Below are 144,179 nucleotides of genomic sequence, written 5' to 3' on the forward strand. Positions count from 1 at the left end.
ATATAGGAAAATAAATATTTTTTATTTCATTAAATTTAATTGATGATTTGTCTCTGTCTGGGTTTTGTACAGTGCTTTCAGGATTAGCTGAGTAGCTTTTATATTGTTTGTAAGCTTCACTTCTTTTCATTTTCGGGAGAGATTGCGTAGTTTAAGTAATTCTACTGTCTTTGTTTTTTTTGCCAATGGAATTTCTTTCTTAGTCTAATTTGCATCTTTTGGGTTTGTGTGCAAGCAAGCATTTCCCCAAGATGGTTGGAGATCCCTGGTACTCAATGTTTTCCATCTCTTTGCCATGTTGAAACCTCTCTGGCCTGAATGATCGCAACTGTGTTCATAGTTGTTCTGTTTGGGCGTTCATATGGATTTTTTTCTCCCACATCCTTTGATACGTAATGCTAACAGTCACTGACATGATGCTTTCAGTCCTTTAGTGAGTTTATCACGCAGTTCTTGATGGAAATTATTTTAGTTTTGGAGCATTTAACTACTGAGAAATATTTTACATGTATTTAGTTGATAATATGTATGTGCTCAGTTACCTTGTGTATTGCCCATATTAAAAAAAATCCTATATTTTATATTCCCCATATATACATAAAACTATGTATACTATTGCCCATATATACATAAAACCCTATGTATACTATTGTCCATATATACATAAAACTATGTATATTATTGCAAATATATATTCATAAAACCCAATGTATACTATTTCATATATATATATATATATATATATATATATATATATATATATATATATATATATATATATATATATATATATAAAACCCTATGTATACTATTTTGCTTATATACATGAAACCCTTTGTATACTATGATGAATTATGATGACGGACTTTGATGAAATTTTGGTCTCAAACTCTGTTAAATCTCGGACTAAAAATGGTCTCTGAAATTATTTCGGACTTAAATGGACTGTCAAATTTTGGTCTTCTGCTGAACTCTGATGAAAATCGGTCTGAAAATGGTCTCTGAATGATTTGGATCTTTTACTAGTGAAACAGCTGTAAATGGATATAAAATCTAAAACTTACTGCCAAGATGTCTGTTTTCTTTAACAAACTTTTATGAATATACTTTCTGAAAACTATCTTTTTTCATTAATTTCGGTCTTAAAACTCATTAAGTAACTTCTATGATTATATGAACTCCGAAATATTTTTATAAAACTGAACTCTAATTTTTCCCATAAGAACTAAGTCCAAATCAGAAACTGGCCCCAAATATTTTCCCCATTAGAAACCTTTAAGAACTCGGCGGGAATATTTGCCTCGAATTTTTATCATAAGAAACCTTTAAGAACTTAGCGGGAAATGGTCCCAAAAAATTTCCCCATAAGAAACCTTAAAGAACTTAGAGGGAAATGGGAAATTTTACGTGGAATCTCATGCAGCTTAGGGAGAAATGCAACATTTTACCTGGAACCCCTGACAGCGTAGCGGGAAATGGACCCCAAAATTTCTCAGTCCTAGCAGGGGTGTCTATTTTCCAGGGCCAAAAAAAAGGGCCAGCTAACCCTCTCTTCCTAGTACTTTCGTACCACATCAGGCCGTAAGGTCTTTGAATACTTTGAGAGGATAGCAACGCTGAAAGGATGGCCGGAAGAGGATTGGGCTGCGCTGGTCCAGGGCAGGCTGACGGGTGAGGCCCGGGAATCCTACAACATACTGTACCTTGAGGAGTGTGCTAGGTATGACTCGATAAAGAGTGCTGTACTCCATTCTTTCAGACTGACTCCGGAGGTGTACCGGAAGCGTTTCAGGGAGTTTACTAGAGCACCTGGAAGATTGTAAGCCGAGACAGCCCGCGAGATGGAACGAAAATTTTTGAAGTAGATTTCAGCTGATGGAGTGGAATCAGCTGAAGAGATCAAGCACCTGATGGTGATGGAGAAATTTATGTCTGCACTCCACCCAGAGCTGAGGGTTAAAGTAAGGGAAGCACACATTAAGGATCTGAGGACAGCACCTGATCCAGCAGACATATTGGAGGAGGAATTAGGCTCTCTGAGGGAGAGTGGACCCAGGCGACCAACCCAATAGGAGGGCGACTGTTACGGCCCTACTGGGACGCAACCGGGTTCTTCTCTGATGGTAGTAGAGTTTTGGGAATCCGGCCCCAAGTTAGTAGAGGCCTTCAAGGGGTGAGCTCCGTAACACAAGTAAAATTAACGGGGGGATGTATACAAATATTCCAATTTTCTGATATATATTTCCACCACCATATATAAATAAATAACAGTCACACGCGAGGATTATTACTACACAAAAATATATTCAATTGGGTCTTCCTCCGAAGACACTGGATGCTCAGCGATGCTCACTCTGGGTAGCTCTGGTTCCTTCTTCCGTGGCCCACGATGAATTCACGCTGACTACCTCGAATCTATCCTGGCCACAGGCCAGCCAAATCACAGTCCCACTGGGTGCTTCGTCGTGGAGGCCTTCAACCACAATCCAGCCTGTAGCTGGCAGGTACCGATCAGCTCCGCTGTATAGGCCACTCCACGACTGATACTTAGGGTTGCGAGCCCTAGCCAGGAACCTCGTGTGACTCGCTGGTCACTCTCCTCATACAGCACCCCAGTGGATGGTCTCTTCCACCAGCCAACCCCGGATAAGGCGATTCCCAACACTGCCACGCCTCAGGCAGGCTATTACTCTCAACAGAGTTCGTCCGGGGGTGACTCACAGCTTCTTCAAAGCAGACTGGTGAAGAGACCTTGGCTGCCTTGGGTAGACTGATCCATCGTCTAACACAGCAGTCCCAGGTCGACTCTGCAAGCAGACACGTCATTAGTATACTGGGGACACTACCTGGGGTCACCAGGAAACATCACTTACTAGCTTAGACACAAACGTCCACCTCTTCACTCCATAGATGGCGTTGCTGTCTAAGCGCCACCTGACCAGAGGTCAGCAGCGGCTACGTCACGAGCTGACTAGGACAGGAATCCAACACTTATTGCTAGCCTATCCTGTCACCACTAGATGGCGTCGTCTAATTGGAGTGGGTTTTGGGAGTGGACTCACAGATGGCGTTGTCGTCACTGCTCCGTGCTCCGACGCTGGACTCGGGTCCGTAACAGCGACCACTCGTGGAGGGCCCATGGATAGGTAAAGAGTGGGTATGGACCTGGTGTGTCGTACCCCTCAAGTAACAAGACTGAATCAGAATGCGAGAGCCTGTGAGGAAATCTCTGAGTGACAGTACAAGTAAGAGCTACGGTGCAAGCAACTCAAACAGAGAGTACGTGTTTGGGAGTTCTGTGAGGACCCAGAGCGCGGCAACCCATGGAGGTGTGGTCCAGGTGACTGGGAAAGGTCTACCCAGAGTGGGACCATGTTGCAACTGTGGTGTAAAAGGACTCTATGCCCGAGTCTGTGACCAGCATCAGAAGACTGTGGGACTAATTTTGGAAGAAGAGAGTGATTACTCATACTCCGCACTATAGTGGTCCCAGTGTCAATGGTTGGGAAATAAAGTTGGGTGAGCATCCCCTTGTTTTTGAGGGTACTTTGAAGTTTGGGGAGTCAGACCTTGTGGAAGTAGCAGTACTTCACGATACGGGTGCTGATGTGAGCATGGTAGCCAGGGATATTCTTCCCAAAGATTTTGATGAATCACCTGTGGGAATAGTGAGGCTACGCTGTGTAGGGAAGGAGTGCAGGTTACCACTTCACGAAGTGCAGCTGATTGCTGACTATAGAATCGAGTAGGTTATTGTAGCTGTAACCCTTAAGTTACTTCTGAAGCATGTCCAGATGTTGCTGGGTAACGACTTAGGTGGAGGGAGGATACAACCCTATTGGGCCAGGAGCGCCCATGTATCAGGCAGTGGCGTAACCATGCCAGGTGAGGTGCTGGTCGACTAAGGTAGTAGCGATTGAGCCGACCGCATCAACGATAACGTCGCCAGGGAGGACGACAGCGAAGGTAGGAGTGCAGAGAGGTCGTCAGAGATCGTGTAGAGCCCAGACGAGGACCTGCAGGGATTAAGGCTAACGATGCATGTATAGGAGTGGCGAGGAGCAGTAGTACTGGCGTCTGGGGCGATGGAAGTGCTACAGGCCGCACTCCTTCCACCTAAAAGTGTGAGTGAGGTAAGCATAGTGGGTGAGCGAACAGCTGTGAGGAGTCAGAGTGGAGGAGCCATGACGTAGAATACCCTACTGTGTCATGGCAACCAGGAAAATAGTTGTAAGGGTAAGAAGAACCACCGTGGCGAGGTGAGCCACAGTGAGGTGATTGGGCAGTGCGAGTCCTTCCTAGGCTCCACGAGCCTAGGAAGATGTCCACAGGGAAGAAACTGTCATGGAGGAATGAAGATGTTCGTCAGGAGCAGCAGAATGGACGGTATTGGAATGGTAATAGGAAGAGATATATTCAAGAACAGGCGCTAGCCGAGCAGGTGGGGCGCTGGATTGACTCTGAAGCCTATTGTGGAAGAGAGACAATTGATGGATGAGGCACAGGTAACAGGTGTAGCTCTGTGGAAGCGACACCCCTTCAGGAGAAGAGGAGCCGGGAAGAGAGAAGATTGGCGAAGAGAAGAGCGTGAGAGGAAGCAAGGAGCACCTGTAGGATACAATGGAGGTGCAGGAGTGCACGATGTAGTGATGGCCCTACATGTACTGGGTTTTATAGAGGTAACGAGTCGCTGGAGCGTACTCAGAGACGCGGGAGGAGGACCCCCGTATAGGTGTTCTGGGAACACCCATCTTACCCGGTCCCATGCAAGGTGGAGAAATGATGTGAGTGACTGGCGAAGTGGTACGAGCCACGCCATTAACTAGAGGAGAGACACGTCAGGAATGGAAGGAGCAAGAACACCGGTTGCCCTCTCCAGTGCTGTTCATACGATATGACTCATATTTTAAGGGGGAGGGGTATGTTACCGCGCCTTCTCCAATATCTTCCGTTATCCAACAAGAAGTCATATCTTTACATCCTGCAGATTTCCTAAAGTGCTGGGAATCGTTTGAGATAGGTAACTCCCTACATGAGTACCTATTTTGGGAGAAAAGACGGAGAAGGAAATTACCCTTACAAGGGGGGGCTTATGCCCTTAATTCTTACAAAATGGCGACGGACCGGCCAAAAGTGTGACAAAAGTTGACAGCGCCAGCCGTCTGGTAATTGGCTGGCAGAGGTCACATGATATGTTTGACGGATAAGGGAGGTAAGAGGTTTGCAGAGTGCCGGGCGCTCTCAGAGATGCACGACACATCATCGAGGGCAGATGTGCGTCAGTGAGCTCCCGAGGTCGGAGGTATAGGAACCTTACCCAGTGGATTTACATAGCCTACACATCCAATCGTGATTGGAGAGGATTACGGTGCACGTGAGAACAGAGAAGTCTAGTTCCAACGGTGAAAGGGCGCCGAGGACTCTGAGCTGAGAGTCCTGAGGAGAGTTGGGTGTGGAGATGCAGAAGGAGCAGTGAGTGGCTCCCCTCCAGTGGAACCCCGACGTATTCTGAACTGTTATGACTGGGTCATGTCTACTGAGAACTCGGAAGGGATACATCGCGTCCAGAACTATGAGTATTTGGTCTCAGTGAAAGAGTGAGTGAGGGAGATGACGAGTGCAGTGACCACTGGCCGGGCCAGCTTGGAGAAACTGCAAATTCGGGAATGAGAACGGCAATGACGCATATCTTCACGACGCCTGAGGACCTGTGACACGTGACCGGAACGCTGAGGAGCATGCCAGGAACTATGGACCACTACGGCCATCGGAGTCTAGGCATCTTTGGGCAGGATATGCAAGGGTAGATCAATTTTCCCTTGATACTTAGGCGAGATAGTCCTAGTAATATATATAAATATTAGTTAGTGCATTTATTGATATTGTAGGAATAGATTAGGCTGTAGGACAGCACGAGTATATTATCTACTACCTGATGAAGTCAGTGAGTGGTGTGTGTGGCAGAGCCGTTAGGACTGAGTGTCTACGACAACGGAAGGCGCACAAAGAAAAGGAGCTGTGACCCCTTTAAACCTGTTCAGCTGATTCGAGTTGCTGGCGACGTCCAGAGGAGACCTGCTGACACCAGTATACATATTCTATATCCATTATATATATGTTTTTTATTTATAATTTTCTTGAGTAAATGTTGATAATTTTACTTGTGATTTTCTGTGAGCCCTCCATCTCATATGACCAATATTATGGACAGGAGAAATTATATAGCACCACACTAACATTAACAGTAATAGAGGTGAATCCTGAGTGGGAACACTCTAATAATTTGAACTAAAGCGTTGCTGGGGCCATAGACGAGTTACCTAGCTGGTGACCAGCAAAAAGAGAGAAAATATTTCAGGTAAGGCCGGAGGGTCCGGCGTCCATTTTGTCGTGTCTAGGTGGGCAGGCGCGGTGGGGGTGCTATACGTGGCAGATGGTGCTACATCATAATAACATGGTGCTACATCGTCTTATTTGCTGTTGCCAAGATGAAAACTTTATTAATATCTACTTGAAGTTTTTCAGTGTCTTCAGCAGAGGTAATATTCATGCATATTTTTGAGTCATTTGCAAAGGATGATACAAAGCTATGACATTTATTTTTATCTATATCTGATATGAGAATAAGGAAAAGCAGTGGTGCAAGAACTGTACCCTGAGGTACAGAGCTTTTAACTGAGCTTGAACTCGAATTGATATGGTTGACTGTTACGCTTTGTGTTCTGTTTGAGAGAAAACTGAGTATCCAGCGGCCTACTTTACCGGTTATTCACATTGACCTCATTTTGTGTGCTGTCACTCCATGATCACATTTATTGAATGCCTTTGCGAAGTCCGTGTATACCACATCTGCATTCTGTTTTTCTTCTAATGCCTCAGTGACTTTGTCGTAGTGGTCAAATAGCTGTAAGATGCACGATCTTCCCGCTCTAAGTCTATGTAAATCTCTACAAATGAAGGTGGCTGGGCAATCTACTGAAGTATTAGATAGGATACATCCTAGCATGGCAAACCCTGTAGGTGAAGGCGGTGAAGGTGGCAATGGACTCTACTGCAGATATGTTCTGTAGGATTTACCCTAGCTGGGCGCACCCTAATTTGAGAGATTTATGACGTAGAGCATGCTCTCACCTAACCCACTGGTGCAACATGTGCATCGGCTGGCCAGGTGGAGCCCATGCCCTACGTCTGAGGGGGTGTTGTCAATGTTGAGAGCCCAAGCTTCTCCCCTATGGAGGTGCGAGAGCTAATGAAAGAGTGTTGATGATTAGTGGGAGGAGTAATGTGGGAGGAGTGATGTGGAAGTCCTTCCCTCCGCCCCTCAGGTGATGGAAGGAGATGGAGGAGTTTAGCAAGAATAAGAGAGGTGCGAGAAGGTCCGCTAAGAGAGAGTGTGTGTACTAACCTAGTTACCTAGTTGTACTAATGTAGTGGTGTTTGCGGGGGTTGAGCTCTGGCTTTTTGGTCCCGCCACTCAACCGTCAATAAACAGGAGTACAGTTTCCTGAACCTACTGGGATCTGTCATATCTACATTTGAAACTGTATATGGAGTCAGCCTCCACCACATCACTTCCTAGTACATTCCCTTTATTAACTACTCTGACACTGAAAAAGTTCTTTCTAATGTCTCTGTGGCTCATTTGGGTACTCGGCTTCCACCTGTGTCCCCTTGTGCGTATACAACCTGTGTTAAATAACCAATCCTTGTCTACCCTGTCAATTCCTTTGAGTATTTTGTATGTGGTGACCATGTCTCCCCGAGCTCTATTGCCTTCCAGCAACTTGAGGTGCAGTTCCCTCAGCCTTTTCTCGTAACTCATGCCTCTTAGTTCTGGCACTAGCCTAGTGGCATACCTCTGAACTTTTTCCAGTTTCGTTTTGCGCTGGACATGGTACGGGCTCCATGCTGGGGCTGCATACTCGCATACGCCGCCGGTGTTATTCTTTTGATGTGGGCTTCAGGAGACAGGTTTGGTGTGATATCAACCCCTAGGTCTTTCTTTCTGTTCGTCACGTGAAGGAACGTCATCTCCCATTCTGTATCGTGTCTGGTCTCCTATTTCCTGCCCCTAGTTTCATTACCTTACATTTATTTGGGTTAAACTTCAGTAGCCATTTGTTGGACCATTCATTCAGTTTGTATAGGTCATCTTGTAGCCTCATACTATCTTCCTCCGTTTTAATCTTCCTCATAATTTTTGCATCGTCCGCAAACACTGAGAGGAACAAGTCTATTCCTTCTGGGAGATCATTTAAATATGTCAGGAACAGTATAGGTCCAAGAACCGATCCCTGAGGGGACTCCACTGATGACGTCTTGCCACTCCAAGACCTCACCCCTTACCGTGACCCGCTGTCTTCTGTTCCTTAGTTACTCCCTTATCCAGTGGAGTACCTTCCCTTTTACTCCTGCCAGCATCTCCAGTTTATGTACCAGTCTCTTATGTGGTACTGTGTCAAAGGCTTTTTGGTAATCCAAAAATATACAGTCTGCCCACTTGCCCGATTTTTGTTGCCTGGTCATAGAATTCAATCAATTCTGTGAGGCATGATCTGCCATCCCTGAACCCTTGCTCATGTTTTGATACCAAGTTCGTCCGCTCCAGATGTTCCATTAGTTTTTTTCGCACAATTTTCTCCATCACTTTGTATGGTACGCAAGTTAGTGATATTAGCCTGTAGTTCAGTGCCTCCTGTCTATCACCCTTCTTGAATATTGGGATTACATTAGCCGTCTTTGAATTTTTGGCAGTTCACTTGTCACCAGTGATTTGTTATACACCATGGCGAGTTGCTGGCACAGAGCTTCAGTTTCTTCCTTCAGTATCCAAGGTGAGATTCCATCCAGGCCTAAAGCCTTTGAAACTTCCAACTCTAACAGCTACTTCTTTATCTCCCCACTGGTAATTAAAACTTATTTAGTGGTGTTTGGTTAGATCTTCCCTCTCCTATCTCTGGGACGTCCCCTTGCTCCGTCCCCCAAACGAATTCGTTTGCTCCTATCTTCAGTTTCATTACCTGTTCCTTCACTGAAGTTTTTCTCCTGATGTGGTTATGCAGTAATTTAGGTTGAGTCTTTGCCTTGCTTGCTATGTCATTTTCATATTGTCTTTCTGCCTCTCTTCTCACCCTGATGTATTCATTTCTGACGCTCTGGTATCTTTCTCTGCTCACTAGTGTCCTATTATTTCTCTAGTTTCTCCACGCCCTTGTACTTATTTGCTTTGCTTGCTTACATATCTGATTAAACCATGGGTCTCTCGTCTGAATTTAATTTCTTTCTTTTTGCACTAGGACGAACTTGTCTCCTGCCTCCTTACACTTCTGTGTGATGTAGTCCATCATTCCAAGGGCCGTCTTTCCTCTGAGCTCTGTTTCCCAAGTTATATCTGTTAGGAATATAACAGATATATTATTTTCCCTTTCAGAATGCCAGCCTTTTGTTTTCTGGGACCTTCCTTCAATATATTAACCCTTCTTCGACGAGATACTCAAACATCAGTATGCTGTAATTGCTCAATCCCACATGGATTTTAAAAATCGATTTTTCTTATGTCAGAGTCGTTCATAGTGAAAACTAGATCGAGTCTCGCTGGTTCATCGTTGCCTTCCATTCTTGTGGGTTCCCTGACATGCTGACTTAAAATGTTCCTTGTTGCCACTTCCAACAGTTTCGCTCTCCATGTTTCCTCATCTTCGTGTGTTTCCTTGTTTTCCCAGTCGATCCTTCCATGATTTAAGTCCCCATGATGAGCAGGTGGGGTTGGGAGGGCAGGGGTTGGGGATGCAATGGGAGCCTGGCAAATGGGGAGGGCATGGGCTGATGAAACAGGGAAGAGCATGGGGTGTGGGAACGGGGGAAGGGCCTTGGGTGGGGAAGAAGGAGGGCATGGAGGGAAAAACAGGGGTACTGAGGTTGGGGAGAAGGGGGGGAGGGCATGGTCTGGGGAGGGTCTCTACTGGTTGGGGGGAGGAGGATCGTGGGGGTGGGATAGTGGGAGGTTTCTGTTATATGCCTCCCTGGGGATGCTGGACCGTTGGTGTGTATTCACCTAGTTATACTCACCTAGTTGTGCTTGCGGGGGTTGAGCTCTGGCTCTTTGGTCCCGCATCTCAACTGTTAATCAACTGGTGTACATATTTCTGAGCCTACTGGGCTCTATCATATCTACATTTGGAACTGTTTTTGGAATCAGCATTCACCACATCACTTTCTAGCGCATTTCGTCTGTTAACTACTCAGACACTAAAAAAGTTTTTCCTTACGACCCTGTGGCTCATTTGGGTACTCAGCTTCCACCTGTGTTACCTTGTTCGTGTATTCCCCGGTGTTAAACAGTTTATCCTTTTCAACCCTGTCAATTCCTTTGAGAATTTTATAGGTAGTGATCATGTCTCCCCCCTTACTCTTCTGTCTTTCAGTGTCGTGAGGTACATTTCACGCAGCCTTTCCTCGTTTTTCATTCCTATTAGTTCTGGGACTAGCCTAGTGGCATACCTCTGAAATTTGTCCAGTTTCGTCTTGTGCTTGACAAGGTACGGGCTCAATGCGGGGACCACATACTCCAGGATTGGTCTTACATATGTGGTTTACAAGGTTCTGAATGATTCCTTACACCGGTTCCTGAAGGCAGTTCTGATGTTAGTCAGCCTCGCAGACGCAGCAGATATTATTCTTTTTATGTGGGCTTCAGGAGACAGGTTTGGTGTAATATCAACTCTTAGATTTTTCTCTCTGTCCGTTTCGTGAAGTACTTCATCTATCATTCTATATCCTGAGTCTGTCCTTCTGTTTCCATAGCTTAGCTTCATTACCTTACATTTACTCTTGTTGAACTTTAGTAGTTTTTTGTTGGACCATTCATTCAGTTTGTCTAGGTCCTCTTGTAACCTCCTTCTATCTTCCTCTGTCTTAATCCTCCTCAAAATTTTTGCATTATCAGGAAACAATGAGAGGAACGATTCTATACCCTCTAGGAGATCATTTTCATATATTAGAAACAGTATAGATCCAAGGATTGAAACCTACAGGACTCCACTGGTGACGCCACGCCACTCTAAGACCTCCCCCCGCACAGTGACTCACTGTCATCTGTTGTTTAGATACTCCCTCTTCCAATGGAGTATCCAAAAATATGTAGTCTGTCCACCCCTCTCTTTCTTGCCTGATTTTTGTTGCCTGGTCGTAGAATTCAATTCATCCTGTGAGGCAGGACTTACCATCCCTGAACCCATGTTGATGTTGTGTTACAAAAATCCTTTGCTCCAGATGTTCCACTAGCTTTTTTTGCATAATGTTCTCCATCAACCTGTGTGCTATGCAAATTCGGAACACTACCCTGTAGTTCACTGCCTCCTGTCTTGCCCCCTTCTTGTTTATCAGGAATACATTAACCGTCTTCCAAATTTTTGGCAGTTCCCCTGTTACCAGTGATTTGTTATACACTATGGAGAACGGCAAGCGCAGTGCTTCTACTCCTTCCTTTAGAATCCGAGGGGAGATTCCGTCTGAGTCTATAGCCTTTGTCACATCCAACTCTAACAAGAGCTTCCATACATCCCCATTGATATTCCTAAACTTTTCTAGTGGTACCTGGTTAACTATTCTTTCTCTTATCTCGGGAGCTTCCCCTTGCTCTAATGTGAAGACACACTGGAATTTCTTATTTAGTTCCTTGCACAATTCCTTTTCGTTTGTAGTGAATCTGTCTGCCCCTCTCCTCAGTTTCATTACCTGTTCTTTAACTATTGTTTTTCTCCTTATGTAGCTGTGCATAACTTAGGTTGCGTCTTTGCCTTGCTTGCTATGTCATTTTTGTATTGCCTTTCTGCCTCTCTTCTCATCCCTGACGTTTTCATTCCTGGTTCTCTGGTATCTTTCTCTGCTCGCAAGTGTCCTGTAATTTCTATAGTTTCTCCACGAACTTTTACATAGCTTCTTTGCTAGCTTACATCTCTGATTAAACCATGGGTTTCTCATCTGAATTTCATTTTTTACCTTTTGGATGGGGACAAACTTGTCTGCTGCCTCCTCACACTTCTGTGTGATGTAGTCCATCATGTCTTGGACCATCTTTCCCAGGAGCTCTGTATTCCATGTTATATGTGTTAGGAATTTTCTTATCTCCCACTATTTCATTCCCATTCGGAATGCCAGCCTTTTGATTTCAGTTCCATTCCTTGAGTTCATTAACCCTTTTTCGACGAGATACTCATATGTCAGTACACTGTGATCACTCGTTCCCAATGGGGCCTCAAAACCGAATTCCCTTATGTCGAAGTCGTTCAGAGTGAAGACTAGATCGAGTCTCGTTGGTTCATCTTTGCCTCTCATTCTTGTGGGTTTCCTGACATGCTGGTTTAAAGTTTTATGTCACCACCTTCAATAGTTTTGCTCTCTATGTATCCTTACCGCTATGCGGTTAATTGTTCTCCCAGTCTATCTTTCCATGATTGAAGTCCCGCATGATAAGCAGGTGGGATCTGTTTCTACAGGTAGCAGCGGCTGTCTTCTTAATATAGTGTTAACTGCCATGTTGTTGTTATCATACTCTTGCCTGGGTCTTCTGTAGTTTGGTGGAGGGTTATATATCACTGCTACTACTTCTCTTAGTCCTGTCATCATCATGGTGCCTGTTATGTAGTCTCCGAAACCCTCGGAGCCCAAGATAATCATCTTCTTGAAACTCCATTCCTTTCTCCTTAGTAGGGCCACTTGCCTTCACCCCTTCCTTCCCTCTCTTTCATTATTACTGTGTAGTCCCTGGGAGACACCGCATTCATTATGATTCCGGAGAGTTTTGTTTCTGTAAGTCCAATTACATCTGGGTTCCCCTCATGTGCTCTTTCCCTTATTTCACTTGCCTTGCTTGTAATCCCATCTATATTCAAGTGTATCGCCTTGAAACTGTCTTCTGTCCTTCCTCAGTTTCTGTTAATTCTCTTGAAATAGAGAAACAGGGAGAGTTCGGGCTGGGATGGCCTGGGAAGGGGGGACCTGGGAGGATATGGGGTGTGTGGGGTCTGGGTAGATCCAGTATGGGGAGGGTAGTGGAGGAGGGAGGGCTTGTGGGTGTGGGGGAGAAATGAGGGCTTGGGTGTGTGAAAGAGAAATGAGGGCTTTTCAGAGAAACTTTTACTCATTAAACATGAAGGAGCGTTTCTTATTTGGATCAGTGAGAGTTCTCCTGGTGATTTTTCACTATCAGTCAAAAGTCGCAATGATGTACAACACTTTAAAGTTCTGCAGGATGCACAAGGCAAGTTTTTCCTATAGGTTGTCAAATTCAACTCCTTAAATGAACTGGTAGAATATCACTGATCAGCTTCAGTTTCTCGCTCACATGATATCAAGCTCAAGGACATGACTCCAGAAGAGTTTCTAGTGTAAGCCTTGTATGACTTCACTCCACAAGAACATGGGGAGCTGGAATTTAAGCGAGGTGATGTTATCACTGTAACATACCAATCAAACCAACATTGGTGGACTAGTGAAATGGGTAACCAAAGGGAACTCTTCTCTGGTACATACGTTGCGCCATACCACACCTAGGTGGTTGCTGAAATACCTCCAATCCCCGGTATCCTTCCTTCTCAAAGGGTGTCCACTCTTGTGTATCCCTTTTTCTTAAAGGGTGCCCCACCTAGTTTTGGTCAGATTTTCCCAGACTGTATCTAGATAGAGACTGTGAATGAAACATTGCTCCAAACTATTAAAACCAGCTGGCATGGCTAGGTTGGCCTAGGCACATATGGCAAAGACTGAGGGAGGTGATGATGGTTGGCCAGCCACTAATAATACAGTAATTGTACTTATTTCTGTGGCTTGTATCCCAGTCATTAGTTATGCCAATATTATTCTTTGAAGTGATCCTCCCGCTAAAATGAATAGCCAGCCATGTATTATGTTAATTATTGGTGCCAGTTCGTATTTATCCTCCACAACAATTTTGTAGAGAATCATTCCTAAGGAAATTGCTTATGTATTATTCTTGCCACAAGCTCATATTTCATTGTTGAGTTTTTTAACAGATTTTTGTTGCACTAAACAAATATACATGATCCTTTAAGTATTGAAATATGTCGTAGCTTGAGGAGTAAATCAGCTTTGCATGGCATTGAATATTACCGTTGTTATTCTCAACTGTAACAATTCTAGCACAAAAATTTCGGATTTTTTCCATGTTTTTCTGTACCACCTACACACTTTACCATCATTATCTGATTCTAAGATTGTATGTAGCAAAGGTCAACGAATTATATAAAAAAAACGTTTCATCTATAGTATACAGTTATCTTTACTAATATATCATATTGCATCCAGGGGGGGGGGGCCGTAAATTCGGTTAAAGTTGGTCCAAATTCTATGGACTAACTTGCATTACTGCCACAAGTAATGCTGACATCTGTCTCCAGTCTGGCACCCATGTTATAGATTTTGCCCATTACTCATTACCGGTACAAGTGGTGGACGATGTCTGTATGGAACATACTGTGTGTACACTCACTCCAGGAGAACATTGATCTCAGCCAGAGGTGCAAGTGCACCATCTCAGTCCTACTGATTTCCCTGACTCCATGGTGAATAGAGCCATTTGTTGCTCAACCAGGAGTAAAGCTAGGTCTCACTCCTCTTATAATGCATAAAATTCCCCTTGAGCAAGGAACTAAGCCAATTTATGTACCAGCTTACTGTCTACTCCCATTCTCAGAGAGAAGAAGATGATAGACTCATAGAGGAAATGTTACAGATTGATATAATTTAGTCAAGTAATTCGCCATGGAACGCTACATTGACTCTTGTCTCAAAGCGAGATGGTACTTGGAGACCTGTAATCGATATATCAGAAGCTTAACAGAGTAACTATGTTACTTCCAGTCTTAAATGATTTGTTTGTTAAATGATAGGTCGAAACAAAGTATTCCCAATGTTCGAATTGTTGCAGGGATTCTGGCAGATCCCCCTTGATGAGGAAAGTGAACAGTTGACAGTCTTTAGAACTCCCAATGGTCATTTTCATTTCCAAAGAAACCCATTTGGTTAGCGGAGATGTCCAATAACCTTTTCATGGCTCATGATGAATCTATTTCATAGATTGATAGTAAGTACTCTTCTACTTTACCTTGATGATCTCATAATCATGTCGCAAGATGTTCAGACTTGTTTCCAGAATCTTGAGAAAGTACTTGCAAAGCTCGCAGAAGATAATTTAAAAATAAAACATGCAGTGTTCATTTTTTAAAGGAGAAGATCAATTTCAAAGGTCATACAGTCACTCCTATAGGTATTACATTGAAAGAATAACAAATTATTGCTGCCTGTGATTTTCCAACGCCTCATACCGCCATAAGACAGTTCACAGGTCTTGTAGGATTTTATTGTTCATTTATTGCTGGATTCTCTATTATAGCTGCTTCATTTTACAGGTTGCAAAGAAAAGATGAACCCTTTGTATGGGAAGAAGCCCAGGAACAGTCATCCAAAAAAACTCAGTGCGGCATTGATCTCGTCACCTGTCACCTGTCGAGAAAAACATTACTTACATTCGAAGCCGTGTTTTAAAATGGCGGGGATCTTGTTGTACTGACGCTCCACACTGTGTGTTCGTTTGCGTACGATGAACGTGTGACAATTTACTACAACAATTATTCTTATTCTTTATTTTACTATTTTTAGGGTACATGAAATTTCAAAATTATTTATACAAAATAATATAAATGCATTGTCATACCCTTATATGTTATGGAAAATATGATACCGTGAACGAAGTCAAAGTGAAGTCGAAGTCAAAGTCATTCGCCGAACGTATTAGAGTATTTTTTTCTCACAAACGATAGGGGATAACAAAACCACATAGAATATAAGTGTACAGTATCTTGAGTATCTTGAGTTATCTTGAGATGATTTCGGGGCTTTAGTGTCCCCGCAGGCCCGGTCCTCGACCAGGCCTCCACCCCCAGGAAGCAGCCCGTGACAGCTGACTAACTTCCAGGTACCTATTTACTGCTAGGTAACAGGGGCATTCAGGGTGAAAGAAACTTTGCCCATTTGTTTCTGCCTCGTGCGGGAATCGAACCCGCGCCACAGAATTACGAGTCCTGCGGGCTATCCACCAGGCTCCGAGACCCCGAGTAAAGTAAATTTTATTCAGGAAAGTACATCCATAGTTGATTTACAAACATAATGTTGGATTTATAGATAGAGTTAGTGCATACAATACCTAAAGCCACTATAGTAGGCATAGCATTTCAGGCAACCAGGCAGTATATATGGACCCCTTACTCAAATCTCTGAATATGTTAGATATTAAGTCCCTGCACATCCTCTCATGTGTATTTTATATATATAAAACGCTGCACTGTAATGTCAATCCTGACCTTAAAAGCTTCCTAGAAGGTTGTAACAGATCCCATGAGCACCACACCAGAAACAAATACCTATTTGATATTCCAAGAGTACGAGTTAGTCATACTAGAAACGCTTTACAAATCAAGGGACCTCGAATGTGGAATGACCTTCCCAATTATGTTAAAGACTGTACCTCTCCCAACCAGTTTAGGATAAATTCTATTGAGAACACATTGGCACAAAAATGAATGACGTACATAGAATAATAATGTCAGGACAGTGAAATAATTAGAAACTTTCAAAGCTCTGTATCACACATGTGTTGTCCTGTCACCAATACTGGGTAACAGTTCCGCCACTTCCCACACTCTTGCGGGTGGGCCGCGACCATTATTCTACGTTTATATTCATATCACCGTGTTGGGAATTTCATTGCGAGTCTATTGATACCAAAATTAACGCTGTAGGACAAGTGTGGAAGTGATAACAATCCCAAGAGTAAAAACATTTTGTTGCTGTTGGGCGCTCACGGCGAGTCATCTACGTAGTTATTTATTTGGTGCTGGTATCCATATACCTTTCGTGACCGTTTTTACTGATGTTCTTCTAGAGAATTGTATTGCGAACACGTTGGTACCAGAATGAAATACGTAGCTCGAGAACTAAGGTCAGGAGAGTAAAAAGAGTATACACAATTTTGTTTTGACCATAAGGTAATTGTGAGTACTCATCGCCTGCATAGAAACTGTAATTGTGGTTGATCTCGAACCCATTGATAATGTGACGACTTATACTGAAATTTGTAACTATATCATCAAGATTGTAACCAGCTTAGCTAAATGTATTGTGGGGTTCAGTCCCTAAGCCCATATATGTGCCTCTTTAACCATTTAGGTTACAGGGCAAAAACGTAAGAACAAAGGTAACTGCAGAAGGCCTATTGGCCCATACCAGGCAGCTCCTATCTATAACAGATAAAAACTAAGTACTACCTAATTAACTCAATCATAACTCCAAGTTCCCTTTCGAAATACCCGACTTCGCAATCACAACACCATCTATCTCGTATCTTGTAACTCTATCATATCATTACCTAACCTCAAAACTTTACATTTATCAGCATTGAACTGCATCTGTCAACCTTTTGCTCATTTCAAAACTCTATTTAGATCAACTTGAAGAGATAGTGAGTCTTCTTCTGTGTTATTTCCCTATCGATTTTTGTATCTTCGGCAAATTTGCAAATATTGTTGCTCAAACCTGAATCTAAATCATTTATGAATATAGTATTATAAACAACAGAGGTCCCAGGACAGAGCCTTGAGGTACTCAACCTACAACATTTTCCAACTCTGACTTAACCCCCATTTTCCAACTCTGACTTAACCTTAACTCTGTTGAGCGTTGACCATTTATAGATCAACTCTGTTGATGTGAGCACTTAATTGGCGGTCAGTGGTGGAGCTTAATTCTTAAAAAGCAATATATATACTCTCGATTGTGATTTAGTTTAGTATGCGATTTAAAAAAAAAAGAGCATTTCAATGTTATATCACAGAAAACGAATTTATCATAAGCTCATGTATTTGTCTTATTTGAAACCACATTGGTTTCATTTTGGATTCAAATGTCCATGGAGATTCAGAATGGAAATTAATTATAGTTGAACCTGCAGAGAGGAGTTTAAGAATCTGTGGTGAGAGTGATGGACACAGCCTTCACAATTATACTTCAGAGAATGTAAACATCTAAGAGTCATTAGAAATATGTGTAGAATAATAAACCCTACATCGTTTGAGTTAGGGAAAACACCATTTGTCATATAGATACTAGCTGTTCTTAAAGATTCACCCATTTTGCACCAACAAGATAACATATAACATTTTAAGGGTTGACGAATGTTAATCTTCTTGTTTGATAAACTGTGCACTTGAGATATAGTTAATAAGAACACACCAATATAAGACAACAAAACGTTTTCAGATTCTTTCACACCACTTTCCAGCAACTTTTATAATTTATATAAATTATTTTAGGGAATAATACATAAATTATATATTTAAACATGATATTAGTGTTTAGTGGAATGCATAAGGAGTCAAATTGTGTCAAAAAGAGCGATTTTTAGAAAATTTGGAAAACTACTTTTTTCTGATCTTATTATAACTAAATGGATTTTGAACGTTTCATTGAGACAATAAATATCATTCACAATTTATTAATGAATTTTACCAAAAACACCATAAATTTTATATTTAAACATGTAAAAACTATTTGTAATACATTAGGAACAAAATAGTTGTAGACAAACAATTTATTATAAAAACTTTGTGTTTGGATTTTTTTATTAAAAGTTTCTCAAAGGCTCTCCTGCACCATTCTCAATGCAAATCATTCCCACACCTATGGGAAGAGATAGACGAACGTTTTCTAGATAATTTGTGTTTGCTGGGTGGGACGAGGCTGTGAGTTTTGATGGCTGGGAGGATGCTGTAGGTGGTGACGGGTGGGAGGTGGCTGTGGGTGCTGACAGGTGGGACGAAACTGTGGGTAGTGACGGGTGAGAAGAGGCAGTGGGTGGTGACGTGTTGCAGTGGGCTGTGGGTGGTGATGGGTGGGACGAGACTGTGGGTGGTGGGAGGAGGTTGTGGGTGGTGATGGTTTGGGCGAAGCTGTGGGTGGTGACAGGGGGAACGAGGCTGTGGGTGGTGACACGTGGGAAAAGGCTGTGGGTGGTGACGGGATGGGTCGAAGCTGGGGGTGGTGACTGGTGGGACTAGGTTGTAGCAGGGATGGCTGGGAGGAGACTGTGGGTGTTGACGGGTGGGACGAGAATATGGGACGTGAAGGGTGCGACGAGGCTGCAGGCGGTGACGGGAAGGAGGAGGCTGTGTTTAGTGACGGGTGCGAGGAGGCTGTTGGTGGTGACGGAGAGGAGGAGGCTGTGGGTGGTGACGGGAGGGACTAGGCAGTAGGTGGTGACGGGTGGGATGAGGCTGTAGGTTGTGACAGACGGGAGGAGTGGGTAGGTGGTGACGAGTGGGAGGAGGCTGTTTGTAGTGATGGGTGGAAGGTAGCTGTGGGTGGTGACGGGTGGGATAAGTCTGTGGGAGGTGCCGGCTGGAAGAAGGCTGTGGGTACTAATGAGTGGTAGGAAGGTGTAGATGGTGATCTGTGGGAGAAAGTTGTGGGTGATGACAGGTAGGACGAGACTGTGGGTGGGGATGGGTGGGAAGAGGATTAGGGTGATGACGGGTGGGAGGAGCCTGTGGGTGGTGACGGGTGGGACGAGGCTGTGGGCAGTGACGGGTACGATGAGGCTGTGGGTGGTTATGGGTGAGATGAGTCTGTGGGAGATGACGGGAGGGAGAAGGCTGTGTGTGGTGACAGGTGGGACGAGGCTGTGGGTAGTGACGGTTGGGATGAGGCTGTGAGTGGTGAAAGATGGAAGGAGTCTGAGGGTAGTGTGGGGTGGGAGGAGGCTGTGGGTGGTGATTGGTGGGACGAAGCTGTAAGTGGTGACAAGTGATACGAGGCTGTGGGTGGTGACTGGTGAGACGAAGCTGTGGGTGGTGACAGGTGGGACGAAGCTGTGGGTGGTGATGGGTGAGACGAGACTGAGGGTGGTGACTGGTAGAAGGAGGCTATAGGTGGTGACGAGTGGGAGAAGGCTGATGTGGTGACGAGTAGGACGAGGTTGTGGGAGGTGATGGAAGGGAGTAGGCTGTGGATTGTGATGGGTGGGACGAGGCTGTGGGTAGTGACGGGTGAGAGGAGGCTGTGGGTGGTGACGGGTTGGAGTGGGCTGTAGGTTGTGATCGGTTGGACGAGACTGTGGGTGGTTGCAGTTGGGAGGGGGCTTTAGGTGGTGGGGGGGGGAACGAAGCTGTGGGTGGTGATACGTGGGAAAAGGCTGTGGGTGGTGACGGCCAGGGTGATTCTGTGGGTAGTGACAAGGCGAAGGAGGCTGTGGGTGGTGACGGGTTGGACGAAGCTGTAAGTGGTGACGTTTTGGACAAGGCTGTGGGTGGTGACAGATGGGATGAGGCTGTGTGCTGTGACTGGTGGAACGAGGCAGAGGGTGGTGATGGGTGGGAGGAGGCTGTGGTGGTGACGGTTGGGAGAATGCTTGGGGTGGTAATGGGTGGGACTAGGTTTTGTGCTATGACGGGTGGAGGGTGTTATGACGAGGCTGTGGGCGGTGGCAGGTGGAAGGTGGCTGTGGGTGGTGACAGGAGGGACGAAACTGTGGGTAGTGGCAGGTGTGAGGAGGCTGTGGGTGGTGACGGGTTTGAGTGGGATGTGGGTGGTGATGGGTGGGACGAGACTCTGGGTGGTGACGGGTGGGAGGAGGTTGTGGGTGGTGACGGGTGGGAGGAGGTTGTGGGTGGTGACGGGGTGGGTGAAGCTGTGGGTGGTGACGGGTGGGAGGAGACTGTGGGTGATGATGGGTGGGACGAGGCTGTTGGCGGTGATGGGTGGGACGAGGCTGTGGGTGGTGACAGGTGGGAGGTGGTTGTGGGTGGTGATGGTTTGGGCTAGGCTGTGGGTGGTGACACGTGGGAAAAGGCTGTGAGTGCTGAGACAGGGTGGGTCGAGGCTGTGGGAGGTGACAGGTGGGATTAGGTTGTGGGCGGAGACGGGTGGGAGGAGACTGTGGGTGGTGATGGGTGGGACGAGGCTGTTGGCAGTGACGGGTGGGAGGAGGCTGTGGGTGGTGACAGGTGGGAGGAGGCTGTGGGTGGTGACAGGTTGGACCAGGCTGTGGGTGGTGATGGGTGTGATGAGGCTGTGGGTTGTGACGGATGGGAGGAGGGTGTGGGTGGTGACAGGTGGGAGGAGGCTGTGGGTGGTGACAGGTGGGAGGTAGCTGTGGGCGATGACGGGTGGGAGGAGGCAATGGGTGGTGACAGGTGGCAGGAAGCAGCAGGTGGTAACGGTTGGGAGGAGGCTGTGGGTGGTAACGGGTGGGAGTTGGCTGTGGGTGGTAATGGGTGGGAGGAGGATGTGGGTGACGCCGGATGGGACGAGGCTGTGGGTGGTGACGGGTGGGAGGAGGAAGTTAATGGTGATGGGTGGTAAGAGGTTGTGGGTGGTGATGGGCGGGAGAAAGCTCTTAGTGGTGACGGGTGGGAGAAGGCTGTTGGTGGTGATGGGTGAGAGGAGGCTGTGGGTGGTGAAGGGAGGACGAGACTGTGGGTGGGGACGGGTGGGAGAAAGCCGTGGGTGGTAACAGGTAGGAGAAGGCCGTGGGTGGTGATGGGTTGGACGAGTCTGTTGGTGGTGATGCGTGGGAAAAGGCTGTAGATGGTGACGGGGTGGGTCGAGGCTGTGGGTGGTGAGGGGTGGGACGAGGTTGTGGGCAGGGACGGGTGAGAAGAGACTGTGGGTGGTGACGAGTGGGACGAGGATGTGGGCGGGGACGGGTGCGACGAGGCTGTATCGGTGACGGGTGGGAGGAGGCTGTGTTTGGTGACGGGTTAGAGGAAGCTGTGGGTGGTGATGGGTGGGAGGAGGCTGTGGATGGTGATGGGTGGAACATGGCTGTGGGTGCTAACAGGTGGGATGAAGCTGTGGGTTGTGACGGATGGGAGGAGGGTGTGGGTGGTGCAACCCGTTCTCACACAAGACAGCACATATATGACTTAATGCTTAAAGTCAATATGTTGAATATGAATTAGTAAATATGTGATATATTCCCAGTTACTTTTTTTTCCAGGGCCCAAACACTTCCTCACGGAACAATCTACATCTCACAGTACCCGTCCGTCAACCTAGATAGCAGAATAGTCGTGATTGGTTCAATTATAAGGAAAATTGTAGTTTTCAGGTCCCACATGGGTTGTGAAATTTACCTACTATTATCCATGCTCTTAGAATATTACAGATCAGCTACTTCCTATTGAAGGCTCGTAGTTTTGTTTTGAGAAATATTAGTTGTTCTTAGTAAATTATAATAAGCACTAAAAATTATTACATAGAATAACAGTGCTTTACCAATCAATATTATATACCCTAGTTTGTGCTTTACAAATCTTTAAAGGATGTTTTGTAGGAACGCTAACAGAAAACGATGTTACGTTGGAATGTCTATGGGATAAACTACTGCAAACGGGATGGTACTGTGTCTACTATATACCAACTATTGGATGGGTATATTGTCCACTACCACCTGTTAGGTGGGTAAGGGGTCCAATACCACCCACAGGATGGGTATGAGGGTCACATCTACCCACAGGATGAGTATGGGGTCACATCCACCCACAGGAAGGGTATGGGGTCCAATACCACCCACAGGATGAGTATGGCGTCCACTACAACCCACAGGATGAGTATGGGGCTCCAACCACCCATAGAATGGGTATGGGGCTCCAACCACCCATAGAATGGGTATGGGGTCCAATAACACCCACTGGATGTGTATGGCGTCCATTGCCGCGCGTCTAGCTCGAAACCCGCAGCATTCATCTCAGAACCATGCCTATTTTAGGCAGATTCCTTAATAAACGTAAGAGTTTTATATGTCACAAGCAAGATAGAAATATAAGCTTCATTCTAATATCTTACCATCGGCATATTTAAATTTAAAGCGAAGATAAGTGTACTTTTATAATAGCCGAACTCCGACCCTGGATAGATCGATCGACCGAGCAACTCTCTCTCAGAACAATGTTTATTTCACGTGAATTCGTTAATAAATATGTATGTTTTATATGTCTCAAGAAAGGCAGACATATAAGCTTCACTTTAAACACTTTACCATAGACATATTAAAAGTTCTAATTAAGATACATGTATTTTAAAAATTACGGAGCTCCCACCCCGTGCAGACTGAATGACAGAGCAACTCTCTCTCAGATCAATGTTTATATCACGTAAATTCGTTAATAAACACAAATGTTTTATATGTCTTAAGCAAGATAGAAATAAGAGCTTCATTTTAAATACATTACAATAGTCATATATATAGCTCAAGTGAAGATACATTTGTTTTTATAGTAGCGCTCAGTAGCTTGTCGGGCATGGAGTGCAGACGCCTATGCATTTGCCGATATATTGTATAATTAACAAAGATACGCTAATAAAGCCTAAAAATCTTATATGCCTCCAGAAAGAGTGAGATATGAACATTATTATGATTGCACCAAATGAAATATATCATGTTCAAGAACAAAGATATATCAATTTTAAATTAAGTTTCGACTCTTGCTCGGGCGAGAGAGATGGGGCGATTCTCGCCCCATCTATTGGAGATTCTGTCCACTAAAGACCCAAAGCTACTCAAACCCTCTTAGAATTATTTAAGTAATGAAGTAATATGGTATATTTACTCACTATAATGTGGGTGCTGAATGCAGAACATGAGAAAACATATATTTACTCCAAACTAATATAATTTCATTATGAAATAAGTAAATAAGTAGCATCAAAGGAAGTCGACGGTCCAAGCGTCAATGTTGTGGAGCGACTTATCCAAGATATATCGTTGTTTGGAAAGTGTTTGTTTTCATATCCAGTTGTTGCACTTCTGTGCACAAATTATCTCAAATTTAAATTATAATGTTAACAAGTAGAATACGTATTTTTAATAAAATCTAACATAACTAGCCAGAAAACATTTAACATTTATTAAAAAATATATGTTTGGAAGTTAAATCGACTTCATAGGACAATAGTTTTGTTATATATACTCGTTATTCGTTGACATGCGTTCGTTACTTAAACTACCATGTACTATACTTATGTAAAATCCCCCATGTCTCTTCGCTCATCTCACTGAACCCTACAGGCTCTGTGATATATTGTTTAATTAATTGAGATTCACAAATAAAGCTTATAATTGTATATGTTATAAAAAAGGCAGAGCTTAGTTTAGTTCATTTATTATGCACCCCATACCCATCCAATGGGCGATAGTGGAGTGTTACAGAGGCACATAATGGGCTCAGGGACTGAGCCCCACAATTCATATAGCCAAGCAAGTTGTAATCTTGATAAGCTAGTTACAAAAGTCAATGCACATGTTCACATCAACAATGGGCTCGAGACCGACCACAAGTACAGTTTATAATTTAAACAACTGACATATATGGAGGGCTAGTGTCACAATTGATATGTTTATCCTACACATAACCCCCTCTCCCCCATCCAATAAGCAGCGGTGGATAGGTTACAATCAAGTTTTTTTGCGTTTTATTCAGAGATTAGATCTTATTGGGTGAGGAAAGATATTCAAATTTTAAAGAAGGCTTCTTGGCTGATGCTCTCCATTGATGGAAAATATACAACCTTTTGAAAATCAATGTTAGTTTGATCTAGATATTGTAATTAACGAAAGTATTTATGTCATCAGAAAGGTAGAAATATAGGATACATTTAAAATCCTTTGTCATAAATATAACTGAAGTGAAAACGAAGATATATGCGTTTTGATAGTTACATGATGGCTAGCTCTGAGAGTGTGAAGCCCTACACACCAGCCAATAAATTGTATAATTAGTTTCCATATATTTTAATTAATCTTAAAAATCTATATGTCAGAAGAAAGGAAGATGTAGCCGTTAATGTGACAACATTTAAAAATATATATATTTTAAGTTAAATAAATAATACCACCTTATCGCCGGTGTCCGGACACATAAAAACTACCTAGGTATCAGTATCCAGCCAGGCAGGATCACAGGCTGCACATTACTGATAAATTATGTAATGCACTACTTGTGATCGATCTCGAACCCATTTATGATGTGACGACTTATAGTGAATTTTGTAACTCGCTCGTCAAGATTGTAACTTGCTTAGCTAAATGAATTGTGGGGTTCGGTCCATTCATTTTCTTTTTTTATTATGCACCCCATAATACCCATCCTGTGGGCGGTGGTGTAAAGGATTACAGAGGCACATAATCGGTTCAGGAACTGAACCCTCTAGTTCGTTTAGCTAAGCAAATAACAATCTTTTGACGCTAGTTACAAAATTATTAATGTACACATACTTATGCATACATGTACATATACATACGTATACATATACATACATATTTAATCACCCACACAAATACACACATCAGTAATCTTTTGTGTCACAAGTGATCAACAAGAGGCTCACAACAATCACTATACAAGGCACTTTACATCTATGAGGAGTCGCACAGTTACTAGTCTTGCTCCACACCCACCCAACTGGGCGGCAGCTTTACAGTCATGTGCTCCACACCCACCCAACTGGGCGGCAGCTTTACAGTTACCTGGTGTTATTCTTCACCTATATCTTTTTCTGGTTAATCCCTATTTACATTATGCAGTTCAGGTTTCGTCACTATACTATAGTTTTTAGTTTAGTTAATTTATCACATAATGGGTTCAGGGACTGAACACACAATTTATTTATCTAAGCAAATTACAATCTTGAGGAGCTAGCCACAAAATTCATAACACATCGTCACATCAACAAGATGGTTCGAGATCGACTACAAGTACAGTTTCTAAATTAATCAAATGCCATATGTGGAGAGCTAGTGTCACAATTGATATGTTTGTCCTGCACATTTCCACAGTAGTTTGCTTGGGTTCTTTTAATTATCTTAGATATCATTGAAGAGAACCTCCTAGGTACTATACTGTATATATGCTGGTAAGAAGTATAATAATCCTGAGAAATCGTGTAAATTATGTTGTACGAGTGCTTCCAGTTAAGTAACATAGTTCATTTGTGTTCGCGTGCTTGAAGAGGAAATGTTATCCCCCCCCCCCCCATTGTAAATATTTGTGGGTTTCAGACCATACGACCGCGGCTTACCCTCGCCGCGGTCGATGGTAAGAACACCGGATGTATACCCAGTATTACAAGTAAACATTAGCAATAACAATTATGGAAAGTTCCTTCATCTATACATAGACAAGAGACTGAACTTCAGCACCCACATATAACACATAAGGGGATGCTCTGAGAGAGAGAGAGGGAGAGTAAAAATATCCACTGAGGTCTGATTAAGTCCTTTTGGGGACCTTAATCATTAGGACGTCCAATGATTAACGCAAAGTGAAGCGTATTCAGATGGTATATTGACAACATTCAGCATATCTCATAATGACCTAGTAGTACTTGGTGCACAAATACCTTTTCCTAAGGAATCACAAAACATAATTAAACACAACTGTACCGTACAGTGTTATATGTTTATTTCAGTTTGAACAATTTTTAACATTAAAGGATAAATCCTTTAATTGGTTGAAATTGGTTTTAATATTCGAAATCTAATTTGTTGATGTTAAATAATATAAGGTTCAAATTTATTAAGATACACACTTTAAAAACTATTTATATTTGAAATTTAAATAACATAAAAAGAGTACAGAATATAAAAAATACCGACTATATAAAAGACCTGACACTTGCAGCACTTAATTATGCTATTGTAACACATTGAAAGTAATAACATTATTTGATTCAGTAAAGCATTTGGTAAGGTTATAATAATAATAATAATAATAATGTATTAATTAAGTATTTTAAATTATAATTCATAACTTGCTAGTGCACAAGAAACAAATCCACGAATCATCATTACATTCTATAACACCTACACACGATCCATGGTGTCAAATATTGCAACGGTCACAGCATACCATCAGCTTCAAATCATTTGGCTTTCTGCAAATGCAGTACACTTCCATCGAGCATGACCGGATGATTAGTTTTCTTCTCAGTGTCTGAGCTGCAGGGAATGAGATGAGACACTTTCCTTTAAAGTTCTCTTGAAGATGTTGTCTCATATTCTGCACATCATACGAGGTTCACCGGATCTACACCACTTGCAAGTGATGCAGCAAATGCCACAGCATATACCCCACTCATACTTGAGTCCCTGTATCTGCTGACATTCATTATATTGCATATCAGCTTATCATCCTGGCAATTAGCAAGAGCACACAAGATAACTTCAGTAGATTTGTATAGTAATTTACGCCTGGTGTCGTATATGTTAATTTGTCCAGTTACTCCAATGTTGGAAACGGTGACCCAGTGACAACCATCAACTTGGATAATTTGAATAAATTCACCAATTGTAACTAGCCAGGAGAGGTCCCGCTACAACGCTGGGTCATGAAGGCCTTCTACGCTTGGCACAGTTTGTTTGATGAGGTCATATGCAGATTTTATATGAAGGTCAGAGAGCTGTACATTTGTTCCAATGTTCATTATCTCGTCATCTGTTAAATAATTTAACATTGTCGAATGTGAAGCACTGTTATCACTCTCCTTATTGTTGCATTGGTGTGAGGAGTGGCAGTGATTGGTGCAGTTTATTTTTTCTTTAAATAGGGACATATATTTGTACTGCGGATACCAGTACAGTTGACCCGTTTCTTTATATATTTTATACTTGGGTTAGCAAGGCGAGACGTTTCTCTTAACGTGATACTGTTGGTATCAAATAGAAATAGTTTTTAAAGTATGTATCTTAATAAATTTGAACCTTATATTATTTAACATCAACAAATTAGATTTCGAATGTTAAAACCAATTTCAACCAATTAAAGAATTTATCCTTTAATGTTAAAAATTGTTCAAACTGAAATAAATATATAACACTGTACGGTACAGTTGTGTTTGCCTGCCAAAGCCTGCCACAGCCTTAAGAGCACGGAGCCTCTCTCTACATTGGCGACCCAGTCTGGCTAAAACATTGCGGTACAGTAGAACCTCAGGACCAAGGTATTTGTATCTGGTAACATAGTCGAGCAGAGAGCCATCATCCAACTGCATTTTGCGAACGGCCCCACCCCGTCTGGGTGGGTGTCGGTTCAGGATCTTTGTTTTCTCTACTGAGATGACTAAGCATAGTTCCTGACATGTGTACAATACAGAGTTCAGAACATTTTGAGTGTTGATATACCCATTGGTGTGGATCAGTATATCATCCACATAGCTAATGATGTGTTCGCTGGACCTTCTAGTTACTAAGTTTAAAATTGCATTGATTAACACATTGAACAGAGTACGACTGAGGACACCTCCCTGTGGAGTGCCAAGTTCAAAATCTCTCGTTACACGCCTATGCCCTTGGAACAGTACAGATGACTTCCTGTTGGATAGATAGCCTCTTATCCACCGTAGAAGCCATCCTCCAACATTCATTTTAGCAAGTTCTCTCAGAATGACGTGTGGGCTAGCAATGTCAAAGGCTGACTTAAGATCTAGGAAAGTGGTATATGACCTATCAGTATGCAGGGTGAGGAATGTGGTAATACAGTGATGTACACTCTTTCCATGCGTAAAGCCATATATCTGGGGAGACAACATATTATTAATTTTGTAAAGGAGACGGTTGAGAACCATCCTCTCAAGACACTTATAGAGACAACTAGTGAGAGAGATTGGGCGAAAAGCACTCGGCTGGTGAGGTTTAGGAATGGGAATAATAACACTGTTGGTCCATGACTTAGGAAGCTCCCCAGTTACATAGCTCATATTATACAATTGAAGCAAAGGATTCCCTGGAACTAGCAGAAGCATATGCAGTATGCCGTAAGTAACTCCATCCTCCCCGGGTGATGTAGCTTTGCCTTTATGTAGAGCAGAATCTAGTTCGTATTCAGTAAAAAACATGTCACAGTCATCCTCTTGATGACGCATGAAGTCAAGGAGCCTTGCCCTATCAGTATATCTATTATTTAACTCATTCTGTGTGGGTAGAGGAAGACTGTCAAAGCTGGAAGTCGTGGCCCAAGCATCAACAAGCTCATTTGCTCTGTGCAGAAGATTAGGGTTCGAGATCTCTGCAGCATTTTTCCCATTGACTATGTTGATATCCTGCCATGCCCGACTTAGTGGCGTGTGAGAATTGAAACCACGGACAAAAGTTTCCCAGTATGTCTGCCTTAGCTCCACCATACGTTCCCTGGCCTTAGCCAGAGCCGCTTGAAAGAGCCGAAGCATTTCAGCAGTGCGGGTCCTTCTACAAGCTAGTCCAATTATTCTGGCAGTGCGTTTTAGTGTATGCAATTTTGAATCATTATAATAAGCATAAGTGCTATGACCAGTGTAATTTGGGTTACGGGGCCTGGACGATGGATCAAGTGATTCTATAAACTGGTCGATAGTATCTGTGAGCTCATTGTTAAAATCTTCAACTGATGAAGGCTCAGATGAACTGCACCAATCTGACACATGAGCAACAAGATTGTCTCGCTGATCGATGGGCACAGCCAGTCTCTTCCGCTTGAACATTTTGCCAGGGAGGATAGAGCTTCCAATGCTTACAGTGGCTAATATGGCCAGATGATCAGACGCCATATCTGGCACTATTGACGTGGCACAGACGGTTTGGGCGACGTTGAAACCGAGACATAGATCAAGAATACCCCCGTAGATATTCGTCGGTTCAAGGTCACCCACAATCTGTGCATCATCGTGACTACCTAATAGTGACAACAGTTGGTTGCCGTTACGATTATTGAACTGCGAATTACCCATATTCCTATGCCTAGCGTTATAATCAATATAATGATGGTAGGCACAGTCTGAATACAGATAGGAGTCAGCATAATTAAAGTTACAGTTACAACTAGTTGATTATTTAGTACATACTTGTTTTTCTCTTTAATTGGATGATAGAGGGGGAGTCTTTAACGTGATTGGGAATACATACATACATACACACATACATACATACATACATACATACATACATACATACATACATACATACATACATACATACATACATACATACATACATACATACATACATACATACATACATACATACATGCATACATACATACATACATTCATACATACATACACGTCCACTTAGCATATAGCTATTTCGGGACAAAATCCAAAACAGTTTATATTGGTGAGACGCCACTGTGATGAGGAGTTTAAATATCACAGGAACTGTAGGTTAATGTGTGACATAGGTGAGGTTAAATGAGGCATCTACAAGCATCAGCTGGGGGCTGATGGAGTGTTGTGGAGGCTGCTGGTACTATGCCCAGATGTTGGAGGGTGGATTTGACTCTCCCACCCTCCCTCGCCCCCCCCCCCCCACATTGACCGCAGAACGTCTAAGGTTACTTTTCACTCTCGCTTACCAAGGGTATAACCCCCCCCCCCAACACACAAACACATGCATCAGATTCTTAACTTACAATATTTATGATTTACCAATTTATGTTACTACACTCACTCTCAATTTCACAATATTGTGTAAACTTTGATGAATCGCACGTCTATGGGTCATCCAATAATGTTAGCAAACTTCTAGATGTTACCACTGCTAGGTTTAGGCTCGGCTACAAGTACCTCTGGGAATTTGTAACATCTGATGATGTAGATTTGACTAAATGTAAACTCTGTCAGCAGAACTATTCGCATACTTTGCGTCATTATATAATGGAATGTGAAAAAATCGCGGAATTTAAAGATAACAACATCAATAGTGTCCATGAAATGTGTATAAGTACTTCATTCATAATGATGTGCTGCCCGAAATCTTAGCGAAGTATCCAAAATTTGCTTACTGTAGGTAATGCATGCACATGACTGTAAAGCTGCCACCTAGTTGGGTGGGTGTGGAGCACATGACTGTAAAGCTGCCGCCCAGTTGGGTGGGTGTGGAGCAAGACTAGTAACTGTGCGACTCCTCATAGATATAAAGTGCTTTTATAGTGACTGTTGTGAGCCTCTTGTTGAATTACTTGTGACACAAAAGATTACTGATGTGTGTATTTGTGTGGATGATTAAATGTGTATGTATATATGTATACGTATGTATATGTACATGTATGCATAAGTATGTGTACATTAATAATTTTGTAACTAGCGTCAAAAGATTGTTATTTGCTTAGCTAAACGAACTAGAGGGTTCAGTTCCTAAACCGATTATGTGCCTCTGTAATCCTTTACACCTCCGCCCCGGGATGGGTATTATGGGGTGCATAATAAAGAAAGAAAATGAATGGACCGAACCCCACAATTCATTTAGCTAAGCAAGTTACAATCTTGATGAGCTAGTTACAAAATTCACTATAAGTCGTCACATCATAAATGGGTTCGAGATCGATCACAAGTAGTGCATTACATAATTTATCAGTAATGTGCAGCCTGTGATCCCGCCTGGCTGGATACTGATACCTAGGTAGTTTTTATGTGTCCGGACACCGGCGATAAGGTGGTATTATTTATTTAACTTAAGAGATATATATTTTTAAATGTTGTCACATTAACAGCTACATCTTCCTTTCTTCTGACATATAGATTTTTAAGATTAATTATAATATATGGAAACTAATTATACAATTTATTGGCTGGTGTGCAGGGCTTCACACTCTCAGAGCTAGCCATCAAGTAACTATCAAAATGCATATATCTTCGTTTTCACTTCAGTTATATTTATGACAAAGGATTTTAAATGTAGCCTATATTTCTACCTTTCTGATGACATAAAAACTTTCGTTAATTACAATATCTATATCAAATTAACATTGATTTTCAAAAGGTTGTATATTTTCCATCAATGGAGAGCATCAGCCAAGAAGCCTTCTTTAAAATATGAATATCTTTCCTCACCCAATAAGATCTAATCTCTGAATAAAACGCAAAAAAACGACTTGATTGTAACCTATCCACCGCTGCCTATTGGATGGGGGAGAGGGGGTTATGTGTAGGATAAACATATCAATTGTGACACTAGCCCTCAATATATGTCAGTTGCTTAAATTATAAACTGTACTTGTGGTCGGTCTCGAGCCCATTGTTGATGTGACAATGTGCATTGACTTTTGTAACTCGCTTATCAAGATTATAACTTGCTTGGCTATATGAATTGTGGGGCTCAGTCCCTGAGCCCATTATGTGCCTCTGTAACACTCCACTATCGCCCATAGGATGGGTATGGGGTGCATAATAAATGAACTAAACTAAGCTCTGCCTTTTTTATAACATATACAATTATAAGCTTTATTTGTGAATCTCAATTAATTAAACAATATATCACAGAGCCTGTAGGGTTCCGTGAGATGAGCGAAGAGACATGGGGGATTTTACATAAGTACAGTACATGGTAGTTTAAGTAACGAACGCATGTCAACGAATAACGAGTATATATAACAAAACTATTGTCCTATGAAGTCGATTTAACTTCCAAACATATATTTTTTAATAAATGTTAAATGTTTTCTGGCTAGTTATGTTAGATTTTATTAAAAATACGTATTCTACTTGTTAACATTATAATTTAAATTTGAGATAATTTGTGCACAGAAGTGCAACAACTGGATATGAAAACAAACACTTTCCAAACAACGATATATCTTGGATAAGTCGCTCCACAACATTGACGCTTGGACCGTCGACTTCCTTTGATGCTACTTATTTACTTATTTCATAATGAAATTATATTAGTTTGGAGTAAATATGTGTTTTCTCATGTTCTGCATTCAGCACCCACATTATTGTGAGTAAATATACCATATTACTTCATTACTTAAATAATGCTAGGAGGGTTTGAGTAGCTTTGGGTCTTTACTGGACAGAATCTCCAATAGATGGAGCGAGAGTCGCCCCATCTCTCTAGCCCGAGCAAGAGTCGAAACTTAATTTAAAATTGATATATCTTTGTTCTCGAACATGATATATTTCATTTGGTGCAATCATAATAATGTTCATATCTCGGTCTTTCTAGAGGCATATAAGATTTTAGGCTTTATTAGCGTATCTTTGTTAATTATACAATATATCGGCAAGTGCGTAGGCGTCTGCACTCCATCCCCGACAAGCTACTGAGTGCTACTATAAAAACATATGTATCTTCACTTGAGCTATAAATATGACTATTGTAATGTATTTAAAATGAAGCTCTTATTTCTATCTTGCTTAAGACATATAAAACATTTGTGTTTATTAACGAATTTACGTGATATAAACATTGTTCTGAGAGAGAGTTGCTCGGTCGATCAATCTGTCCGGGGTCGGAGCTCGGCTATTATAAAAGTACATGTATCTTCGCGTTAAATTTAAATATGCCCATGGTAAGGTATTTAGAATGAAGCTTATATTTCTATCTTTCTTGTGACATATAAAACTCTTACGTTTATTAAGGAATCTGCGTGAAATAGGCATGGTTCTGAGATGAATGCTGCGGGTTTCGAGCTAGACGCGAGGCAATGGACGCCATACACATCCAGTGGGTGTTATTGGACCCCTTACCCATTCTATGGGTGGTTGGAGCCCCATACCCATTTTAAAAGTGGTTGGAGCCCCATACCCATCCTGTGGGTTGTAGTGGACGCCATACTCATCCTGTGTGTGGTATTGGACCCCATACCCTTCCTGTGGGTGGATGTGATCCCCATACTCATCTTGTGGGTGGATGTGACCCTCATACCCATCCTGTGGGTGGCATTGGACCCCTTACCCACCTAACAAGTGGTAGTGGACAATATACCCATCCTGTAGTTGGTATAGTAGAGACAATACCATCCTGTTTGCAGTAGTTTACCCCATAGACATTCCAACGGATCATCGTTTTCTGTTAGCGTTCCTACAAAACATCCTTTAAAGATTTGTAAAGCACAAACTAGGGTATATAATATTGTTTAGTGAAGGACTGTTATTCTATGTAATAATTTTTAGTGCTTATTATAATTTACTAAGAACAACTAATATTTCTCAAAACAAAACTACGAGCCTTCAATAGGAAGTAGCTGATCTGTAATATTCTAAGAGCATGGACAATAGTAGGTAAATTTCACAACCCATGTGGAACCTGAAAACTACAATTTTCCTTATAATTGAACCAATCACGACTATTCTACTATCTAGGTTGACGGACGGGTACTGTGAGACGTAAATTGGTACGTGAGGAAGAGTTTTTGCCTTGGAAAAAAAAGTAACTGGGAATATATCACATATTTACTAATTCATATTCAACATATTCACTTTAAGCATTAAGTCATATATGTGCTGTCTTGTGTGAGAACGGGTTGGGTGGTGACGGGTGGGAGGAGGCTGTGGGTGCTGACGGGTGGGAGGTGCCTGTGGGCGGTGACGGGTGGGAGTAGGCTATGGGTGGTGACGGGTGGCAGGAGCCTGAAGGTGGTGACGGGTGGGAGGAGGCTCTGGATGGTGATGGGTGGGAGGAGACTGTGAGTGGTGACGGGTGGGTCGAGGCTGTGGGCGGTGACGGGTAGGAAGAGGCTTTGGGTGGTGACGGGTGGGAAGAGGCTGTGAGTTGTGACGGGTAGGAGGATGCTGTAGGTGGTGACGGGTGGGAGGTGGCTGTGGGTGGTGATGGTTTGGGCGAAGCTTTGGGTGGTGACGGGGGGAACGAGGCTGTGGGTGGTGACACGTGGGAAAAGGCTGTGGGTGGTGACAGGGTGGGTCGAAGCTGTGGTTGGTGACTGGTGGGACTCGGTGGTAGCGGGGACGGCTGGGAGGAGAGTGTGGGTGTTGACGGGTGTGACGAGCATATGGGTGGTGAAGGGTGCGACGAGGCTGTATCGGTGACGGGTGGGAGGAGGCTGTGTTTGGTGACGGGTTAGAGGAAGCTGTGGGCGGTGATGGGTGGGAGGAGGCTGTGGAAGGTGACGGGTGGAACATGGCTGTGGATGTTGACGGGTGGAACATGGCTGTGGGTGGTAACAGGTGGGATGAGGCTGTGGGTTTTGACGGATGGCAGGAGGGTGTGGGTGGTGACAGGTGGGAGGTAGCTGTGGGCGGTGACGGGTGGGAGGAGGCTATGGGTGGTGACGGGTGGCAGGAGCCTGAAGGTGGTGACGGGTGGGAGGAGGCTCTGGATGGTGATGGGTGGGACGAGGCTGTCGGTGGTAACGGGTGGGAGTGGGCTGTGGGCAGTGACGGGTGGGAGGAGACTGTGGGTGGCGACAGGTGGGTCGAGGCTGTACGCGGTGACGGGTGGGAAGAGGCTGTGAGTTGTGACGGGTGGGAGGATGCTGTAGGTGGTGACGGGTGGGAGGTGGCTGTGGGTGGTGACGTAGTGGAGTGGGCTGTGGGTGGTGATGGGTGGGACGACACTGTGGGTGGTGACAGGTGGGAGGAGGTTGTGGGTGGTGATGGTTTGGGCGAAGCTGTGGGTGGTGACGGGGGGAACGAGGCTGTTGGTGGTGACATGTAGGAAAAGGCTGTGGGTGGTGACGGGGTGGGTCGAAGCTGTGGTTGGTGACTGGTGGGACTAGGTTGTAGCGGCGACGGCTGGGAGGAGACTGTGGGTGTTGACGGGTGGGACGAGGATATGGGACGTGAAGGGTGCGACGAGGCTGTTGGCGGTGACGGGAAGGAGGATGCTGTGGGTGGTGACGGGTAGGAGGTAGCTGTGGGTGGTGATGGGTGGGACGAGGCTGTGGGCGATGACGGGTGGGGGGAGGCTATGGATGGTGATGGGTGGGACGAGGCTGTGGGGGGTAATGGGTGGGACGAGGCTGTGGGCGGTGACAGATGGGAGGAGGCTGTGAGTGGTGACAGGTGGGAGGAGGCTGTAGTCGGTGACGGGTGGGACGAGGATGTGGGCGGTGACGGGTGGGACTAGGCTGTGGGTGGTGACGGGTGGGATGAGGCTGTGGGTTGTAAAGGATGGGAGGAGGGTGTGGGTTGTGACGGGTGGGAGGAGGCTGTGGGTGGTGACAGGTGGGAAGTGGCTGTGGTTGGTGACGGGTGGAAGGAGGTTGTATTTGGTGACGGGTGGGAGGAGGCTGAGGGTGGTAACGGGTGGGACGAGGCTGTGGGTGGTGACGGGTGGGAAGAGGTAGTGGGCGGGGACGAGTGGGAGGAGACTGTGGGTGGTGACGGGAGGGACGAGGTTGTGGGTGGTGGCGGGTGGGACGAGGATGTGGGCGGTGACGGGTGGGACGAGGTTGTGGGCGGGGACGGGTGGGAGGAGACTGTGGGTGGTGACAGGAGGGACGAGGCTATGGATGGTGACGGGTGGGAGGAAGCTGTGTTTGGTGACGCGTGGGTGAAGGTTGTGCGTGATGACGGGTGGAAGAAGGCTTTGGGTGTTGATGGGTGGGACTAGGCTGTGGGTGGTGACGGGTAGGATGAGGCTGTCGGTTGTGACGAATGGGAGGGGGTGTGGGTGGTGACGGGCAGGAGGAGGCTGTGGGTGGTGACGGGTGGGAGGAGGTTTTGGTTGGTGATGGGTGGGACCAGCCTGTAGTTGGTGATGTGTGGGAGTGGGTTGTGGACGGGGATGGGTGGGAGGAGACTGTGGGTTATGACGGGTGGAACGAGGCTTTGGGGGTGTAACGGGTGGGAGGAGGCTGAGTTTGGTGACGGGTGGAAAAAGGCTGTGGGTTGTGACGGGTGGGACTAGGCTGTGGGTGGTGACGGGTGGAATAAGGCTGTGGGTTGTGACGGATAGGAGGAGGGTAGGTGGTGACGGGTGGGAGGTGGCTGTGGGCGGTGACGGGTAGGAGGAGGCTGTGGGGGGTGACGGGTGGCAGGAAGCTCTGGGTGGTGACGGGTGGAAGGAGAACCGTCACCGCCTACAGCCTCCTCCCACCCGTCTCCGGCCAACAGTGTGACGGGTAGGAGGAGGCTATGGATGGTGACGGATGGGAGGAGGCCGTGGGTGGTGATGGGTGGAAGGAGGCTGTGGGTGGTGACGGGAGTTCGAGACTATGGGTGGTTACGGGTGGGAGAAAGCTGTGAGTGGTGACGGGTGGGGGGAGGCTCTGGATGGTGATGGATAGGATGAGTCTGTGGGTCGTGACGAGTAGGAGAAGGCCGTAGGTGGTGAAGGGTGGGACGGGTCTGTGGGTGGTGACGAGTTGGAGTGGGCTGTGGGTGGTGATGGGTGGGACGAGACTATGGGTGGTGACAGGTGGGAGGAGGTTGTAGGTGGTGACTGGTAGGGCGAAGCTGTGGGTGGTGAAAGGGCGAACGAGGCTGTGAGTGGTGACGGGTTGGACGAGGCTGTGGGTGGTGACGATAGGACGAGACTATGGGTGGGGACGGGTGGGAGAAAGCTGTAGGTGGTGACAGGTGGGAGGAGGCTTTGGGTGGTGACGGGTGGGAGGAGGCTCTGGGTGGTGACGGGTGGGACGAGGCTGAGGGTGGTGATGGGTGGGAGGTGGCGGTGGGCGGTGAAACGTGGAGGAGGCTGCGGGTGGTGACGGGTGGCATTAGGCTGTGGGTGGTGACGGGTGGGACGAGGCTGTGGGCGATGACGGGTGGGGAGGAGGCTATGGATGTTGATGGGTGGAACGAAGCTGTGGGGGGTAATGGGAGGGAGGAGGCTGTGGGCGGTGACGGGTGGGAGGAGGCTGTAAGTGGTGACGGGCAGCGCGAGGCTGTGGGTAGTGACGTGGGGAATGAAGCTGTGGGTGGTGACTTGTGGGAGAAGGCTGTGGGTGGTGACGGGTTGGACGAGGCTGTGGGTGTTGACAGTGGGAGGAGGCTGTGGGTGGTGATGGGTGGGAAGAGGCTGTTGGTGGTGACGGATGGGAGGTGGGTGTGGGTGGTGACGGATGCGAGGCGTCTGTGGGTTGTGACGGGTTCGAGAAGGCCGTGGGTGTTGACGGGTGGGACTAGGCTGTGGGCGGTGACGGGTGGGAGGAGGCTGTGGGTGGTGTAGAGTGGGAGGAGGCTGTGGATGGTGACGGGTGGGAGGAGGCTTTGGGTGGTGACGGGTGGGACAAGGCTGTGGGTGGTAACAGGTGTGAAGAGGCTGTGGGCGGGGACGGGTGGGAGGAGACTGTGGGTGGTGATGGGTGGGACGAGGCCGTGGGTGGTAACTGGTGGGAGGAAGCTGTGAGCGGTGACAGGTGGGAGGAAGCTGTGGGTGGTAATGGGTGGGAAGAGGCTGTGGGCGGTGATGGGTGGGAATAGGCTGTGGGTTGTGGGAGTTGGGAGGAGGCTGTGGGCGGTGACGGGTGGGAGGAGGATGTGGATGGTGATGGGTGGGACGAGGCTGTGGGTGGTGACGGGTGGGAGGAGGCTGTGGGCGATGATGTGTGAGAAGAGGCTGTAGGTGGTGACAGGTGGGAGGTGGCTGTGCGTGGTGACGGGTCAGAGGTGGCTGTGGGTGGTCACAGGAGGGACGAGGCTGTGGGTGGTAACGGGTGACAGTGGGCTGTGGGTTGAGATGGGTGGGACGAGACTGTGGATGGTGACAGGTGGGACGAGATTGTAGGTGGTGACAGGTGGGAGGAGGCTGTTTGTGGTGACGGGTGGGACTAGGCTGTGGGTGGTGACTGGGGGAGGAGGCTGTGTGTGGTGATGGGTGGGAGGAGGTTCTGCATGGTGACGGGTGTGAGGAGGCTGCAGTTGGTGACTGGTGGTAGGAGGCTGTGGGTGGTGACGGGTGAGACGAGGCTGTGGGTGGTGACGGGTGAGACGAGGCTGTGTTGACGACGGGTAATGTGAGGCTGTGGGTCGTGACTGGGGAACGAAGCTTTGGGTGGTGACGGGTTGGACGAGGCTGTGGGTGGTGACAGTGGGAGGAGGCTGTGGGTGGTGATCGGTGGGAAGAGGCTGTTGGTGGTGACGGGTGGGAGGAGGCTGTGGTTGGTGACGGGTGGGAGGAGGCTGTGGGTGGTGACGAGTACGACGAGGCTGTGGGTGGTGACGGGTACGACGAGGCTGTGGGTGGTGACTGGTGGGAGGAGGTTGTGGGTGGTGATGAGGTGGGAGGAGTCTGTGGGTGGTGATGTGTATGATGAGCCTGTGGGTGGTGACTGGTGGGAGGAGATTGTGGGTGGTGTCCAGGTGGGACGAGTCTGTGGGTGGTGACTCATGACAGAAGGCTGTGGGTGGTGACGGGAGGGACAGGTTGTGGGTGGAGACAGGTTGGACGAGGCTGTGAGTGGTGACAGGGGGTCGAGGCTGTGGGTGGTGACAGCGGGAACGAGGCTGTGGGTGGTGATGGGTGGGACGAGGCTGTGGGTAGTGACGGGTGGGATAAGTCTGTGGGAAGTGACGGCTGGAAGAAGGTTGTGGGTGGTGATGGGTGGTAGGAAGGTGTGGATGGTGATCAGTGGGAGGAGGTTGTGGGTGGTGTCAGGTAGGACGAGACTGTGGGTGTTGGAAATTTCCAACAGTTATTCTCATCCCTAATACAACAGGATGTATTTCCTGTATTAGGCTTCATACACATCTAATATTCATTTACTAATCCTTAATATAATAGGATGTATTTCCTGTATTTAGCGTAATAATTAACTAATATACTACTAATATGTAGATTAGTATTGTAGAATTTACTGTATTAGGTTGTGGAACATCATGTAATTTCTCCTAGAATTGTGTAGTGTTGCGTCAGCCACGCAAGGAGATAAAATTTCCACATACCAATAGATTTAACACCAATGTAACCATTTACTTTCCTTTATTAGGAATAATTATTTAGTAATAGGTTTACCTTTAGTATACAACAGTTTACTGGAATTCCTGTAACCAGCTTGATCGCTGTTCCGGTAAATAACATCATAATCTTAAATTATTTCCACCACAAAGTTGTATGTGCAGTCTATATTAACTGACTTGCACTGTGAGAATTAAAACATCACCACATAAAGTATTTATCTAAACCCTCAAGAGTGTTTATAAACGCCCCCTTCCCTATTTAGCTTTAATAAATAAATATAATTTATGCTCGAATCCTCACGGTGAGCTATTGCTCATGCGCGACTTTGGGGAAAAAGGAGAGTGAACTTTCGCCATATTCGATCAACAAGCGTGAAGGTGCTCCATAAGCGGTCCAACAAATCTTATCATCCAGACGGCATCCGAACATCCTTAGATGCCAGATTGAGGATGCAGCTTGCCAGAATCACGGACACCAGTTCGGCAGGCATTTTACCTTTTATTAATATTTATAGAGCTCTTAAATATGATTAATATAGGTAGCCATGTCGTCACGCTGCGGGCGTACCAAAAATTCAATGTAAGTGCAGCTCTTTCACCTCCAAATATTTAGATATTACCTTATATGTGTGTGAATACTAGTTTGGGGTGGAAATTACGGAATTATTATTGCAGCATGGTGCAACACTCTTGAGGAAGCGTGTGACCACCATAACTTCACGTGCTCCATGTATCACTATCTCAAACTGTTACCAGACTGGTGTACAGTGGACTGCATCTACGTCCCTCTGTCACAGCTGAGATTTAATAAGTTTTCATTGTAGATAGTACCTTATTATTCAGAGTCCATACATATATATCTGATACTGCCTTTTATGCATTATTAATCTTCACATTGCAGTAGTATTTCTTGCATTACATAATTTACTCATTATCTATGTGTGTGCATATTATTCTTATTATTGCATAATATATGTTACATATAGATTAATCTCATAGAATACCCCCGAAAATGTGTCATGGGAGGCTGGCTCTAGAATTATATAATTTACAATCATTGCTTAATAGAATTTATTCACATATAATCATAGATCTATAAGCCACTGATTTTCTCATTTTATTACTCATTCTGGTCCTTCGAGCTATCTCAGAATTAATCATTATTTAGCATTCTTAAAATTATACATTTTATTAGTATTATACTAGAGCCAGAATTCCCCACAGTGGGTGGCCAGCAAACACAAAACGTTTTGAAAATTTTCACATATCTCTTCCCATGGGATTAGGAATAACTTGCATTGAGAATGGTGCAGGAGAGCATTTGAGAAACTTTTAATCCAAAAATCCAAAAACATAGGTTTTATAATAAATGATTTTTCTAGAACTACCCCCTCCCCATCTGGCCCGTTGGCGCCGTGAGGGGGCTTAGTGGACGGCTGCTGGAGTGTGATGCTCCGTGGATCAGTCCTCTGTCCTTTTGTGGCCTTGCACTCCTGCTGCTGTCTTCTCTAATTGTGCCGGATCACTTTTCCTTTTGTTTCGTTTTTCTCCCCCCTCTTCTCTTATCTGCTTGTCGTTTCCTGCCGACCTTTTGCTTGTTTTGGTTATTCCTTTGGACTTCTTCTATTTTGACGCCCGGGTGCTTGAGGAGGCATACTCTTGCACCCGTAGAACTGTAGTACCCGACGTCTCGAGCGAGGGGAACCTTTTATTGTCAATCCCCCTTTCGTTGCTGAACCCGATCACGACGGACTGACGGTTCTTAAGGTGGCATTTGTGGGGCGTATACTCACAACGCACCCCTGGGGGGGCCTCGGCAATAGCTTCCTGTTGGGTGTCCTGCCTCTAATTGTGGCTCCATGGTGGGTATGGGGGCACATTCGTAGATGAATTTCTTTCTCTTCCTCTATATGTCGTTGAATGTTTCTGTTGTACCCTCTCAGGCTCGTGAGGTGGGCGACCAAGACCCCGAGTCGGCCTGTATTGGAAGACCGGACTCTGTAGCCCCCGCTGCATTGGGCCCCGACCTTGCTCCTCCTTTGACCGTCCTGACTTCTTCCCCCAGCTCCCCTCCCTCCTCTGTGGTTGGGTCGAGCCTCAAGCCCCCAGTGGTGACCACTTCGTCCCCTGGTGCGGCTAAGTCTCTCGTTGTAACTATTGCGCCTTTTGACCCCTCTCTCTCTGGGGGTTCTCAACGCCGTCAGCGCCACGGCCGCACTCGCTCGTTTCCTTCCTGAACTGATGCGTATCAGGCCTTGTTTGGTCCTGCTTCGCGGGCCAAATACTTTGATCTCCTCCCTCTTGATTCTGCGCCTCCTGACGATTTCTCCCTCCATCAGCATCTCGTTGATTCCGTGGATGCGTCTGTTACCTTCAACCCCACTCGCCTCGGTACACGTGTCGTTGCTGCTCCTTCTCAGGATGCAGCTTCCTGCTTTGCTGCCTTATCCTGCCTTGGCGAGATCCCTGTTCGGGTTTCAAAGATCTCTTGGTTGAATGCCAGTGTTGGCACTATTCTCCTCCTGCCCCATGTTGCAACTGGTGTTCGGAATCTGCAGGATTGCCACGATGACATTTGGCATATCCTTGATGCCCAAGGCCATTCTGTCCTCCAGGTAGACTCGTTTACTCGCCCCCCTCGTGGTCGTCGCCGTCAACTCCTTCGAGTTGTGAAGATCACCTTTGATGGTAGGACCCTTCCATCCTATGTCATTGTGTGGAGGTGTTCATAGTGGTGGAGGTGGGCTCCCTCTATTGTTTCAAGCGCGGGTTAGACATGTATATGAGTGGGATTGGGTGGTTATAGATAGGAGCTGCCTCGAATGGGCCAATAGGCCTTCTACAGTCACCTTTGTTCTTATGTTCTTATGTTTTTGCCCTCCTTTTTGCACCCCATACCCATCTTATGGGTGGTAGTTGAAATGATTACAGAGGCACATATATGGGCTTAGGGACTGAACCCCACAATACATTTAGCTAAGCAAATTACAATCTTGATGATATAGTTACAAAATTCAGTATAAGTCGTCACATTATCAATGGGTTCGAGATCAACCACAATTACAGTTTCTATGCAGGCGATGAGTCACAATAACATGGCTAAAGTATGTTGACCAGACCACACACTAGAAGGTGAAGGGACGACGACGTTTCGGTCCGTCCTGAACCATTCTCAAGTCGACAATCGTCTTGAGCATGGTCCAGGACTTACCAAAACGTCGTCGTCCCTTCGCCTTCTAGTATGTGGTTTGGTCAACATAGTTTCTAAATTAAGCAATAGGCAGAATAAGATTGTAGAATATGTAGTTTAGTAGTAGAGTAGTTTACCACATCACATTGTTTGGATGTGTGATAATTGTATGATAGACAGTATGTTAAATGTGCTTTTTGTACTGTGATTTGTGTATTTGTACCTATAATATATAGTATAAATATATAATATACTATACTATATACTATAGTATACAAATACAAATATTTATTCAGGTAAAGTACATACATACAAGGTAAGATACAAAAGTTGATGGATTTATAGATGGAGCTAGTACATACAATGCCTAAAGCCGCAAAGCGTTTCGGGCAGGAAAAACACTAAGACTAAAACTTAATACTAATTGAGATTAAAGTACAAATTGTATTGAGAAAAAATAAGAAAAAAATGGAAAAAGGGGAGGGGGAATATGGCAGAAAAAAAGCAAAAATACAATTTGGTTAATAAAACAGCATTGTCTAAAATAGAAGACATGGGTTGACATTTTGGGGGTGAGGTTGGTTACATTGAGTAATTAGGTAGTACTTAGTTTTTATCTTAAACTGGTTGGGAGAGGTAGTCTTTAACATAATTGGGAAGGTCATTCCACATTCGAGTTCCCTAGATTTGTAAAGCATTTCTAGTTTGACTAAATCTTACCCCTGGAATATCAAATAGGTATTTGTTTCTGGTGTGGTGCTCATGGGATCTTTTACAACCTTCTCGAAAGCTTTTAAGGTCAGGATTGACATTACAGTTCAGCGTTTTATATATATAAAATACACATGAGAGGATGTGCAGGGACTTAATATCTAACATACTCAGAGATTTGAGTAAGGGTACTGTCATAGTTCACCCCTTTCCACCCTGTGGTTGGGGTCGTCCCACAGGTCTTAGCCCCTCAGTACCGGGCGCCACTGCTCGCCCTTGGGCTCCCCCAGTCAACTAAGGGCTGGCCTTATACACCCCTAGCGAGTGGAGAGGTTCAAGCTTCTTATAACTTTCTCAAACCTGCCTGTCCTGACACTGGAACGCTTTTTCTTCTTTATCTAGTTTACTCAGGTCGCCAGCTGGGTGTTTATGCTCGTGTCCCAGCAACACGCCAGTGGTCTTAATGGTTATCTTGATCAAGGATGCAATATCATGTGCAGTACAAGGTGTCACTAATGGTCTTATAAATATACATAAATATAGCCCTAGAGAATGGAGGATCACTTAAACTCCTCAGTTAGTTTAAAAGTTTATTGAAGAAAAACATATATACATATACAAAAGCATAAAGAAATGTCTATGTTGGAATCATCCGCTGGCGGCAGCATTTCTCGATGACACGTCTCTGGCAACACGGTCCGCTGACTGGATCCACTCTTCCCGCACGGGCACACACCTCGCACCTCTGGCAGCACGATCATCTGGACGTTTCAGAGTACGTTGGAGGCTCCTTGCACACCAACCACCCTTCCAGGATCACTAACATCACCACGTTAATGCCCGCCCACATCAACTCATGCCTAAATGAGTTTCTGGCTCCTAGCCTAATGTCCGGTCACTTAGACAATAAAATGAGAAGAAATGTTCACAACATATAAAATACTCTAACTCGCCTAGCTCAAAAGGGGGTATGGGAGGGACAATTATCTACCTTATTTCACTCCAACCACGAAGCTGACTCATCCTCTGTTGAGGGATGTTGAAGTTCCTGCTTCTGGCTTCTGGTCTCCTGATGAACAGTTCCCACACACACACAGGTTCCTCCGTCACCTTCGTGGTAACGCGTCCTCGCCGTGCTCACATCCAACAGGTACTGCCTTCCTCCTCCTATTCTCTTGGGTACTGGAGACAGGTACCCCCGTCGTCGTCCCCCGCACTCACTGGCACTGTCGACTCTTCACAGCTCAGCACAGCTTCCCCTCGCCTTAACTGTCAGTAGATTTGGGCCCGGCCCTAGCTTCTCACTTGATGTGTAAGACGTGGTCTTCTAGTGGGCGTCCCAAACGTCACCAGCCCAACATTCCCCTTGCTGCAGACTCTTGATACGGCTCTTGGCTCTTCAATCCGTTCCATCCTTGCCTCCGGGCACTCCACGGAAGTTGGATGGCTTCCCAGACTGTCTGCAGAATCGAAGCGGAGCTTAAATCTATTGGTAAGGGCTCTCTAGGTCCGGAGCTCGCTCGAGCGCGTCTTCCCTCTCTAACAGCTTGTGACGTACTGTCTTCCCGCCCAGATGCTAGGCGCCCCTCGCCCCTCCGCCTCATGACGTCACACCGCCCGAGGGCTCTCGTCATTGGTCACTTCCGGCACGTGACCTCACCTGGCCAATCAGGTGCCGGGGAGCGTCAGGACGTCTTGGCGGGAAACAGGATGGCTCATCACCGTCCTGTGCTTCAAAAGGCGTAAGCCCCCTACATTATCAAACCTAGCTGGCCTCTTTACAGCCAGCTTAATCACGCTCCACACTTTCCCACACATGAAAATGTTCCCTGAACATTAGAGAACACTTAGGCTACGGAGATATGACTCTTCTAAGCCAGGTGTGAGAGTTTTTGATGTGAGAAGTTTGGAATAAAATGAAATTGGTATAAGGAATTGAGCTCAGAAAATTTCTAAGAATTTTCTTTATTCTTTAACCTTTATTCCTGTCGTGATATTCAATTAGGTCGCCTGAGGAAGGACTTGCTTAGCTAACACACCAGTGTAGTAAGCAGCTCATTCCTCACTTTGGGACCATGTATGAACAATTGACTAGGCGCGAGCAAACGCCGAGACCCCAATGAAAATTGAAATCCCCTCTCTTAGGTCGCTGACCTTCGCTATTCGCCAAAGCGAATCTAACGAGTAGGTCAAGGGCTCTCACAACAATAATTTATTGTTGTGTGGTGCCGTATATTTGATCCAAAGCTCAGAATCAGTCTCAATTTTATTAGTCGAGTGTGAAGAACATTTGCATAACAATAATAATGTGGGGTATAACAAAAAGACAGTGTTAACCATAACAACATTAGTTTATTCAATAAAGTACTAACTACTACAACAAAACAAAAAGAAATGTCAATGACGTTACTCGAAATCCTTCCTGTGGCACTGTCAATGACAGCTAGACACCAGCCCTTCGGACTGCATAATGAACTAACTCGAACATAAGCGTGACCACAGAGGATTCAACAAGAAACAAGAACTAACAGATCTATAATTACAATTACAACAAATGACACAGTAGGTTCTGAAACACGTCTCCAGTAACCTCCTAACTGTTCTACGCCTCAGTGCAGTCTACACCTGCAATAGCGGTTGCAATGCAATCAAATCAGTAGTCTTTCAATGACAACAATAACTAAAGGGTTCACTGGCAACTCCAGCACCCTTCCTCAAATTAATCCTTACGTTAACACTCCGTCCTACGGACGATCAACAATCAATAACAATTGATTTATGTTAATAACAAAGTAACATTTACGTTAAATTAATAATTCTTACAACTGTCACTAGTAACGCGGAAATTACACAACACTCTACCCGTCGAGCATTCAGTGAGAAAATCCCATTAATCCCTATACTTCCAGACAGCTGATTAATCTCTTTACTAGTTACGTTAATTTACGTTAATCGGTTACTAATCACTCAGCGATGGTAAACTCTGATTTACAATGTCCAAAGTGCAAAGAGAACGGTAATCACTCGTGATTACCTTTAGAGTAATTAATTACTATCCTCAAGATCAATAATTAAACAATTAAAATACGCAACCTTTCACACTGGCTCAGCAATTTACATTAAGGTATGAATTCCGTCTAAGCCTTCCATACTCAGACCAATTCAGGTGGCTAATAACAGTAATTAGCACCATGTTTACGTTATTCTAAAATGACGTTACTCCTCCCACGAGTCAATCAAGTGCCGGTACTTCCGGGCAGATAACGACGTTACGTTAATGGAACAATGTAGCCTTCGTGTGAGTCGATCAAACAAGGATCGAGGTTAATTACTTTGACTTCCTGAAACACGTCAATTACCCGGCCCACTGACCGTTAATTACGACAGACAATACTCGAATTCTTATCTGGCTGATGGCTAGGCTCCTCGAGACTATCGTAGCTGCTTGTAGGAAAGTAAATTAACCCAAACGTATTCTACGTTACTCAAATTGTCAAAGAACAAATTCTCTTAAAGCAATGGGCGTTCCCTTGGTTACGTTATATTAATTGCCTCGCAATCACCTCACTGAATACTGGACTTCGATGTCCTACCAGATAACCAGGAGAATATATGTGTACCCAAGTACCTGTCTACAGCCGAGTTCACCCACAACAATGACAAATCACACTAACAAATCACAGTGATTTACGTTACAATCCGGTTGAAATGACAATACTGCAGAACCTAGTAAAATAACATACAGGACATGAACCCTCTAGAACACTGCCCCACAATGACTTTACTAAACTGCAATCACATACGGTGATGCTCAACACTAGCAACAATCACCATCAAATAACAACCCTTTTGCAATAACACACGGCAAGTACTCTAATTTCCAAATATTAGGATACTGCACACACTTACTTACTGTTGCAAATGACCCCAGTGCTCTCAATAACCCCTAGAACATAGGTCAATATATTTTAATCACCACACAGTAAATGACACAATAACACTGGGCACCGTGACACTATGATTATATATATATATATATATATATATATATATATATATATATATATATATATATATGTATATATACATATATATATATATATATATCTATATATATATATATATATATATATATGTATATATATATATATATATATATATATATATATATATATATATATATATATATATATATATATATATATATATATATATATATATATATATATATAATTACTGCTGACACATGTAGCCTACAGCTATCAAACGTTATTGGGAACACTAAGGAGATCTCGCACTCCTAAATCACATGGGTGAGTGATTTATCGATCACGCAGGTCAATAAACACTCTTGAGAGATACCTTACTCGATAGAGCGATGGCGATATCTCCAGCCAGCCTCGTCACTCACCAAATTCTACCAAAATTACGTTAATACATATATATATAAATATAAATCACACTTGTCACGGCCCTGGGAACAATACAAGAAATTAAAACCACACTGTGGTACACTCCACAATAATCATTGCCAGGAATCACTGGCGTTACACATACCTGAGCGCTCAGTGTTGGAATTCCACACCTGCAAGACCACACATGGAAATGATATCACTCCGTCGCACAGACGATCAAAAATGATTAATTACCACACTGGAATACTAGAATTATTACATGGACATCCTCTCAGTCCTTGGCTAATCTATGTATACTCTGTTCCCGTGTGTACCCACACACACTGTACGTCTGTGTACACCAGACGTAAATCCCTTGGGACTGACAAGATGACAACAAAGGTGATTATCTCCTCGCCCACACTCCACTTCACCTCACAGGTGCTACGTGACAATGTGACGGAACACTTGACCTCGAATTCAAGCTTTTAGAGACTACTAATCACCAGAAATACACACATAAGTACTTACTCATTCATACTGCTGGCTACACACCATTCCCATACATCAGGCACCCCGCTTCAGGTGGCTGGCTCGCTCAGGGCAGCGGTAGTACCTTACGTGGTATTTTTTTTCGTACAATTGGCGCGCACTCGAACCCCACCCACTCACAACACATTCAAAACCTTGAATATTTCCAATGTAATATTAAGTAAGTAAACTTGATAATTTTTGTATTATATGTGTGTTTATATACTGTATATGGATATTTTTTATCATCCGAATGCACCAATATGTCTTCATTCTTCCCAGATGAAGGAACTAGGTAATGTTCATCATCTGAATGCACCATGGGGGAGCCGGTCGGCCGAGTGGACAGCACGCTGGGCTTGTGATCCTGTGTCCTGGGTTCAATCCCAGGCGCCGGCGAGAAACAATGGGCAGAGTTTCTTTCACCCTATGCCCCTGTTACCTAGCAGTAAAAATAGGTACCTGGGTGTTAGTCAGCTGTTATGGGCTGCTTCCTGGGGGTGGATGCCTGGTCGAGGACCGGCCGCGGGGGCACTAAAGCCCCGAAATCCTCTCAAGATAACCTCAAGATAACCATCTGAATCTTTTCCCACACTCATGATACACAGGAGGTTTATCAGTTGAATGCATCATCTTGTGAGTTTTTATAAATCGCAGACAACTGAATCCCTTGCCACACTCAGGACATTCATGAGGTTTATCATCCGTATGCACAATCATGTGACTTATTGTACAGGAACGTTTTCTTAATCTTTGGCCAGCATTCAGCACACTTGAGATGTTTAGCACCCGTTTGTAGCGTCCTATGCGCATTTATATATATATATATATATATATATATATATATATATATATATATATATATATATATATATATATATATATATATATATATATATATATATATACAATGTGTTTATGTATATATATATATATATTGTGACGGGAAAGTGTAGGAGTGTAGATGTTCGGCAGTCCTCCTAATGGCTGGTGTCAATGCCTAGTCACACTTACAAAAAAAATATAGACGGCTTGCCTGTTTATCTGTGGTAAAGTAAGGGAAGACACGCAAAACACATAATATGAACAATGAAACTTTAATTAATATAGAAAACAAATTATAAACAAAGACAATCCCTTGGCTATGTACAATGCAAACAAACAAGGCAAAAACATATAATATAAATGAAGATTAGGGATGAAGTTACTCTACAATAATATAAATACACAATGAAAAGTAATCAGGTGCTGAGAATATGGCGCTAGCTGAGAAACTTCCACCTGATACACAGCGTATATCAGTTAGTTGTTCATTGCTTGAGAGCACAAGGATATTCTGACTTGAATGGCTGGTTCAAGCCCAGACATCGACTCAGGTAGAGGGCGCTGAGGTGCAGAAATGCAGGTGTGCAGTTGGCGAGTCACCAATCAGGAGCAGGCAGGCTGGGAAGGGTAGTTGGCTGGTTGATGACGAGCCGGCGTGGAGGGAGTGTGGAGTAGGGGGTGAGTCTTGGGTACATTTGCCTCCTGGTCAAAACGTTTTGTGCTACTGGTAGACTTATCTTGAAGGTAGCATCTTATTCTTGTAGAATATACGTAACTTGATGTAGAGAAGAGCAGGCTCAATCTCTCTTGAAAGAGATTATTGTCACAACTCTCCCCCGAAGCCTGCGCTTATGGGTGAAGTTACATTTTCAGGTGGTAGGTGGAGCTATCTCAACCTCATAGACTCTGGAGAGGGCGTCTGCTATGATGTTGTCAGAACCTTTGATGTAGATGATCTCCAGGTTGAAATTCTGCAGATATAAACCCCATCGTAGAAGTCGTTGATTGTTGAATTGGGCTTGCTGCAAGAAGCGTAGGGGATTGTGGTCCGAGTAGATGGTGGTAGACCGAGCACTTTGCAGGTATGATTCAAAGTGCTCGTTCAAAGTTCAGGACGATGGAGAGTAGCTCCTTTTCGATCGTGCTGTAATTCTTCTGTTGTGGTGTTAACTTGTAGCTGTAGTAGCTAACAGGTAGAACATCCTCGCCTCGTTGTTGCATCAGGACACCCCCGATGCCGGTACCACTGGCGTCGACATGGAGGATGAAAGGCTTCGTGATATCTGGCGAGTCGAGAATTAGGATTAGAACAGAGCATGGATTTAAGTTGTTCAAAAGCAATGGTTTGCTGAATGGTCCAATGATACCGTTGCTTAGGGCTGGTTAAAATGATCAATGGTGTCGCCACCGTACTAAAATTCTTCACAAACCTACGGTACTAGGAGGCAAGACCAAGGAAGCGGAGGAGCTGCTTCCTGGTGGTAGGCTGTGGGTAATGCTGGATGGCTTGGGTATGTATGTTTACCGGAGCTATGCTGCCACTCCCTATCTCATGACCAAGATAATGCACTTTACCTATATATATATATATATATATATATATATATATATATATATATATATATATATATATATATATATATATATATATATATATTAGAATATTTTGGTAGCAGTCTTTCCTGTAGACATATATTATTAAATATGACCGAAAAAGTAAGATTAATAATTCTAACACGAATTTTCTCAATCTTTCGTACATTTCTTTTCACTGTTGGAGGTAAATCAAAAATCAATTCTCCAAAATTCATTTTTATTTCTAGTCTGACACGACACGAGCGCGTTTCGCAAAACTTATTACATTTTCAAAGACTTTAGTTCACAAATACACAACTGAATAGAACTTACGCATCTCCGATTTTATATCTACATTTGAGTGAGGTGGAAGGGGTGATGTGGCATTAACATAAGACAGAACAAGATGTGGCATTAATAGGGTATTAATTTCATCAACACAAGACAGAACAAGAGGTGGTATTAATAGGGTATTAATTTCATCAACACAAGACAGAACACGAAACAATGGATATTGAATAGAAGTGTTTGTAGAAAGCCTATTGGCCCATATTTCTTGATGCTTCTATATTGGAGCGGAGTCTTGAGGTGGGTAGAATATAGTTGTGCAATAATTGGCTGTTGATTGCTGGTGTTGACTTCTTGATGTGTAGTGCCTCGCAAACGTCAAGCCGCCTGCTATCGCTGTATCTATCGATGATTTCTGTGTTGTTTACTAGGATTTCTCTGGCAATGGTTTGGTTGTGGGAAGAGATTATATGTTCCTTAATGGAGCCCTGTTGCTTATGCATCGTTAAACGCCTAGAAAGAGATGTTGTTGTCTTGCCTATGTACTGGGTTTTTTGGAGCTTACAGTCCCCAAGAGGGCATTTGAAGGCATAGACGACGTTAGTCTCTTTTAAAGCGTTCTGTTTTGTGTCTGGAGAGTTTCTCATGAGTAGGCTGGCCGTTTTTCTGGTTTTATAGTAAATCGTCAGTTGTATCCTCTGATTTTTGTCTGTAGGGATAACGTTTCTATTAACAATATCTTTCAGGACCCTTTCCTCCGTTTTATGAGCTGTGGAAAAGAAGTTCTTGTAAAATAGTCTAATAGGGGGTATAGGTGTTGTGTTAGTTGTCTCTTCAGAGGTTGCATGGCTTTTCACTTTCCTTCTTATGATGTCTTCGACGAAACCATTGGAGAAGCCGTTATTGACTAGGACCTGCCTTACCCTACAGAGTTCTTCGTCGACTTGCTTCCATTCTGAGCTGTGGCTGAGAGCACGGTCGACATATGCGTTAACAACACTCCTCTTGTACCTGTCTGGGCAGTCGCTGTTGGCATTTAGGCACATTCCTATGTTTGTTTCCTTAGTGTAGACTGCAGTGTGGAAACCTCCGCCCTTTTCCATGACTGTTACATCTAGAAAGGGCAACTTCCCATCCTTTTCCATCTCGTAAGTGAAACGCAGCACGGAACTCTGCTCAAATGCCTCCTTCAGCTCCTGCAGATGTCTGACATCAGGTACCTGTGTAAAAATGTCGTCAACATACCTGCAGTATATGGCCGGTTTCAAGTTCATGTCGACTAAGGTTTTTTGCTCGATGGTACCCATGTAGAAGTTTGCAAACAGGACACCTAGGGGAGAACCCATGGCGACCCCATCTACTTGCTTATACATGTGCCCATCCGGGCTCAAGAAGGGTGCCTCTTTAGTACAAGCTTGGAGTAGTTTCCTCAGAATATTTTCTGGTATGTCAAGAGGAGTACAGGCTGGATCACGATACACTCTGTCGGCTATCATTCCGATTGTCTCGTCCACAGGTACGTTGGTAAACAGCGATTCTACGTCCAACGAGGCTCTTATCCCTGTGGCCCGTGTGCCCCGCAGTAAGTCAACAAATTCCTTTGGAGACTTCATGCTGAAGGCGCAAGGAACATAAGGAGTCAGCAGGCCGTTGAGTCGCTTCGCCAGTCTGTACGTGGGTGTGGGTATCTGGCTAATGATTGGCCGAAGTGGGTTTCCAGGCTTGTGTGTCTTGACATTTCCATACGCATATCCAGGTTTATATTCCCCAATGATCTTTGGCAGGTGGAGTCCGGATTTCTTGGCGTTCACAGTTTCGATCAGTTTGTTGACCTTTGCTTTTAATTCGGTTATAGTGTCCTTCGTTACCCTTTGGAACTTAGTTTGGTCAGAGAGTATGATGTTCATTTTCGCCAGATATTCGTCTTTTTTAAGAATGACCTATATTGGCGACTTGTCACCTCTCCTGAACACTATCTCCTTGTTCTCACGAAGGCTTTTAGCTGCCGCTTTAAGCTCAGGGGACAGTATGGTGCTTCTGTAATTGCCTCGATTCTTTCCTCCTTCTGCAATAAGTTCTGCTTTTAAGGTATCTTTGGTAGTGACCTTCTTTTGTGTCTCGAGGTCGAATATGTCGTCCAACAGAATTTCCAACTCTACTTTCCGGGCCATCTCACTCGGTCTGGACATAACATGACAGTTTATGCCCAGATTTAGGAGAGTGACTTGGTCCTCAGTGAGGTTAATTCCTGCAAGGTTCAGGAAGCCATCTCTTGGTCGTGGAATTGCCATAGGTCCTCCATATAATGTTGTTAGCTTCTTGATAATCCTTGTTTCAGTGCTGAGGTGATGTTGGTCTGTGAGGATGTCGAGGTGTTGTTCAATCTCTTTCTAGGCGTTTAACGATGCATAAGCAACAGGGCTCCATTAAGGAACATATAATCTCTTCCCACAACCAAACCATCGCCAGAGAAATCCTAGTAAACAACACAGAAATCATCGATAGATACAGCGATAGCAGGCGGCTTGACGTTTGCGAGGCACTACACATCAAGAAGTCAACACCAGCAATCAACAGCCAATTATTGCACAACCATATTCTACCCACCTCAAGACTCTGCTCCAATATAGAAGCATCAAGAAATATGGGCCAATAGGCTTTCTACAAACACTTCTATTCAATATCCATTGTTTCGTGTTCTGTCTTGCGTTGATGAAATTAATACCCTATTAATACCACCTCTTGTTCTGTCTTGTGTTGATGAAATTAATACCCTATTAATGCCACATCTTGTTCTGTCTTGTGTTAATGCCACATCACCCCTTCCACCTCACTCAAATGTAGATATAAAATCGGAGATGCGTAAGTTCTATTCAGTTGTGTATTTGTGAACTAAAGTCTTTGAAAATGTAATAAGTTTTACGAAACGCGCTCGTGTCGCGTCAGACTAGAAATAAAAATGAATTTTGGAGAATTTATTTTTGATTTACCTCCAACAGTGAAAAGAAATGTACGAAAGATTGAGAAAATTCGTGTTAGAATTATTAATCTTACTTTTTCGGTCATATTTAATAATATATATATATATATATATATATATATATATATATATATATATATATATATATATATATATATATATATATATATATATATATATATATATATATATATATATATATATATATGTCGTACCTAGTAGCCAGAACGCACTTTTCAGCCTACTAAGCAAGGCCCGATTTGCCTAATAAGCCAAGTTTTCCTGAATTAATATATTTTCTCAAATTTTTTTCTTATGAAATGATAAAGCTACTCATTTCATTATGTATGAGGTAAAAAAAAAATTATTGGAGTTAAAATTAACGTAGATATATGACCAAACCTAACCAACCCTACCTAACCTATCTTTATAGGTTAGGTTAGGTTAGGTAGCCGAAAAAGTTAGGTTAGGTTAGGTTAGGTAGGTTAGGTCGTCGAAAAACAATTAGTTAATGAAAACTTGGCTTATTAGGCAAATCGGGCCTTGCATAGTAGGCTGAGAAGTGCGTTCTGGCTACTAGGTACGACATATATATATATATATATATATATATATATATATATATATATATATATATATATATATATATATATATATATATATATATATCCATAAACTCTCCTTTATGGCAGTGAGTCTTGGACACTCCGCGCCCGTCAGGAAAGACAGCTGAATGCCTACCACATGCGCTGCCTTAGACACATCTTGGACATCACCTGGCAGGACAAGGTGACAAACAACAACGTCTTGGGGAGAGCAAGAATCACCAGCATGTACACAATGCTGAAACAGAGACGAATGCGCTGGCTCGGGCGCGTTGTGCGAATGGGCGACGGCAGGATCCCCAAGGATCTCCTGTACGGAGAGCTGAGGCAGGGAAAGCCCCAGCTACGGTACAAAGACGTATGCAAAAGGGACCTGAAAGCCATGGACGTCGATCTTGCTATATGGGAGACGCTGGCTGCAGACCGTTCAGCCTGGAGGCAGTCTGTTCAACGAGGTCTCTCCAAGTTCGAGGAGTCACTTGCCAAGGAATCGGAGGCAAAGAGACAGAGAAGGAAAGCCGGTAGCCAGGAAGACAGACCAGAATCGGACTTCGTTTGTGCTCAGTGTGGGATGGACTGCCACTCTCGGATTGGCCTCATCAGTCACACCAGACGCTGCACCAGGATTGACAACTAGGGCGCAACTCCAAAGTCTCCCAAGACTGAAGGATGCCTACTATATATATATATATATATATATATATATATATATATATATATATATATATATATATATATATATATATATTAGTATATTTTGGTAGCAGTCTTTCCTGTAGACATATATTATTAAATATGACCGAAAAAGTAAGATTAATAATTCTAACACGAATTTTCTCAATCTTTCGTACATTTCTTTTCACTGTTGGAGGTAATTCAAAAATCAGTTCTCCAAAATTCATTTTTATTTCTAGTCTGACCCGACACTTTAGCGCGTTTCGTAAAACTTATTACATTTTCAAAGACTTTACACATACACAACTGAATAGAACTTACATATCTCCGATTTGTTTATATCTACATTTGAGTAAGGTGGATGGGGTGAGGTGGTATTTAATAGGGTATTAATTTCATCAACACAAGACAGAACAAGAAACAACGGGTATTGAAATGGAAGTGATTGTAGAAAGCCTATTGTTCTTTCTACAATCAAATAGGCTTTCTACAATCACTTCCATTTCAATACCCATTGTTTCTTGTTCTGTCTTGTATTGATGAAATTAATGCCCTATTAAATACCACCTCACCCCATCCACCTCACTCAAATGTAGATATAAACAAATCGGAGATATGTAAGTTCTATTCAGTTGTGTATGTGTAAGGTCTTTGAAAATGTAAAAAGTTTTACGAAACGCGCTCAAGTGTCGCGTCAGACTAGAAATAAAAATGAATTTTGGAGAATTGATTTTTGAATTACCTCCAACAGTGAAAAGAAATGTACGAAAGATTGAGAAAATTCGTGTTAGAATTATTAATCTTACTTTTTCGGTCATATTTAATAATATATATATATATATATATATATATATATATATATATATATATATATATATATATATATATATATATATATATATATATATATATATATATATATATATATATATAACTGAAAACTCACACCCCAGAAGTGACTCAAACCCATACTGCCAGGAGCAACGCAACTGGTATGTACAGGGACGCCTTAATTCGCTTGACCATCACGACCGGACATAAGGAAGTGATAGCCGAAGCTATTTGAACCACTTCCCCACCGGCACTCGGATGGTAATCTTGGTCATAGCATTTTATCAAATCACCTCATTCCTTGGGGCACACGTGAGGAACACAAATGCAAACAAGCCTGAATGGTCCCCAGGACTATATACAACTGAAAACTCACACCCCAGAAGTGACTCGAACCCATACTGCCAGGAGCAACGCAACTGGTATGTACAGGGACGCCTTAATCCGCTTGACCATCACGACCGGACATAAGGAAGTGATAGCCGAAGGTATTTGAACCACTTCCCCGCCGGCACTCGGATGGTAATCTTGGGCATAGCATTTTATCAAATCACCTCATTCTTTGGGACACACGTGAGGAACACAAATGCAAACAAGCCTGAATGGTCCCCAGGACTATATTCAACTGAAAACTCACACCCCAGAAGTGACTCAAACCCATACTGCCAGGAGCAACGCAACTGGTATGTACAGGGACGCCTTAATTCGCTTGACCATCACGACCGGATATAAGGAAGTGATAGCCGAAGCTATTTGAACCACTTCCCCACCGGCACTCGGATGGTAATCTTGGTCATAGCACTTTATCAAATCACCTCATTCTTTGGGGCACACGTGAGGAACACAAATGCAAACAAGCCTGAATGGTCCCCAGGACTATATACAACTGAAAACTCAAACCCCAGAAGTGACTCGAACCCATACTGCCAGGAGCAACGCAACTGGTATGTACAGGGACGCCTTAATCCGCTTGACCATCACGACCGGACATAAGGAAGTGATAGCCGAAGCTATTTGAACCACTTCCCCGCCGGCACTCGGATGGTAATCTTGGGCATAGCATTTTATCAAATCACCTCATTCTTTCGGGCACACGTCAGGAACACAAATGCAAACAAGCCTGAATGGTCCCCAGGACTATATTCAACTGAAAACTCACACCCCAGAAGTGACTCGAACCCATACTGCCAGGAGCAACGCAACTGGTATGTACAGGGACGCCTTAATACGCTTGACCATCACGACCGGACATAAGGAAGTGATAGCCGAAGCTATTTGAACCACTTCCCCGCCGGCACTCGGATGGTAATCTTGGGCATAGCATTTTATCAAATCACCTCATTCTTTGGGGCACACGTGAGAAACACAAATACAAACAAGCCTGAATGGTCCCCAGGACTATATACAACTGAAAACTCACACCCCAGAAGTGACTCGAACCCATACTGCCAGGAGCAACGCAACTGGTATGTACAGGGACGCCTTAATCCGCTTGACCATCACGACCGGACATAAGGAAGTGATAGCCGAAGCTATTTGAACCACTTCCCCGCCGGCACTCGGATGGTAATCTTGGGCATAGCATTTTATCAAATCACCTCATTCTTTCGGGCACACGTCAGGAACACAAATGCAAACAAGCCTGAATGGTCCCCAGGACTATATACAACTGAAAACTCACACCCCAGAAGTGACTCGAACCCATACTACCAGGAGCAACGCAACTGGTATGTACAGGGACGCCTTAATCCGCTTGACCATCACGACCACACATAAGGAAGTGATAGCCGAAGCTATCATGAGTTTTCAGTTGTATATAGTCCTGGGGACCATTCAGGCTTGTTCGCATATATATATATATATATATATATATATATATATATATATATATATATATATATATATATATATATATATATATATATATATATATATATATATATATATATATATATATATATATATATATATATATATATAAGATGGTACATAAGGTTTATGTGAGTACATAGCATTAATATTTTTAAATTCTTGTAAAGCAATTAACACCCATAGGGCTTTGGGCAGGTCCTTAACCCTTAAGTTGCGCAACACATCATATGATGGGTTCAGTGACTTGCTATAAATTGCGCATCCCATCATATGATGTATTTGAATTCTACGCAAGATTTAATTGGCCCGCAGATACACGGGGTTGACCTCACCTTCACCAGGGCTCTTGTAAATAGACGCCATTTTTTTTTTAAATAGTGGGGCAAATTTCTGGGTGTGAGGGCCTCAGTATTGAGTGAGCCACCAAGCCTGACATACGCAGCATGAGCTCACAGCACTGCTGTTCAGCTTGTGACCACAGCATCGCCTAAAAATGCCATAATATACATGTTCATGCTATTATTTAGCTTTGATATTATTACAGAAGACCCCTGACTGTGATAAAAATTACCAGGATTCTGATAATAGCAGGATTGTTGTGATAATTAGCGCCATAGTGGGAGGAATAATCTTGGTGGGGAGGGAAGTAGCATTGTCTGCTGACTCTGTGTGACGACCATTTACTGTCTGGACTCACTATACCAGCTTAGTTGTTCGCTATGGTAAACAAAACATGCAGATACTTATATATAATGTCTGTATATAAAAACAAAAACAGTATGATGTCTTTATTTTTACTGCACCTTGGTATCTGGAAATTCTAGTTCTTCTATTCCCCAAGCCCGGCCCGAGGGCAGGCTTGACTTGTGAGAGTTTGGTCCACTGGGCTGTTGCTTGGAGCTGCCCGCAGGCCCACATACCCACCACAGCCCGGTTGGTCCGGCACTCCTTGGAGGAAACAATCTAGTTTCCTCTTAAAGATGTCCACGGTTGATCCAGCAATATTTCTTATGCTGGCTGGGAGGGTGTTGAACATACATGGACCTCTGATGTTTATACAGTGTTTTCAGATTGTGCCTATGGCACCCCTGCTCTTCACTGGTTCTATTCTGCATTTTCTTCCATATCGTTCACTCCAGTAAGTTGTTATTTTACTGTGTCGATTTGGTACTTGGCCCTCCAGTATCTTCCACGTGTACATTATATGATATCTCTCTCGTCTTCTTTCTAGTGAGTACATTTGGAGGGTTTTGAGACGATCCCAATAATTTAGGTGCTTTATCGTGTCTATGCGTGCCATATATGTTCTCTGTATTCCCTCTATTTCAGCAATCTCAGCAGTAATTTTCATGCTGATCTTTGTGTCATCTGCAAAGGATGATACGAAGCTGTGCCTTGTATGTGAGTCTATATCTGATATGAGAATTAGGAAAAGCAGTGGTGCAAGGACTGTACCTTGAGGTACTGAGCTTTTAACTGCGCTTGGACTCGATTTTATATGGTTGACTGTTACTCTTTGTGTTCTGTTCGACAGAAAACTGAGTAGCCAGTGTCCTACTTTACCAGTTATTCCCAATGACCTTATTTTGTGTGCTATCATTCCATGGACACATTTATCGAATGCCTTTGTGAAAGCCGTGTATACCACATCTGCATTCTGTTTTTCTTCTAATACCTCAGTGATTTTGTCGTAATGGTCAAGTAGCTGTGAGAGGCATGATCTTCCTGCTCTAAATCCATGTTGGCCTGGATTGTGGAGGTCATTGTCTCCATGAAACTTGTGACTTGACTCCTGATCACTCTCAAATACATTTATTATGTGGGACGTTAGTGCAACTGGTCTATAATTCTTTGCCAATGCTTTCCTACCTCTCTTGTGTAGAGGAGCTATGTCCGCTGCTTTAAGAGCCTCATGTATCTCCCCTGTGTCCAAGCTCTTCCTCCACACTATACCGAGTGCCTGTGTATTATAGACTGTGGGTTGGTTGGTGTTGTCGTCGTTGATCCTTCTTTATGGACAACCCAACCCACAACTCGGTAGAGTGCTTATACTAGGAGATCACCCTTGGCGCTTCTGGCTCTTGGAGAGGGGCTCAACGTCACACGTTTAGGGGATGCGGCTCCAACACTTAGCCTCGTTGTCACGTGCACACACCCACTCGAGCCGCTGTGACTCCCCACTCTCTCCTTATGAGATATGATCTCCTCAATCCCCTATGACTTATTAGTATTACCTTCTACCCTGTCCAACGCAGTGGTTCTTGGTTCTTTCTCTCTCTCCTTCTTTACTACCTCCTGGGAAGCCTCACTAGGACAAGGGCAAACACCAGCAAATTGGGATACATTTACTGGACAAAGCACATACACGATACATACACACATATAATAATAATGAATCCTATACTCTATATTATTACAATCAGGTTGCACTCCAACACCATCAGAACTCTATTATCAGCTTATCAAGTGGTATCCTATCTCCTGGTTCACCACCTGATACTATCAACCACCTCAAGTTGATCAAGTCTACATACACTGTTGCACCATCAGCAAGATAATATATATATATAAAATCAGCATTTGAATGCAATAACATATATCAGTATAAATGTTCATTGATAAACAACAATGATCAATCGATCACTGTCAGTCCTGGAACGCATACATCTGTAGGTAATCCAGCCTACGACTGTAACTCTAAACTTCAGTGTAAAACACTCCTTGACATAAGAATGCAAACAACCACTCACCTCTCACTGCGTCTTGCACACTAATGACAACCAAACACTATCAACTCCCTACAAGTAATCCACCAGAACTTCCCCTTCCACCTCTGGAAGTTCACTACCCTAATATCTTCAGGTTCTTCCGGGCTTCACTACCAGGATCCTCTGCAGCTTCTCCAGGCTGCTATCATGAAGTTTCCTTGAGTAACTACGGTGCTTCACCCTTCTGCTAGGTTCCTCCACAGCTCTCTTGGCTGCTACACCACCTCTACAGAAGCACGTGACACTCCTCTTCACTGCTTCTCCTCACAGCTCGAGGTCCTCTGCTTCACTACCTTGGAGTCTCATCAATTACTTCATCTATGCTGGCTTCGAAGTTCTCAGCAACTTCTTCCCCAAAGACAAACCTGCAACCCATCGACACTCCAATAAAATTGTTTCCCCTTTAACACATAAACAAAAATAATCACACAATATGTTTGTCTCCAACCTCTATCTGTCCTCTACATACAGTGAGAGTGGACTCCCCCGTTTTGGGCGGGTCCATACTCCACCTCGCCCGGCGGCGGTCCTCACTCGCTGGGAGGGTCTTCCTCCGTCAGGAGCCGGGCTCCCTCAGTCGTCGGTCAGAGCTCAGAGGGGACGGACGCCGCTCCGTGCTCCTCCCTCTTCACTCTCCTATTTCAGGCCTTCTGCCTTATTAAAACATGTCTAACTTATAAATAAACATTGCTACTGTCGCTGGGCACACGACCAACTACAAGCAATCACTATGAACTGGCGTATATCGGGCTTACCACAGATTAAAAGGTCGAGGGCGCTTTCCCTCTGACGGCGTCTGGTCAGGGCGCTCCACACAGCCCACGAAAATGCCTCTGAGCAGCTTATTAAACTCTCCTCGCCGTCCAAGACTTGACACTACAACGTTCTCAGCTCAATTCCACAGCTGGCACGTCTGCACACTTCTCTTCTCTTAGAGATATATCACTAGGGGTTCCCTTCTGACGGGAGCTCAACGGAGCGCGGCTTTTCCCCTGCGATGTCTGGCACTCAAGTGAGGTCAAGGTCCTCCGGAAGCGAGCCTCACGCCTCCAGCAAAATGTCCACATCTCCTAGCCAGTCATTTATCTGTTTTCTTCTTCATTGCCCATAATCTCAAACTGTTATACATATCCAAGCAACTATTTTACATATGCGTTATCACCTCAATATTTGCTAGACCTTCTAATCAGGTCAGGCTTGATGAATAACTCTCAAGGAGGGAGACTCGTTTCTCCTGTAGGCTGAGATCATAACACTCCCCTCCCCTTATTTTGAGAGTTATTCTTGTGGCTAGGCTCGAGATAACGCATCAGCCACTACATTGTCTCGCCCTCTTATGTGCGTTATCACCAGGTCATACTCTTGGAGCGATAAAAACCATCTGGTTAATCTCTGGTTTGCATGCTTCATTTTCTTTAGGAAAACTAGGGGATTATGGTCTGTATAAACCGTCACTGGGTGTCCTCCCCCACTCACATACACTTCAAAATGTTTCAATGCCATCACCAGGGCCAAAGTCTCTTTCTGGACTGTACTGTACGACCTCTCGTGCTTAACGAACTTCTTCGAGAAGAAGGACACGGGGCGGTAAATTTCATCATTCTGCTGCGTCAGTACAGCTCCGGCCCCTATATCACTGGCATCTACAAATAACGTAAACGGCGCTTTAAAATCTGGCGACACTAGTACAGGTGCCTCAGTCAACAGTCTTTTGGTCTTTTCAAATGCTTCTTGTGCTGTTCCATTCCACTCCCACTTCTTGCTCTTTGATAGCAAACTCGTCATAGGAGCGGCTATGGTGGAGAAATTTTCACAGAACTTCCGGTAATACCCAATCATACCGAGGTATCTCAACAATTCTTTCTTACTCCTGGGCACCGGGAAGTTGTCAATGGCCTCCACCTTTGTTCTTACCGGAGCAACCTCGCCTTGCCCTACTATATATCCAAGGTACTCCAGGCGGGCTCTCCCGAACTCGCTTTTCGCTAAGTTGATCGTCATGTTGGCCTTCTCCAACCGATCGAACAAATCCAAAAGTCGATCCACGTGATCCTTCCAGGAATCAGCGAACACCACAATATCATCGATGTACACTGCACATCCAGTCGCGCCTTGTAATACCTGATTCATTACTCGTTGAAAACAACTACCACTATTCTTCATTCCGAACGGCACCACTTTATATTGGTACAAGCCGTCGGGTGTCACGAACGCTGAGATCCTCTTGGCCTCCTCGGACAGGGGAATCTGGTAGTATCCCTTCAACAGGTCTATCTTCGAGACATACCGTGCACTCCCAATCCGATCTATGCAATCGTCAATGCGCGGTATCGGAAACGAGTCAGCGACTGTGACTGCATTCACTTTCCTATAGTCGGTGCAGAACCGGTACGTGCCATCACTCTTCTTCACGAGGAGGCACGGCGAACTCCAGTCACTGTCGCTAACCTCTGCCAAGTTGTTATCTAGCAGATACTTCACTTCTGCTCTCATTGCCGCCGCTTTCTCCGGGTTAACTCTGTAAGGGTGCTGCTTGATGGGCTCAGCACTCCCTACATTCACTTCATGCACCGTTCCACGGTGTCTTCTGGGCACGTCCGTGAATAACGACTTATTCCTCCGTAGGATCTCCACTAGCTCCTGGCGTTGGTCATCCTCCAAATGACCCAGACGCTCACCTATCTTGGCCAGGCTTTCTGTATTTGATATCTTCGCGCCATCGGCCCTCTCTAACTTACAGTTCTCCTCTTCTATCCCTTTGCCGTCTCCTCCACACAGCACCGTCGCCTGCAATGGGGTTTCCATCGGTTCTTCATCGCCTAGAGGCTTATCTCTGTCATAGTACCTCTTTATCATGTTCACGTGGCAAACCTGTGACTTCCTCGGACGATCTGGCATGCGGATTACATAATTCACATCCCCTAATGCCTTCTGGACGGTATATGGTCCACAAAATCTCGACTCGTATATACTTCCTTTTACCGGTAGTAGGACTAACACCTGATCTCCTTCTTGAAATTTCCTGCCCTTCGCCTTCCTGTCGTGGTACCTTACCATCTCTGCCTGGGATGTCCTCAAATTTTCCTTGGCCAAATCTCTGGCCCTAGAGAGTCGTTCTCTAAAGGTTTTCACATATTGTCCCACGTCCACCTTAGGCCTATCCACGGTGAGCTGCTCCTTCAGCGCGCCCACTGGGCTCCTCATGGAGTGTCCGTACACCAGTTGAAATGGGGTGAATCCGAGTGATTCTACTACCGCATCCCTGATGGGGAACAACACAGATGGTAATGCCTCGTCCCAACTACTCCCTTCCTCCGCGCAGTATATCCTCAACAAGCTCTTCAGCGTTCCATGGAAACGCTCCAACGCTCCCTGCGACTGAGGGTGATATGGTGACGAGCGCACTTGCTCTACCCTCCATCCTTTCACAGTTTCCCTAAACAACTTCGACTGGAAGACACTCCCCTGGTCCGTCTGGATAACCTTGGGCATTCCTACCCACGCAATGTAGTTTTGTAGTCTATCTAGAACGGCTCTCGACGTCACTCTTCTCAGGGGGATTGCTTCGGGGAAACGGGTGGCCGTGCACATTACGGTCAGTAAGTACTCATGGCCTTTTCTGGTCCTTGGCAACGGACCTACACAGTCTATCAAGACTCTCTCAAAAGGCTCGCCAAATGCCGGTATGAGCTTTAAGGGTGCCTTTGGTATAGCCAGAGCCGGCTTACCTGCACGTTGGCATGCCAAACATGTCCTACAATACTTCTTTACCTCCTTCCACACGTTCGGCCAGTAGAAGTGCTCCTTCACCTTATTTAAGGTCTTCTTCACCCCTAAGTGCCCTGCCATATCTACGGAGTGGGCTAGTTCTAACACAGCCGCCCTAAACTCCTTCGGCACTAACACTTGGTGCTTCTCCAACCATACCTTATCTGCGCCGGCTTTGTCCGGTCGCCACTTCCTCATTAGTACGTCATCGTCCAAGTAGTAGTACACGGGGGACTCCGGACATGAGTTTCCCCCTTTTGCCTCCCTGATTAGATCTATAAACTCCTCTTTCTGAGCCCTAATCAGGTCCGCTCGGTTCACCCTGAACTTTTCATGTAGGGTCATCTTCACTTCCTGTCTCCTCGAATCCTCATTCTTCTGAGCTGGATCTTCATCGAACAGCCCAGATATGTCCATGTTGACCTCCTCCCTTGGTGGAGTCGACACTGCTATATCATCTCCAATGTCTTTCTCGGCGGCTACGTCCGACTCTGTCACTACACAGGCCGGGTATACGATGACTTGACTGTCCTCTGCCTCATCTTCAAGGATGCTGGCTACATCAATTTTGTCCGGCGTTCCACTTGTACCGCGGTCCTTCTGGTTCACCTCCGGCACAGCTTTTACTATCAGCTCTAGCAACACCTTGGACCCACACAAGTCGTTCCCCAGGATCACTTGGACTCCTGGAACAGGTATGTTGGGGCACACTCCCAACATCACCTCCGCCGACAAATAATCTGATTTCAACTGGACAGCACACACGGGCATGTCACTCTTAGACAACAACCCATGAACCTTTATCCTCCTACTGCCAGCTAACAGTCGATCATTTCTTATTAGGCCTCTCAGAATCAAGCTCTGATTGGCTCCAGTATCCCTGAGGATACTAACCTCCACCTCGGGTTGATCTTCTATGCCGACCCAACCTTTACTAATGAACGGCCTATACCGCTCGTTCATCAAATCTACCTTCTGTGGTTTGTCTTGTTGTACATCAACGTACTTCTTCCGGGGATCACATGTCGTCAGGGTCACGACTCTCTTGCCCTGCCGACAATCTCGCATCATGTGACCTGATCTGTTGCACTTGTAGCATCTCATTTGGGAGAAATCTCTCCTATACGCCCCCGAGTGGCTCTGACTCTGCCCACTCGTATTGGAGTTCCTCGGGCCAGATGTACTACTCATACTCTGTGGAGCTTCATTGGACTCTTGTCTCCTCTGCACATTTTTATTTTCCTGCTTACCTCCAGCAGACGGACTCGGCAACTTTCCTTCCTGGGGCTTAAAACTAGCTGGTCTGCTTGTCTGCCCCCCAAAACTTCTTCCTCCCCAGACTCCACTGGGTCTGCTATTGCTGCGTCTCGCCTCGCTTCTTACTCTGTTCTCCCTTAAGCTTTTGTACGCTTCAGTAATCATATCCGCCCTATCTGCGGCATCTTTCACCTCCTTTATCCCTGCTTCTTGGATCTTGAACTTTGTTTCAGGATGCATCATCTCCAAGAACTTCTCCATGACCATCAGTTGCTTCAGGTCAGCGTAAGATCCAACTCCAGCAGCCTCAATCCACTTCTGGAATCGTCTTTCCAGATCCCTTGCTGTCTCAGCAAACGTACATGCTCCAACTTTGATCATTTCTCTGAAGCGCTTCCTATAAGCTTCTGGGGTTAACTGAAACGAGCGCAATATGCTGCTCTTTACTGTGGCATAATCCTGGTACTCTTCCAATGACAATTGGGTGTATGCCTCCCTGGCTGCACCGGTCAATCTTAACTGGACCAGCTGGGCCCATTCCTCTTGTGGCCACTCCTTGATACTGGCTACTTTTTCAAAATGCTCGAAGAAGCTCTCTGCCTCTTCGGGAACAAACAAGGGAATGTCCTTCTCCCTAACCCTAACATCTGGTGGGTGTGATACCTGGGTGGTGCTCTCTGGCAACCCATGTTCGATCCTTTGCTCAGCCAAGGTTCTATTCGCTTCTATCTGCATTTGTTTTGTTCTCTCTTTTTCTTTTTCGACCTGGGCTTTTTCTTTTTCTTTCTCCTGTTCCAACTCCAGTTCTCTTATTCTGGTTTTCTCTTTTTCTTTCTCCACCTCTAGTCTTGCTCTCTCTACTTCCAGCCTGGTTTTCTCTTTTTCTACTTCCAGCCTGGTTTTCTCTTTTTCTACTTCCAGCCTGGTTTTCTCTTTTATCTGGAGTTCTAATTTCATCTTTTCCAGCTGGAACTGTCTCTCCTTGTCCTCTCGTTGTTGCTGCATCTGGAGCTCTAACTGGAATCTCTCCAAGCTCCTATTTCGGCTACTCCTGCTACTGCGGCTACTCTTGCTGCTCCCACTCGATCCTTGGGATCTCACGTCATCCTGCCCATCATCCTCCTTTCCACTTTCAGCTCCTTTTTGGGCTCCTTGCTCTGCCGCTTCATTTTTGGCTCTTAACTGCCTCAGGATCTCATCCTTCATCCCAGCTACTTTAGATGCTTTCAACCTAATGCCACATTTTTCTGCTATTTGTTTCAATTGATCCCTCGTGCAACCTTCTAAATCCTCAGGCTTGCCTGACTCCACAAACGCTTGCACCTTATCCATCTTTGTCCTGTGAGTCTTCCCAAGAGAGAGAATATACACCTGCAGTCACACAGTTTATCTATTTCCACAAGGGGTGTACAAATCCACTCTTGGACAGGGTGTGGGTGTGTCAGTTCACTATCCCGGACAGGCCCCCAATTTATTATAGACTGTGGGTTGGTTGGTGTTGTCGTCGTTGATCCTTCTTTATGAACAACCCTGTTACGTACCCTTATAAGATACGTAAGTAAATATATTAATATGTACATTTATAATTGTGTATAAATTACAAGCATGTATATTGTTATACTTATATGTTCTATGCAAATGCACATTCATGTTACAGTGTTGGCGTTAGGCCCAACGTATCGTGGGAATGATTGTTTTATTTCTTTGTGTGATCAGTTTTCCCACGGGAACTAATGATTTATATGTGATCATAAGTGGGTAACAGAGGTGAATAATAATTGAGTGAACTGTATCTGGCAAATTGTCGTGGGATCGTCCGTTGCTGGGGTGCATGCCATTATTCTCTTCTGTATGCATATTTTAATTACTATGTAAAGAAATAAGTACTTTAGTTTTGTATATCAATATGTATTAATTATTCATTAAGTTAGTTTAAGATTACTCTTGTCACAATGTATTGCTCCATTGTTGAAATAAATAATATTGTAACTTTGGCAAATTGTTCGCGGGGCAAGGCAATGTTTTTTGACTCTCGCGTTATGTTATTCAGTAGCTGAACGGGAACCAGGGAGATAACATCTTGGAGTTAAGTTATATATTTTGTTCTGTCATAGCCATACATGTAATAGTTTAATTTAATGTCTGGAAGTTACAGTGATATTTTTAATGTGATATATTGTGACCATATAATCATCTGTTTGCTTTTGAGATTTATTTAATATATTTATATATATATACTTGTTGTATCTATTCTTCAGTCCTATGAAGATTTATTATTGTGCTCATTACTTATTAAGGGGTTATACTGGTGATTCGCTATTGAGAACAGCAGTTGTGTCCTATCCCTAGACGTAATTAAAGTTGGCTGCTGTAGGATCACGAGCCGTAACGTATGATAGGTAACAAAGAGTTATGGGGGCCTGTGCCGGGAAATATTGTCCCACTTTAACTTAACTATGCTAATCTAACCTTGCCTTCCTAGGTACCAGTGTGTCAAGTGTCTGTGTTTCTTAAGAACTATTCCATGTGCCAAGCAAGCCTTCCTGTGTGTCAAGTAACAACGTTTCACGATTTTGAGGTAAGTCATCCTATATATTTTGTTTGTGCAGTGAGGCCAAGCGAATTTTCAGTGTGGTGACAATTTTACAGTGAAGTGTAGTGCAGTGCCATTATTTTAATTATTTTTGTGAATCAAGTGCCAAGTGTTAGTAACGATGGAGGAGAAAGTTGCAGCGTTGGTGGCTCAACCAGACTTTGAAGGGATTCAGAACCTTAAAAAGACTGAGTTAATACAAATGGCAAATCAGTTGGATTTGACCGCCAGCAATAGAATGGTTAAAGCCCAAATATTGAAAGTCATTGTGACGCATTTTGTTGAGAATGGGGAGTTAGAGGAAGAAATTCTAGAGGAGTTAAGAGAGGAGTCGAGTGATCAGATGACGTTAAAGCGTCTTGAGTTAGAAGCGCAAATAGCCAATGCTAAGCTTGAAGCTCAAAGGGAACAGAAAATATTAGAGGCTGAAGCTCGTCAAAGAGAGATTGAAGCTCAACAGCAACAGCAAATATTAGAAGCTGAAGCTCAGCAAAGGGAGCTTGAGACTAGGCGTTTAGAAATTGCGGCACAGTTGCAAATAGAAGCCACAAAGAAGCAACAATTAGAGATTCAACAACAAATGGCTAACACTAACTTCAGGCTTGAATCACAGCGTATGGCAGCTGGGCATGGAAATACTAGTAATGTTTCAACAAATAGTGATAATAATCCCATCAGGATGAATAAGTATATAGAGTTGCCCAAGTTCAATGAGGAGGATCCTGAGGTTTTCTTTGCACATTTTTATAAAATTGCCATCAGTATGAACTGGCCAAGGGATCAGTGGGTAGCCATTATGCAGTCTCAATTCAAGGGGCGTAGTCAGGAGGTTTTCACAACCCTACCTGACGCTCATAGTTTTGATTATGACTTTGTAAAGAAAAGCATCCTCAATGCGTACCAGTTAAATCCAGAGGCACACAGGCAAAAGTTCAGAAACCTACGGAGGATAAGGGATCAGACAATAGCAGATTTTACTCGTCAGAAGACGAATTTTTGCAACAGATGGTTAAAGTCACTTGCAGTCACTGATTTTGATGCTCTAAAGAATCTTCTTATAATGGAAGAAGTATTGTCATGTCTTCCAGACCAGTTGTCTACTTTTATGGCAGAACAAAAGAATGTAACAGATATTGATGAGCTGTCAAAGCTCGCGGATGAGCATGAGTTGCTGACTAAGGCCCCGTTTACGGCCACTTCACCTAAGTCTAGTCGTAGAGTAATTTTCAATGCTCACCGCACTCCTTATCAGTATAAGTCTCCTCCTGGTGCGACAGTTACTCCCGTGAACTCTTCTCTTACTAACCCTAAGATGGTTACTCCATTGCCAGGATCATCTAAGCCTAGTAATGCTAATTCTAAACCGGCAGTTGGTTCTACCAGTGTGTCCACTGTCAAACATTGTACCCATTGTAAGAGAAGGGGACATGTGATTTCTTCATGTTTTAGTTTGCATCCTGAACTACGACCAACTGGTCTTATTATGAGTAAAGGAGTGCAACCTATTAATTCTTCATGTATTACAGTCAGTCCCAATTGGATGGCTGAATTCAAACCCTATATTTCCACAGGTACCTTATTATGTACTAATGGTAGACATAAGACTGTTCAATTACTCCGTGATACTGGAGCTTCACAGTCTCTTATTACCCAGAAGGTACTTGATGATGTTGACACCCGAGATCTGGGTGAAGTTGTGCTTCTCCAAGGTATTGCCGGAAGTGTGCAACCAGTGTCCTTATTGCAAGTTAACCTTGATTCTAAATATACTTCAGGATGGTGTAATGTTGGTGTAAGCAAACAACTGCCCATTCCTGGGGTAGACATTATTCTAGGTAATGATTTTGGCAACCAAATGGTTGTAGGGCCCAAGTGTCCCATCATGTTAACTAAACCCCATAATGTATTAGCTCAACCGGAAGCAGATGATGATATTATTTACCCTGCTTGTGTTGTTACTAGATCAATGGGAAAAACAGGTGAGAGTAATCCTGTCTTCACTGAGGTTGCTGTTCCCAAGACCAGGACCCCTTCAGTAAAGGAGTGGGAGGTGGATCTTGAGGATTCTTTTATGACTAGACTGGATGATGAGAGTGAGGCCGTAGTAGAAGCCCCGCCGAACCTAAATCACAAGGAAAGTGAAGGTGAGGAGGCTGAACTATCTGTACCTTGCCCGCTTGTCTCCAGTGCGCCAGTTGTCGAGAGTGAGGCCGAAGTAGCTATGACTCCATTTTATTCTGATCAATCGGGAAAAGAGATCAAGCTACTAGGTTCTTGCCCGCTCGCTGCTGAGTCTGAGTCATTGCCCTTAAGTGTTGTACAGACTACTGATCCTAGTTTAAGTAAGTGTATTTCTGAGGCTCCTGATAATATTGATGCATTGGAGGAAGGGACGGGTTTCTTCTTCAAGGATCGACTTCTGATGAGAAGGTGGAGACCCAAGGGAACTCCCTCTTCAGATGATTGTGAGATTAGAACCCAACTCGTTGTCCCCAATGATTATCGTAGGCAGGTCCTGCAGGCTGCACATGATGACCCCATGGGAGGACATCAAGGTATCACGAATATGTACCATAAGATAAGTAAATATTTTTTCTGGCCAAAGTTAAAGAAAGACGTGTTCAGATATTGTCATAACTGTATACCCTGTCAAATTGTTGGTAAACCAAATCAATCTGTACCTAGAGCACCATTGCAACCTATTGTAGTTCCTGATGAACCATTTACTCATGTTGTAATTGATTGTGTGGGTCCTTTACCTAAGACTAAATCGGGTAACATGTTTTTGTTCACTCTCATGTGTATGACTACTAGATTTCCTGAAGCTTATGCTCTACGGAATACCAAGGCTCATAATCTCATAAAGTGTCTTGAAAGATTCTTTTCGTTGTTTGGAATGCCTAGAGTTATTCAGAGTGACAATGGGGGAAATTTTGTTTCTAAAGTTTTCAGAACTTTTTGCGAATCCCGAGGGATTCGTCACAAATTATCCAGTCCATATCATCCACAAAGCCAAGGTGGACTTGAACGTTTCCACCAGACTTTGAAACAAATGCTGAAGACAACCGGAGAAACTCATCCACGTAATTGGGATGAGAATCTCCCCTTTGTGTTGTTTGCTGCTAGAGAAGGGCTACAAGAGTCATTGGGCTGTTCACCCTTTGAACTAGTGTTTGGTCACCAAGTAAGAGGTCCTCTTAAAATGCTACAAGAAAAGTTGTTGGGAGATGTCTCTGTTCATCAGAGTGGATTGTACTTGAGTGAGGTCAAGGCTAAGTTGTGTCGGGCTCGTGAGTTGGCGAAAGAACATCTGGGAAGGACTCAACAAGCCATGAAAGTACGATATGACAAGAAGTTCAAAGCTAAGCTAAGGTCGTTTGATGTCGGAGATTTGGTGTTGGTGTTGAAACCTCGTATGGGGACTTCCATGTCCCATAAGTTCGCAGGACCCTACCAAGTGGTAGACAAGGTGGGAGACCTAACTTATAAACTAATTAACCCTAATCTTTCAGAACCCCAAATGACTGTGCACATTAACAGATTAAAAGCTTATGTTGGACCTGGTGTAGTAGCTTGTTTTAGTCGGGAAGAGTTACCACCTGAGGATAATTGTAGTGAGGGACATGATGTTAATATCCAACTTCTCAGTTCCAGTTCCAATGGCAGGGAGATGCTATGTCATTTACAGGAGGAACAACGTGATGAGTTCCAGGTTCTGCTGGACAACCATACATCTCTGTTTGGGGAGGTTCCTACCCAGACCCACCTCATCACACACGACATTCAGCCCCTGGACAGCACCCCCATTCGACAACATCCGTACCGAGTGAATCCCGAAAAGAGGAAAATTATGCAAGCAGAAGTGGAATATCTGCTCCAGCATGATTTCATTCGGCCAAGTCAAAGTACTTGGAGCTCTCCGTGTTTGTTAGTGCCAAAACCAGATGGAACCTGGAGATTGTGCGTGGATTACAGGAAACTGAACAAGAACACTACAGTGGACGTTTTTCCTTTACCCTTGTTGGAAGAATGTATAGAGTCCATAGGTCATGCCGAATATGTAAGTAAGCTTGATTTGTCAAAAGGGTATTATCAAATTCCATTAACAGAGTATGCTAGAGAGGTTACTGCTTTTGTTACACCTGATGGTGCGTATGAATTTAATGTCATGCCATTCGGTTTGAGAAATGCACCTGCTACTTTTCAAAGACTCATGAATTTCTTACTCAAGGATGTGCCAGATTGTAGGGCCTACCTTGATGACATTGTTCTGTACAGTAAGAATTGGGCAGATCATCTCTTAGGCCTTAAGAACTTGTTTACAGTGTTGAAAAACGCAAAGTTAACCATAAATATGAATAAGTGTAGTTGGGCAAGAGGTACGATAACTTATCTTGGACACGAGGTAGGACAAGGTAAGATTATCCCCTTACAAGATTAAGATTCAAGCCATTGTGGACTACCCAGTGTTGACCAATAAGAAAGGAGTCCAACGGTTTATTGGTATGTGTGCATACTATAGGCGTTATTGTAGAAATTTTTCAACAGTAGCTGCTCCTTTGACTAACTTGTTACGCAAGCAAGTAAAGTTTCAGTGGACACAAGATTGTCAGAATGCTTTTCAGAACCTAAAGGGCATATTGTCCACCTCACCTATTCTTGCTAGTCCCCAATTTGATAAACCATTTATATTACACATTGATGCGTCAGATGTTGGAATAGGTGCTGTGCTTATTCAAGTTGGTTTAGACCAGATTGAGCATCCTGTGTATTATTATTCTAGAAAATTTAATGCAGCTCAGAGAAATTATTCCGTGGTAGAAAAGGAGGCGTTGGGTCTTATATTGTCAATTAAGAAGTTTGAGATTTACTTATCAGGAAATAAAGTGTTAGTATTTACAGACCACAACCCCCTTATCTTTATAAATATGATGAAAGTCAAGAACCAACGAATTCTGCGCTGGTCATTGTTTTTGCAGGAATTTAATGTAGAAATCAAACATATTCCAGGCAGACAAAATGTTATTGCTGATGCTTTGTCAAGAAGTTTTGATGTACCATAAATGGAATGTTTCTTTTTACTTAACATTTTTACTTCGGAAAAAATGCCATTGATCTTCAATCCATTGCATTTTTTTTCTTGGAGGTGGAAGTGTTACGTACCCTTATAAGATACGTAAGTAAATATATTAATATGTACATTTATAATTGTGTATAAATTACAAGCATGTATATTGTTATACTTATATGTTCTATGCAAATGCACATTCATGTTACAGTGTTGGCATTAGGCCCAACGTATCGTGGGAATGATTGTTTTATTTCTTTGTGTGATCAGTTTTCCCACGGGAACTAATGATTTATATGTGATCATAAGTGGGTAACAGAGGTGAATAATAATTGAGTGAACTGTATCTGGCAAATTGTCGTGGGATCGTCCGTTGCTGGGGTGCATGCCATTATTCTCTTCTGTATGCATATTTTAATTACTATGTAAAGAAATAAGTACTTTAGTTTTGTATATCAATATGTATTAATTATTCATTAAGTTAGTTTAAGATTACTCTTGTCACAATGTATTGCTCCATTGTTGAAATAAATAATATTGTAACTTTGGCAAATTGTTCGCGGGGCAAGGCAATGTTTTTTGACTCTCGCGTTATGTTATTCAGTAGCTGAACGGGAACCAGGGAGATAACATCTTGGAGTTAAGTTATATATTTTGTTCTGTCATAGCCATACATGTAATAGTTTAATTTAATGTCTGGAAGTTACAGTGATATTTTTAATGTGATATATTGTGACCATATAATCATCTGTTTGCTTTTGAGATTTATTTAATATATTTATATATATATACTTGTTGAATCTATTCTTCAGTCCTATGAAGATTTATTATTGTGCTCATTACTTATTAAGGGGTTATACTGGTGATTCGCTATTGAGAACAGCAGTTGTGTCGTATCCCTAGACGTAATTAAAGTTGGCTGCTGTAGGATCACGAGCCGTAACGTACGATAGGTAACAAACCCAACCCACAACTCGGTAGAGTGCTTATACTAGGAGATCACCCTTGGCGCTTCTGGCTCTTGGAGAGGGGCTCAACGTCACACGTTTAGGGGATGCGGCTCCAACACTTAGCCTCGTTGTCACGTGCACACACCCACTCGAGCCGCTGTGACTCCCCACTCTCTCCTTATGAGATATGATCTCCTCAATCCCCTATGACTTATTAGTATTACCTTCTACCCTGTCCAACGCAGTGGTTCTTGGTTCTTTCTCTCTCTCCTTCTTTACTACCTCCTGGGAAGCCTCACTAGGACAAGGGCAAACACCAGCAAATTGGGATACATTTACTGGACAAAGCACATACACGATACATACACACATATAATAATAATGAATCCTATACTCTATATTATTACAATCAGGTTGCACTCCAACACCATCAGAACTCTATTATCAGCTTATCAAGTGGTATCCTATCTCCTGGTTCACCACCTGATACTATCAACCACCTCAAGTTGATCAAGTCTACATACACTGTTGCACCATCAGCAAGATAATATATATATATAAAATCAGCATTTGAATGCAATAACATATATCAGTATAAATGTTCATTGATAAACAACAATGATCAATCGATCACTGTCAGTCCTGGAACGCATACATCTGTAGGTAATCCAGCCTACGACTGTAACTCTAAACTTCAGTGTAAAACACTCCTTGACATAAGAATGCAAACAACCACTCACCTCTCACTGCGTCTTGCACACTAATGACAACCAAACACTATCAACTCCCTACAAGTAATCCACCAGAACTTCCCCTTCCACCTCTGGAAGTTCACTACCCTAATATCTTCAGGTTCTTCCGGGCTTCACTACCAGGATCCTCTGCAGCTTCTCCAGGCTGCTATCATGAAGTTTCCTTGAGTAACTACGGTGCTTCACCCTTCTGCTAGGTTCCTCCACAGCTCTCTTGGCTGCTACACCACCTCTACAGAAGCACGTGACACTCCTCTTCACTGCTTCTCCTCACAGCTCGAGGTCCTCTGCTTCACTACCTTGGAGTCTCATCAATTACTTCATCTATGCTGGCTTCGAAGTTCTCAGCAACTTCTTCCCCAAAGACAAACCTGCAACCCATCGACACTCCAATAAAATTGTTTCCCCTTTAACACATAAACAAAAATAATCACACAATATGTTTGTCTCCAACCTCTATCTGTCCTCTACATACAGTGAGAGTGGACTCCCCCGTTTTGGGCGGGTCCATACTCCACCTCGCCCGGCGGCGGTCCTCACTCGCTGGGAGGGTCTTCCTCCGTCAGGAGCCGGGCTCCCTCAGTCGTCGGTCAGAGCTCAGAGGGGACGGACGCCGCTCCGTGCTCCTCCCTCTTCACTCTCCTATTTCAGGCCTTCTGCCTTATTAAAACATGTCTAACTTATAAATAAACATTGCTACTGTCGCTGGGCACACGACCAACTACAAGCAATCACTATGAACTGGCGTATATCGGGCTTACCACAGATTAAAAGGTCGAGGGCGCTTTCCCTCTGACGGCGTCTGGTCAGGGCGCTCCACACAGCCCACGAAAATGCCTCTGAGCAGCTTATTAAACTCTCCTCGCCGTCCAAGACTTGACACTACAACGTTCTCAGCTCAATTCCACAGCTGGCACGTCTGCACACTTCTCTTCTCTTAGAGATATATCACTAGGGGTTCCCTTCTGACGGGAGCTCAACGGAGCGCGGCTTTTCCCCTGCGATGTCTGGCACTCAAGTGAGGTCAAGGTCCTCCGGAAGCGAGCCTCACGCCTCCAGCAAAATGTCCACATCTCCTAGCCAGTCATTTATCTGTTTTCTTCTTCATTGCCCATAATCTCAAACTGTTATACATATCCAAGCAACTATTTTACATATGCGTTATCACCTCAATATTTGCTAGACCTTCTAATCAGGTCAGGCTTGATGAATAACTCTCAAGGAGGGAGACTCGTTTCTCCTGTAGGCTGAGATCATAACACTGTGCTACAGGCACTTTGCATTTATTTATAAATATTGAATTCCATGAATCTGGAACCGGGGCTGAATGCATGGGCATATTGTCAATTTCTCTTTCAAAATCTGTCACACTCTTGTTGTTATCAGTTATATTTACAGGGGTTTGGATATCACCCATAAATAAGTCAGGATCCTCCACTTTCATGCTTTGTATCGGAGTGCTAAACATGCCCTCATACTGCTTTTTTAGGATTTCACTAATTTCTTTGTCATCCTAAGTATATGAACCTTCACTAGTACGAATAGGTCTTTGCTTTTGATTTAGCATATGTGAAGAAATATTTTGAGTTTTCTCTTTATTTCTTGAATTGCTTTCTGTTCTAGTTGCCTTTCTTCAATCTGATATGAATGCTTCAGCCTCTGTTCGATTTCTTCAATCTTCCTGTTTAAATTATTCCTTCTTTGTATGGAAAGTCGTGTTTGCTTCAGCATTTCCGTTAACTTTTTTTTTCTTTTGTAATGTCGTCTGAATTCTCTTTCGATGTTGAACCTCTTTCTGGCTTTCCTCAAAGGTACATGTTTCAGAAAGACTTCATAGGCTTTAGAAGTCAGTTTTCTATTCCTTGTGTAGGATTTTTGTTACCTAGAACATTTTCCCATTGAATGTTTGTAAGTTCGCTGTTTATTTTCTCCCAGTCTATCCTTTTATTATTAAAATTGAATTTATTGAATAGCCCTTTTCGCTTGTTGTTTCTCTTGGGCCTACTACCGTTATTGATGTTAGTTTGCACTTCAATGAGCTTGTGGTCCAAGTACGTAGTGTCTGAGACAGTAATATCTCTGATTAGCTCATCATTGTTCGTGAATATGAGGTCCAGCGTGTTCTCGTTCCAAGTTGGTTCTGTTATCTGCTGACTGAGCGAGAATTTGTCACAGAATCTCAGTAGTTCTCTGACCTGTGATTGGTTATTTCCAGGTTGATTTCCTGCTATACTGTTATTGTTTACTACTCTCCATTGAAAATTGGGCAGATTGAAGTCTCCAAGGAAGATATTATCTGGTACTGGGTTTGCTAGGTTATCAAGGATATTCTCTATTTTGTGGATCTGTTCAGTAAATTCCTGAACTGTTGCATCTGGCGGTTTGTATATCAGAATAATAATTAGATTTATATTCTCTACCTTGATTCCAAGTACCTCTACCACCTCATTTGTCAAGTTCAGGAGCTCTGTGCATGCCATCTTCTCTTTAATATACAGACCTACTCCTCCACTTGACCTAATTACTCTGTCTCATCTAAATAGATTATAATTTAAGATCCAGATTTCACTATCCATGTGGTCCTTTGTGTGGGTTTCTGTAAATGCACCAAATATTGAGTTCGATTCTATTAGGAGGCCATTTACGAACTTTACTCTATTTCTTGACTTTGATTTTAGACCTTGTATGTTTGCATATATGAATGATTTCCCATATTGCGTGTCACTTCTTGTGGGCTTTGGTAGTTCTCCCACCCCTCTCCATCCATGTCCAGGGTGTGTTGTTTTGGTAGTGATTCGTCCAGTTCTGGTAGTAGTGCGGTTAATGTGTGGTGTAGTACTTGTGTGCTTGTTAATGACTTATATTCCAGTCTTGTGGGTATCTCCCTTCCCCTCCGGGCCAACTGCTTTGTTCTTACCTAGCATTTTGCTTTGTTTGGGTATGAATGTTTGTGTTCCTTCATTGTATATTTTGCAAAATTTACCATATATCTCATTATTTACTCCTCTGCCTAGCAACAAGACTGTCTAATTATACTCATTAACTATTTTTCAAAGTTACCCATAGTGTCCTTTATTGAAATCGAGTTCATCAACCGCTTCAATGTCCTTATTTTCTTCTAGATTATATCTTAAAGTATATTTAAATGTTAAATGTTATTGTTCCATTTCAATGTTTCTGATTGCATTGTTAAATTGAATTTTTCGAAGGTTTTGATTTTGTCATTTTCATTTAATTATTTTGTGTGACATTGCATTGCAATTGAGCTATGTTTTTTACCATACCGTTCATTTCGTGAGTATAAGTATAGATGCCACACTTGTGACAGGTAAAACCATGCCTTTTTTGAAAAACAGCACCGTCTGTTGCACGTAAGAGCAACCCACGCTATATTATGTTACGATATTATTTCAATATTTCCGATTGCATTGATAATCTGAATTTTCATAGATTTCAATTTATTTTAATTTTCATTTACTAATTTTGTGTGACATTGCATTAGAATTGAGCTGTGTTGTTTACCATACTGTTCATTTCATGAGTATAATGTATTTTTTATTTTTCATTTAATTTTTTTTAACTGTTCTTATTTTTCAGTGATAGGAAAAATCAGATCATTTGATGTTCCCAATTTTCAGATGGAAGCATCAGACCATTATGGAATGCACCGGATGAGGTAGTTTGGAATGGTGGGGAAGGACGAGAGGATGAGAGGGGGGATGTTGGGGTGGACGAGGGGACAGGGGAAGGGGGTAATGGTGAGGAGGACGAGGGAACTGGGGAGTTGGGAATGGTGGGGGCAAGGGGATGGGGGAATGAGGAATGGTGGGTAGGACAAAGGGACAGGTGAGTGGGAGATGGTGGGGAGGAAGAGGGGACAGGGGAGGGGGGAAATGGTAGGGAAGACGAGGGCTTGGGGAACTGTGGATGGTGGGGAGGACGAGGGGATGGTGGAGTGGTGAATGGTGGGAAGGACAAGAGGATGGTGGAATGGAATAATGCAGGAAATAATATAGTTTTATAAAGACTTGTTTTAGTTGTTTCTATAATACAGAAAGGGTTTTTAATTAATGAATTAAATAGTATATGATAAAATAATTTATGTATTATGGAAATCAATTAGTAACAAACAATATTTCATTACAGGGTGGTGAAGGAAGCCGACATGTGAATCACACTTCTGACTTGGACAATGCCAGATGAATATATATATATATATATATATATATATATATATATATATATATATATATATATATATATATATATATATATATATATATATTTATATGTCGTACCTAGTAGGCAGAACGCACTTCTCAGCCTAGTATGCAAGGGCCGATTTGCGAAATAAGCCAAGTTTTCATGAATTAATTGTTTTTCGACTACCTAACCTAACCTAACGTAACTTTTTCTGCTACCTAAGCTAACCTAACCTATAAAGATAGGTTAGGTTAGGTTAGGTAGGGTTGGTTAGGTTCGGTCATATATCTACGTTAATTTTAACTAAAATAAAAAAAATTGACCTCATACATAATGAAATGGGTTGCTTTATCATTTCATAACAAAAAATAGAGAACATATATTAATTCAAGAAAACTTGACTTATTAGGCAAATCGGGCCCCTTGCATAGTAGGCAAAAAAGTGCGTTCTGGCTAGTAGGCACGACATATGTATATATATATATATATATATATATATATATATATATATATATATATATATATATATATATATATATATGTCGTACCTAATAGCCAGAACGCACTTCTCAGCCTACTATGCAAGGCCCGATTTGCCTAATAAGCCAAGTTTTCATGAATTAATGTTTTTTCGACTACCTAACCTACCTAACCTAACCTACCTTTTTCGGCAACCTAACCCAACCTAACCTATAAAGATAGGTTAGGTTAGGTTAGGTTAGGTAGGGTTGGTTAGGTTCAGTCATATATCTACGTTAATTTTAACTACAATAAAACAAAATTGACCTCATACATAATGAAATGGGTAGCTTTATCATTTCATAAGAAAAAAATAGAGAAAATATATTAATTTAGGAAAACTTGGCTTATTAGGCAAATCGGGCCTTGCATAGTAGGCTGAGAAGTGAGTTCTGGCTACTAGGTACGACATATATATATATATATATATATATTATATATATATATATATATGTGTATATACAAAAGAATGGGGGTGGTAGGAGAAGATAATATTAGTGTTCAGAGAGAAACCACAAGGTCTCCTCTGAATACTTTTTATTTTCTTCTCCGAGGCTATGGGTCCCCACATTGGCACCAGAGGTGGTACCCTCACAAAATTTATATATATATATTTGGTTGTGGGAAGAGACTATATGTTCCTTAATGGAGCCCTGTAGCTTATGCATCATTAAACGATATGTTTAATGATGAAAGAGATGTTGTTGTCTTGCCTAAATACTGAGTTTTTTGAGGCTTACAGTCCCCAAGAGGGCATTTAAAGGCATAGACGACGTTGGTCTCTTTTAAAGCGTTCTGCTTTGTGTCTGGAGAGTTTCTCATGAGTAGGCTGGCCGTTTTTTTAGTTTTATAGTAAATTGTCAGTTGTATCTTCTGATTTTTGTCTGTAGGGATAACGTTTCTACTAACAATATCTTTCAGGATCCTTTCCTCCATTTTATGGGCTGTGGAAAAGAAGTTCCTGTAAAATAGTCTAATAGGGGGTATAGGTGTTGTGTTAGTTGCCTTTTCAGAGGTTGCATGACGTTCCACTTTCCTTCTTATGATGTCTTCCACGAAACCATTGGAGAAGCCGTTGTTGACTAAGACCTGCCTTATCCTACAGAGTTCTTCGTCGACTTGCTTCCATTCTGAGCTGTGGCTGAGAGCACGGTCGACAAAATTGTTAACAACACTCCTCTTGTACCTGTCAGGGCAGTCGCTGTTGGCATTTAGGCACATTCCTATGTTTGTTTCCTTTGTGTAGACTGCAGTGTGGAAACCTCCGCCCTTTTCCATGACTGTTACATCTAGAAAAGGCAGCTTCCCATCCTTTTCCGTCTCGTAAGTGAAACGCAGCACGGAACTCTGCTCAAATGCCTCCTTCAACTCCTGCAGATGTCTGACATCAGGTACCTGTGTAAAAATGTCGTCAACATACCTGCAGTATATGGCCGGTTTCAACTTCATGTCGACTAAGACTTTTTGCTCGATGGTACCCATGTAGAAGTTTGCAAACAGGACACCTAGTTTATATATATATATATATTTATATATATATATATATATATATATATATATATATATATATATATATATATATATATATATGTATATATATATATATATATATATATATATATATATATATATATATATATATGTATATATATATATATATATATGTATATATATATATATATATATATATATATATATATATATATATATATATGTATATATATATATATATGTATATATATATGTAATATATATATATATGTATATATATATATATATATATATATATATATATATATATATATATATATATATATATATATATATATATATATATATATATATATATATATATATATATATGTATATGTATATGTCGTACCTAGTAGCCAGAACTCACTTCTCAGCCTACTATGCAAGGCCCGATTTGCCTAATAAGCCAAGTTTTCATGAATTAATATATTTTCTCTAATTATTTTCTTATGAAATGATAAAGCTACCCATTTGATTATGTATGAGGTCAATTGTATTTTATTTGAGGTAAAATTAACGTAGATATATGACCGAACCTAACCAACCCTACCTAACCTAACCTAACCTATCTTTATAGGTTAGGTTAGGTTAGGTAGCCGAAAAAGGTAGGTTAGGTTAGGTTAGGTAGTCGAAAAACAATTAATTCATGAAAACTTGGCTTATTAGGCAAATCGGGCCTTGCATAGTAGGCTGAAAAGTGAGTTCTGGCTACTAGGTACGACATATATATATATATATATATATATATATATATATATATATATATATATATATATATATATATATATATGCGAACAAGCCTGAATGGTCCCCAGGACAATATGCAACTGAAAACTCAAACCCCAGAAGTGACTCGAACCCATACTCCCAGGAGCCACGCAACTGGTATGTACAAGATGCCTTAATCCACTTGACCATCACGACCGGACAAAATGAGGTGATAGCCGAGGCTATTTGAACCACCCCACCGCCGGCACTCGGATAGTAATCTTGGGCATAGCATTTTACCAAATCACCTCATTCTTTGGGGCACACGTGAGGAACACAAATGCGAACAAGCCTGAATGGTCCCCAGGACAATATGCAACTGAAAACTCACACCCCAGAAGTGACTCGAACCCATACTCCCAGGAGCCACGCAACTGGTATGTACAAGATGCCTTAATCCAAGATTACTATCCGAGTGCTATGCCCAAGATTACTATCCGAGTGCCGGCGGTGGGGTGGTTCAAATAGCCTCGGCTATCACCTCATTTTGTCCGGTCGTGATGGTCAAGTGGATTAAGGCATCTTGTACATACCAGTTGCGTGGCTCCTGGGAGTATGGGTTCGAGTCACTTCTGGGGTGTGAGTTTTCAGTTGCATATTGTCCTGGGGACCATTTAGGCTTGTTCGCATTTGTGTTCCTCACGTGTGCCCCAAAGAATGAGGTGATTTGGTAAAATGCTATGCCCAAGATTACTATCCGAGTGCCGGCGGTGGGGTGGTTCAAATAGCCTCGGCTATCACCTCATTTTGTCCGGTCGTGATGGTCAAGTGGATTAAGGCATCTTGTACATACCAGTTGCGTGGCTCCTGGGAGTATGGGTTCGAGTCACTTCTGGGGTGTGAGTTTTCAGTTGCATATTGTCCTGGGGACCATTCAGGCTTGTTCGCATTTGTGTTCCTCACGTGTGCCCCAAAGAATGAGGTGATTTGGTAAAATGCTATGCCCAAGATTACTATCCGAGTGCCGGCGGTGGGGTGGTTCAAATAGCCTCGGCTATCACCTCATTTTGTCCGGTCGTGATGGTCAAGTGGATTAAGGCATCTTGTACATACCAGTTGCGTGGCTCCTGGGAGTATGGGTTCGAGTCACTTCTGGGGTGTGAGTTTTCAGTTGCATATTGTCCTGGGGACCATTCAGGCTTGTTCGCATTTGTGTTCCTCACGTGTGCCCCAAAGAATGAGGTGATTTGGTAAAATGCTATGCCCAAGATTACTATCCGAGTGCCGGCGGTGGGGTGGTTCAAATAGCCTCGGCTATCACCTCATTTTGTCCGGTCGTGATGGTCAAGTGGATTAAGGCATCTTGTACATACCAGTTGTGTGGCACCTGGGAGTATGGGTTCGAGTCACTTCTGGGGTGTGAGTTTTCAGTTGCATATTGTCCTGGGGACCATTCAGGCTTGTTCGCATTTGTGTTCCTCACGTGTGCCCCAAAGAATGAGGTGATTTGGTAAAATGCTATGCCCAAGATTACTATCCGAGTGCCGGCGGTGGGGTGGTTCAAATAGCCTCGGCTATCACCTCATTTTGTCCGGTCGTGATGGTCAAGTGGATTAAGGCATCTTGTACATACCAGTTGCGTGGCTCCTGGGAGTATGGGTTCGAGTCACTTCTGGGGTGTGAGTTTTCAGTTGCATATTGTCCTGGGGACCATTCAGGCTTGTTCGCATTTGTGTTCCTCACGTGTGCCCCAAAGAATGAGGTGATTTGGTAAAATGCTATGCCCAAGATTACTATCCGAGTGCCGGCGGTGGGGTGGTTCAAATAGCCTCGGCTATCACCTCATTTTGTCCGGTCGTGATGGTCAAGTGGATTAAGGCATCTTGTACATACCAGTTGCGTGGCTCCTGGGAGTATGGGTTCGAGTCACTTCTGGGGTGTGAGTTTTCAGTTGCATATTGTCCTGGGGACCATTCAGGCTTGTTCGCATTTGTGTTCCTCATGTGTGCCCCAAAGAATGAGGTGATTTGGTAAAATGCTATGCCCAAGATTACTATCCGAGTGCCGGCGGTGGGGTGGTTCAAATAGCCTCGGCTATCACCTCATTTTGTCCGGTCGTGATGGTCAAGTGGATTAAGGCATCTTGTACATACCAGTTGCGTGGCTCCTGGGAGTATGGGTTCGAGTCACTTCTGGGGTGTGAGTTTTCAGTTTTATATATATATATATATATATATATATATATATATATATATATATATATATATATATATATATATATATATATATATATATATATATATATATATGTCGTACCTAATAGCCAGAACGCACTTCTCAGCCTACTATTCAAGGCCCGATTTGCCTAATAAGCCAAGTTTTCATGAATTAATGTTTTTTCGTCTACCTAACCTACCTAACCTAACCTAACCTAGCTTTTTTTGGCTACCTAACCTAACCTTACCTATAAATATAGGTTAGGTTAGGTTAGGTAGGGTTGGTTAGGTTCGGTCATATATCTACGTTAATTTTAACTCCAATAAAAAAAAATTGACCTCATACATAATGAAATGGGTAGCTTTATCATTTCATTAGAAAAAAATTACAGAAAATATACTAATGCAGGAAAACTTGGCTTATTAGGCAAATCGGGCCTTGCATAGTAGGCTGAGAAGTGCGTTCTGGCTACTAGGTACGACATATATATATATATATATATATATATATATATATATATATATATATATATATATATATATATATATATATATATATATATATATATATATATATATATATTGTGACGATAATCTCTTTCAAGAGAGATTGAGCCTGCTCTTCCCTACATAATTACGTCAAAATACAAGATACTATATACAAGATACGTTCACCAAGTATCGCCAAACGTTTTGACCAGAGAGCAAATCGTACCCATCACACCTGGACACCGCCATAACCAGCTATCTGCTCATCCTCTGCCTGCCTGTTGCTGATTGGCTGGTGTCTCGTCGCCCCTGCCCTCCGCCACCACCACAAGTCGACGTCTGGGCTGCAGTGCGCCAGTCTCGTCAGAATATCTCAGTGCTCCATGCAGTTGACATCTCTCGCTGATAGACTAAGCCTTGGCTTTCGTGTACTAAGGGAGGTGGCAGCTCGAAGCCAATATTCCAGCACTTATATTTTATTTTGCTATCACTGTAACTTACTTGTCTTAGCGTAACTTTTCATTTGCCAGTGATTATTCATGTTATTTTGTTTGTTGACTTGTCTTGCATATTTTTATGAGATTACCTTTATTCATGTCTTGTTTTTCTAGAGTAATTAAAATTTCATTGTTTATATACTTGTGTTTTGTGTCTTCCCATTACCTTACCACAGACGAAAGGACCAACTTTTCTCTTTTTTTTTTTTGATTATGTGACGAGGCCCTGCCCCTAGCTTTTGAAACAGCCGAACACCAACGCTTTACCGTCACATAACGTGGGGGCCTGTCCTAGGAGCTTCACTCGGGTACTGGTGCCAAGTAGTAAATTTATGGTAAGCGTATTTGGCTTTGGTAACGTAGCTTTTCATTATTTTTCATATTCAATTTTATTTTCATATGGTGCTGTGTGTATTGTGCATTCCGAGAGTAGCATATGGTGAAGGTGAGAAAACTTTGGATTACGTGGTGACTGTAGGCCTCAGTCATTCTCTTAATTGGTCATCTCTCCCTCCGTGTTATTACTCGTGTTTACCATCTTTTGTCCCTAGGATATTTCTCATATTTTCGGCAGATCATCATATTGGTACCCTGGTACTGTGGTCTGTCCCCGGGTCAAGTGCACCTAATCTTCTGCAATCTGACAGTAGGAGGATAAAGAGGGCCATAGTTCCTCTCGCACGAACTTTAGTTGCTGAATTGGGACCTCAGCAGCAGTTCTCGTCACCAGTTGACACCTCACACCCCTACACGTCGGTCAGAGATGATGATATTTACTTTGGTAGGGAATTAGCCTTCTTTTTCAGAGCACAAAAGTTCGCTAATTCTGTTAGTATCATATTAATTTCAGTGGGAAAAACTTGCTTATGTCCTATAGAGACTCGGCAAGGTATGCCTACATTCTTGGACTACCAATTTTACTTTTGAGGCAATTAACTGTTTCATTTGTTTTAGAAACTCAGTTTCGCTTGTTTAGTAGGATTTTCCTGCCCTTATCCTCTTACATGAGTACCGGGTACAAGATTTCCTGCGATCTTGATTTATTTATCATTTACCATTTTGAAATTAACATTAATTGTTAACGATTCCACAGGATAGGTACCAGTTGCCACGTTGTCCTGTTTCTGACATTCACCATATCACAACAGTATATTCGTTGTGCATTTATTTGCTAATTTCACCATGTTTCGTCTCCAAGCTTTCCGTGCAGATCCAGCAGGTGCAATAGGGACCTTAAGTCATGCCAAGAGGACTGAATTACAAACTCTTGCACATGAGTATCAACTACAAGTTCCCTACCAAGCCAAAAAAATTAAATACATAACCTGTTACTGGATCATCTCTTAGAGGAAGGTAAGATAGACTCTGAAACTAACGAAACTTACTTTATTGCAGATAAAACTGATTTGACAACGATGAAACTCAAACTAGAGCTGGCCAAGATCGAACGCGAGCAGCACAGAGAAGCCCTCGAGCAACAAAGGGAAGCAGCTGCCATACGAAAGGAAGAAAAAGAACGTGAAATCGCCCTCAAGGAACGTGAAGCTGCCATAAGAAAGGAAGAACAAGAACGTGAAATCGCCCTCAAGGAACGTGAAGCTGCCTTGAGGAAAGAAGAACAAGAACGTTAGGTTGCAATACTCCGTGAGCTGGAACGAGTACAGCTGGAAACAAAACAACGCCAATTGGAGATGCAACACGAACATGACAAACAACAAGCAACGCTGACTATGGAATGTCGTCAACGAGAATTAGCGTTGGAAACTTCACACCTCGCTCAACGCCAGCAAGCTACCGCCAATCTTCCCGTCAGTTTCAATATATCACATGCAAGTAAGTTAATGCCACCATTCGTAGAAACAAAAGTTGATGTGTTTTTCACCACCTTTGAAACCCTTGCTAATCAACTTAGTTGGCCTGCCGACCAATGGGCAACCCTTCTCAGAGTACATCTTACAGGTAGAGCTGCAGTTACACTCAGTACTTTGGCGTCTGAAAATGACTACCAGACTCTGAAACAAGCAGTGTTGGACGCCTACCTTCTCTCCACCGAAAGTTATCGAAGGAAATTCCGTGACCACCTGAAGGCAAGTACCACTACCTTTCTCGAGTTTGCTAATACCAAAAGGAGATATTTTATGAAATGGCTGGAAGCAGCACATGTCTCTACCTTTGCAGAACTCGTCAACCTCATGCTAGTTTAAGAATTCTTGAGGCGTGTGCCGCCTCCTGTCCGTCTATATTTAGCAGATAAAGAAGAAACCGACTACCTAAAGTGTGCTAAGTCGGCTGACACTTACAGCCTCATCCACCGGCTGACACCAGAACCATCCTCCAGTAAAAAGTCGTGGTACAGTTACAAGAAAGTGAGTACCGATCAAGCTGGCTCGCAATTGTACTGTAAGTATTGTAGACTCTATGGACATACCATAGATAAATGTGGTAAGTCTCAATACAAAGGAAACACCGAAACGCCAAAACCCAAACCGACTCCTCCTGAGTCCGGGAAGCATGTGATGAATGTTGGTGTTCCTGTTAATGATCTTTCTCTCTTCAGCAAACACCTGTATCCTGGAACTGTCTCTGCCAACTGTACAGATTCGGAGGGACGTTTCAAATTGAAGATCTTGAGGGACACAGCGGCTCTTCAGACAATAATATTGAAATCGGCTGTGCCTAACATCACCTACACCGGGGAAACCGTCCTTATCACTGACCTCACTGCTACCACTCCGTATCCACTCGCCAGAGTCCACCTGGATTGTTCTTTCGTGACCGGTGAAGTCCAAGTCGCCATCAGGGAAAAGCCTTTTCCCATGCCTGGAGTGCAACTTCTCCTGGGCAACGACTTGGCAGAAGACCTGCAACCGACCAACCTGATCGTCATGGACAAACCCCAGGTGTGTACCTCTGTGATGGATAATCCCATTTTTGAGTATGTTCCAGCAAAGGTTCAAGAGAGTGATGAAGTTTCTCCACCGGTTTTAGTGACCACCCGTGCACAAGCTGCACGACCACAGCCAGCTGACTCTACTGCTACCGCTGTCCCTCAAGACCCTCAGAAACTACCCCCGAATCTGACCAAGTTGGAGTTCCGTAAGTTACAGAGGGAAGATCTTACCTTGACACCATTGTTTTTCCAGGCTGAGACTCAACCTGACAGTATTCCTGGGTTCTTCCTAGAGAACGAGTTGCTCTACCGCAGATATAGACCCAGTAAACTGAAGGAGGAGGACGATTGGGCCAACGTCGAACAACTAGTGATTCCTGCCAGCCTGCGGCCCACTATTCTACACCTGTCCCACGGAGCACTCTCCCACTACAGATTTAACAAGACCTACCATGGAATCCGTCAAGACAACTACTGGCCAGGTATGGTAAATAGCGTCAAACAGTACGTCAAACAGTGTCATACATGTCAGATGGCAGGTAAACCGAACATCTCTATTCCCAGAGCACTACTGACTCCCATACAGGTGCCTGCGGAACCTTTCCACAGACTTATTATAGACTGTGTTGGTCCTTTACCTCGGACCAGTTCAGGTAACGCCTGTATCTTAACCATCCTGTGTCCTACCACCAGATTCCCCATAGCAGTTCCAGTAAAGAACATTACGGCTGCTACGGTTGTGAAACACTTATTGAAGATCTTCACCCAGTATGGATTTCCAAGGGAGGTTCAGAGCGACTGTGGCACCAACTTCACCAGTGATCTCTTCAAGAGGACACTGGAAGAGTTCAACATCAAACAGGTATTGTCCAGCCCCCATCATCCTGCTTCACAGGGTTCTCTTGAGCGTAGTCATCAGACTATTAAAGCACTCCTGAAGAAGTTTTGTAATGAAACCTCTAAGGATTGGGATAAGCAAATTGACCTTATAATGTGTATCTTTAGAAGTCTTCCCAATGAGTCCCTAGGAGTATCTCCTTATGAGATGCTCTACGGACGTAAGTGCCGTACTCCCCTCAAGGCTTTCAAAGACTCTCTACGGGATGCCACCTTCAGTGAGCATCAGAATGTGCCCCAGCTTCTTCAAAACCTACAACACATTCTAGAGAGGGTCCGCAGTTTTGCCCAAGATAATTTATTGAGAGCACAGGAGAGGATGAAGACTCATTACGACCAGACCAGCAAAGTAAGGAAATTTAAACCGGGAGACTTTGTACTTGCTTATTTCCCTATCCCAGGTTCTCCTTTACAAAACAGGTTTTCAGGACCTACCGCATCAAGGAGTGCAGAAACAACCATAACTACGTTCTAGAGACTCCAGATAGGCGGCGGAAGACCCAGTTGTGCCACGTCAACCTCCTGAAGCTATATAACGGTACTCCTCCCACTGTCATGATTAATTACTCCTCATTTAAAGAGCCATACATCCACAGTGAGACCTTCCCTGCTTCTCCTCCCGAAAGCACTGACAAGGAGTCAGCGCTTTCTAATTCGGAAATCCTAACTGATCTTCCCAACTATTTTCAGGACAATCATAGTGCACCTCTCGTCAAGATCTTCAAAGAACATCAAGAGTTGTTCCGAGATGACCCCCAAGAGTGTAATGTTACCCAGCACGACATCCAACTGCTCCCTGACACCCGGCCGATTCGTCAACCCTTCTACCGAATCAGCCCTAGCAAGAAGGAAGTCATGCGTGCTGAGGTGCAGTACCTCTTGGATCATGGACTGGCTACACCTTGTGAGTCCCCCTGGGCCTCACCCTGTATCTTGGTGCCAAAACCCCAAGGTAAGGTGAGACTGTGCACGGATTTCCGTAAGTTAAATAATGTGACTGTCAAGGATGCATACCCCTTGCCAAGGATAGATGACATTCTTGACGCCATTGGTAATGCCCAGTACTTGTCCCAAGTGGACTTGCTTAAGGGGTATTACCAAGTGTGTCTAACAGAGCGAGCCAAAGAAATATCTGCCTTTATCACTCCCTTTGGACTTTTCAGATATGAACGCCTTCCTTTCGGACTATGTAATGCCCCGGCCACCTTTCAGAGAGCTGTCAACCGCGTCATCCAGGGCTTGTATAACACCTACGCCTATTTGGATGATATCGTCGTAGCTTCCAACACCTGGAGCAAACATCTGCTCCAGCTGCAACGACTGTTCGCCAAGCTCCTGACAGCCGGCCTCAGCATAAACCTGGGCAAGTCCACCTTCGCCAAAGGTAAAGTGCGTTATCTGGGTCATGTAACTGGGAGTGGCAGTATAATTGGTATAACGGTATAATTGGACCATGCAGCAAACCGTTGCTTTCGAACAACTCAAATTCCTCCTCTGTTCTAATCCCATTCTCGCCTCGCCAGATATCACCAAGCCTTTCGTCCTTCATGTCGACGCCAGTGGTACCGGCATCGGTGGTGTCCTGATGCAGCAACGAGGCGAGGAGGTTCTACCTGTCAGCTACTACAGCTACAAGTTGAAACCCCACCAGAGGAACTACAGCACTATTGAAAAGGAGCTACTCTCCATCGTCCTGAATCTCCAGCACTTTGCTCCATACCTACAAGGTGCCAGGTCTACCACCATCTTCTCAGACCACAATCCTCTCCACTTCTTACATCAAGCCCAATTCACTAACCAGCGTCTTCTACGATGGGCTTTATATCTGCAAGATTTCAACCTGGAGATCCGCTATATCAAAGGTTCTGACAACATCATAGCCGACGCCCTCTCCAGAGTCTATGAAGTACAAACAATTCCAACTATTACTCCACCACATAAAGACGTAACTTCTTCCAGAACCGCAGGCTTCGGGGGAGAGTTGTGACGATAATCTCTTTCAAGAGAGATTGAGCCTGCTCTTCCCTACATAATTACGTCAAAATACAAGATACTATATACAAGATACGTTCACCAAGTATCGCCAAACGTTTTGCCCAGAGAGCAAATCATACCCAGCACACCTGGCCACCGCCGTAACCAGCTAACTGCTCATCCTCTGCCTGCCTGTTGCTGATTGGCTGGTGTCTCGTCGCCCCTGCCCTCCGCCACCACCACAAGTCGACGTCTGGGCTGCAGTGCGCCAGTCTCGTCAGAATATCTCAGTGCTTCATGCACTTGACATCTCTCGCTGGTAGACTAAGCCTTGGCTTTCGTGTACTAAGGGAGGTGGCAGCTCGAAGCCAGTATTCCAGCACTTATATTTTATTTTGCTATCAATGTAACTTACTTGTCTTAGCGTAACTTTTCATTTGCCAGTGATTATTCATGTTATTTTGTTTGTTGACTTGTCTTGCATATTTTTATGAGATTACCTTTATTCATGTCTCGTTTTTCTAGAGTAATTAAAATTTCATTGTTTATATACTTGTGTTTTGTGTGTCTTCCCATTACCTTACCACAGACGAAAGGACCAACTTTTCTCTTTTTTTTTTGATTATGTGACGAGGCCCTGCCCCTAGCTTTTGAAACAGCCGAACACCAACGCTTTACCGTCACAATATATATAATTGTGTGTGTGTGTATATACACAGGTATGTGTTTGTATATATTATATATATATACACAAACACACACACACATATATATATATATATATATATATTGTGACGATAATCTCCTTCAAGAGATTGAGCCTGCTCTTCCCTTCATACTTACGTCGTCACAATTATATAATACGACTATGGAAGAAATGTCCAACAACGACAACAACACCAGCAAGCTTGCCAGGGTGAGCAAAACGTATGCAGCAGCCACCTGTTCGAACTCCAACCACCAAACTACCCGTTGATCGCTACGGCTCCGCTGATTGGTCGCCGGTCTGGCTGCACCTGCACTCGCCCCCCACACTACCTGATGTCTGGGGTCGCCCCAACATCAGTCCTCAGAATGTTCCGTGCTTTCGTAGCCAGCACTCCTCCCAGCTAGACTCTAGCGTGTACTGAGAGAGGTGGTGGCTTTAAGCCAATATTCCAGCACCTCCCACTTACCTTTTGTATTGCACTTGTTATTTTGCCTTAACGTAACTTTTCATTGTGTCATTTAAGTATTCTTATTATTTTTGATTGATTGATTTTATTATAAGAATTTGTTTGTGCATTATTTTCATGTTTTGATTTATTTAACGTAATTAAAATTTCATTGTTAAAGTTTTACTTGTGTTTTGTGTCTTCTCCTTACCTTACCACAGACGAAGTTCCAGTTTTTCTCTTTTTTTTATAACTATGTGACGAGGCCATACCCCTAGCCTTAAACAGCCGAACACCAACGCGTTACCGTCACAAGTTATATGGGGGCCTGTCCTAGGAGCTTCACTCAGGTACTGGTGCCAAGTGGTAATTTATGGTAAGCGTATTTAACTTTGTTAACGTAGCTTTACTATTTTTCATTCAATTTCATTTTTTATAAGGTGCGGTGTATTGTGCATTACGAGAGTAACATATAGTGAAGGTGAGACAACTTTGGATTACGTGGTGACTGTAGGCCGCAGTCATACTCTTAATTGGTCATCTCTCCCTCCATGTTATTACTCGTATTTACCATCTATGTCCCTTGAATATTTCTCATTCTGACAGATCATCATATTGGTACCCTGGTACTGTGGTCTGCCCCGGGTCAAGAGTACCCAATCTTCTGCAATCTGACTGTAGGAGGACAAAGAGGGCCATAGTTCCTCTAGCTCGAACTTTAGTTGCTGACTTGGGACCTCAGCAGCAGTTCTCGTCACCAGTTGACACCTCGCACCCCTACACGTCAGTCAGAGATGATGATACATACAACGGTAGGGAATTAGCTTATTTTTTCAGAGCACAAAGTTCGCTAATTCTGTAAGTATCATATTAAATTCAGTGGGAAAAACTTGCTTTATGTCCTATAGAGACTTGGCAAGGTATGCCTACATCCTTGGACTACCAATTTTACTTTTGAAGCATTTAACTGTTTCATTTGTTTTCGAAACTTTGTTTCATTTGTTAGTAGGATTTTCTTGCCCTTATTCTCTTACATGAGTACCGGGTACAAGATTTCCTGCGCCCTTGATTAAATTAATCATTTAATATCTTTCACTTAACGTTAATTGTTAAAGATCACACAGGATAGGTACCAGTTGCCACGTTGTCCTGTTTCTGACATTTCATTATTGAACATTCGTGTACCTTTATTTGCTAATTTCACCATGTTTCGTCTCCAAACTTTTCGTGCAAATCCAGCAGGTGAAATAGGGACTTTAAGTCGTGCCAAGAGGACTGAACTACAAACTCTTGCACATGAGTATCAACTAGAAGTTCCCTATCAAGCCAACAAAAATGACCTACACAACCTGTTGCTGGATTACTATTTAGAGCAAGGTAAGATAGACTCTGAAACTCATGAAACTTACTATATTGCAGATAAAACTGATTTGGCAACGCTGAAACTCAAACTAGAGCTGGCCAAGATTGAACGTGAGCAGCAAAGGGAAGCCCTCGAACAACAAGAACGAGCTGCTGCCATACGAAGAGAAGAACAAGAACGAGAAATCACCCTCCGAGAACGTGAAGCTGCCTTGAGGAGAGAAGAACACGAACGTGGACTCGCCCTCCAGGAACGTGAGGTTGCACTACTCCAGGAGCGGGAACGAGTACAGCTTGAAACCAAACGACGCGAGTTGGAAATACAACGCGAACATGACAAGCAGCAAGCGACTCTGGTTCTTGAGTGTCGTCAACGGGAATACACGTTGGAAACTTCACACCTCGCTCAACGCCAGCAAGCTACTGCCAATCTTCCCATCAGTTTTAATATATCACATGCAAGTAAGTTAATGCCATCCTTTGTAGAAGCAGAAGTTGATGTGTTTTTTACCACCTTTGAAACCCTTGCTAATCAACTCAGTTGGCCTGTCGACCAATGGGCCACACTTCTCAGAGTCCATCTTACAGGTAGAGCTGCAGTCACACTCAGTACTTTGGCGTCTGAGAATGACTACTACACTCTGAAACAAGCAGTGTTGGACGCCTACCTCCTCTCTACTGAAAGTTATAGAAGGAAATTCCGTGACCACCTGAAGGCAAGTACCACTACCTTCCTAGAGTTTGCTAACACGAAACGGAGGTATTTCATGAAATGGCTGGAAGCAGCACATGTCTCTACTTTTACAGAACTCGTCAACCTGATGCTTGTTGAGGAATTCTTGAGACGTGCGCCGCCTCCTGTCCGCCTCTACTTAGCAGATAAAGAAGAAACCGACTACCTGAAGTGTGCTAAGTCGGCTGACACTTACAGCCTCATCCACCGGCTGACACCTGAACCATCCTCCAGTAAGAAGTCGTGGTACAGTTACGAGAAGGTGAGCCCCGATCAAGCTGGTTCACAACTGTACTGCAAATATTGTAGACTCTATGGACATACCATAGACAAGTGTGGTAAGTCCCAATACAAGGGAACCACTGACCAACAACGACCCAAACCAACTCCTCCTAAGTCCGGTAAGCCTGTGATGAATGTTGGTGTTGATGTTAATGATCTTTCTCTTTTCAGTAACCACCTGTATACTGGAACTGTCTCTGCCAACGGTTCAAATCCGGAGGGACGTTTCAAGTTGAAGATCTTGAGGGACACAGCGGCTCTACAATCGATCATCTTGAAGTCGGCTGTGCCCAACATCGTCTACACCGGAGAAACCGTCTTCATCACTGACCTCACTGCTACCACTCCATACCCTCTCGCCAGAGTCCACCTGGATTGTCCCTACGTGAACGGGGAAGTCCAAGTCGCCGTCAGGGAAAAGCCTTTTCCCATGCCTGGAGTGCAACTTCTCCTAGGCAACGACTTGGCAGAAGACCTGCAACCGACCAACCTGATCGTCATGGACAAACCCCAGGTGTGTAACTCTGTGCCAAGTAACCCTATTCTTGAGTATGTTCCAGCAGAGGTTCAAGAGAGTGATGAAGTTTCTCCTCCGGTTCTCGTGACCACCCGTGCACAAGCCGCACGTCCACAGCCAGCTGACTCTACTGCTACCGCTGTCCCTCAAGACCCTCAGAAACTACCCCCGCATCTGACCAAGTTGGAGTTCCGTAAGTTGCAGAGGGAAGATCTTACTTTAACACCATTGTTTTTCCAGGCTGAGACTCAACCCGACAGTATTCCTGGGTTCTTCCTAGAGAACGACTTGCTCTACCGCAGATATAGACCCAGTAAACTGAAGGAGGAGGACGATTGGGCCAACACCGAACAACTTGTGATTCCCACCAGCCTGCGGCCCACTATTCTACACCTGGCCCATGGAGCATTCTCCCACTACGGCTTCAACAAGACTTACCATGGGATTCGCCAAGACTACTACTGGCCAGGTATGGTAAACAACGTCAAACAGTACGTAAAACAGTGTCATACATGTCAGATGGCAGGCAAACCGAACGTCTCCATTCCCAGAGCACCACTGATTCCCATACAGGTGCCTGCGGAACCTTTCCACAGACTCATAATAGACTGTGTTGGTCCTTTACCTCGGACCAGTTCAGGTAACGCCTACATCCTAACCATCCTGTGTCCTACCACCAGATTTCCCATAGCAGTTCCAGTGAAGAACATCACGGCTGCTACGGTTATCAAACATCTACTGAAGATCTTCACTCAATACGGATTTCCCAGGGAGATTCAAAGTGATTGTGGCACCAACTTCACCAGTGATCTCTTCAAAAAGACACTGGAGGAGTTCAACATCAAACAGGTATTGTCCAGCCCCTATCATCCTGCTTCACAGGGTTCTCTTGAACGTAGTCATCAGACCATCAAAGCACTCTTGAAAAAGTTTTGTAGTGAAACCTCAAAGGATTGGGATAAGCAGATTGACCTAATAATGTGTATTTTCAGAAGTCTCCCCAATGAGTCCCTAGGAGTATCTCCTTATGAGATGCTCTACGGCCGTAAGTGCCGTACTCCCCTTAAGGCTTTCAAAGACTCTCTCAGAGATGCCACCTTCAGTGAGCATCAGAATGTGCCCCAGTTTCTTCAAAACCTTCAGCACATTCTAGAGAGAGTCCACCGCTTTGCCCATGATAATCTATTGAAAGCCCAGGTGAGAATGAAGACTCATTACGACCAGACCAGCAAAGTAAGAAAATTCAAGCCGGGAGACTTCGTCCTTGCTTATTTCCCTATCCCAGGTTCACCTTTACAAAACAAATTTTCAGGACCCTACTGCGTCAAAGAGTGCAGAAGCAACAACACATACGTCATAGAGACTCCAGATAGGCGGCGGAAGACCCAGCTGTGCCACGTCAACCTCCTGAAGCAATATAATGGTACTCCTCCCACTGTCTTGATAAACTATTCTACTTTCACAGAACCCTACATCCACAGTGAGACCATCCCGGCTTCTTCTCCCGAAAGCACTGACAAGGAGTCGGCGCTTTCTAATTCCAAAATCCTTAATGATCTTCCCAAATGCTTTCAGGATAATACTCGTGCTCCTATGCCCTCTTCTAATTCCACTCTCACCTCGTCAGATAAGCCCTACATCCTCCATGTCGACGCCAATGGTACCGACGATGGTGGTGTCGTGATGCAGCAACGAGGCGAGAAGAATACACCTGTCAGCGACTACTGCTACAAGGAACGACGGAACAATTGGCAAGGAGCTACTCTTCCTCATCCTGAAGCTTCAGCACTTCACTCCACACCTGAAAAGTGCTCGGTCCACCATCAACACGGACCACACCACCCTACACCTCCTGCAGCACGCCCACTTCTCATCTCAACGTCTTCTACTATGGGCTTGCTACCTGCAGAAATTCAACCTGGAGACACGCTATACCAAGAGTCTGACAACATCTTAGCCCATGATCTCTCCAGAGTTTATAAAGTAGAAGCAACTCCATCCATTACTCCACCACATAACGACGTACTTCTTCCAGAACCGCAAGCTTCGGGGGAGAGTTGTGACGATAATCTCCTTCAAGAGATTGAGCCTGCTCTTCCCTTCATACTTACGTCGTCACAATTATATAATACGACTATGGAAGAAATGTCCAACAACGACAACAACACCAGCAAGCTTGCCAGGGTGAGCAAAACGTATGCAGCAGCCACCTGTTCGAACTCCAACCACCAAACTACCCGTTGATCGCTACGGCTCCGCTGATTGGTCGCCGGTCTGGCTGCACCTGCACTCGCCCCCCACACTACCTGATGTCTGGGGTCGCCCCAACATCAGTCCTCAGAATGTTCCGTGCTTTCGTAGCCAGCACTCCTCCCAGCTAGACTCTAGCGTGTACTGAGAGAGGTGGTGGCTTTAAGCCAATATTCCAGCACCTCCCACTTACCTTTTGTATTGCACTTGTTATTTTGCCTTAACGTAACTTTTCATTGTGTCATTTAAGTATTCTTATTATTTTTGATTGATTGATTTTATTATAAGAATTTGTTTGTGCATTATTTTCATGTTTTGATTTATTTAACGTAATTAAAATTTCATTGTTAAAGTTTACTTGTGTTTTGTGTCTTCTCCTTACCTTACCACAGACGAAGTTCCAGTTTTTCTCTTTTTTTTATAACTATGTGACGAGGCCATACCCCTAGCCTTAAACAGCCGAACACCAACGCGTTACCGTCACAATATATATATATATATATATATATATATATATATATATATATATATATATATATATATATTAGTATATTTTGGTAGCAGTCTTTCCTGTAGACATATATTATTAAATATGACCGAAAAAGTAAGATTAATAATTCTAACACGAATTTTCTCAATCTTTCGGACATTTCTTTTCACTGTTGGAGGTAATTCAAAAATCAATTCTCCAAAATTCATTTTTATTTCTAGTCTGACGCGACACGAGCGCGTTTCGTAAAACTTATTACATTTTCTAAGACTTTAGTTTACAAATACACAACTGAATAGAACTTAAACATCTCCGATTTTGTTTATATCTACATTTGAGTGAGGTGGATGGGGTGAGGTGGCATTAATAGGGTATTAATTTCATCAACACAAGACAGAACAAGAGGTGGCATTAATAGGGTATTAATTTCATCAACACAAGACAGAACACGAAACAATGGGTATTGAAATGGAAGTGATTGTAGAAAGCCTATTGGTCCATATTTCTTGATGCTTCTATATTGGAGCGGAGTCTTGAGGTGGGTAGAATATAGTTGTGCATTAATTGGCTGTTGATTGCTGGTGTTGACTTCTTAATGTGTAGTGCCTTGCAAACGTCAAGCCGCCTGCTATCGCTGTGGTGTGGTGTAGTGGTGTGGTGAAGTAACATGTTATAGTGGTGTAGAGTAGTAGCCTGGTGTAGTGGTGTGGTGTAGTACCCTAGTGTAGTGGTGTGGTGTAATGGCATGGTGTAGTGGTGTGGTGTAGTACCCTGGTGTAGTGGCATGGTGTAGTACCCTGGTGTAGTGGTGTGGTGTAGTTGTGTGGTGTAGTGGCATGGTATAGTAGCCTGGTATAGTGGTGTGTAGTACCCTGGTGTAGTGGCCCTGGTATAGTGGTGTGTAGTACCGTGGTGTAGTGGTGTGGTGTAGTAGCCTGGTGTACTGGTGTGGTGTAGTATTCTGTAATGGTGTGGTGTAGAAGCCTGGTGTAGTGGTGTGGTGTAGTACCCTGTAGTATAGTAGCCTGGTATAGTGGTTTGGTGTAGTACCCTGGTGTAGTGTAGTAGCCTGGTATTGTGGTGTGGTGTAGTAGCCTGGTATAGTGGTGTGGTGTAGTAGCCTGGTATAGTGGTGTGGTGTAGTAACCTGGTGGTGTGGTGGTGTAGTAGCCTGGTATAGTGGTGTGGTGTAGTGCCCTGGTATAGTGGTGTGGTGTAGTAGCCTGGTATAGTAATGTGGTGTAGTAGCCTGGTATAGTGGCGTAGTGTAGTGCGCTGGTATAGTGGTATGGTGTACTACACTGGTATAGTCATGTGGTGTACTACCCTGGTATAGTGGTGAGGTAAAGTACCCTGGTATAGTGGCGTGGTGTAGTACCCTGGTATAGTGGTGTGGTGTAGTAACCTGGTATAGTGGTGTGGTGCACTACCCTGGTATAGTGGTGTGGTGTAGTACCCTGCTATAGTGGTGTGGTGCAGTACCCTGGTATTGTTGCATGGTGTAGTAGCCTGGTATAGTGCAGTGGTGTAGTAGCCTGGTATAGTGGTGTGGTGTAACTTGGTATATTGGTATGGTGTAGTAGTCTGGTGTAGTGGTGTGGTGTAGTACCCTGGTGAAGTGGTGTAGTACCCTGGTGTAGTGGTGTAGTGGCATGGTGTAGAAGCCATGTATAGTGGTGTGGTGTAGTACCCTGGTGTAGTGGCATGGTGTAGTACCTTGGTGACGTGGGGAACGAAGATTTGGGTGGTGATGGGTTGGATGAGGCTGTGTTTTGGTCATAGGGTTGGAGGAGGCTGTGGGTGGTGACGGGTGGTAGGAGGCTGTGGGTGGTGACGGGTGGTAGGAGGCTGTGGGTGTTATAGGTGGGACGAGGCTGTGGGTGGTGATGGGTGGGACGAGGCTGTGGGTGGTGATGGGTGGGACGAGGCTGTGGGTGGTGACGGGTGGGAAAAGGTTGTGGGTGTTGATCGGTCGGGAGGTGGCTGTTAGTGGTGACGGGTCGGAGGAGGCTGTTGGTGGTGACGGGTGGGAGGAGGCTGTGGGTGGTGACGGGTGGGAGTATGGTGTGGGTGGTGACGGGGGGAATGAAGCTGCGGGTGGTGACGGGTTGGGCGAGGCTGTAGGTGGTGACAGGAGGACGAGACTGTGGGTGGTGACGAGTGGGACGAGGCTGTGGACGGTGACCGGTGGGAAGAGGCTATGGGTGGTGACGGGTGGGCGGAAGCTGTGGGTGGTGACAGGTGCAAGTAGGCAGTTGGTGGTGACGAGTGAGAGGAATCTGTGGGTGGTGACGAGTGGGACGAGGCTGTGGGTGGTGATGGGTGGGAAGAGGCTGTTGGTGGTGACGGGAGGGGCGAGGCTGTGGGCGGCGACGGGTGGTAGGAGGCTGTGGGTGGTGATGGGTTGAAGGAGGCTGTGGGTGGTGACGGGTGGGAGGAGGCTGTGGGTGGTGGCAGGTAGGGCGAGACTGTGGGTGGTGACGGGTGTGAGGAAACTGTGGGTGTTGATGGGTGGGAGGAGGGTGTGGGTGGTGATGGGTGGGACGAGCCTGTGGGTGTTGACGGGTAGGAGGAGGGTGTGGGTGGTGATGGGTTGGACGAGGCTTTGGGTGGGTTGACGGGTGGCGCGAGGCTTTGGGTGGTGAGGGTGGGAGAAGGCTGTGGGTGATGACGGATTGGAGGAGGCTGTGGGAGGTAATAAGTGGGACGAGTCTGGGGATGGTGACGGGTGGTACGAGACTAGGGGTGGTGACGGGTGGAACGAGTTTGTTGGTGGTGACGGGTGGAACGGGACTGTGGGTGGTGATGGGTGGGACGAAGCTGTGGGTGTTGACGAGTTGGACGAGGCTGTGGGTGGTGACGGGTGGTACGAGACTGTGGGTGGTGACGAGTGGGACGAGGCTGTGGGTGGTGACGGGTGGTACGAGACTGTGGGTGGTGACGAGTGGGACGAGGCTGTGGGTGGTGACTGGTGGTACGAGACTGTGGGTGGTGACGGGTGGAACGGGACTGTGGGTGGTGATGGGTGGGACGAGGCTGTGGGTGTTGACGAGTTGGACGAGGCTGTGGGTGGTGACGGGTGGTACGAGACTGTGGGTGGTGACGAGTGGGACGAGGCTGTGGGTGGTGACGGGTGGTACGAGACTGTGGGTGGTGACGAGTGGGACGAGGCTGTGGGTGGTGACGGGTGGTACGAGACTGTGGGTGGTGACGAGTGGGACGAGGCTGTGGGTGGTGACAGGTGGGACGAGACTGTGGGTGTTGACGGGTGGGACGAGACTGTGGGTGGTGACGAGTGGGACGAGGCTGTGGGTGTTGACGGGTGGGAGGAGGCTATGAGTGGTGACAAGTTGGAGGAAGCTGTGGGTGGTGATGGGTCCCCATTTTCCCTCAACGCAAAAACCGTCATGGCAGACGGAAGAATTCAAATGACAATTTTTTTTGGTCACAAGTGACCAAAAAAATTGAAGAGGGCAACACAGTAGGGGCAATTAGGTTACTTACTAGTAGATAAACAATCGCACCTAGAAATACTGCTGCTTCCGACTCACTGAGAAAGATGCACCCTCCCAGAGAACCATGGGAACCCACTGTTCGGGACACAAATGCCCCAGACATGGGACCTCAATTCCTCCAAGCGTCAGAGGTATACGAAGCCATCATGCCTTTTCTGCCGGGCTCAGCAGGGGGATGCATTGGAGTAAGACCTCAGCACCTCATGGAGATTGCGAACCTAGTTCTCGGCAAAGTTGCCGAGACACTACTGTCAGGAAGTTTGTCAACAACTGCATCTCTGGGCTGATCCCTGATACAATTAAACCCTTCTTCTTCAGAGCCTCCCTTTGTGCCCTTAAGAAGAAGGATGGTGGAGTCAGATTGCCGTGGGTATTATTGCCAAAAGCCCCAGTGATCGCTCCCATTAACAGTGAGCTACTAGGGGCACCTCTGGGCTCGAGCGCTATTGAGGTAATCCTCCAAGAAAAGCTGAACGACCCGAGGAGGATGGAGGGAAGAATAAGGGCTCTGGATGCTCACGATGCCTTGTTCCTTCTTACAAGGTGCCTGGTTTTGCCCAGACTTACCTATTTCCAAAGGTGTGCTCCCTCCTTCGAGAGCCCAAAATTAATGGAATATGACTCGCTCCTAAAGTCAATAAAGTAAAAAAAGTGTTAAACCTCTCCCTGCAAGATATCCAATGGGACCAAGCAATGCTCCCAGTTAGACTCGGGGGTATAGGTATTCGCAAGGCGACACAGATAACATTGCCGGCATTCTTATCCTCGACCAGAGTTTCAAGTGAATTAGTGAATGAGAAACTACCAGAATACCTAAGGAACTCCATTGGGATTCATGATCCCAAATTTGCAGAAGGAACTGGTCAGTGGGATACTCTTGCCAACTCACACCCTCGACCAGCTTTCCAAACAACGGCAAACAGTCCAAATGAGATAACCCATAGTGGAGAACATTGCCACAGCATTCCTAGAGGCAGCTTCTGAGAAGGACAGTGGCGTCTTCTTGCTGTACAAGCCCCCCATGCCGGGGACTACCTGTTGGCATCCCCTAATTCCGCCTTGAGCACCTGTCTGGACCATCGGGACCTAAGTATTGTCGTTGCCCTGCGCCTTGTCGCCCCTATCTCTACCGAACACCTTTTTATTAGCGGCTATGCACGGGCAGACCAATATGTCAGGCATGGTTTCATCGGTCGTAAGACACGGGGAAACATTGCCAGACATGAAGCAGTCAATGACATCATCAAGAGAAGTTTGGCTATGGCTGGAGGTCCAACACAAAGGGAACCTCAGTTGTTCAGACCTGACAACAGCCAAAAACACGCAGATGGAATCACCCTGCAGCAATGAAGGGAAGGTATACAGATTGTATGGGATTTCACGTGTGCGTCTTCATTGGCTGATTTCTATCTACCTTACAGCACAGTTGAGGGAGGCGGGGCAGCCCCCTTCAGGAAGTCCCAGAAACCTACCAAGTACAGAAACAGTTGTGACAGGCTGTACGTTGAGACAGGTGTGTGCTGATGGGCTTTGAGATTCTGGGCTCCTATCTTAAGATTATCTTGAGGTGACTTCGGGGCTTTAGTGTCCCCGCGGCCCGGTCCTCGACCAGGCCTCCACCCCCAGGAAGCAGCCCGTGACAGTTGACTAACACCCAGGTACCTATTTTACTGCTAGGTAACAGGGGCATAGGGTGAAAGAAACTCTGCCTATTGCTTCTCGCCGGCGCCCGGGATCGAACCCGGGACCACAGGATCACAAGACCAGCGTGCTGTCCACTCGGCCGACCGGCCTAGGGTAAATGTGCAGTTAAGTTCTTAAAGGAGGTGGTCGAGGAACACATTGGGAACACTAAAGACTCAAGAGTGGTCAGTTTCCTGTTCCAGCACCTCAGTGTCGCAGTTCAGAGAGGAAATGCGTGCTGTATCCTGTGGTACACACACAACCTCCGAGGAGCTAGACAAGGTCTTCAGACACTGACTGTTATATATATATATATATATATATATATATATATATATATATATATATATATATATATATATATATATATATATATATGTATATATATATATATGTATATATGTATATATGTATATATATATATATATATATATATATATATATATATATATATATATATATATATATATATATATATATATATATATATATATATGTGTGTGTGTATATCACGAAAATAAACACGTGATTAAGAATGTGACAATGTCAGACCACGGAGGAAAAATGAAACAGGAAATTTCCTTAAGTACTTTCGTATATTAAATACATCTTCAGAAGGTCATTTTACAGATCGAGTGATGGGTATAAATAGGCAGGAAGGAGTGGTGAAGTAAGGTGAGGTACAATACTTGGACAACGCAGACGGCCCATTGGCCCATCAGATGCACCCAATTGACACATCCGATGTAGCCCAATGGCCCATCTGATACAGCAGACATACAAGCATAATATATAGGTAATTATAACTTAAAGAAGTAAATATATACAATAAATTAGTGAGACAAATGTTTTTCAATGATTCTACTGAATCAAATTTTGATTTCTGAATCAAATCAAATTTTTGATTTGATTCATTTTCAAAATTTAAGTAGAATTACAAAATTCATTTTTATTTCTAGTCTGACGCGACACGAGAGCGTTTCGTAAAACTTATTACATTTTCAAAGACTTTAGTTCACAAATACACAACTGAATAGAACTTACACATCTCCGATTTTGTATCTACATTTGAGTGAGGTGGAAGGGGTGATGTGGCATTAACACAAGACAGAACAAGATGTGGTATCAATAGGGTATTAATTTCATCAACACAAGACAGAACAAGAGTATTAATAGGGTATTAATTTCATCAACACAAGACAGAACACGAAACAATGGATATTTGAATAGAAGTGTTTGTAGAAAGCCTATTGGTCCATATTTCTTGATGCTTCTATATTGGAGCGGAGTCTTGAGATGGGTAGAATATAGTTGTGCAATAATTGGCTGTTGATTGCTGGTGTTGACTTCTTGATGTGTAGTGCCTCGCAAACGTCAAGCCGCCTACTATCGCTGTATCTATCGATGATTTCTGTGTTGTTTACTAGGATTTCTCTGGCGATGGTTTGGTTGTGGGAAGAGATTATATGTTCCTTAATGGAGCCCTGTTGCTTATGCATCGTTAAACGCCTAGAAAGAGATGTATATATATATATATATATATATATATATATATATATATATATATATATATATATATATATATATATATATATATATTAATATATATATATATATATATATATATATATATATATATTTATATATATATATATATATATATATATATATATATATATATATATTAATATATATATATATATATATATATATATATATATATATATTTATATATATATATATATATATATATATATATATTTATATATATATATATATATATATATATATATATATATATATATATATATATATATATGTCGTACCTAATAGCCAGAACGCACTTCTCAGCCAACTATGCATGGCCCAATTTGCCTAATAAGCCAAGTTTTCAAGAATTAATGTTTTTTCGACTACCTAACCTACCTAACCTAACCTAACCTAACTTTTTCTGCTACCTAACCTAACCTAACCGATAGAGATAGGTTAGGTTAGGTTAGGTAGGGTTGGTTAGGTTCGGTCATATATCTACGTTAATTTTAACTTCAATAAAAAAAAATTGACCTCATACATAATGAAATGGGTAGCTTTATCACTTCATAAGGAAAAAATTAGAAAAAATATATTAATTCAGGAAAACTTGGCTTATTAGGCAAATCGGGCCTTGCATAGTAGGCTGAGAAGTGCGTTCTGGCTATTAGGTACGACATATATATATATATATATATATATGTCACATTCTTAATCACGTGTTTATTTTCGTGATATACACACACACATATATATATATATATATATATATATATATATATATATATATATATATATATATATATATATATATATATATATATATATGTCGTACCTAATAGCCAGAACGCACTTCTCAGCCTAATATGCAGGGCCCGATTTGCCTAATAAGCCAAGTTTTCACGAATTAATGTTTTTTTGGCTACCTAACCTACCTAACCTAACCTAACCTAACTTTTTCGGCTACCTAACCTAACCTAACCTATAGAGATAGGTTAGGTTAGGTTAGGTAGGGCTGGTTAGGTTCGGTCATATATCTACGTTAATTTTAACTCCAATAAGAAAAAAATGACCTCATACATTATGAAATGAGTAGCTTTATCATTTCATAATAAAAAAATTCGAGAAAATATATTAATTCAGTAAAACTTGGCTTATTAGGCAAATCGGGTCTTGCATTGTAGGCTGAGAAGTGCGTTCTGGCTACTAGGTACGACATATATATATATATATATATATATATATATATATTAGTATATTTTGGTAGCAGTCTTTCCTGTAGACATATATTATTTAATATGACCGAAAAAGTAAGATTAATAATTCTAACACGAATTTTCTCAATCTTTCGTACATTTCTTTTCACTGTTGGAGGTAATTCAAAAATCAATTCTCCAAAATTCATTTTTATTTTGATTCTTTCCTCCTGCTGCAATAAGTTCTGCTTGTAAGGTATCTTTGGTAGTGACCTTCTTTTGTGTCTCGATGTCGAATATGTCGTCCAACAGAATTTCCAACTCTACTTTCCGGGCCATCTCACTCGGTCTGGACATAACGTGACAGTTTATGCCCAGATATAGGAGAGTGACTTGGTCCTCAGTGAGGTTAATTCCTGCAAGGTTCAGGAAGCCATCTCTTGGTCGTGGAATTGCCATAGGTCCTCCATATAATGTTGTAAGTTTCTTGATAATCCTTGTTTCAGTGCTGAGGTGATGTCGGTCTGTGAGGATGTCGAGGTGTTGTTCAATGCGGGTACGGATACTATCGTCGATGTTGCTATTTCTCCACTCGTTTGTAGCATGAAGTAGTTGCGTTTTGTTGTCTTTGATTTCATTCTCTGCCTTGTATATCTGATCACGAATCAGATCCTGGCGATATTTTATCGTGAAGGCTTGATTCCTTGCTGCTGGGTCGTGCGTTTTAATATTAGTATATTTTGGTAGCAGTCTTTCCTGTAGACATATATTATTAAATTTGACCGAAAAAGTAAGATTAATAATTCTAACACGAATTTTCTCAATCTTTCGTACATTTCGCTTCACTGTTGGAGGTAAATCAAAAATCAATTCTCCAAAATTCATTTTTATTTCTAGTCTGACGCGACACGAGCGCGTTTCGTAAAACTTATTACATTTTCAAAGACTTTAGTTCACAAATACACAACTGAATAGAACTTACACATCTCCGATTTTATATCTACATTTGAGTGAGGTGGAAGGGGTGATGTGGCATTAACACAAGACAGAACAAGATGTGGTATCAATAGGGTATTAATTTCATCAACACAAGACAGAACAAGAGTATTAATAGGGTATTAATTTCATCAACACAAGACAGAACACGAAACAATGGATATTTGAATAGAAGTGTTTGTAGAAAGCCTATTGGTCCATATTTCTTGATGCTTCTATATTGGAGCGGAGTCTTGAGATGGGTAGAATATAGTTGTGCAATAATTGGCTGTTGATTGCTGGTGTTGACTTCTTGATGTGTAGTGCCTCGCAAACGTCAAGCCGCCTACTATCGCTGTATCTATCGATGATTTCTGTGTTGTTTACAAGGATTTCTCTGGCGATGGTTTGGTTGTGGGAAGAGATTATATGTTCCTTAATGGAGCCCTGTTGCTTATGCATCGTTAAACGCCTAGAAAGAGATGTATATATATATATATATATATATATATATATATATATATATATATATATATATATATATATATATATATATATATATATATATATATATATATATATATATATATATATATATATATATATTATTAAATATGACCTAAAAAGTAAGATTAATAATTCTAACACTTATTTTCTCAATATTTCCTATGTATCTTTTCACTGTCGATTGTAATTGAAAAATCAATTCTCCAAAACTCATTTTTATTTCTAGTCTGAAGCGACACTTGAACGCATTTCGTAATAACTTATTACATTTTCAAAGACTTTAGTTTGCACACACACAACTAAAACCTGCAAACACTAAACAGAGTTCTACTATGCTATAATTTAAACGGCTTTCATTTTATATGCCTGCATTTGGGTGAGGTGATATGTTACAACAGTTTTGGATGAGGTGAAAACAAACTTTCAATACAAGATAGAACACGAAACAATGGGTATAAATTGGGTAAGTTAAAGGGAAGAATGGGAGTAACTGCAAAAGGCCTATTGGCCCATATTTCTTGATGCTTCTATATTGGTGCGGAGTCTTCAAGGGGGCGTCAGGTTGGCATCTGGGTTCAAAAATGCATAAATGAAAACTCGTTCGATTTCAATCAAACTTTTTTGACAAGTTCTATATGAAAAGTGTTTCGTCTAGTCTACGTTTCAGCATCGTAGAATAAATAGGAAGGGAGAATAAAAATATTGAAGTAGTTGTGAAAATTATGCAAAAATGGTCAAAATCGATTATCAATCAAAAGTGTCAACTGAAATCATAGCTACGACTCTTTGCTATCACAATAGCATATATTAAACAAATATTATAATTAGTTTAATTGGAAAAAAAATTTAAGAAAAAAAAAAAGGATTTTTTTTCTTTTTTTTTTAAATATTTTTTTTTTCATTTATTTTCGGCCGATTTGCATCAAACGTACACACCTGACTGTACGTAAGCCTATCTGTAAGGATTCCAATTTTGGAGAAAATTGGTTGATGTCATCCTCAGCCACAGATTTTAGAATCTTAGACTTTATTCATTTCTGTTATTTTTTCAATTGACACAAACGTTTACAAAACTGATTCCGTTTTTATTCAATTTACATGAAACTTACACAGTATATGTGGAGGGCATGTCTCTACATAGGGGGGCTTTCATTTTTCTCTAAGTTCATTTATTGATTTTATAATAGCAATAAACATGCCATATTTGCAAAAATGTTTTGGGGAACTTTGAACATTTGTATTAGGAAAACTAAAGATGTTTTGGAAATTCTAAAGCCCGAAATCCTTTATTATATGCTAATGTGTCAGAAAAATGTCACAGAATAATTATATCTGAAACGTGTGTTCTGAAGTGTGGACTTGAAAATGTGTAAAAAACGTTGAAAAAAAAACAACTCCCTTTCTATTTACGCTGCAGTACTGAAACTTGGGAGAATTTAAGCACTTTTCATATACAACTAGAAAATTAATATTGGTTGACATTGAACAACTTTCATCTATAGTCGTCTGACGCCCCCTGAAGTGGGTAGAATATAGTTGTGCATAAATTGGCTGTTGATTGCTGGTGTTGACTTCTTGATGTGTAGTGCTTCGCAGATATCAAGCCGCCTGCTATCGCTGTATCTATCGATGATTTCTGTGTTTTTTGTTAAGACTTCTCTGGTGATGGTCTGGTTGTGGGAAGATATTATATGTTCCTTAATGGAGCCCTGTTGCTTATGCATCGTTAGTCGCCTGGAAAGAGATGTTGTTGTCTTGCCTATATACTGAGTTCTTTGAGGCTTAAAGTCCCCAAGTGGGCATTTGAAGACATAGACGACATTGGTCTCTTTCAAAGCGTTCTGCTTTGTGTCTGGAGAGTTTCTCATGAGTAGGTTGGCCGTTTTTTTGGTTTTATAGTAAATCGTCAATTGTATCTTCTGATTTTTGTCTGTTCATATCGTTTATGTTCATACCGTTCATATCGTGGGTATAGCTTATTTGTTTCTTTTTTCATTGTTTTTCATTTTTTTTTACTGTTCTTCTTATTTTTCAGTGCAATTGGTGGTGAAATTGAGCTGTGAACGATTGATCTGCGTTTGAATTGAAATATTTCGTTAGTCTTTTTTGTTTTTGTTTTGAAAACATGAAAATGGACAACACTTTTATTTCACATCTGCAAATGTGCAACAAACAGCTATGAATCCACTGGCTACAACGTTAACTGTTTTCTTCATGTTATGTTAAAATGACACGTTTGGGATAACACTGCTGTATTCAGAAGTGTCAACGTATTACACTTGGAATGCCAGAAGAAAATCATTTGAACGACGCAAACGAGAAGAGCAAGTCGACGGACAACCTGGCATATTCAAATAAGCTACGATAGGCAGACTGCACACGGTGCATCCCAATCAAGATGAATGCTTCTTTCTTCGCATGCTGTTGGTAAATGTGTCCGGTCCAACGTCTTTCCAGCAATTGAGATTTGTCAACGGCATAACTTATGCCACTTTCCGTAGTGCATGTCAAGCTCGGAATTTATTGGAGAACGACCGACACTGGGATGTAGGCATTAATGACGCGTCCAACACGTCACATCCAAATGAAATTCGTGCATTCCTTGCAATTATATTGATCACCGGCTCTCCTTCATCTCCATCAGATTCATAAGAGAAATATAAATCGCACATGGCTGAAGATATTATCCGTCGAATAAGAAGGAAAATTCAAATATGAACATGGATTTCACAGCAGAAATCTACAATGAAGCGTTGATACTGATTGAAGATTTGTGCTTAGAAATCGCGAACAAAGTTCTAAATCAATTGGAAATGCCATCACCGAATCGATCTACTGCTGCTTCGTTCAATGTAGAATTGCGTCGTGAACAAAATTACAACACGAGTGATCTGTTGTCGTATGTGCAATCAAATATTCCTAAGCTAACACTTGAGCAATAAGGCATTTACAATCAAATAATTCAAACTGTCAATAACGGATTTTGGAAAATCTTCTTAGATGCGCCAGGAGGAACTGTAAAACCTTCTTAATTAGATTGATTCTGGCAGCATTTTGTTCCCAAAATGGCATAACCTTAGCTCTTGCATTGTTCGCAATAGCAGCGACATTGTTACCAGGTGGAAGAACTGCTACTTCGGCTTTGAAATTGCCATTGAACATGAAATTCATTGAAACTCCCACATGCAACATTTCCAAAGCATCCAGTATGGGAAAAGTATTGCAGCAATGTAAACTTATTGTTTGGGATAAATGCACAATGGCCCACAAAAAATTGCTCGAGGCTCTTGATCGATCACTGCAAGATTTGTGTGGAAACATCAGACCATTTGGGAACGCATTAATACTGCTTGGAGGAAATTTCAGGCAAACATTACCTGTAATTCCTCGATATAAGTCCGTCGACACTGTTGAGGAAGCGGTTAGTTATCCAACAGAACTTTTAAATTCCCTCGATCTGCCAGGGATACCATCACATGTACTGCAATTGAAAATCGCCGTGGCAATTATCATGTTGCGAGACATCAATCAGCTAAAGCGTTGCAATGCCACGTGCCTTGCACTAAAAAAATTAATCAGCAACGTCGTAGAAGCAACAATCTTGACAAGACTTTTCTATGGTGATGACGTTCTAATTCCTCACATTCCTATGATTCCAACAGATATTCCATTTCCGTTTAAGATATTGTAATTTCCAATTCGATTGGCTTTTGCAATCACCATCAACAAAGCTCAGGCTCAGTCTTTAGAATTGGTCACTTTATATCTAGACACGGATTGCTTCTCACATGGACAATTATATGTTGCGTGTTCTAGAGTCAGCAAACCAGACAATCTCTATATCTCCACACACAATGGAACAACAAAAATATTGTATACCCATAAGCACGGTGAAATTAAACATATTAGAAACGTGCGCTTTCTCTTTTCTTTTTTTTCCATATAACCAGACTGATCCATAGTAACGTGTGGCGGGTACAGCTAGTATATAAATAAAAATTAAAATGTTCGTTTGTTCATAATTGCTAATCTCCAGAAGTTCTTCACCGATTGCTTTTAAATTTTCACACATCATTCCATTCGCATCCGAGTTTTTTTTATATACATACTATATATATGTCATGTCTGTGACGGGAAAAAACATGATTTTGTGAAAAATTGCTAAACATAGATGCCGAAGAAATATAAGAAAATACACTTTCGCAAACAGAGTGGTAGACGGTTGGAACAAGTTAGGTGAGAAGGTGGTGGAGGCCAAGACCGTCAGTAGTTTCAAAGCGTTATATGACAAAGAGTCCTGGGAAGACGGGACACCACGAGCGTAGATCTCATTCTGTAACTACACTTAGGTAATTACACACACACGCACACACACATACACACACACACACACATACACACACACACACACACACACACACACACACATACACACACACACACAAGGTGATGGAGAAGATCGTGAGAAAAACCTGGTAACACATCTTGAGAGAAGGGACTTCGTGACAAATCGCCAACATGGGTTCAGGGAGGGTAAATCTTGCCTTACAGGCTTGATAGAATTCTACGATCAGGTGACAAAGATTAAGCAAGAAAGAGAGGGCTGGGCGGACTGCATTTTCTTGGATTGTTGGAAAGCCTTTGACACAGTATCGCATAAGAGGCTGGCACATAAGCTGGAGAGACAGGGAGGTGTAGCTGGTAAGGTGCTACTGTGGATAAGGGAGTACCTAAGCAATAGGAAGCAGAGAGTTACGGTGAGGGCTGAGACCTCCGATTGGCGTGAAGTCACCAGTGGAGTCCCACAAGGCTCTGTACTCGGTCCTATCTTGTTTCTGTTATATGTAAATGATCTCCCGGAGGGTATCGATTCATTTCTCTCAATGTTTGCGGACGATGCTAAAATTACGAGAAGGATTAAAACAGAAGAGGACTGTTTGAGGCTTCAAGAAGACCTAGACAAGCTGAAGGAATGGTCGAACAAATGGTTGTTAGAGCAATGTAATGCTCTAACAACAAATGTAATGTATTGAAGATAGGTATAGGGAGCAGGAGGCCAAATACAAGTTATCATCTGGGAGGGGAAATTCTTCAGGAGTCAGAGAAGGAAAAAGACTTGGGGGTTGATATCACGCCAGACCTGTCTCTTGCAGCACATATCAAGCGGATAACATCAGTGGCATATGCCAGGCTGACCAACATACGAACGGCATTCAGAAACTTGTGTAAAGAATCATTCAGAACTTTGTATACCACATATGTCAGGCCAATCCTGGAGTATGCAGCCCCAGCATGGAGTCCATATCTAGTCAAGGATAAGACTAAAGTGGAAAAGGTTCAAAGGTTTGCCACCAGACTAGTACCCGAACTGAGAGGTATGAGCTACGAGGAGAGACTATGGGAATTAAACCTCACTTCGCTGGAAGACAGGAGAGTTAGGGGGGACATGATCACCACATTCAAGATTCTGAAGGGAATTGATAGGGTAGATAAAGACAGGTTATTTAACACAAGGGGCACATGCACAAGGGGACACAGGTGGAAACTGAGTGCCCAAATAAGCCACAGTGATATTAGAAAGAACTTTTCTAGTGTCAGAGTGGTTGACAAATGGAATGCATTAGGAAGTGATGTGGAGGAGGCTGACTCCATACACAGTTTCAAGTGTAGATATGATAGAGCCCAATAGGCTCAGGAATCTGTACACCTGTTGATTGACGGTTGAGAGGCGGGACCAAAGAGCCAGAGCTCAACCCCCCAAACACAACTAGGTGAGTACACACACACACACACACACACACACACACACACACACACACACACACACACACACACACACACACACACACACACACACACACACACACACACAATGTAAATGCAAAGTTATGAAACTAGGCAGCAGAAACAGGAGGCCAGGCACAGGATACAGAATAGGAGATGAAGTACTTAATGAAACAGGCAGAGAGAAAGATCTAGGAGTTGATATCACACCAAACCTGTCTCCTGAAGCCCACATAAAAAGAATAACGTCTGCGGCATATGCGAGGCTGGCTAACATCAGAACGGCGTTCAGGAACCTGTGTAAGGAATCATTCAGAATCTTATACACCACATATGTAAGACCAATCCTGGAGTATGCGGCCCCAGCATGGAGCCCGTACCTTGTCAAGCACAAGACGAAGCTGGAAAAAGTCCAAAGGTATGCTACTAGACTAGTCCCAGAACTAAGAGGCATGAGTTATGAGGAAAGGCTGCAAGAAATGCACCTTACGACACTGGAAGACAGAAGAGTAAAGGGGGACATGATCACAACCTACAAAATCCTCAGGGAAATCGAACGGGTAAATAAGGATGAACTATTCAACACTGGTGGGACGCGAACAAGGGGACACAGCTGGAAGCTGAGTACCCAAATGAGCCACAGAGACGTTAGAAAGAACTTTTTCGGTGTCAGAGTAGTTAGTAAATGGAATGCACTAGGAAGTGATGTGGTGGAGGCTGACTCCATACACAGTTTCAAATGTAGATATGATAGAGCCCAGTAGGCTCAGGAATCTGTACACCAGTTGATTGACGGTTGAGAGGTGGGACCAAAGAGCCAGAGCTCAACCCCCGCAAGCACAATTAGGTGAGTACAATTAGGTGAGTACACACACACACACACACACACATACATTATCCCCCCCCCCTTTCTCACTTCTTCTGTAGCATACCAGATATTTAACCCCCCCCCCTACTCCCAAAACCCTCCCACACAGTGGGACCCTCTCCATCTCCCTCACGCTCTCCCACCACTTGACCACCTGACCCGAAGTGACCATCTCCGCCCCCTCCCATACAATCTCCCTCCTCCCCCCCCACCCCACCCTCGCTCTCTCTTGTCCTCTCTGTTCTCTGCTTTCTCTCTCTCTCTCTCTCTCTCTCTCTCTCTCTCTCTCTCTCTCTCTCTCTCTCTCTCTCTCTCTCTCTCTCTCTCTCTCTCTCTATATATATATATATATATATATATATATATATATATATATATATATATATATATATATATATATATATAGTAGGCATCCTTCAGTCTTGGGAGACTATGGAGTTGCGCCCTAGTTGTCAATCCTGGTGCAGCGTCTGGTGTGACTGATGAGGCCAATCCGAGAGTGGCAGTCCTTCCCACACCGAGCACAAACGAAGTCCGATTCTGGTCTGTCTTCCTGGCTACCGGCTTTCCTTCTCTGTCTCTTTGCCTCCGATTCCTTGGCAAGTGACTCCTCGAACTTGGAGAGACCTCTTTGAACAGACTGCCTCCAGGCTGAACGGTCTGCAGCCAGTGTCTCCCATACAGCTAGATCGACGTCCATGGCTTTCAGGTCCCTCTTGCATACGTCTTTGCACCGTAGCTGGGGCTTGCCTGTTGGACGCTTTCCCTGCATCAGCTCTCCGTACAGGAGATCCTTGGGGATACTGCCGTCGCCCATTCGCACAACGTGCCCGAGCCAGCGCATTCGTCTCTGTTTCAGCATTGTGTACATGCTGGTGATTCTTGCTCTCCCCAAGACGTTGTTGTTTGTCACCTTGTCCTGCCAGGTGATGTCCAAGATGTGTCGAAGGCAGCGCATGTGGTAGGCATTCAGCTGTCTTTCCTGACGGGCGCGGAGTGTCCAAGACTCACTGCCATAAAGGAGAGTGCTCAGGTGCTCAGGACACAGGCTCTGTAAACCTGAATCTTAGTATACTCAGTTAGCCTATTGTTGGTCCACACTCTCTTTGTCAGTCCGGACATGGTAGTAGATGCCTTACCGATGCGTTTGTTTAGCTCCGTATCAAGAGAGAGGGAGTCAGAGATTGTGGAGCCCAGGTACACGAAGTCGTGAACGACTTCCAGTTTGGAATCAGAGATGCCGATGTCAGGTGGGGAGTCCACTCCTTGTCCCATGACTTGTGTTTTCTTCAGACTGATGGTGAGTCCGAAAGCCTGAGAGGCCTCGCTGAAGCGGGTTATGAGCCGTTGGAGGTCTTCAGCTGAGTGGGCAGTGACTGCTGCGTCGTCGGCAAAGAGGAAGTCTCGCAGACACCTCAGCCGAACCTTTGTCTTGGCTCTCAGCCTTGCGAGGTTAAAGAGCTTTCCATCCGACCTGGTCCGGAGGTAAATGCCTTCCGTGACAGTTCCGAAGGCGTGCCGCAGCATAACTGCGAAGAAAATCCCGAATAGGGTTGGAGCCAGTACGCAGCCCTGCTTTACTCCACTTCGGATGTCAAAGGCGTCTGATGTTAGGCCATCAAAGACCACGGTGCCCCTCATGTTCTCATGGAAAGATCTGATGATGCTGAGGAGCCTGGGTGGGCATCCGATCTTGGGGAGGATCTTGAACAGGCCATCCCTGCTGACGAGGTCGAAGGCCTTCGTCCTATCTATGAAGGCTACAAAGAGTGGCTGCTTCTGTTCCCTGCATTTCTCCTGCAGTTGTCTGAGGGAAAGGACCATGTCGATGTTGGACCTGCCAGCTCTGAATCCGCATTGTGATTCTGGATAGACTCTCTCTGCAAGTACTTGGAGCCTCTTCAATGCGACTCGAGCAAACAGCTTTCCGACAATACTGAGGAGGGAGATTCCACGGTAGTTGTTGCAGTCGCCCCTGTCACCTTTATTCTTATACAGTGTGACGATGTTGGCATCCCTCATGTCCTGTGGCACCTCTCCTTCTTCCCAGCAGAGGCAGAGAATTTCATGCAGCTCCATGAGCAGGCTACCTCTGCAGCACTTCAAGGTCTCAGCAGGAATGCCATCTTTGCCAGGAGCTTTACCAGAAGCAACGGAGTCTAGGGCATCGCTGAGTTCTTCCAGGGTCGGTTCGCTGTCGAGCTCCATTAACACAGGCAGACACTCAATGGCGCTCAGGGCATCTTCGGTGACCACATTGTCCCTGGCGTATAGCTCAGAGTAGTGCTCGACCCAGCGCTTCAGCTGCAGTGTCTGGTCCTGAATCACCTCGCCAGTGGCAGATTTCAGAGGAGCGGTCTTCCTCTGGATTGGGCCGAGGGCCTGCTTGATGCCGTCATACATTCCCCTTACATTGCCTGTATCCGCTGCAGTCTGTATCTGGGAGCAGAGCTGGAGCCAATAGTTGTTGGCACATCGCCTAGCGCTCTGCTGCACTTTGCAGCGGACGGCCCGAAGGATCTGTAAGTTGCGCTGACTTGGGCAGGCTTTGTAGGCTGCCAAGGCGTTTCTCTTCTCTTCGATTACAGGTGTCATCTCTTCCGAGTGAGCCTCGAACCAGTCTGCCGACCTGCTGGTCTTCTTGCCAAAGGTGGAAATGGCAGCGTTGAACACAGCGTCTCTGAAGTGCTCCCATCTTTTACAGGCAGTGACCCCAGCTGGGCCAGGGAGAGCTTCCTCGAGCACGTGTGCAAAATCTTCCACCTTGTCCTGGTTGCGGGTCTTGGTGGTGTCGATGCGAGGTCTGCCCGCCTTTTTCGAGTGATGAATCTTCTTTGGTTGCATCTTGACCCTGCTACATACCAGGGAGTGGTCGGTGTCACAGACAGCACTCTGGTAGCTACGCGTAATCTTGACGCTGGGTAGACTTGCACGCCTGGTAAGAATCAGGTCAAGCTGGTGCCAGTGCTTGGATCTGGGGTGTCTCCAAGATACTCGGTGTTGAGGCTTTGTGCCGAAGAACGTATTGGTGACACAAAGACCATGAAGGCAGCAGAGTTCTAGCAGACGTTGCCCGTTCTCATTCATCCTTCCTATGCCGAATTGACCCAGGCAAGTGGGCCAAATGTTGTGCTCGGCACCCACTCTGGCGTTGAAGTCGCCGAGGATGAACAGTGGCTCCTTTACAGGGATTCTCGCTATGACTCTGTTGAGGTCATCGTAGAATTTTTCCTTTGCCTCTGCTGGAGAAGTCAGGGTTGGTGCATATGCAATAATTACATTGACTGGTCCTGTTTGGGAGTACAGTTGCAGAGACAGAATTCGTTCGGTTTCCCCCATCGGTGGCATAATGTGTCCCAACAGTGCATTCCTGACGGCAAATCCCACACCATGTTCTCTGGGCTCATCTGGAGGTTTTCCTTGCCAGAAGAAAGAGAAGGTCCTCTCTCTCACAGATCCTGATCCTGGGAGCCTGGTCTCTGGGAGAGCAACAATATCCATCTGCAGCTTGCTCAGCTCCCTATCGATGATTGCTGTTTTTCGGGCGTCATTGATTTCTTGCAGGTCGTCACAGAAACCTGGTGTCAGTGTCCTGACGTTCCATGTGCCCAGCTTTAGGGCAGTTGATATTTTCTTCTTTGGTTTGGTATTGCTTGGTGCAAAGTTGTCGGGCCGCTTGTCAGTTTTCACCCTAAACCCCACGCACCCAGTGAGGTTAACGGACCGTGGCGAGGCAACACCTTATTGGCTGGGGTTTTCCCAGCTTGAGGCGGGCGGTAGCTGCCCAGTGGGGCGCGATGACCCCTCCCACCGTCGGAAGCAACCCCTGGCGTCACACTCTTCGCCAACCGAGCAGAAGACTTAAAACCGGTAGACTGTCGCTTCCCGTGTTGGTTCGACGCTGTGAGGCGAAGCTGGAGTGTCCTCTCCAGGGCGCAAAGCCTGGGTAGGTAGATATGGAGGAGAAGCTGTTACCCATGCAGCAGGTCCCCCCTCTCCACGTTGCTGAAATTATCCAATAGAAAGGCAAATGCCAATACGCATGGTTCCAGCAACGTCGCAGGAGCTGCCAGAACGAGGTCGACGTCAACAACGAACTGCCTTAGGAGCTCCAACTCCGGATTTTTCCTCGAGGTTGACTCCTGAAGCCTTCCCAAAAAAAAAGGGTGTGGCTGCAAGGCAGCGGAGGTTTAAAATCAGGGTTTTCCTTCCCCTAGATGGGCTGCCTTCCCAGGCTATCGAGTCCCATCTACCCGGAGCAGCTGGTTTTAAGGCGCCAGAGGCACGCCCTCGCCCCTTCTCCTGTCGGTAAAAGCAGTATATATATATATATATATATATATATATATATATATATATATATATATATATATATATATATATATATATATATATTTATATATATATATATATATATATATGTATATATATATATATAAATATATATAAAAATATATATAAATATATATAAAAATTATATATATATATATATATATATATATATATACATAGAGAGAGAGAGAGAGAGAGAGAGAGAGAGAGAGAGAGAGAGAGAGAGAGAGAGATTTGATTTGGGTGTTCATGGTAGGTTGTTCTATCTATTCTAACCTATATATATATATGTATATATATATATATATATATATATATATATATATATATATATATATATATATATATATATATATATATATATATATATATATATATATATATATATATAGGTTTGGTTAGGTTAGGTGTTTAGGTTCTGTTGTTAGGTAGGTTGTTCTATCTATCCTAGCCTATATATATATATATATAGGTTAGGTTAGGTTAGGTGTTTAGGTTCTGTTGGCGATTATTTAAATTTGTAGTACGTGGGTGAAGCATTTTTGGCGTTGGGGTTGGATCAAAATTCGTCAGTGAAGCACTTCTTTCAAAAGTGTTCGAACGAAATCAGTTGTGAGTCTTATGTAACAGCCCGTACTGCAAACAAAGACCTAAAAGAGATTCCATACACCCGCCAACCCGCCTGTTTATGAATGAAAAACTGTTTACACACGTCTCACAACTGCTGACGTTCGAATACTTCTGGAACAAGTGCTTCACAGATGAATTTTGTTCGAACTACAATGCTATAAATGCTTCACCCTCGTACTACAAATACCAAAAATCATCAACAGAACCTAAACACCTAACCTAACCTTTGCCTATATATTCACAATATGCTAATATATTATAATAATAATTTAAATTTGAGAACATTCCTGTTTTGAATGAACTGCATGCAAAAATTTTGGAGTGCATCTGTGGGGTCGACCGCTGGATGTAATAGACTTGAGTCGAGGACAGGTTGTGTGTAAACCGTTTTCATTCATAAACAGGGGGTTTGGCGGGTGCATGGAATCACTTTTGGGTCTTTGTTTGAAGGACGGGCTGAACATTATCGTGGGGGAGTTTCGGAGAGTGAAGGTTTTAAATGAATTGCAGGAAACCAAAAACATCAGGGAGGCTGACAACAGTGTGAGCATCAGGCTATAGCATGTGTGTGAATTGCCAAGGTTGGCAATTCTGGCACCCTAATTTGGTATTTAATGGAGTAGCCAACTAGAAAAGTGTAGCTGCCTTCCTCTTGCAGGTGTTCGATACTTGTAATTTTTCACAATACAAGGCGAAGACTCACCGTCCATGTTAGGAGGCCCTAGTCGACTTCACACTTGAAGAGTCCCCTCAATATGTTGACTGATAGGCGATCGTCGTCGCCTCTCAACCAACAACAACAACACGCACACACACACACACACACACACACACACACACACACACACACACACACACACACACACACACACACACACACACACACACACACACACACACACACACATACATACACACACACACACACACACACACACACACACACACACACACACACACACACACACACACACACACACACACACACACACACACTAATAGTTAAAACGGGTTTGCAGTTATTTACATCTGTAATATGGTTTATATACTTTACACGAATGATGATATCAAGACCAAATTTGACCCCAATATTCAGTACGTAATGGTATGTATAGTTGACCAAATAATTACAACAGAAAAAGAGAGAGACACTTAGACAGACACACAGAGACTGACACTCTACAAAAAAGGAATATGTCCAGTCATATTACATATATAATTCATTGCCATGTGAAGAATATCATAAACGCTTTCGTATGATAAATGTTCAACGAAAAAGTTATAGGCTTCGTAAAACATTTGCAACTCTAATGGGCAAACAATTAATACATATAACATCATCGATTGTTTCACCAACAACGTAGAAGAAAATGCTTCGATATTTGTGTGAAAGCTATACCTTATATACCTGAAGGCCACTAACAAACTAGTGGTCTCGACGAGGACAGGAAGCTGGCAGCTTGTCAAAGATCTCCCCCACCATTTGTCATGATGGTTTCTGCAAGCTGGATTTTTCAATTACAATTAGAGGGATTAGCTGCTTGCTCGTTGCAGGATGTGGTCACGGCGTTGGCGCTCTCTCAGTTGTTGACTGACGTCTTGTGCGAGCAGGTTGCTGTTGCTGGTGTGTGGTGTGCCGGCTAGCCTGTGGGGGTGGCTGGCGTTATGGCGTCGTCGGTGACGCGGATTCGGAGGGTGGATTCCGCAGGATTGGAGTTCTCGGCGGCTGCTGATTGGGCGTTGTGGGAGGGGACGCTTTTGGATGTTTTACGGGTGGACCTGCACACTATTTACGGCCTTGAGAAGATCTCTGACAGGCGTTTGGTGGTCAAGTTCTCTGCCCCTGGTCCATATCAGCGCTTCGTCAGTGATTTTGCTGGGCGTTCTCTCCAGCTTCCGGGCTCTGCTGGTACTGTGGTATTAGGTATTTGGTATTGGTGGAGGTATTAGAGGTATTGGGGTATTAGGATTACTGGTATCAGGTTTGGTGGAGGTATCGGACCGGTGTGTGGCTCCGACGTTTGTCAGCATCCATGGAGTTCCCTTGGACTTTGCCAAGGAGGTCCTTTGCACCTGCTTCTATCGGTACGGTACTGTGTTCACTCACCGTATAACTTGTCTCCGCTCAGGCCTCCTGTCGGGCTTGAGGACCAATGTTCGGACCCTTGGCATATGCTTGACACGTCATATTCCTTCTCAGGTCAAGTTCTACGGCTTTAACATGCGGGTATTCTATGAGGATCAACCGTGCACCTGTTTTAGGTGTAGATTGCAAGGGCATCTTGCAGCCGGTTGCACTGCTTCCGGGATGGGGAGGCCAGCCCTCTTTCAGGAGGATGATTTTCCCCCCTTGGGGGTTGGGGGGGGCCAAGCCAGGTGTTGCGGAGGCTGTGATTGTCCCCCGCGACCCCTCCCCGTCGATGGTGCCTTCTGATTTGACTGATCCTACAACGGCTGTTCAGCAGTTTGGCCCACCTGGCCCGTTGTGCCTGATGCGGCGGCCTCGCTTCCTGTGCACGTCATCACTGCGGAGGTTCATCGGGATTCAACTGTTGCTGACATGGAGACGGGTATGCCTGTGGAAGCTGCTCCATCGTGTGTAGGTGCGAGTGGCGATCCTGTGAGTCATCCGTGTGGTGTTACCCCTTCGTCTGGTGGCCGTACATCCGACGTAGTTGCTGCTGCTCCGGGGGTGCTGCGATCCTCTCGTGGCTCTAGAGGGCCTTCCCCGGTTGCGAAGTCAGACGAGCCCCGTCGTAAGCAGGAGGCACGGACGCGTTCCTCGGACAAAGGTCCTCCCATCAAGCGAGGGGTGGGGGGATCTACGGCTGGGGCTGCTGTGGCATGCGCCCCTCCTCCTCCCACTGGTGGCCTGCTGAGATCTTTTACTCCCGGGGCTCCCTCTAGGGGCAGTGACGCCCCGAAGGCAGTTGAGTCTGCTCAGTGGGTGGTGTCCACTGGTGTACTGACAGGGATGCGCTGACTATGAAGCTTACGAAGTCAACGAAGAGTACAAGCACCGAAGTTCCTGTGGGGCCTTCCACTGCAGGGTTGCAGGTGATGCGCCTACTGTTCCTATTGCCTCCCCTGTGAGAGGCTATGGTCCACCTTCGCAGGGGACTGTGGGGTTGGTGGGGTCCTGATTGCCCTTCTTGATGGCGCCCTCTCTTGCTTGTTCGACGCTGAATGTTCGTGGGTTGCGTGACTTGGTAGTGCAGATGGGCTTGGTGGCTGTGCTTCGTGAGCAGCATGTAGATGTAGCCTTAATTCAGGAGCATAATGTGCGTGACTTGGGTGCTTTGTCTGGGTTGACTGATGATTTTCATGTAGTGCTTAATCCGCCGAGGATGTTCTTTGGGGGCACGCTGATGCTGTTCTCCTGGAGGGCGTACATTTCCGTGCTTCACACAGAGATGGATGAGGATGGCCAGGTGTTGTTCGCTCGTGTGCGGTACCTCAGGGTGGAGATTCCCTTATTGACTGTGTACGCTCCTTTTGGCGCGTCGCCGGGAGAGGGAGGAGTTTTTCTAGGGTGGGCTGTTACACTTCTTGCGTCATGACACGAGAGACATGGTTTTTGGGGGCGATTTTAATTGTGTCACTCAGGTACGGGATTGCAAGAGTGCGCGTCCGCAGAATGTTTCTCGAGCATTAGTCTCCACCTTACAGAGTTGTGGGTTTCGTGATGCTGCTCTCATGTTTGGAGGGGATTTGGAATTCACCTTTGCTGCGCGAGGGGCGTGTTCCAGGCTGGATCGTTTTTATGTTCATGGGCGGGAGGGCTCTGTTTTTGCGTTTCGTACGGTTCCAGTTGCCTTTTCTGATCGTTGTTTGGTTGTGGTGCGTGTTGCTGTTCGTAGTCAGGTTCGTGTGGGGAGGGGTTGGTGGAAGTTGAATTGTCGGTTGCTGCATTGTCCTTGGGTGCGTGAGGCGTTTCGTGGGTGGTGGGTGGGGTTTGTTGCTCGCAAGTGTGAGTTTTTGTCTGTGTTAGACGGTGGGAGTGGTGCAAGATGGAATGCAAGTCTTTTTTTCGTTGTGGTTGCAAAGCGTGAGGCAGCGGGGCGTTTTGGTTTGTTGCGCTTTCTTCAGGCGCGGTTCACTCGGTTGTATGTGTTGCTTAATAGTGGGGTTGATTGTATTGCTGCTATTTCTGTGTGTAAGGATCGCATTTGTGGTTTGCGGGAGGAGTTGGCAGAGGGGGTTCGGGTGCGGGTTCGTGTTGACGAGCATGTGTCTGGTGAACGGCTCTTTTCACCAGTCTCCAGCTTCCGGACGGTTCTGTTTTGTCTAACACGGATGAGGTCCTGTTGTACGTGCAGCAGGAGTTGCGGAACGCTGTATGAGGAGGTTGGGGTGGATGAGGATCTGGCTGCTTTCCTTTTGCGTCACTGCTCACCTGGTTTATCGGCTGCGGGTTGATCCGCTTTGGTGCGGGACGCATCGTCGGCTGAGCTTTGGAGTGTGGTTCGGTCTTTCCAATCATGCAGGGTGCCTGGCTTGGATGGGCTCCCTGTGGAATTTTATGTGACGTTTTGGGATATGCCTGGTGAGGCTTTTTTTTGGAGGTGGTGCGGTTTTGTTTCCAGACCTTTTTTTTTACCCGCATCCCATTATGATGGGGTTGTGCGGTTCCTTCCAAAGCCAGGTGATTTGCGTTTTTTATCGAGTTGGAGGCCGATCACCCTGTTAAATGTTGATTTTAAGGTTGTCTCGAAGTTGCTGGCGGGTCGGTGTCGGGATGTAATTGGTTCTGTGGTGTCAGTTGAGCAATTTTGTGGTGTTCTGGGTAGGTCTTTGCTTCATTGCAATGCTCTTTTACGTGATGTGATTCTGTGTGCCTCTGAGTTTCGCCTGCCTGCGGTGATGCTCAGCTTAGATTGGTCGAAGGCATTCGACCGTGTGTCGATAGGCTTTGTGTTGCAGGCTATGGAGATGTTCGGGTTTCCTCCATTGTTTGTTTCTTGGGTGTGTATGTTGTATGCCCGTTGTCATAGTCGTGTGTACATCAATGGTTTTTATAGTGCCCCTTTTGCCGTTCGCCGATCGGTGAGTCAGGGGTGTCCCTTATCTATGCTCCTTTATGTTCTTTTTCAGGAGCCTTTGTTTCTTGGTGTTCAGTCCTGTTCTTTGGTGGTTCCTCTGAGGCTGCCCGCTGGTCTCTGTTTACCGATCTGTGGGTATGCTGACGATATGGTGCAGTTTGTGGCGACCGATGGCTCTGTGGTTGCGGTTCAGGACCTTGTTCGGCGTTTTGAGCTGGCCACTGGGGCCCTTGTTAATAGGGATAAGTTCTGTCTGATGGGGCTGGGGGGCTGGGCCTCCCGTTCAGTGTGGGCGGGGTCGTGGTTTCCAGTGGTCAGGTCGCTTCGGGTTCTCGGAGTTACTTGGTCTAGCTCGTATGACCAATCCTTGGAGTGGAATTGGGATGCGGTGTCTCGGTCGGTTGGTTTGTTATCCTCGCATCCATTGACGGTTTATCAGCGGGCGATTGTTGTTACTAGTAAAGTTCTTTTGAGGGTGTGGTTTTTGGCTCGGTGCTTCCCTCTGGATCGGCGCCATGCTCATAGGTTGGAGTGCAGAGTCTATCGGTATGTGTGGTGTGGGAAATATCATCCAGTTCGTCGCTCCTCCATGGTTTTGCGGGTAGATTAGGGGTGTGTTGGCATCCCTGATGTTTTTACCAAGGCATTGGCTTTGTTTTGGGTGTCGTTGCATCAGTATTTCGGGGTGAGTGGGGGCCTCAATGCGCTTGAGGTTTATTTCTGTTCAGTTCAGTTTAGCTATTTGCTTGAGTTAGGGGCTGGATGTGAGGTCACCTTTTGTACGCCTGCTGTGTATTCGTGGGGGTTGGGATTCTGCGGGGGCTCTGTCGTGTTCCTGAGTTTTTGTCCCTTTCGTGTCGGGAGGTTTATGGGGCTCTCCTTCGTCGTGTGAGCCATCGGGTTGAGGGTTTGTTTCCATGCTGGGATTGGGGTGAGTGGGATTTGGTCGGTCTTGGGTGGGCGGCATTTGGCTCCGCAGCAGCGGGAGTTTCTCTTTCGTATGCTGCACGAGTCGTTGCCGTCGAATGATCGTTTGTGTATGCTTGGGTTGCGTTCTTCCGCGGCGTGTACGTATTGTGGATTGGTTGAGATGCAGTTACATGTGTTTTATTTTTGTGAGAGGGTACAGGGCTTAGTTGATTGGTTGCCTGATGTGATTGCGGTGTTCTGTGGGCCCGGGTTAATGGGGGATATTTTAAGGTTCCTGTTTCTTTCGTTTCCTCAGGGCTCCAGGTAGCTTCGGAACATCCTGAGTGTCTTGATTGCGGATAATGTGTTTTGCGTGTGGGTTGGGCATTTGGAGGGCTACGGGATTCACCGGATTCTAGGTTTTCTGCGGGGCGTTTGCGTTTCACATGGTGGTGGTTGTGGCGTGCTTTTCCGGTGGAGTTTGCTGGTTGGTTCAATGACGCCTATGTTCGGGGTGATGCTTTGGGATTGGTAGGTGGGTCGGGGGTTTGATCAGTGTATTGGTGTTGTTGCGGTGGATTTAGGGGGAGGACTTTTTGGTTCATTTGGGCATTTGGGTTGTGTGTATTCCCCCCCGCCCCTCTGAGGGCTTCCTCGACGGTGAGTTGTGTGTGTTTGCCTGTGTTGTGTTTTTGTGTTGTTCCCTGTGTGTGTGTCCTTGTTGTTTGGTTTTGTGTGAGATTTGTGTTCCTTTGCCGGATCATGCGTGTTCCGTTGTTTTTTCTTTTTGTTTGTGCTTGGTTGTGGTTCTGGACCTTGTTTTCCAGTTCCCGTGCGTTCCGGTGTTTCATCCTGTTTGTGTGTGTGGGTGTTTTGTTGCGTCCGGCTCCTGTGTGTGCCAGTCCTTGTGTTCTGGTGTGTCTGTGTGTGTCTTTTCATATGTTCCACCGGTTCCTGCGTGCTCCGGTGCTGTGCTCCTGTTTTGTGTGAGCTTATGCCTTGTGTGTGTGGCCCTTAAAAAAACACAATTAGAGTTTTACCGTTTGTGGCAGTGGCTGGAAGGCTATTCCACCGGTTTATAACCCTATGGATGAAAAATATATCTTGTTTACTGTATTACATTGTGGCTTGTTAAGCTTGAATCCGTTGTTCCTTGTGAAAAATTGGTGTCAATCAAGAGGCGGAGTTGGCACACTACTCTCTGCTTCTCGATGACGTTGACATTATCCTTCCGTGCAGCCGGTCCTCCAAAAATGGGGTGGTAAATGGCAGAAGACAAATAAGTGCAATTATGTACTATTCATAGCAGTTAGGAATTGTACTTATTTTCACTTAGTATTAAATCGTACTGTCAAATATATTGTGAATATTTGAGTTTCCCAGAAAAACTGAATAGAAAACCACAACCTCACCTAACCGTCTTAGTTTTTGAAGATGATAATTTTCTTGCTTCTTAATTACAATTAGTACTTAACCTATAGGTATATTGATGTTACAGTTTAAAAAAACAAAACTAAAATATATCAATAAATTGTAAAGTAACTCAGGATATTTTAAAATTTTGTATAAAATCTATATTGTTTAATAAACCTGAAAAAGAAATTCCTGATATTTAAAACTTGTATTTTCCTAATCGAGATTGAAAACTTCATCCTAAAATTCTGAGTGTCTTGACAGAAATCGAGGAGAATTAAATCGGGGGAGGGAGTTTGGTAAATGTAACAGCCGCATAAGTGCAATTAAGTACTGTTTATGACAGTAATAGAGTGTACTTATTACACTTAGTATTAAATCGTACTGTCAATTCGGAGGATGGGTTGTTCCGTGATTAGGCTTTGACACGTAGGGACGGTTAAATGTAATTGGCAATTTGCGTGACAATATTCCATATCCTTCTATTTCCATAATAATATTTAATTATTTTGTTTACGTCTTTCGAGGATTGTTAGGGGGCAGATATCAGTGGTTATTGACCATTAAATGTCAACGTATATATAATCAGGCACAGTCCATCAAAGACCAGTAATAAACTTGATTATCAAACATTATGACAACACCGCATCTGATGTGCCTTGATATTTGTAGGATGGTTAACCAACACAACATGGTTATATACATTTTATTAGCAAACAATCAGAGAGAAGCAATATTTATAAACAGACAAACAAGAAATCCGTTCGAAATCATCTCAAACAATCAATATTTTGTTTATCCTCTGTTGTTGTTTATAACCTCCAGCAACCTCTGAGTCGACATGGTTGTAGTTTAGCTGCGGGTTACAGCGGCACAACTCCAAGAGCTTGATAACACAGGTACAACTCCAAGAGCCAGATAATACAGGTACAACTCCGATAGCTATATAATACATGTACAAATTCATGAGCTAGATAATACAGGCACAACTCCATAGCTAGATAATACAGGTACAACTCCGATAGCTATATAATACATGTACAAATTCATGAGCTAGATAATACAGGCACAACTCCATAGCTAGATAATACAGGTACAACTCCAAGAGCTAGATAATGCAAACTTAATCCAATGACATGAGAAAATAGGCACAGTAGCACTAGAAATAGGTGCAAGTCACATACCACTAAGGAGAGAGATAAAAAATGCAAACTGGAATGAGAATGGCGTTTCCTTTACAGGCGACGAAAACAAATGGCAGAACATCTGCAGCAATGTTCAACTCATCTTGGGATAGAGTTAAACGCTCAGCTCTGTTCCAAGAGCGACAATGAAGGCCATGTATAGAAATAGAAACGACTGAGCAAAGATTGCAAGAATCATTAAATCTAGGCGAGACAAAAGGTCATAAGCAAAATAGAGAGAAATGCGTCTCTTCTGACTTGATTGAAGGCAATTTTAAAGTCAAGCTTGACTAGTACCTTCTGGTCTGAGAAATTGGCAATGAAGATATTGGCAGAGCTGCATGTGCTGCAGCTTCACAGCCGAGGAGGGATCCAAAAACCCGAGCTGATTATGTTTCAGTAAGGTGGCTGCTTCCTGATTGATTGACCTCACTGCTGCCTTAGCCATGAGGTGTCGGAAGGTGTTGCCAACGACATAGGGCCTGATTTCCCCATCCTTCATTTTAAGAGCACAGAGTGCTGCTCCATAGAAGAGAGGCCTGATGTCCTCTGGGGCACTTCCACCACTTCACAGCCAGTGCAACACTCACAGCCAGTGCAACACTCACAGCCAGTGTAACACTCACAACAAGTGTAACCCTCACAGGCAGTGTAACACTCACAGCCAGCGGAACATTCACAGCCAGTGTAACCCTCACAGGCAGTGTAACACTCACAGCCAGCGGAACATTCACAGCCAGTGCAACATTCACAGCCAGTGCAACACTCACAGTCAGTGCAACACTCGCAGCCAGTGCAACACTCACGACAAGTGTAACACTCACAGCCAGTGTAAAACTCACAGCCAGTTTAACACTCACAGCCAGTGCAACACTCGCAGCCAGTGCAACACTCGCAGCCAGTGCAACACTCACAGTCAGTGCAACACTCACAGCCAGTGCAACATTCACAGTCAGTGCAACAGTCACAGCCAGTGAAACACTCACAGCCAGTGAAACACTCGCAGCCAGTGAAACACTCACAGCCAGTGCGACACTCACAGCCAGAATAAGACTCGTAGTGTAAGACTCGGAGAATGTGTAAGACGCAACAATAGTGAAAGATTCAGCGATAGTGTTAGACTAAGAGATAATGTAAGACTCAGAGTCAGTGTAAGACTTTCAGGTAGTGCAAAGCTCACAGCTGTTGTTAGATTCACAGCTATTTCAAGACTCTTAACTATTACAAGACTCTCACCCCCTAATTCGTGTTATAATAAGCTCTTTACTCTCTAACTTCCTCATAATTTGTGATGGATTAAAATGTTCTTCTCAGATTAATTAACTAAGAGGATTTTGCAAATGCCTGTTATTTATACTACGTGGAAAACATTAAAATAAAACAAGATTAAACAAACCAATTATTCCTTTCATTGAGAGACGCTTCAACATCCTCAATTGGGAGGGTGATATTGACAAAGAAATCGGTTTAAAAACGAGCAGGAGATATCATTGAGCATCGGGTCCACATCCAGTCGAAATTCTCCGCAGAATTCATTTCCTCCAATGTTGTTGGGTTCACCAGCGCCAAAGTCTGCGGCGTTGACTAGGCGTCCATCCAACCACTGAAACGTGCTATTGCTTTCTTTCCGGAAGCCCACATTCGCTGCAATATTATTACCTCCTGTGATAAGAACACAAAGGTACAGTTGTAATAATATTGTAAAATTAACTAGATTTGTACACGCATTCTCACTCAGTGCAGCTTAACACTCACACAGTGCCGGATAAAAATTACAGATGCATAATTAAATGCAATGAAAAGAAAGCAAATATGTACAATTGCATTCAGAGCAATTACAGTCGGAACAATTGCATTCAGAGTAATTACACTCGGAACAATTGCATTCAGAGCAATTGCAATCGGAAGAGTTGCAATCAGATAAAAACACTGTAATCGTTTTGTCTTTCAAAAATTAGTTTACATAAATAACTATAATGTATTTATTTATTTATTTATTTATTTATATATATATAAGAAGGTACATTGGGTTTGTGAGAATACATTGGATAGTACAGTATTTACATTCTTGTAAAGCCACTAGTACGCACAGCGTTTCGGGCAGGTCCTTAATCTTGCAGATAATTTTAAGTAGGTAATTTCAATCAGAATTGATAAATGATAAAGATACATTACAAGAGAAAAATGAGATGAGAGAGTTAAGTAAGTATATTAAAGCACATTGTTATATTAAAGCTCTGATTGATTACATTGACAGCTTGATTAGTAATTTAAATAAGGTTAATAGACACCATACAGCAGATTGACAGCACATATAAGAAAGCAATGATCACAATGGTAAAGATGTTCAGATTGGGTACATTAAGATTGGGAGACTGGGCAGCAAAAGATACTGTGACAATAATCTCCTTCAAGAGATTGAGCCTGCTCTTCCCTCCAAAAATACGTCGCAACAAATATATAAAACTACTATGAAAGAAATGTCCAACAACGACAACAACATCTCCAAGGTTTGCCAGAGCGCAAAACGTATGCAGCCAGGGACACCTGCTCAGCCTCAAACCGCCAAACTACCTGTCTTGTTGCCGGCTACTCGCTGATTGGCCGCCGGTCTGGCTGCAACTGCACTCCACCCCCCCCCATACTACTTGATGTCTGGGGCCGCCACGACCTCAGTCCTCAGAATATTCAGTGCTTTCATACGGTTAACACTTCTTCCTGGTAGACTGAGCTTTGGCTTAAGTGTACTAAGAGAGGTGATAGCTTAAAGCCAATATTCCCGCACCTCTCATTTTATTGTATATTGCACAGCTTGTTATTGCTCACTTGTCTTAATGTAACTTTTCATTTTACCATTTAATTATTCTTATTATTTTGATTGATTGATTTTATTATACGAATTTGTATGTCCATTTTATTCATGTTTTGTTTATTTAACGTAATTAAAATTTCATTGTTAAAATTTACTTGTGTTTTGTGTGTCTTCTCCTTACCTTACCACAGACGAAGTTCCAGATTTTCTATTTTTTTTAATTTTATGTGACGAGGCCATACCCCTAGCTTTGAACAGCCGAACACCAACGCGTTACCGTCACAATACAGATAAACAAGATTTATAAACACCATACAACAGATTGGCAGCACATATAAGAAAACAGCAATGATCACAATGGTAAAGATGTTCAAATTGGGAACATAAAGGTTGGGAGATTGGGTAGCAAATGATACAGTGTAATTTTAAGGCAAAAAGTGAAAAACTATGAAGATGAAATTAGGTATTTTTTAGTATTGATTTTGAATGATGTAAAAGTTGGACAGCTTTTCAATTCAGTAGGGAGTGAGTTCCATAAACTGGGTCCCTTTATTTGCATAGAGTGTTTACACAGATTAAGTTTAACTCTGGGGATATCAAAGAGATATTTATTTCTGGTGTGGTGATAATGGGTCCTATTACATCTGTCCAGGAAGAGTTTCAGACAAGGATTTGCATTTAAGAACAGGGTTTTGTAAATGTAGTTGACACAAGAGAATTTGTGGAGTGAGATTATGTTTAGCATGTTTAGGGAGTTAAACAAGGGGGCTGTGTGTTGTCTGAAAGCAGAATTTGATATTATTCTGATAGCAGATTTTTGCTGGGTGATGATGGACTTGAGGTGGTTTGCAGTGGTTGAACGCCATGCACAGATACCATAGTTGAGATAGGGATAGATTAGTGCATAATATAGAGAGATGAGAGCAGAGTTAGGAACATAATATCTGATTTTGGAGAGTATACCAACTGTTTTAGAGACTTTCTTAGTTATGTGTTGTATGTGGGTACTGAAGTTGAGTCTCTTGTCTAGGAATATGCCAAGAAACTTTCCATCATTTTTATTGCTAATGTTTACATTGTCAATCTGAAGCTGAATTGCATTTGTAGATTTGCTTCCGAATAGGATGTAGTAGGTCTTTTCTATGTTAAGTGTTAGTTTGTTGGTTGACATCCATAAGTGGACTTTTTTTAGTTCATCATTAACAACACCATTTAGTGTATGTGAGTTGGGGTTGGAGTAGATCTATGTTATATAACTATATGGAGTAGATCTATGCTATAACTATGTTAACATTTAAATACGTGCTGTATACTGCAACTTAAAACAAGAATCAAATTCAAAATGTTGTGGGTTACCTAGACATGGATTTTTTAAAAGAAGCAAGTCGTTGACTGCATTTTTAATGGTGTTGTGGCAGTTATACAACGAAACGCCTCGTAGTATAGAAATCATTCAGAGGAGTATGTAGATCAAAGTACTAGGTAGAACGTAGCTCATCTGGACCTGATAGAAGATTCTCAGAGCTACTGAAGGAATGTACTACCTAGTTCATTAATCCACTAGAGACAAGAAATGGTGTTATTATATACTATAAGGAGGTGAGAGGAAAAAACAAAGATGAGATGCAAGAAAATATATATTTTACTATATAATAATTAACAGTTTGAACTCAAACGAGAGAGAGAGAGAGAGAGACAGAGAGAGAGAGAGAGAGAGAGAGAGAGAGAGAGAAAGATGGGCAGACTGCATAATCTGCATAATCTTGTACAGTTAGATAGTATTTGTCGTTGTGTCACACATGACTTCCACTCCCGCTGGAAGAGTCTTGGATGACTCTTGAAAGAGTGAACATTGCATGTAAGGTAAAGGTATTGTGATAGTTACTGAAGCTGTGATGAGTCATCCATGTAATGACGAAGGTGAGGATTTAGCATAATGTTTGCTAGTGATTGATTATATATTATTGTGGGTTGGGTGTTGTCGTTGATCCTTCTTTATGGACAACCCAACCCAAAACTCGGTAGAGTGCTTATACTTTACCAAGAGACCACCCTGGGCGCTTCTGGCTCTTGGAGAGAGGCTCAACGTCACACGCTTAGGGGTATGCGGCTCCAATACTTAGCCTCGTTGTCACGTGCACACAACCACTCGAGCCGCTGTGACTCCCCACTCTCTCTTTATGTGATATGATCTCCTCAATCCCTTTTGACTTATTAGTATTCCATTTTACCCTGTCCACAGCTGTGGTTCTTGGTTCTCTCTCTCTCTCTCTCTCTCTCTCTCTCTCTCTCTCTCTCTCTCTCTCTCTCTCTCTCTCTCTCTCTCTCCTTCTTTCCTACTTCCTGGGAAGCCTCACTAGGACAAGGGCATACACCAGCAAATTTGAATACATTTACTGGACAAAGCACATACACACATATAATAATAATGAATCCTATACTCTATACTATTTCAGTCAGGTTACACTCCATCACCATCAGAACTCTATCATCTGCTTATCAAGTGGTATCCTATCTCCTGATTCACCACCTAATACTACCAACCTCCTCAAGTAGGTCAAGTCTTATAACACGATGTTGCACTATCAGCAAGAGAATATATATATCTATAAACACATACAAGGAAAACCAGCGTATGAATGCAATAACATAAATATTAGTATAAATGTTCCTTGATATACAACAATGATCAATCGATCCCCCTATCAGTCCTAGAACACATATGTATGTCTCTGCAGGTAATCCAGCCTACGACTGTAACTCTATACTTCAGTATAAGTACTCCTTGGGCTCAAAAATGGCAAACAATCACTCACCTTTCACTGCGTCTTGCACGCTAACGACAACCAAACACTCTAGCAACTCCCTACAAGTAATCAACTAGAATTTCCCGTCCACATCTGGAAGCTCACTACCCTGACATCTTCAGGTTCTTCCGGGCTTTTCTACCAGGATCATATACAGATCTTCCAGGCTGCTTCACCATGAAGTTTCTTCGAACAGTCCTGGAGTTTCCACTACTGGTATTACAGAAGCACGTGACACTCCGCTTCACTGCTTCTCCTCACAGCTCGAGGTCCTACTCTTCACTCTGGGGACTACTCTTCATGCTGGGGCCGCATACTCCAAGATTGGTCTTACATATGTAGTATATATGATTCAGAATTATTCCTTACACAGGTTCCTGAAGGCTGTTCTGATGTTAGCCAGCCTCGCATATGCCGCAGACGTTATTCTTTTTATGTGGGCTTCAGGAGACAGGTTTGATGTGATATCAACTCTTAGATCTTTCTCTCTGCCCGTTTCATTAAGTACTTCATCTCCTATTCTGTATCCTGTGTCTGGCCTCCTGTTTTCACCGCCTAGTTTCATTACTTTGTATTTACTCGGGTTGAACTTTATCAGCCATTTGTTGGCCCATTCACTCAGTCAGTCTAGGTCATCTTGTAGCCTCCTACTATCATCCACTGTTTCAATCCTCCTCATAACTTTTGCATCATCAGCAAACATTAAGAAAAACGAGTCTATACCCACTGGGAGATCATTTACATACATCAAAAACAGTCTAGGTCCAAGGACTGAACCCTGCAAGACTCCACTTGTAACGACTCGCCAATCTGAGGCCTCACCCCTCACATTGACTCGTTGTCCCCTGTTGCTTTGGTACTCCTTTATCCAGTGGAGTACCTTCCCTTTCACTCCATTCACTCCAGCCTGCATCTCCAGCTTTTTCACTAGCCTCTTGTGTGGTACTGTATCACAGGCTTTCTGGCATTCCAAAAATATGCAGTCTGCCCAACCTTCTCTTTCTTGCCTGATTTTTATTGCCTGGTCGTAGAATTCAAGTAACCCTGTGAGGGAGGACTTGCCATCCCTGAACCCATGTTGATGCTGTGTTACAAAGTTCTTTCGCTCCAGATGCTCCACTAGTTATTTTCGCACAATCTTCTCCATCAGCTTGCATGGTATGCAGGTTAGGGACACTGGCCTATAGTTCAGTGCCTCCTGTCTCTCCCCTTTCTTATATATCGGGACCACGTTAGCTGCTTTCCAAATTTCTGGCAGTTCCCCTGTTGCCAGTGATTTGTTATACACTATGAAGAGTGGCAGGCACAGTTCTTCTGCTCCTTCCTTTAGTATCCAAGGGGAGATTCCATCTGGGCCTATAGCGTTTGTCACATCCAACTCTAGTAAACACTTCCTTACTTCCCCGGTGGTAATCTCAAACTCTTCCAGTGGTTCCTGGTTAACTATTCCTTCTCTTACCTCTGGAATTTCTCCATGCTCTAAGGTGAAGACCTGGAATTTCCTATTCAGTTCCTCACACACTTCTTTGTCGTTTGTAGTGAGTCCTTCTGCCCCCTATCCTTAATTTCATAACCTGTTCTTTACTGCTGTTTTTCTCCTGATGTGGCTGTGCAGCAATTTAGGCTGAGTCTTTGCCTTGCTTGCGATGTCATTTTCGCATTGTCTTTCTGCCTCTCTTCTCATCCTGACATATTCCTGGCACTCTGGTATCTTTCCCTGCTTTCAAGTGTCCTGTTATTCGTATAGTTTCTCCACGCCCTTTTGCTTTGCGGCTTAGCTAGCCTACATCTCTGATTAAACCATGGGTTTCTCATATTCATTTCACTGTTTTTCTTTTGGACTGGGACAAACTTGTTTGCTGCTTCCTTGCACTTCTGCGTGATGTAGTCCATCATGTCTTGGGCCGTCTTTCCCCTGAGCTCTGTTTCCCATGCAATATCTGCTAGGAATTTTCTTATCTCCTCATAGTTTCCCTTTCGGAATGCCAGCCTTTTCTTTTCAGTACCCCCTCCTCGAGTTCAATAACCCTTCTTCAATCAGGTACTCAAACGCCAGTACACTGTGGTCACTCATTCCTACTAGGGTCTCAAAACTTATTTCTCTTATGTCGGAGTCGTTCAGAGTGGAGACTAAGTCGAGTCTCGCTGGTTCATCATTTCCTCTCATCCTTGTGGGTTTTCTGACATGCTGGGTTAAAAAGTTTCTAGTCACCACCTCTAATAGTTTGAGTCTCCACGTATCCTTGCCTCCATGCGGTACCTTGTTCTCCCAGTCTATCCTTCCGTGATTGAAGTCCCCCATGATGAGTAGATGGATCTATTTCTACAGACAGCAGAGGCTGCCCTCTCAATTATAGTGTTAACTGCTATGTTGTTGTTGACATACTCTTGACTGGGTCTTCTGTCATTTGGTGGAGGGTTATATATTACTGCTACTACTATTCTTTGTGCTCCAATTGTCATTGTGCCTGCTATGTAGTCTCTGAAACCCTTACAGCCCGGGATAGCCATCTCCTTGAAACTCCATTCCTTTCTCATTAGTAGGGCCACTCCGCCTCCTCCCCTCCCTTCCCTCTGTTTCCTTATTACTGTGTACTCCTGGGGAAACACGGCATTCGTTATGATTTTTGAGAGTTTGGTTTCAGTGAGTCCGATTACAACTGGGTTCACTTCTTGTGCTCTTTCTTTTAGTTCACTTGCCTTGCTCGTGATCCCATCTATGTTCAAGTACATTACCCTGAAACTGACTCTCTCCTGCTTCTCCTCTAGGGGGGGGGGGACCTGTGAGATCTGGGGGTGAATGGGAGCTGGGAGGATCTGGTATGGGGATCTGGTATAGAGGGTTCTCCGTCGGCTTCGGGCTGTTTTTGATAAGGAGTTCGGAAGTCTTCTTGGTTTTGTAGAATATTATCAGGTTTATGTTTTGGTTAGGAGTAGTGCTTTTTACTCCTTTACGGATTATTTCTTTCATTAATCTTTCCTCTTTTATATGTTCACTGTGCATGGTTGATTTGTAATATAATTTTATTGGGGGTGTTGTGGTTTCTGTTCTAGGTTCTGAATTATACCAACGGTCCAAGTGTCTTCTTATAGCAGCGTTTATTTCCGCGTTGCTATATCCGTTGTTCACCAATACCTGAGTTACTCTTTCAAACTCTCTACTCACGTTGCTCCATTCAGAGCAGTGGGTAAGCGCTCGACGAATATAAGCATTGAGAACACAGGCTTTGTATCTTTGGGGGCACTCACTTCTACCGTTCAGGCATAATCCTATGTTGGTGGGCTTGGTATATACGTTGGTGCTTAAAGAGGTTCCTGTCTTTGTTATTAGTACAATCAAGAATGGCAGACTGTTATTTTCACTATTTTCATGTGTAAATCGGAGTACTGACTCTCTCTCTAGGTGTCTTTTTAGGTCAATTAGTTCATCTGAGTCTTTTACTATTACGAATATGTCATCTACGTAACGGCAGTATACAGTTGGTTTTTGTCTGCTACTGAAGACCCTATCTTCGATGGTTCCCATATAAAAATTAGCAAATAAAACTCCTAAGGGGGAGCCCATTGCTACTCCGTCTATTTGTAAATACATGTCTCCTTGGGGACTGATGAAAGGGACTTCCTTTGTACATGCTTCGAGAAGACTTTTCAAGTGTGGCTCAGGTATGTCTAATTTGGGGGTGCTCTCGTCTCTGTATACTCTGTCCAGTATCATTCCTATGGTTGTGTCGACTGGGACGTTGGTAAAAAGGGATTCAACGTCCAGGGAAGCGATGATTCCATCGGGCTGGGTAGATTTGATCAATTCTAGGAAATCTGCTGATGATTGTAGACTAAACTTACTTGGAGTGTATGGAGTTAGGAGTTCATTGAGTTTCTTTGCCAGGTGATAAGTTGGGGTTGGTATTTGGCTGATTATAGGGCGTAGTGGGTTACCTGGTTTATGCGTCTTAACATTGCCGTAGGCATATCCTAAGCCATAGTCGCCTTGAAGTTTATTGAAATGCACACTACCTTTCTTTGCGTTGATTGCTGTAATTGTTTTGTTTACTTTCCGCTTAAGGTCTTCTACGGGGTTCCTCGTGATTCGTTGAAATTTGGAGTCGTCACATAGTATGTCGCTAATTTTGTTCATGTATTCATGGGTAGGAATCAATACATATGCTGCTGTTTTGTCGGCTTTTCTTATTGTTACGTCTTTCAGATTTTCATCAGTCCCCAAGGAGACATGTATTTACAAATAGACGGAGTAGCAATGGGCTCCCCCTTAGGAGTTTTATTTGCTAATTTTTATATGGGAACCATCGAAGATAGGGTCTTCAGTAGCAGACAAAAACCAACTGTATACTGCCGTTACGTAGATGACATATTCGTAATAGTAAAAGACTCAGATGAACTAATTGACCTAAAAAGACACCTAGAGAGAGAGTCAGTACTCCGATTTACACATGAAAATAGTGAAAATAACAGTCTGCCATTCTTGGATGTACTAATAACAAAAACAGGAACCTCTTTAAGCACCAACGTATATACCAAGCCCACCAACATAGGATTATGCCTGAACGGTGGAAGTGAGTGCCCCCAAAAGATACAAAGCCAGTGTTCTCAATGCTTATATTCGTCGAGCGCTTACCCACTGCTCTGAATGGAGCAACGTGAGTAGAGAGTTTGAAAGAGTAACTCAGGTATTGGTGAACAACGGATATAGCAACGCGGAAATAAACGCTGCTATAAGAAGACACTTGGACCGTTGGTATAATTCAGAACCTAGAACAGAAACCACAACACCCCCAATAAAATTATATTACAAATCAACCATGCACAGTGAACATATAAAAGAGGAAAGAATAATGAAAGAAATAATCCGTAAAGGAGTAAAAAGCACTACTCCTAACCAAAACATAAACCTGATAATATTCTACAAAACCAAGAAGACTTCCGAACTCCTTATCAAAAACAGCCCGAAGCCGACGGAGAACCCTCTACAGCAGTCAAGCGTTGTATACATGTACACTTGCCCCCACGAAGGATGTAACCTTCAATGTAAGTACATAGGTATGACGTCGACCAAGCTGACGAGGCGTTTGACATGCCATCTTCAATCTGGTGCCCCTAGGAATCACATGAGACAAGCCCATGACATTACTCTAACAAGAGAAATGTTGAACAAGAATACTTGCATAATAGACAAAACCTAAGATTCAAGAAGATTACAAATTCTTGAGGCAATTCACATAAGAATAGAGCGACCTACCATGAACACCCAAATCACGGAACTATTTACTCTACCCACCATGAGAGTAAGGACAAGACAAGAACATATCGATGCCAACACAGAAGACAATGTCCAACATAACAGGCCAATTACACTGGATTAATCTTTGTGTTTAGATAGGAGATGCCTGGTATGGGCCAATAAGCCTTCTGCAGCCCCTATGTTTATCCCTTATGTATCCCCCCATGTTTTCACCTTCATTGTATCATCACCTGACCTAATGCGGGTATAAAATCAACTAGTATTGTAAGATCTGTTCACTTGAGAATGAACCATGGAGGTTCGAAACGTCGTGCAAATTATACAAATAAGTGTAATACACTCTATAGTAAATCACTTCTTTTCTTCACCTTAAAAGTACGAAAATGAGTTTTGGAGAACTCCTATTTCAATTAAGCCCTGATGCTAAGAAAATAGTTAGAGGGATAGAAGCCCTAAACCAGAAAATAATAAATACAGAATATGCGGTCATATTCAATGAAACATGTTTGAAAGAAAACCTGCTGCCAGTATACACCTGCCAGTATATATATATATATACTGGCAGGCAGAAAACCTGCTGCCAGTATATATATATATATATATATATATATATATATATATATATATATATATATATATATATATATATATACTGTATATATATATATATATATATATATATATATATATATATATATATATATATATATATATATATATATATAGTTGTGCAATAATTGGCTGTTGATTGCTGGTGTTGACTTCTTGATGTGTAGTGCCTCGCAAACGTCAAGCCGCCTGCTATCGCTGTATCTATCGATGATTTCTGTGTTGTTTACTAGGATTTCTCTGGCGATGGTTTGGTTATGGGAAGAGATTATATGTTCCTTAATGGAGTAAACAACACAGAAATCATCGATAGATACAGCGATAGCAGGCGGCTTGACGTTTGCGAGGCACTACACATCAAGAAGTCAACACCAGCAATCAACAGCCAATTATTGCACAACTATATTCTACCCACCTCAAGACTCCGCTCCAATATAGAAGCATCAAGAAATATGGACCAATAGGCTTTCTACAAACACTTCTATATATATATATATATATATATATATATATATATATATATATATATATATATATATATGTTTATATATACACTGCCTGACACCAGCATCCGCAGTCTCGCCCTCGACTACCCTTGTCTATACCTCAACACCGCCGACCTCGTCTGCCTCGGCGACGCCATCCACAGGGCCAGGAACCTCTCCTCCCTCAGGCTACTCGGGCTCAAGAAGGTGAGTGTTTACCTTTTTTTACTTTAATCACGTGTTTATTTTCGTGATATACACACATTTATATATACGTATATATATATATATATATATATATATATATATATATATATATATATATATATATATATATATATATATATATATATATATATATGTATATATGTATATATATGTATATATTAGTATATTTTGGTAGCAGTCTTTCCTGTGGACATATATTATTAAATATGACCGAAAAAGTAAGATTAATAATTCTAACACGAATTTTCTCAATCTTTCGTACATTTCTTTTCACTGTTGGAGGTAATTCAAAAATCAATTCTCCAAAATTCATTTTTATTTCTAGTCTGACGCGACACGAGCGCGTTTCGTAAAACTTATTACATTTTCAAAGACTTTAGTTTACAAATACACAACTGAATAGAACTTACACATCGATTTTGTTTATATCTACATTTGAGTGAGGTGGATGGGGTGAGGTCGCATTAATAGGGTATTAATTTCATCAACACAAGACAGAACAAGAGGTGGCATTAATAGGGTATTAATTTCATCAACACAAGACAGAACACGAAAAAATGGGTATTGAATTGGAAGTGATTGTAGAAAGCCTATTGGTCCATATTTCTTGATGCTTCTATATTGGAGCGGAGTACTTGAGGTGGGTAGAATATAGTTGTGCATTAATTGGCTGTTGATTGCTGGTGTTGACTTTTTAATGTGTAGTGCCTCGCAAACGTCAAGCCGCCTGCTATTGCTGTATCTATCGATGATTTCTGTGTTGTTTACTAGGATTTCTCTGGCGATGGTTTGGTTGTGGGAAGAGATTATACGTTCCTTAATGGAGCCCTGTTGTTTATGCATCGTTAAACGCCTAGAAAGAGATGTTGTTGTCTTGCCTATATACTGGGCTTTTTGGAGCTTACAGTCCCCAAGTGGGCATTTGAAGGCATAGACGACGTTGGTCTCTTTTAAAGCGTTCTGCTTTGTGTCTGGAGAGTTTCTCATGAGTAGGCTGGCCGTTTTTCTGGTTTTATAGTAAATCGTCAGTTGTATCCTCTGATTTTTGTCTGTAGGGATAACGTTTCTATTAACAATATCTTTCAGGACCCTTTCCTCTGTTTTATGAGCTGTGGAAAAGAAGTTCCTGTAAAATAGTCTAATAGGGGGTATAGGTGTTGTGTTAGTTGTCTCTTCAGAGGTTGCATGGCGTTTCACTTTCCTTCTTATGATGTCTTCGACGAAACCATTGGAGAAGCCGTTGTTATATATATATATATATATATATATATATATATATATATATATATATATATATATATATATATATGCGAACAAGCCTGAATGGTCCCCAGGACAATATGCAACTGAAAACTCTCACCCCAGAAGTGACTCGAACCCATACTCCCAGGAGCAACGCAACTGGTATGTACAAGACGCCTTAATCCACTTGACCATCACGACCGGACAAAATGAGATGATAGCCGAGGCTATTTGAACCACCCCACCGCCGGCACTCGGATAGTAATCTTGGGCATAGCATTTTATCAAATCACCTCATTCTTTGGGGCACACGTGAGGAACACAAATGCGAACAAGCCTGAATGGTCCCCTGGACAATATGCAACTGAAAACTCACACCCCAGAAGTGACTCGAACCCATACTCCCAGGAGCAACGCAACTGGTATGTACAAGACGCCTTAATCCACTTGACCATCACGACCGGACAAAATGAGGTGATAGCCGAGGCTATTTGAACCGGCGGTGGGGTAATTCAAATAGCCTCGGCTATCACCTCATTTTGTCCGGTCGTGATGGTCAAGTGGATTAACCATCAAGCTGTTATCGCGGGGGAGGATACTGCTTCACAGTCTTTATGAGGGTGTCCAGCTGCTGGACACCTTTGTTGACCAGGAGAGTGGCTGTGTTGATGGCTTCAGGGTGGCCACTGCATGAATAACGAACTCTTAAAGCTCTTCTAAGGTCATTGATTGCTTCACATTCCAGAAGATAGTGAAGTAATGGCTTTTCTGTGACAGTTTGGCAGAAGATGCACTCTCTCTGTCGGGGTTCACCAATCTCCCAGTTGCATCTGTAACCTAGACGTAGTCTATATAGCCTAACTGCTATTTCCCTGTGGATTCCTTTTGGGATATTTAACCTTTCTAATTTGGTTGCCTGAAGATACCATGTTGCAGATGGCGAACCTTCAGCTATTCTCTGGTGTAGGTAGGCTCTGTTGAGATGTGAGAGTTTTTTGGTGATGATGTTTTTTATGTTCTCTAGGCTGGGTTGAATTGTTTTATGTATCACTGAATGACGAGTTGCCAATTTAGCAATTTCATCAGCTTTTTCATTTAATGGGATTCCAATATGGGATGGGATCCAGTTTAAAGTTATGTTGAGTCCTTTGCCTTTAGCGACTGCTCCAAGATACAAAATGGTGGTAATTATTTCCACATAATCTTTCCATTGTTTTTGTCCTAGTATTTGAAGTGCAGCTTTTGAGTCTGTGTGTATGATTGCATTTTGAGTGTTTTGTGCAATCACATATGTGAATGCCTGTTGTATGGCAAACAGCTCAGTTTGGGTTGATGATACTAGTCCTCCCAGTCTCCAATATGCCTGAACGCTGGTCGTGCAAAGAGCAGCGCCAGCACTCTCATTTTCTGTGTCCACCGATCCGTCTGTGAAGATGTGGGTGGCTCCTGCTACTGCTATGCTATACATTTGCTCTTCTATTATGCGCCTTAGGATTGTCGGATCATAGGCAGCCTTTTTCATTGGGAGACTTTCTATTACTATTTTGAAAGTAGGCTCTTCCCACGGCGCGGAAGGAGTGTAATTTTGGTGTGGATGATCACCCTCTCTATCAAGAATCATGTTTTTTAAATGTAGTCTGTTTTGGACTTTTCCTGCTCTTGCAACCCAAGAGTTTCCATTGTTTTGGCCTAATCCAACCACCAAGGCCTGCCGTACTGGGATTGGATCAGAAGAAATAATTATCGTACTGATAATTGTTGCTGTTCTTTATGATATTCATTCTTGTAGAGAGGGCAAACCCGTCTCCAGTCTAAGAGTTTCAAGCCTGGTCCACATGGGGGCTCCCAGTGCAGCTCTCATAGCATTGTTTTGGGCAACTTCAAGCTTTTTCCACTGTTGGTGTGGAAAAGTTTCTTTGCCACTCTGAAATGATGTTTTGAAATCGGTCCCAGTTTGCTAAAGCAAAGTTCCAGGCTTCAGATGGAGGCGGAGGTGGGGTGGGTAGGTCTAACTGAAGATCAATTTGGACCCCATAGTGGTCGCTTATCAGTGTGGGCTCAACTGACCATGTTGCTGCATCTCTTAGGGAGGCTGAAATGAAAGTTAGGTCTAATCTGCCTCCTTGGATGTGGGTAGGTTCGTTCTTGTTTAGGATTTGTATTTCTGGAAGCTGGTCCAGTAGATGTGTAATGTGTATGCCGGCTTCATTTGTTTTGTTCGAGCCCAGTGCCAATCGATGATGGGCATTAAAATCTCCACAAATGATTGTGTTTGTTGTTGTCGTGTGTCCAAATAACACAGAGAGAGAGTTTCGGCTTGTGGAGACCTGTACACATTGAACACTTCAAGTTTGTCGTGTCTTAGCTCAATGGTGACTCCCATTACCTCTGTCCCTGCTCCACAATTGGGTGGGCTGGCTATGGATTTGGAGATCAGGTCACATTTTCCATAGACTGCACATCCCCTGGATTGCCCATTGAGCCATGGAAGGAAGAAGCCTCGATAGCCTGAGATTTTAGGTTCTAATCCGGCTCGAAGCAAGCTCTCCTGTAGTATCAGGATGTCTATGCCTTTCGTTGCTGCTATGCATTGCAAGTGTTGCAATTTAGTGCGCAGTCCTTGCGCATTCCATTTCAGGATCTTCAGAATTCTAGGTTCTTGGAATGTGCTGATAATTCCTAGAATGTTCATAGAATGTGCTAATTAGGCAAATCGGGCCTTGCATAGTAGGCAGAGAAGTGCGTTCTGGCTACTAGGTACAACATATATATATAAATATATAACATATATAAATATATATATATATATATATATATATATATATATATATATATATATATATATATATATATATATATATATGAAACAATCATGGGACCCCACCTCCATCACGTTACGTTATCATCAACCCAAACTGAGCTATATATATATATATATATATATATATATATATATATATATATATATATATATATATATATATATATATATATATATATATATATATATATATATATATATATATATATATTTATATATGTCGTACCTAGTAGCCAGAACGCACTTTTCAGCCTACTATGCAAGGCCAGATTTGCCTAATAGGCCAAGTTTTCCTAAATTAATATATTTTCTCTAATTTTCT

At 43.4% G+C, this 144,179-nt stretch overlaps 3 protein-coding genes across 3 annotated transcripts in view; 2 read left to right on the forward strand and 1 right to left on the reverse strand.

The window, feature by feature from the left end:
- The first annotated feature begins 34,957 nt into the window (after positions 1-34,957).
- On the forward strand, positions 34,958-36,391 carry LOC138371010 (PE-PGRS family protein PE_PGRS16-like). Its single transcript, XM_069335652.1, has 2 exons — positions 34,958-35,490; positions 36,004-36,391. Exons 1-2 carry the CDS (start codon positions 34,958-34,960, stop codon positions 36,389-36,391), a joined length of 921 nt encoding a protein of 306 aa, XP_069191753.1.
- A 1,149-nt stretch (positions 36,392-37,540) lies between these two features.
- Positions 37,541-101,483, forward strand: LOC138371019 (uncharacterized PE-PGRS family protein PE_PGRS54-like). The gene is made up of 2 exons (XM_069335661.1): positions 37,541-37,642; positions 100,710-101,483. Exons 1-2 carry the CDS (start codon positions 37,541-37,543, stop codon positions 101,481-101,483), a joined length of 876 nt encoding a protein of 291 aa, XP_069191762.1.
- Positions 101,484-127,104: 25,621 nt separating this feature from the next.
- The window catches only part of LOC123750896 (macrophage mannose receptor 1-like), a 60,754-nt gene continuing 43,679 nt past the window's right edge, over positions 127,105-144,179 (reverse strand). The window contains exon 3 of the mRNA XM_045732998.2: positions 127,105-129,258. Coding sequence (XP_045588954.1) covers positions 129,029-129,258 — 230 coding nt within the window. The 3' untranslated portion in view covers positions 127,105-129,028. The remainder of the gene's footprint in view (positions 129,259-144,179) is intronic.

Source organism: Procambarus clarkii, chromosome 4 (genome assembly GCF_040958095.1).
Source record: "Procambarus clarkii isolate CNS0578487 chromosome 4, FALCON_Pclarkii_2.0, whole genome shotgun sequence".
Lineage (NCBI taxonomy): Eukaryota > Metazoa > Arthropoda > Malacostraca > Decapoda > Cambaridae > Procambarus > Procambarus clarkii.

Bases quoted from the DNA above. Each gene is read 5' to 3' on its own strand.
- LOC138371010 (XM_069335652.1), top strand. From the start codon at position 34,958: ATGGCTGTGGATGTTGACGGGTGGAACATGGCTGTGGGTGGTAACAGG. The intron at 35,491-36,003 runs GTAGGAAAAGGC...GGGTGGTGACAG, and splicing joins GAGGCTGTTGGTGGTGACAT to GTGGGAAGTGGCTGTGGTTG.
- LOC138371019 (XM_069335661.1), top strand. From the start codon at position 37,541: ATGACGGGTGGGGAGGAGGCTATGGATGTTGATGGGTGGAACGAAGCT. The intron at 37,643-100,709 runs GTAAGTGGTGAC...GACGGATTGGAG, and splicing joins GTGACGGGTGGGAGGAGGCT to GAGGCTGTGGGAGGTAATAA.